Source organism: Glandiceps talaboti, chromosome 13, assembly GCF_964340395.1.
Source record: "Glandiceps talaboti chromosome 13, keGlaTala1.1, whole genome shotgun sequence".
In the NCBI taxonomy this organism is placed as follows: Eukaryota; Metazoa; Hemichordata; class Enteropneusta; family Spengelidae; genus Glandiceps; species Glandiceps talaboti.
In genome coordinates this window covers 10,055,920-10,159,203 of record NC_135561.1, presented here as the reverse complement: position 1 = coordinate 10,159,203, position 103,284 = coordinate 10,055,920, and the positions used below count along the sequence as shown (strand labels likewise).

Here is a 103,284-nt window from a genome sequence, read left to right as displayed (position 1 = left end):
ATACAAGACACAGGGTAAAACACAGTCATTGACAAGTAATGACTTATAATGATAAATACTAAGCACATTATCAAACTATCTATGCATAGTGATGTTTCCATACACACTACTGAAGTACCAAATGCTTAAATATGCAGAAAGGATGTGGCATGCATATATTACCGTGTTTACAAAATGTACACATAGGGGAGGGGACGGGTGTGACATGCATATTTACTGTGTTTACGAAATGTATGCATAAGGGAGGGGGAAGGGGGTAGTCGAATGACTCAACCTTTTTAATGAATGTACATGTGTCATGATGTGAGGTTTGAATTTTATTACTACTTCTTCAAATTCTTGAATAACTTTTTTGACAGCTTTGTTGGAATATTTATGATTTATGCATTAGTCAGAGAAATAACGTTTTATTTTGCAGAAACTGGTTAACATAGTTCTTCCCTATTTATGTCTACATTGAAATAATCCAATATAGAAAACAATAGGACTGAACTATTCAAAAGAAGACATAGGTTAGAATGATTACTAGAACACCAACCTTTGACACGAATTAGTATATCAATAGTTCCTTGCTGCATTAGAAGACCATTTTTCCAACACAACATTACATCACCAAATATACCACACTGCTGAAACACCAAGACACACAGTCTTTCAGGAAGACCTTCCTCAAAGTGATAATTTTTTTGTATTCTCTTCTCAGTCTTGGACGGTATCTCTGGCCAATAATGTGTCTTTAAGTAGGAAAAAAATATTCAGTTACTTTTAAGCACATTATTTAATAAATACTATCACTGTCCAATAAAGCAATACAAAGTTGAGTGTTATTTTCCTGGCTGTATCTTGTATGTCCCCGCTAAAAGCTTGAACTAATTTGTTTAAACTTAAACAAAGCCTACATCTAATTAGAACAAATAACTAACATTGAAATGTTATCACACGACAAGGAAGGCGATTCGTATTTGCAGATTTGTATATACTAGCATACTCAGTCAGAGTTTTTACATGAGAGTATGTTTTAACACATTTTAATAGGGAGAAATTTTAGAGTGAAGACAACAATTACTGTATAAAAAGTTCTAGTACCTGGTCCTATAATAAATGAATACATAAATAAATAAATATGAAACTTAGGAAAGATACTTGCATATAGACACTTACTAATCTAAGGGGTGAGATCAATAATTCAATGTAGTATAAAAACAACTAAAATTATTTTACTTTGGGAGGGGGAGGGGGAGGGGGCGGGGGTTTGACCCAGTTTAGGTCTCATCCTACAAAATTGATTTCACTTTTTATGGATGTAAATTGTTTTGTACCCCTATTATACAAATATTTCTTTAAAAAATGCCAAATTGAGAAATGGAAGAATTTTGCACTAAAATAAAATAAAGGATCCCCAAAAGACCTATTTTTTCCTCACTGCATACTCACTTAGCACTACATACTTCTACATACCGATTTGGAATTGACATGTGGTTTGAAGCAATTTGCGATTTTGACCAATTTACTTAGATGGGTGGTGGGGGTGGTGAGGGGTTAAGTATAAGAATTTAGCTTTTTATCTTAGTAGTACATTAAACTATTAATCTAACACCTAAGCATAGATGGGTTTATGCATATAAATACATATATATCAATACCTTAGGGCCTTAGTGTTAATTACCAATGAAAACAACTCGCCTAAAGTTGTAGTCAGCCCAAAGAAAACAGTCCGATACTCACCAAAAGTTCTGGAATCTGAGACTGAAGTGTTGGATACATAAACATCATTATTGGTGAGTCGTCATTTTCAGGTCTGTTGTTTTTATGAACAGAAACTTTGATGCAGAGTCCCAGATCTTGTAGTAATGGTACCAAGTCAACAATCTGGTGATGAGAAACAGTTGGATAAAGAATAAATGTCATCAAATATTTACCAAAATAGTAAGTCCTGACAACAATTTTGTCCTTGGTTCGTACGTATGAGATCATTTCTTCTGCCGTAAATCATGTAAATTTGAGCTCATAAACAAAAGTTTGTTTGATTATCCTTATTGGTGAAACCCTGAGATATATGTGATATATGTGACTATGTGAATCATATGACTGTTGTTCTTTAATATGTATGCTGAAGAAACTTACAGAACTCAGTGAACAGACGTGTTATATGGCAGTTACATAGCACACTAAACTCTTAAAAAATGCTTGTATTCTACATCTCCATCTATGCTAAATCTCACATTGATGTGTATCAGGTTGCTAAACCAGAACAAATCTGTTGAAATGAAAGTCAACCTTTGTTAATCATGCCTCTATGTGCATATCTGTAATTTCCTTTGTTTTTTTGTTCTGTTACACCTTCGCATGGGTCAGTGGCCTTGAAAACACAATAATAATCTACCAGTAACTATAACTGAAAAGACCTACCTGATCAGCTGGCATCAGTGTACTCAGTTTCTGTTGAATAGATTCCATTGTCCAGACTGGTGTACCCTCACCAAATTCAGCCACGTTTGCTTTGTTAGTATTTGGAGTATCATCAAGCAGTGTATTGAGAATCTTTACAAACCACGGAATTTCAAATATGACTGGCTTTTCGTCAACATCTTTAAAGAATAGTACTTTCCCCTAGAGAAGATATAAGTAGGTAAATGTATACAAAGACACAAAGAAGGAAATTACAAATTATACGACAAAAATGGGAAAATGTGACTTCAAGCCATTTACATGAAATTGTTTTTTTTATAATCCATGCTTTGTACCTCCTTCCAAACTTTTTTTTTTTTTTTTTAAATTTTATTGAGTTATATTTTATTACTTTTCTCTTACCTGTCTTATGTCTGTCCCTCCCTTTGTCTCTCTGTCTATAGATGTGTTTATCAGTCTCCCATCCTGTCTCAAATTCTCTCAAAATCACCTCTATGACAAAGCTGTCTTGTGAACTTCAAACCATGATGTCATCATGCATGTGATGAACTAATATTATCATGTGATCAACATGTGATCACTGATCCATACATCAATACTTACCATCATGTGTAATATTTCTAATATCTTTTCAGGCACATTGACTGTATGAAGTTCCATCTGTTTATTCCAACCTCCAAAGAAAAAATCTTGATCTGTTAAAGGAAGTATTTTCTTAGACGTTTTCTGTGGCACACTCAGAAAGGATTCAGCTTCATCTACAAATTCCTTAGAAAATTTGACATGCTGTGGAAATACTCGGTCAATTTTTTTCTTGATTTTGATAAGATCATCATGTAGCTTGTCAATTCCCTGTAGAAAGAGTATAAAATTTAATTTTAAATTAATAACACACACACACTACCAGGTATATACTTTGAACCCAAAAGGCAATAACACATAAGATCATGACTTCTTTGTTAAGTCAATGTCATGGAAACACTTCCTCTTTCTTCATCCCTCCCTTTCTCTCTACCACTTCTCTTTTTCTCCTCTGCCATCCCTTCCTCATCTCCCTCTTTCCTTCACTGATCTTACGCTATAGCTCCCTTTAATTCCCTTGATTCTCTTTCTTGCTTCAATTCTCTCAATCCTTCCCTCTTTTTGTCCCCCCCCCCTTTCCTCTCCCTTCACACTTTTATCTCTCCTTCTCCTCTTCTTTGAATACACTTTTTTATTTTATCCTTCACTCCCTCCTTCAGGCATCTATTTTCCCATACTTTCTTCAATAGTACCACCCCCACCCCCCCCGCACCCTTTTTTTTCTTTAACACTCTTTAGCCTCTCCCTCCCATCTCATGCACCCACACCCCTCTCCTTACCTCCCCAGACACAGTATTGACAGCATACACATCAATGTCATTACAGTGTTCAGATGATATCAATACATTCTGTATTCTACTGTACAGCATCTGGACTGAGAACATCGGATCATCAATGTCACTATAATAAAACAATATTTGTATATCACACAAAGAGAAAAAATTACAGAGAAAGTGGATTGCTGAACAAACAATATCTTCATTGACAACCTGATTATGAATTACTTCTTCTTTCCAATATTGAGAAAGAGTGAGCAAACGTAATGTTTTACTGTTAAATGGACTATTCTTTTCTATTCTTTCTCGAGAGAAAGAGACAGCCAGCCAGACAGCCAGCCAGCCAGACAGACAGACAGACAGGAAGTTCACAAGGCTGGCAGACAACATGAGGGGCAGCCAGACAGACAGACAGCAAGACAGACAGAGACAGACATACAGCCAGACAGCCAGCCCAGACAGACAGACAGACAGGAACTTCACAAGACTGGCAGACGGTATGAGTGGCAGCCAGACAGACAGTCAGACAGACAGACAGACAGACAGCCAGCCAGATGGAAAGAGACTGTCAGACAGTCAGACAGTCAGACAGACAGCCAGACAGGAAGCTCACAAGACTGGCAGACAACATAAGGGGCAGCCAGACAGACAGACAGACAGCTAGTCAGATGATTATTTAAATTAGCAAATAAAGGTCAACATTTTGACTAACTTTTCTATGATGTCTCGTTTCTTTGTTAACTTCAATCTCCAAGCAGCCATCTTACTCTTGATATCACTGGTAAGTTTTGTTACTTTGCCAGAGTCAACCTTGCCTTGATGAGTGCCAACTATCACAAAGAAACAACGAGGACTCTACCAAAATAAATATTAAAAAAATATAAATATTATATATAACATACATAGTCATCCTGAACAGCATTAATGCACTGGTTGCTTTGAAACTGGAATGACTTGTAATAAAAAAAGAAGCAAAACTATTTGAAGTAATGAAATGTTATCATCAATTGCCAAGAAATGTTGTGAAGTGATGATATTCAAAGTCAACTACAGTACTGATTGATTCTGGCCCATAGTTTCCATTCACAAATTTGCTGTTGAATAGCACTCCTAGTGGCCATTTAATGCAATCTTTTGTCTTTCCATAGGAATGCAGCAACAGATTATTTTACCTGAACTAATACACTTCCCATTGTCTGTGCACATTTGTCAGCTGCTTGTTGATCATCGAGGTCAAAGGTCAGCAAGTAGACACAACGTTCACTGGTAAACAAATCAAGAACAGTCTGTGAAGAAAATAGAAACACATGACATCACAAAAACATTCACACAAGTCATGTATTTGAATATCTGCAGTGATTTTCTATTAGTATTATTATTATGTATTGGTCCAAGAAATAAACTCAGTCCAAATACGACAATTGAAGTTAAAATAAGTGGGTGGGAGTACATCAAAATGTTGGCAAAATGTAAGGTAGAAATTAAAGATGTCTTGACCAGTCACTATAATCTTCTGATGATCTTTATCAAAACCGACATTTTGGCAACGCAACAGTTGCCTTCTTCAGAGTATTAAAACTAATAGATAAAAATGGATAAATTCCAAAGTTACAAACTTCTAAAAATAAAAACATGATAAAATGATCTATCATTGTTGTCTCATAATCTAGACAACAGCTCAACAAAACCTGGTGAAATTTGCACATACATAACCACATGTTTATAAAAGTGACGCCATATTTTCAAAACTGATGCCAATGAATAAGTATACAATTCAACTGAAAGATAAATTATGAATAGCACATGAATGAATTTTGTATCTTACCACAATTTACATAATGTGTATAATCTATTTCAACTAGTGATTATATTCTATTCATGCCATTTTATCACATTGGTAATATGACAGAAGCCCATGACATGTAGGGTACTTCAATCGACAAAGAGCTAACTACTATCAAACATACCGGTAGTTGGGTAAAGACTTTTAGTTTGTGGATATCTTAGTTTGCCAAAAGTGCATTTTCTGTAAACCAAATTACCAGTTAAGTGTTTGAGTTTTTGAAGCTTTTATCAACATAAAAAAATTGAGGTTTCAATTTAAAGCAAAATATTCCATACCTTGCTTTTCACCTCTAATACAGTGTATGTGATTGGTGTATCCTTGATCAGCTGACTCTTAGGTACCCAATCAAGATACAGATTGCACATTTTACCCTGCTCTCCTGACGTGAAGTTCATCTTGTTGAGAAATTCTCTTTTGATTCCACTACCAACGTCCATCATCACCATCTTGTAAGCTGGATATGTTTTTGTTTTATCAGCTGGTGTTTGTGTTCGTGACGAAAATAGATGGGTTATTAGCAGACGGATGACATAAATTTATTCACATATTTTTGGCAGGCTGATTACTATACCTATAGTCATCAGCTGTAAACAGTTGTAGTGGTAATATGAATGGAAAGTGGTATTAATAATTTATTTTGGATTATAAATTGAAAAGGAACACCATTCCAGGAAAGTGACATTTTGATAAATTATACACGGGTTCTTAAGTCTCATTTCATGATTTTACATCACCTACATTTACTTGAGATTTATGAGAAACCTCAAGTTGATCTTTGTGCCTTGTTAGGGTATCTTTACTGTGAGCCACATTGCATCATGGGAGTCAGCAGAAATATTCATGATTGAACAATGAATATTCATGAGATGTTTTACTTTTACATTGAAGGGAATAAGCAATTTACAGACATGAATACATGTCATTGTATTGCATCTTGAAAAGCTTTAATGTGAAATAGGTGAAACTTTGGTACACAGAATATGCTGTGCTAGATTTAGTGGGATTTTAAGAAGTGATCTCACCTGCATAGTAGTCCCCTACAAACTTAGGTACATCAACATGTCTTGGTTCAAGTGAGTCCTTCATTGGGGTATGTACAGGACATCCTTTGACGTTTAAATTCAAAAGACGGCTTGCTCCTACTGGTATGGAAGATACAGATGACCCAACAACTGACAAGTACTGTAGTTTAGGACAGTGTTTCAGGAGTGCTATGACAGAACGCTCTGTTAAATTACGACAACCACTGAAGATCACCTGTTAGTTCAAAAAGAAAAATATGAAATTTATCATGTTGTTTGTGTTTGTTAAGTTTTTTTTTTCATTTATGTGTATATTTCATTTTCTTTTCTTTTCTTTTTCCAGGAAAGCAGTTAAATTTCCTGAAAAATGTTAATATAAGTGTGTTTTATACTATTGTACTGCACTGCATTGTGGTATCGTACTACAGTATCATATCATAAATTTGCTGTATTGCATTGTATTGTATTGCATTACATTATGTTTAGAACATGAACTGATAAGTTTCAGTGCTATAGGTATGGTGCGATGTGTGTGTGTGTGTGTGTGTGTGTGTGGACGACTTAAACTCAAAAACTGCTAGACTGATTGCCTTATATTTGATGGGGACATTAGTTTTGGTGTCTAGGTGGGAAAGTATTCAAAGCAAAATGATTGCATCACTAGGTGTGTGATTTGGGTAAAAAGTCATTTTTGGACAAAAACTGGGCAGATTGGTCTGACATTTGGTCAGAACATTCTTAGGGGTGTGTAGCTTAAGATTTGTTCATATGATGATTCCATCAGTAATATGCAAATTAGGGCTAATTGTGTCTTTTTGGTCAAAAATCTTTAATTCCAAAGCTACTTGGCATATTGGGCTGTCATTTAAAGGGGATGCATTGGGTGTGTATAGATGAAGAAATATTAAGCATATAATGATTTCATCAGCAATATGCAAGTTGAGTGTAAAAATGTGAATTTTGGTCAAAAACTTATATCTTCAAAAAGTAGTTGGTCAATGAAACTGAAATTTGATGAGATGTTTCTAGCACTAGCAGTGTTAGTCTGCAGATTTTGTTCAAAACATTTTGACACAACTGGCTCTAGCAACCATGACCACGCCCACAGCAACAGTCAAACGATGGTGTATTGCACAAAGATAATAGCAAGGATTCTTTGACAAGTGAACATTTAAAAAAGTGCATGTAAATATGCCTTGCAACAAGACCACTCCAATAGCAACAGCCAAACAAATGTACATAGTGTAAAGATAACAAATGATTAATAGACAAGTGAATAAACATTTAAAAATGCATGTAAATGTGCCTAGCAACAAGACCACACTCATAGCACCAGCCAAATCATTATGCATATTGCAAAGATAATAAATGATTAATAGACAAGTGAATAAACATTTTAAAATGTATGTAAATGTGCCTAGCAACAAGACCACACTCATAGCAACAGCCAAATCATTATGCATATTGCAAAGATAACAATATGGATTAAGAGACAAATGAATGAACATACAAAAAATACATGCAAACATGTCTAGCAACAAGACCACACCCATAGCAACACCTAAATGATCATGTAGATGTATATTGCAAAGATAAAAACAGGGCTGGATAGGAAACTGGATAATCATTCAGCAAATGAACACATATCCATAGCATAGATCTGCACAGGGATAAATATTTGTAAAAAACTGCACAGTTGTGCTATAACGCCATTGATGTTATTTTTTTTCTTCAAAAGTTACATTGTATCATGACCGTCAGCTGGCATTGTTAAAACTGTTGATTGCATACATTAGTAGGGACTTCCTCATTATGTTTTATACATATAATGATCCCTAAAGTCCTACTGAACACCTTCAGTGATCAGTTGTGCAAAATTACCATTTATTATCTTTATAGCAGGTTTGAGTTCAGCCACTTTCAAGTGATGGTTTTGTTTCAGTAAGAGTGCCTTTTGATTGTAATAGTGTAATAAGTATGACCAAACTCAATATAAAAACGCATAAAACTAATTTGTGTTCCTTTACATAATTTGCAAAATTGTGTTTATTATTTATTTAATGATGATATATATGAATTATATATGTTGTTTTCTCCTTCACTTCTAGGTAAATTTTTTTTCTTCTAATTATTACAACCCACACCACCAGTAAAGCATTCTCTGCATGTACCACAATCATCTATAGCATCCATATCAAGTGTAAAGGTATATTGTTTCATTTTCTAATTGACCACATTAGAAAGGCCACATGCTAGTCTTGTAAATAAACCAATAGAAACAGTATACTTTTACACTTGATATGAATGATATAAACCAGTGTAGCACATAGAGAGAGTGCTTTACTTCAGTGTTATCCTTGTATTATTACTATTCATATTATGAGAGAAACTGTATTTTTACTATTATAAAAACTAAACTTACAGTTTCTAGATTTGGACAGCTCTGAGAGATCCATTCAACGGCAATATCAGTAATATTAACACATCCATGCATTATCAAGGTATACATATTACCCTTGCCAGACCAGTTATCTAACCAGGTCTTTATCACCATGTCTGTAGTTTGTTCTAATCCATACAAACTCATTTTGCTTTTAGTACTTGCATCAGGCATACCAGTCTTGGCTAAGGTCTGCAAAGAAATATAGTAATTCATTAGATGGTGATGATGATGATGATGATGATGATGATGATAATGGTGGTGGTGGTGGTGGTGGTGGTGGATGTGGTGATGATGATGATGGTGGTGGTGGTGATAGTGATGATGGTGATGATGATGATGATGGTGGTGGTGATGGTGATGACGATGGTGGTGGTGGTGATGATGGTGGTGGTGATGGTGGTGGTGGTGATGATGATGATGATGGTGGTGGTGGTGATAGTGATGATGGTGGTGATGATGATGATGATGATGATGATGATGGTGGTGGTGATGGTGGCAGTAGTGGTGGTGATGGTGATGACGATGGTGGTGGTGGTGGCGATGGTGGTGGTGGTGATGGTGGTGGTAGTGGTGGTGGTGATGATGATTATAATGTCGATGACGACGATGATGATGATAATGATGATACCATTGGTTTTACAACAAGTATCCAATTATCCCAATCTTGGGTTATTCGTCAATGAAACACTGAAAGAAATCTCAGAAGATTTCCAGATCTCTTCACATGCATGTAGTGAAAATTTACCTAGGACAATGTACACTGACCCATTGCTTTTTTGTAGGTCTTTTAAAGAACAAAACATACACACCCACATGTACCTATTTCAATATGCACCATGTCATACATACATGTACATGCATCAAGGCATTAAATGGTCTTTTATCCCCTTCAGGGTATAAAAATACAAACGGTTATCCCAATCAAAATAATTATTTCAATCAAAGTACGTGTTTATCCCAATCTGGAAAATATATCCAGATCAGCAATCATTCTGGATTGAATTCCCTAGCCTGATTGCTTGTATGTACAATCAGTTCACTGTGCTAAAGTGTGCCCTCTTAGCTAATTTGACATGCCACTGATGCACACATCTTCTAGTGACGCACAAATATTTGGTGTTACCCTATCTCTCACGATATGGTGACTCACAAGAAATGCCAGTTTTTATCATTTTGACTCACAACAACAAAATCTGGCTATCATTAGAGAGCACACTGCTGTGCTTCATTCTTGCTTTGTTTCTCACCTTAAATTTACCAATAGGGAAGTGAGTTGTAATGTCAGCTCCTAGTTTTGACAGTAAGTCGGATCGTGTAAAGTCCACTGTAAAGAGAAAGAGAAGCGATAACAATTGCTATAATACTGACACACATATATGACATAATGAAAGACATTGATCTGTTTTGTTAATAGTCCTACATGTAGTTTGTAGATGTGGTAATCATTGAATACACAACTATTGTTGGGCTAACTTCTTGGCCAAGCATTAGAAATAGCGCTACTAGTGGCCAGACTGATTAATCTTTTGTTTTTCATATGTAGTATTGTTCATACATGTAACATATGTCATCATACATATACAAACATTATATCTGTATAGTTATAAGTCTGTGTACAGTTTCTACTGTACAATATATGCACTAAAATGACTTTTAACTTATATTGCAATTCAACTGTTTAAAAAAATGTTTACGTCAAAGCCCATCACAATTCTTGATTCTCATTATGTGAGAATATTACATCTATCTCATATCATTAACAACTTCTCACCAGCTCTAAAGAAGAAACATGTGACAAGAATATTTTGTTTGAGAGCTACAGTAGGTATATTTTGTATAATATTACATTAACCACACCCAGATTTCCCTGCACATATTTTATGGTACAAAATATACGCAATTGTTAGAAGAGTCTGATCCCTTCATCTGTTACTGCTTGGATTCTAAAACGTTAACACATCGAGTACAAACAAATCTCACCTCTTTTTTCTGCCTTTTTTTTCAATCTACTTGTAAGTTTTCCTTTTCGTACTATTAAGTCTCTTGCTGAGAAAGGTAGACTCTTTGGTTGATCCTCATCAGGCATATCTTCCACCACCACCATCTGTTGTTGTTGTTGTTGTTGTTGTTGTTGTTGTTCCAATTGTACAGGCACTGAACTGAATTGAATTTTTTGAGTTTTTGGCTTTTTTGAAACAAGTGATAAAGCAGGAGGAGGAGGAGGTGGCGGAATATTTGACACCTCTTCATAATCGTTTTGAAAGTCTTGTGGTTCTTCAAGACTGAAATCTGAATTACTTTCATACTGCTCATAGTCAAGTGTCCTCCTTAATGGTTGTGCCTTAACTTTACTCTTCCTCAGCAGTGCCTCAGTCTTTCTCAGCGGTGCCGCAGTCTTTTTCTTCAGGGGCAAAGCATTATTTAACTTTGCACTTAATTCATATGTATCATTCAATTGCTCATTCAATGTAGATGTATGAAGATCAAGGTCAAGGTCTTGATCTGGGTACAAATCAGCCGCATCCATGGGTACCTGTGCCTTTTTCTTTGAAGGGGGAGGCCCCTTCTTTTTCATTTTCTTGGACATGATTACATTTGATGGACACCTGAAACACAAGTAAGAAGAAGAAACTAAATGAATGTTATGAGACTGTATCATACATTGTCAGGATTGTCCTTATCACCCCTCCCCCTTTTTTTTTGCAAACTGTAGCCATACCACAGGGAACAGGAAGAATAAATAATTATTTTCTTGTGATTTTCCAGATTTGTAATATTATTTTCTTATTTTCTCTAAGCTTTTATTTCAAATAAACTTTTTGATAATGCCACCATAACTATTGTTTCCTCTGACTATTTTTCCCCTATTTCTTACCATTCTCACTGTCTTATTCAAATTTACCAACACATTACAAAGTGAGTGTAAACATATACTAACCCTACCATCATGGTAGTACACATTAACGTAATGTGTTATTTGGGCACATAGCCTGAGAGTTTGTTCTAGGATTAGCAATGTACTGATCAATGCAAAGTTGGTATATTCTGATAAGACAGTGGTAATGTTAGGACATTGGAAAAAAGAAATAGTCAGAGGAAATGATATTTATTATGGCAATATCAAAAAAATTATTTAAGATAAAAGCTTAGAGAAAATAAGGAAATAATATTAGAAATCTCAAAAATTGCAAGAAAAAAAAAAATTTATTCTTTTTGTTCCCTGTGGGCATACTGTAGGATAGTGGGGTGAAAGCAAAGCAAAATAATCCCACCTATTCTTGCCAAAAGATAAGTATAATTAATGCTGAAAAGAGCATACTACTGAACAAATCAATTAAAATTAGTCTTCAAATGCCACCACGAAAATAATTATTCCCTCGCCAATTATAGCAGTAACACCCCCCCCCCCCCCCGTAAGGAATAGTCTAATCCACCATCTTATTAGGCAATATATTATATGCAAACATTTACATGTACATATCGACTTTGACCATCTCAATAATGGACGAGTATAAAGTTGGCGTCAGATTCAGATTCAGCTAGCGTCATATTGAGCGTCAGATTCAGCGTCAGATAGCCTCAGATCCGAAGACACTTGACGGACTCAAACATACCTGAAATAATACTGTTGAGACTACAGGGAAAGATTCCGCTTCACAGCCTTTTGATGGAAGTTGGAATGTCTCTGCTTGCACAATTTTTATTTGGGAAAAATATGTGAAATAGAGTTGAAATACTTGCAACCGAGACATTAGCCCCATCTACACGTAGGTCGTCCTACCTGAGGCAGTCCCAAATCCTACCTGAGGTAGGATAGATTTGTGTCTACACGTAGGAAGGTTACAGCGTAGATGTCGCGCGTTCCATCCTGACAGTACTATAGGACGAAGTCAGGAGGGTTTCAGGAAACCTCTCAAAGGTGTCCTAAGTCAGGACGGTTTCAGGACAGGTTCAGGATGCGTTTGCATCTACACGCGCTTCAAACTATCCTGAATCCTACCTCAGGTAGGATTTTTAGTGCCGTGTAGATGGGGCTATTGATAGCCCCAAGTTCAGCCACTGTATGTTCGTTGGTTGATATGTTTTGCCAATAATGTACATGGTGTCAGTAAAAGCCGGGAGTAAAAGCTAAGTTTACGTATGTAATATGTTGTCATTTTTAAAAATTTGAATTTAAAATTTAAAAATTGTGCAAGCAGAGACATTCCATCTCCCATCAAAAGGTTGTGAAGCAGAATCTTTCCGTGTAGTCTCAACGGTATTATTTCAGTTTTGATTGAGTCCGGCCGTCGGGTATCTTCGAATCTGAGGCTATCTGACGCTGAATCTGACGCTCAATATGACGCTAGCTGAATCTGAATCTGACGCCAACTTTATACTCGTCAATATTTATCCGTTGGCTGATGATCGCTGAGGAAGTGATAGCGGTTTGAGGAAAGAAGGGAAGTTCTTCCCAGCTAACCACACCAGAACGAAACCCCCATAAATAGTTGATTAGTCTGGCCATCCCATTACGTAACATGCGTAATGTCCAAGCCTATCCATAACATGATGATCGCAGAAGCGTGTGAAACTCTTTGAGCATAGACCCTCCACCGTGGAGGGTCTATGCTTTGAGTTATAATTTTTGATTATGCTTTGCTTTTACTGTTGCATTGAGAACTGTTCTCTCCAGACAAACATCTTCATTAATAGTATCAATATATATATATATATAATATCAGATTACAACGTCTTGTTTCATGGAAGTACATTGTACGACCATTTTCCATGGTACAAAACACACAGTCGCTTGCGCTTGTGGGCTAACTATAAACAATGCATTTATTTAATTATAAAGGCATTAAATTCATGATTCAACGATTTATTACAGGGAAAGTAGCTATTTTATCAACGTTCTGTTCTAAAACATTGACATTTATCATTGGATTCAATATTGGCCAATGAAAGATCCATTCATGATCCATGTGAAGTACAATGCGCCGTTTGAATGCGATCCCATGACGTCAAACTGCCATGATCAAGCAAAGTGCTTACTAATACCATACCAGTTATCTACGACGTACATCGTAGCAAGCTTCTCTGTAAACTTACCTCTATCTCGTCAAGAAATCGCAGATCGCAGTCACGTTCGACGTCGATTGAACTACTCCCTTTTCGACATTATGGTCTGTAATCTTGGTGACATAGTACCGCAATCCGGGATATTTCATTAAGTAACAATCGTTACTGGTACACGTTGCTACGTCGCCATCTTGCATCTAAACATTTTCTTCGAGGGTTAAAGGTCATGTTTGATCGTGACATGCTTAGTTTGTTTATATGTGTCTGGCACTATGACAGTCTAGTAGATGCTAGATGTTTGCTTACTCATTTCGAACAATAAAGACGTTTTAGTGAAACGAATAAGTGTCGTTGTTTTACATTTATATGGGAGGTCATGATCACGTCATACAAGACCACTTTCATTTTCATTTGAAGGGCGCCCTCCTGTACTGTACTGTACTGTACTGTACTGTACTGTACTGTACTGTACTGTACTGTACTGTACTGTACTGTACTGTACTGCGCCACACATATATATAAAGCAATCATCAGAAGTAATTAAATACGTATATACCTGAGCGAGTGAAGTATGGTTGTACCCGGCATGGAGTTAGAAGGATTCTATTATTCTGCCGACATGCTAGCCTATTTTTTTTTATTTTTGTAAAAAAAAAAGCGTTTTTGAAGAGATTTCAGTGTTTTTGTTTTAGTTCCTTTCATTTCAAAAGACTCGGTTGTAACATGATATTGATAACTGAAAAATGAAATCATAATTATCACAAACTGGAAAACATTAGCATATCAATTGTTAAAAAATATTTATTTATTTATTTATTTATTTATTTATTTATTTTATTAAATTAATTTATGCATTTATTCGTTTGTTTGTTTTTTTGTTTACTAATATATTTTTTTCTTTGTTTTGCCATTTGATTGCCTTGTTTGTCTGTCTGTTTCCACGATGACTGGCACTGCAAGTTATTTGTACTAAATTTGGAACAAAATCGTATGTTTGTATCTACAAATTACTTTTATTTTCATGTCAAGGGCGCCCTCTAAGCTTAAATACACCACGCCATACTCGCGCAAAGAACTGAGATGTAGAAAAATTTAAAAAGCGAGTGAGTAATTTGTTATACTACAGTATTCCATTTTTAACATATTTATGAAGATGTTTTGTGTGCTTTTGTTTTTTTTCCACATAAGCTTACCATGTTTACGTTTCAAACGAGTTACATTTATATAAATATAATAAAACAATTTTAATGTGTTAAAACCAACACAATTATGTACCAATCGATGTGTCTGAAAACATTTATAAGCTTACAGACTTATCCGTCTGTTTGCGTACCGTATACCGTTCCAGCAAACTTAACCCGTCAAAGTCGACGTCACGAATCTTACTCGGATCGGGCCATTGAGAATGCGTGGTTTGCTTTATGTCGCGCGTATCAATACTATCATCACATCATGGCGTTAGCCCTGCTTACAGGCGGTGCACGAGTCTATATTGCTGACTTGACTCTAATTGTCAGAATCGAGTCCCGAATTAATTCGTATGCAAGCAGGACTAGTATGGCGTCTGTACTTCGACTCGTTCTCAGTTCCTAGCTTCACTCATTTTTCAACAGATTATTTAAAAAAAAAAGTAATTATAAGTATAACGTAGTATTCTCTCACAATGATATGATAACATATTAGGGACAATAGCCGACATTAATTCCGTGAGTAATTGATCATTCATGATACATAGTATACATCATAAGCGCAGATGCTCATGAACTTGCTCTCATCAGTTTGACCACTCTGTGACTCTATATCCACGAGAACTTGCGCAAGAGCCAAAATATGAATAACAATTCTATGATGAAGCCTTTTTCGATTTGTGTACATCGGGTGACCTTCTTTTACACACTGTAAATGTACACTGATAAGGCTTATCACGGAAGGAAAGGTCTCCACCAAATCCAATAATTTTACAGTTAGACTGTAATACGTTGTGTTGTTCATCAGCCTTATCAGGCTTCTTAATGAGTGCTGGGACTTAGCGTAGCACGCATGTCTGTATCTTACTATCTAACAGTGAGCCCAAAAGGGAGGCACATGACAGAGAGTCATGGGGTACATTAACGTTGCTGGTGAAGCATTATGAGTAATAATGTGTACCCAAAATACAAACACTAACAAGACGCTATAAGGTGTAAAAAAAAATTAATGACAAGTATAAAAGTTTACATATCTGCCAGAAATGGTTAGATTATGATATGTAAGCATTTAGGTGCAATATGATAAAGTTCCCATGAAATTCAAAGATGTAGGCCTATGAACCTCACAAGTACAATCATATGTGTACAACAGTTTTGTCATCAAATTTCAATCGCAAACATGGTAACTTGTCACTGAAAAGGAAAAACATCTTCCCTTACTTTAAATTTCGTTGTAAGATATTAAAGTTAGCCTAGTCTAGTTCTTATAGTATCGTTACGATTTACACCTCCACTCAAAGTATAGTCAAAGTCATAACGTTACTCTAGAAGTCCGGCTGAGATGTATAAGATGCAATTTAAAATTCATCCACAGTCACCCACACAGTCATTAACACCATGCCTTTGTTAATTAAATCACAAATTCTAACCAATATCACAGTCCCTCATAAAATCACCGTTTATTGGGACAGTTATGTAATGTCCAATATGGTTTGTCAGTTCAGGACTTATGATGCTACGCTAAGTTACATCACTACAACAGTTGTGGTTAGTTGACTGGACGAACAACGTTTGGTGCTGATTAAGGGAGTTTGACTAGACATGGTTTTGTTAGAGACCACACTAGCTACACCAATATCAACTTGAAGCTGAAATTTTGTCTCAAGTGAAAATTATTTCTTAGAAAAAAAACCTCCTCTCACTGTCCCTCAGGCTTACTGGAACCGTTCTCAAGCTTTTGTTTGGCATGTTAATGCTTTATACTGGGAAGTAATTTGTTTTGTCTGATGGAATTTTTCACGACGATAAAATCAATTTATTTGTGTAAAATTAAAAGTTTTATCAAATACAATGAAAACAGGCCCGCGCTGGTCGACGTTTGGTCCAGTCACGTCATGCCAGTAGTGACCACCACGAACCCATACCACCATGATGACGTCACACGCAAAGTTAGTCTTGAACTGGAGTGAAGAACGAACGAGAAACCAACCAACATTTTGATCGAAAGCGAGGCCGGGGACTTTTTCGCCTGAATCCTGCTAGACGAGCCGAAAAATATACGGAATGCAGCGGTCGGCAAGCGTAGCGAGAGCTCTAAGCCGAATAAATACATTTTCAAGAACATGTAGGCTACATTCTTTCAGGGTTGTTGCAATTAGAAGCGGACATCTCTGTAGTAAAGTCCGGTAAGTTTGCATGTTCATGTCGACATAGTGAACATCCATCCCAGCTGTACGTGTATGTAGTCTCGACCGACCCTGGCCTGGCATCTCGCTTGTTTTCCAGGGAAATTTTCGTGACTATAACACCTGCATATCAAAATCGTGAACATCGAATAACTCGATCAGGGATTCCCTTTTCAGATTGAATTTTTTGCTCATTCCAAAGCATTTACATTTTTCAATCACGGTCGTGTTTCCCTTATAAATATACGAAGTCGTCCGTATCGTGTGATTTTGACATTACGTAACAATTTTAATGATATGGACATTGTAATTTACAACATGATTATATTTTATAGAAATTATATAGACAACGTAATCTTCGATAGGTCTGTATGCTGTGACTATACAAATTAAACCATAGATCCTGCATACACGATCTACATGGTCGATGGTGAACCCCATAACATGGCATAACTAACTTTTATTGAACACATATTGCCTGGCCATGAGGGCTATAGCACCCGATTATTACACCCGAGGGACTGTGAGTTACCAGAATCACATGCTATTTCCCTCGGCCTTTGGCCTTGGGAAATAGCATGTGATTCTGGTAACTCACAGTCACGAGGGGGTAATGAACGCTTAACGGGTGCTATAGCCCGAATATAGGCCAGGCAATATGTGTTTTATAATATACCTCATGCTGTGAACTCGCGGTGGCAGATGACATCGTCAGAAGCTGCCATTTTGACCTGCTGTGAACGCGCGATGGTCACGTGACCATGTAAAAGTTGATGGAACTATTTCCCTAGGGAAATAGTCATTCTATTTTCCTATCACGTGACTGATTCTAGCGAATCATGGCACATCATTATCACTAGGTATATTATAAATTTGAATATAACTGTACACCTCTTTCATTAGTGTGCAAGACACCCCGCTATTTTTCAACCTGGCTGTCCATACAACCACTCACTCATTGTCATGCCACTCAGTCTTTGTCACTCTTCCATATCTTAATCTAGCACACAAGTAAAATTGGATTGGAGTGGTACTAGCCGGGGTACTATTAGTATACAAATGTCAGAACCAAGTCCAGATTTACTTCGTCTGTAAGCAGGACTATGAGACCTCCTGATTATTTAGTGGTTTTATGTAAAAATGGACATAAAGAATATAAAAGAATAGTCCATTTTTACAGTAAAATATTGCATCCCCCTCCCCCCTCTCTGTCTGTCAGGCTGTCTGTCTGTCTGTCTGTCTGTGTCTGTCTGTCTCTCTCTCTCTCCATCTCTGTCACTCAGTTTCTTCTCTGTCACTCTCTATTTGAGATCTCTCCAAAAATGTATCAAAATTTTGTATGTTATTCAATTACAACAGTCAGTGTAAATCTATGTACATGTAATAATGCTTCCACAAAATCCAGGCCACATTTGTCATTTTTCATTGTAAAAAATCAAGTACAAAAATGTATTGGGCTTTCTTAAATACAAAATGTATTTGGTACTCTAAATTAAGAATTGCACAAATGAATACATACAATGTAGTGAGTTTCCATGTGCTTGTGTTTTCAGGTCACCATTGCATAGGCCAGCTGTATTCCAAGTGTACAGAATTAATAATGTTACACAAGTTAGATTTCTCAGTTCAGGTAAGACAGGTTTCATTTCATTTGATATACTTATTATCAATAAAAACACTGAAATTCATAGTATCAAAGGAAAATTTCTCCTCACAAAGTCAAGTACTTTTTCAGAAGCGAATTTCAAATTTTCTTCTACATTCCTGTCAATGGTGATGAAACATCAGCAAAAAATTTGGATTCACTTCTGAAAATGATTTGACACTGTAATTAGAAATTTTCACTTGATACTATGAAGCCAGAGTCCATGAACATTCATTCTCACACATAATTTATTCATCTTTGGTATGAAGCAAAACAACCAGAGATTATGATGGAAGATGATAAACATAGAGTATATGACAATTGTACAAAACACAAAGTTTTCACATACGAGTGTACAAATGATTAAAATGCATGAATTTTACAAATAATCTTGAAGAATTTATAAGTATGACATCTTTGCCATACTCGTGATACAAAAGTGAGCAAGATCAAGGTTTTGTAAAGTCATTCTTCCTGGCCTGGAGTAGTATCTAAAAAGTGATCAGATTAGTTTTGAGAAGTTTTTGTGAAAATTTATCCTTTTCTGATATCAGGGTTCTCAAACTTTAAGTGAAACACTGATATTTATTGAGAATTTATAGGGAATTACAAATTAAAAATTACTTAATTGGCTTTTGTGGAGAACCAACGGCAAGGAGTAATAGTGTACAAAAGCATATTCTATCAGTTTAGATTGTCTATTTACTGAAGTATAGAATGATGTATATAGATGTAGACAGGTCCTTGGTGTATTATTTCATGGTTTACTGTAATGGGATGAATGTCAGTTATTAAGACTGCCACCAAACTATAGTCCAGAATAATTGAAGGACATTGACAATCTTCCTGAATCCATATATACATGTATCTACCTAGGAGAGAGCATGATGTTCTTCAAGGAAGCAACTTCAAAAACCTTGGGATGCAGTTAGCGTCATTACACCATGAAGTGCAAGCTTTATGTTGGGAAGAGACTGTGTACATGTATGCAACATTTGTAGTAACACTTGCACTTATTTTATGCACTTGGTACAACTCACTAGTACTTGTTAAGTTATAGAGGACTGACAAATTTTGTTTTATTCTTTTATTTTAGAGGATTTACCTCCTCACCATAAAGTCCCATTACCTGCATTATCACCTACAATGGAGACAGGTACTCTCACAAGATGGGAGAAACAGGTAAAATGACTTTGTCTTAAGTTACCCTTCTATTGATTGTCCACTTGTGTAGCTACAAAGTGTATTTGGAAATCACTGGTATCCTTGAAAAAATGATATGGAAAATTGCATGCCAAGACGTACATGTATTTTATCTGTTTTACATGTAATTGTTTTTACTAGTAATTTTTTCACTGTATTTATTTATTTATTTATTTATTTATTTATTTATTTAGTTAGTTAGTTAGTTAGTTAGTTAGTTAGTTAGTTAGTTAGTTAGTTAGTTAGTTAGTTGATTGAACAAATAATGTTCAAAAACCTAATATAAGATATTGGAATAAACTTGAACATTCTAGAAGTTATCAAACTTATGAAACTCTTGTACATTTTACTCACCTGTATATGCCACCCAGTTCAATGTAAGGAAATGAATGACAAGTCATTTCAATCCCAGGCCTTTTTGACATGGACCTGTTAGTTATCAAAATTTGTATGAAAAATTAACTTTTCATTTTATGGACTTCATAGGTGGGTGAGCGTGTAAATGAGGGTGATGTTCTTGCTGAAATAGAAACAGATAAGGCAACTATGTCGATGGAAACACCAGAGGAAGGTTATCTTGCCAAAATTTTTGTTGCGGAAGGATCAAAGGAAGTTCCAATTGGAAAGGTAGGTGATACATGTACCTAAATCTTTCTGTGTTTCATTGTCAGGCTTTAGCATTCCAACCTACAATAACAAAATTTACTTGTATTAGAGGGTATACTGATGCCAAGCATCCTTGTTAAAAATTGGGTATTCATGTGATTACCATATGCAAATTTTTAAGACATTGCTAATGCATGTATATTTAAGCAATAACCCCCGCCGAAGGCGGGTATACACGAGATTTTGGTACAATTCGCGACATATAGCACGAGCTGAATGGCGAGTGCTATATGGAGCGAATTGTACCAAATTCGAGTGTATGCCCGCCTTCGGAGGGGGTTATTGCTATTATATTATATCAAAATATGTGTCTATTTCTTCTAAATGTGATTCTGTGGTTATTTATATGCCTGAAAAGGCGAATTCGCACGTACAGAAAAAGATCGTCGGTAATAGATCGTCGGGAACGAGCATATTTTGATGAGTGGATACGTTCATGTCGCCCAAACACGCACACTGCATGAACACAAACCATACACTACATTGCATTACATTGATAAATTACTTTATTTACATCATATAATGCATAACGAAAACGCGTTGAAAACTAGCAACGAAGAAAACGGGGCAAGGGGTCAAAGAAAGTAACAATTTTGTTTGGATATTTACATAAGAACAATACAATCTTGTACACTGCTAAAAATAGATGTCTCGGCGTTGAATCAGTGGAATCGGAGAAAGCTCGAGACAGTAAATCAGAGACGCGACATTACACAGTCTACTTTAATTTAATGGTTAACAAATTGAACATTGACTGAACCTGAAAATGTACAGTTTTGAAATAATCCTGACGCACTTGACTGATGGTTAAAAGTTAAATTGGTGTTGTTTGATTCAACGAGAGCAGGACGCTGACGGCTCATTGCATGGGAGAACTTGTACCTTATCAGCCATGGCCAGTGATGTTGAAGCCACTGATCGATCGTTACTTTCGATCGCAAGGTCATCAGTGGAATTATTTGGACTACTGTAACCTAAACTATTGTACAGGATACCTGACATACCTTTACTCTGAGGAAGTGTTAACTTATTGGTATAAGAACGAACACTAGCTTCATTTTTGTGAGTACTATTCATATGCTAGTTTAGGGACCCATTTTACCACTGCCAGCCGTGGTAAAATGGGATTTTACCACAGTTATTATCCAATCAGAATGGCGCATAGTAGCATGATATAATATAATGTTTTATTTAGCATGGTAATAGTTTCTTTGTTATATTTCTTTGTAGTTGCTGTGTATTTTGTCTGAGGAGGAAGGTGACATAGGTGCATTTAAAGATTATGAACCAACAGAAGATTTAGATGGTCCACCACCATTACCAAAATCTCCAGAAGAACCAAAAAAGCCACCAAAGGTAAACCAATCTCTACATTTCTTGTATTATTTCCATTAAAAGTTCAGAAGTCATTCGATATAAGTGTTTGGATGAAGAGCTTCTTTGTTGACAAATGTGATGTGCAGTGCCATATTGCGATCATGATGTACATGTAGTAACCTTACCCATCTAAAGCTCAGACCACCACATTAAATTTAGTTTATTTGCAGAATGCCTGATTTCACTTTGGAACTCAAATCATTCATGAGTATCGTGAATTTCTGCTGAGAAACACAATTTTGTTGAGTGTCCCTACTTACTTACTGGCTACACATTTGTTGTTTTGGATCCCAAGGCGTGCATTTATTAATGTGACTGCTGTATTTGAACATTTTCACCTGATTGTAAAGCATATTTATGATGATTTTGATAATACAATAGAAATGAATTATTGCATATGATTTCTTAGTGGATGTTTTATCTTGCAGCTGACAAGACCCCCTCCCCCTCCTCCAAGACCACCCATTCAGATGACACCACCACCACCACCCTCTCTTAAACCAGTAGTGCCAGTTACCCCTCAAACTCCAACACCAGGTGGTAGAATAGTTGCCAGTCCATTTGCCAAGAAGCTTGCTGCTGAAAAAGGAATTGATCTCTCAGTAAGTTGATAAATCTATTTAGAAATTTCACACATGTATGCTTTACTACATACTCTCCTTATGTTCACTGTCTATTAATCCATTTATTGTCCTAAAAGGACAATCTTACATTTACAACCAGTGAACAGAAAACATACTGTAATACATACATACATGTACATTGTACATACATACATACATACATACATACATCAGGGGTGAACAAATCATTTTGTGAACTGGTGGTCCCCGGACCAGTGCCTTAAAAAATCCAGTGGTCCTGCTGAAAGAATTAGTGGTCCGTGGTCCTTGGTCCCGCTAACGTGAAACATTAAATCTTGCCTATGAATCTATATATTTAGACGTACACCACTTATAGTTGAACAATACCCAATTTATAATGATAAATATAAAGTTGACATGCTTGGTTTCAGTCAATTGACAATTCTATTATATTTGTAACGGTTATTTTTGACGCATCGACGAAACGAAAAATATTGAAAAATATTGGATTTCACGAAGGATTAGAAATTTGACAGAAATATGCGACAAGAACATTGAAAAACAGTTTTACTTGGTCATGATTGCAGTATGACGACAAAAGTTGTACTACGTTTTGTCAAACTTGTCTGGAAACCCCAGATATTGCAAGCAAATCATCACAATTGTACAAAGAAACTGACCCCTTCAAAGTTGATCCTATAAAATCTCACGAAAAAAAAAACTACGAACACATACATCGCCTGACTAGGAGTCCTTGTGTCCATGGTGTGACTGTGTCGAGATAAAATCAAATTTACCAGTTGTCGAGGCTTTGGAAAAAGACCTAGGAACACATACATTGTCTGACTAGAGGGAGTCCGTGTGACGGTATGGAGATAAAATCAAATTCGCCAGTTATCGAGGCTTTGGCAAATATCTTATCACAGTGCTAAAATAGATACTTCGTTGACTATCTGTAAGTGTAACCCTAGAATCAGAATGTTCATTTGGTGTCATGCTGGTCAGTTGTTTTCCATAGCTCAAAAGATTGACCATTGTCCGTGTTGTCCATTTAAAACTTTACAGCCATTCGCGTTTCAGATGGGTCTAAATTATTTACGAGATGGATAGCCACACATTACACAGCAAATCTACTTGGGAAATGGTCGTTTATTTGAGAGGTACTACCGTAGTGTGGACACTGACGTCCTATGTTTACAGATAGTAACAGATAAGATATCGTGGGAAATGCCTTGGCGCATACCATTTCTGTCTAGGGTTGATCTTAACACATTATTTTTAGTTACACCTAAATTACATGCAAGGAGAAAATAAAACAGGTGGTGTATATTTTTGATCGTGTAATCTTTTATCTATTACAAAGTAAACGATAATAAGCAGCATAAATGCTCAGATTTGGAGTGCATTTGTGTTATGTGTCTAACAAGCAACCCACACACCCGAAATGGAATGAGCAACATGTGTGCACACATCTGAGCTCTGCATCTGAGGTTCGAGACCAGCATATTGCAGAAAGCAATGCAGGAGGACTGGTATGGTATTGTCAACCCTTGTAAGTCATTGGAAAAACCAAGATGACAGTCAGTGATTGCTATCATGGAAGTAACTGAGGTTGGCAAAAATGATGAAACCTTTGTTATTCACTTGCCCAGTGGACAAACTTGGTAACTTTTGTCCCGGACTTTTGTGGGATAACATGAAGTTTGTGCGTCATTTGGATGACTTCATTTCATGAAAGGGGTTCTATTATAAATCATTTGAAGCTCCTTTATGAATAAAAACAATAATACAATCAATGCTGACAGTATGATAGCAAATAAAATGTTTCGTTTGATACATTTTAATTATTATACAATGAAATTATTACTCTTGTCTTCCTAATTCTTGTGTCCCTAAACCGGTATGTCCCTACTAGTAATGATATGAGCCACATGTGCGTTGAGTGTTATCTCCTGTCTATCATTTCACATTGTTGTTGATTCAGTGAAATAAACTACGATGTACGGCCGCTACTATGACGTATTGACGCACCACCAGTCATTCAACTGTCAAAGTTCACGCCCCCTCTCTATAGCATATTGCTGGTTTGAAGTCGGAAGTCACCTGATAATACTTCATGACCCATCGAAAGGTCATGCAAGGCTTGTAGTTTTAGCTCCATCGTGATCGTATTTCTTGTTTGTTCACATTCAGTTGTTGCTGTTCCTACTTTTTAGCATGATTATTTACAGTTTAAGGTACTGGTCCGACGGACCAGACAAGGTCAAATTTGTGTGGTCCGCCCAAAAAAATCACTGGTCCCGGACCTCGGACCAGTGGATTTGTTCACCCCTGATACATACATACATACATGTACATACATACATACATACATACATACATACATACATACATACATACAAAATGTACATGTACATGGCATGCATGCATCCATCCATCCATCCATCCATACATACATATATATAGACAGACACATACATACATACATACATACAACCCCACCCATCCTCATTCACTCACATAGACACACATTTATACACACACACTTGCTTAAAATGTAACAGCTGAGTGTATATTTCAGATGTTAATGACATGATATAAAAGCATCTTGCTACACTAGAAACTATTTGATGCTTTTGTATTTCACATAGATGGTAGCATTTAATAGATAGATAAAGCTGTGTCAGCAGTTACGCAATGTTCGCAACTGATTAGTTGGACAAAAATATTGCAATATGCTGCCAATTACTGAAACAGTAAGGTATAATAACATCTAACATTACGAGAATGCATGTTCATTGACACTAGGTTCATGCTTGCATGTAGTAAATAAAAACTTCTGCTCACTTTGAGTCAATTTGCTTCCAAGAAACCTTTTGGCTGAGTAACAATATTCATTACTAAATATTTTACATGGTTCTATGATGAAGATTCATCTCTGTGAGGTGATAAATTAAAAACGTTTTGTACTGTAGAAAACCCTCCAGTATTAAAATCATATGACGATATGGAGTACTTACCAAACTCTTCCAATTGATTTTTGTATAGCTAGTAGCAGGTACTGGTCCTGGGGGAAGAATTGTAGCTGTAGATATTGAACAGTTTGTACCACCTGCTGTAGCACCCCCGGTGGCAGCACCTGTGACACCTACACCTGCTGCAATGCCATCACCACCAGCAGCTCCCCCAACTGGTGTCTTCAGTGACTTGGAACTTAGCAATATGAGAAAGGTAAGTCTGATAGGTAACAACATTCTTTAGTTGGCTTTTAACCCCCTGCTGGTCTAGTTCATGTAAAAGATACATGTAATGTGAGTGGCAGGATTTTATGTTTAAAAGTGTAATTATGGCCTGATATATTTGATTTGAATGCTGAAGCTTTGATGACATAGACATACCCATGAAATTTTGAATGTTGTGGATTTTGGCCTTTTCTGGCCTCTCACAGTACTGAGTAGCTATTTATGCGCTCATGTTTATATTACTGCCACCTAATTAAAGAAGATTAATCCAAAATGTCGGTGTTGTTGTAAGTTTTAGTAATGATATTAAGTCTACAACATTTAGATTCAATATTGTCTTACTTTTAAACAGACAATTGCTGCAAGACTAACTCAATCCAAGCAGTCTACACCACATTATTATCTTACTATGGATATTAGAATGGATAATCTTATGCAGTAAGTATATATGTATATTAACAGTTGTACATAATTATGTACATGTATGTATATTTTCATATGGTGTGTAAATTACTCTGGATTATATATTTCAGCACATACTATTTCTACACTTATGAAGAAAACAAATTTCTTACACTTATGCACCAGTTTATGTTAGAGGATCAATGATCATAACAGCATAACTGTGTAACATAGTGAAATCACATTACCTGTTAGTTATTCATTTCCAAACGTTTTGAGATGGATGAAAGTAGCTATCTCACCAAGCAAGACTTTCCTCTGTGAAACACCTGCTTAGTTGCATGGTTGTGTAATTTTAATGAGGTCTTTATAATAACTTCCCCAATCTTCTTACTTACATGTATGTATGTATGTATGTATGTATATATGTATGTATGTATGTATGTATGTATGTATGTATGTATGTATGTATGTATGTATGTATGTATGTATGGAAAAGCTTAGGCTCTTTAAGTACTAGTTTCTCCTGCTTTCTTTAGTATAAGAAAGAAAGTATACTCCAATAGCTGGTCATTTGGGTGATTATCACCCTCTGAGTTAGCTTTAGGTGTTTCCTTTCCTTTTGCCCCCCCCCCCCCCCCCCCCTGCTTTCACAATGCTTTCTATTCCTTCCATTGTGCTGTAGTATAAGAAAGAAATTGCAATGACAGCCATTAGTGTGGCACCCCTATAGGCGGCCTTGAGTGTTCCATTCTTTTTTGTTTTTCTTGATGATTGTTTTATTTGCCTCCTTTTGTAATAGCCCACTGTTAGTATGAGTAATATATTACAAACAATACTTTCACAAACACAGAGTTTGCTATATTATTTGAAGCCATGATGTCAATTTTCTCAGTTGACATCAACTGTCTCATGCAGTGTTAGTAAAGATACATCCCCCATCCCCCTGTCTGAATGCGTAGAGACAAATTTATCAATTATTTTGACCTGTGCCAAAAACTTGTTCCTCATGTTGATTTTGATTGGTTGTCTCCTACAGACTTAGAAAAGATTTAAATGAGGTTGTTAAAGAAGATGGACTTAAACTGTCTGTTAATGACTTCATTGTCAAGGCAGCTTCCCTTGCTTGTCTAAAAGTTCCTGAGGCCAATTCATCCTGGCAGGAAACATACATCAGACAGTAAGTTCATGATTAAATATATATATGTGCATATCAAGGTGTACGTTTATGTACATGTGTATGTGTAGGGGAAGGAGGCATAATGAAATGAGGTACTGGGAAAGCACCGAAAGTGTAGTATTGAACCAAGCAATAGAAAACCTGGTAGGATAGAGATTGGAATGTGAATGTTTTAATCCTTATAAAGGCTGCAGTAGATTGTATGTTCTGTAGGGAGTTGAGAAAGTATAAAGGGCTGTTGTGCCAATATAGATCCGAACCAGAGGTAATAATTGTAGAGCGCTTTGAGAATAGAGTGGGAAAGTGCTATTTACAAAAACAACATTATTATTACTACTAAAACAAACTTACCAATTGCCAAATTTACCAAGTGCCATGTAAATAACAATTTGTTACACCCTTTTATTTTTTTAGCTATTTGCAAATACTGCTGTACTTGAAAATCTTTTGAGATTACTGATTATTATGTAAGATTACACTACTAACCCCCCCAAAAACCTAATAACTTAAAACATGTGATTTACCCGTTTTAGATACCATACTGTAGATATGTGTGTTGCAGTTAGTACTGATAGGGGACTCATTACACCTATAGTATTTGGTGCACAATCTAAGGTAAGATTGTTTGAGATGGTTTGTCATTCCAGATATGCTGTATCTTGGCCAACATTACACTAACTTCTAGAGTTATATGTGCTCATACAGAGACCAGATTCAGGGCAGATTTAAGTTTGAATCCATCAGTCTGATTTGTTAATATTTTATCATTGAGGCAGTATTAACCTCACCAAAGAAAAAATGTTTTTGCCAATATAACTGCTGAATGTTGTTTACAATAATGTGTGTCTGGCTGTGTGTGTGTGTGTGTGTGTGTGTGTGTGTGTGTATTCATATATTATACACATACACACACACGTGTACATGCAAGGGGGCAATAAAGTGTAATTGGAGTAAACATAATATTGACAAATATACACTAATTAGTTGTCATTGTAAGATTTCTTGGTGTTATCATTCGTAAGGCAATTTTGTTGCATGCACTTATTTCATTAAGTCTGTTTTCCTTCCAGGGTATTTCAACTATTAGCTCAGAAATCAAGTCACTAGCAGAAAGGGCAAGGGCTGGCACCATTCAACCTAAGGAATTTATGGTTAGTATGAAACTAGATGAATTTCTTTCTTTTTTTCAAAAATGATAAGATAAACTTCTGAGAGAGTGGAATCCATGTATTAAAATAAAGCAATGGATGGAATGTATAGAATACTGTCTTATGGTGTCCCAAATACTGATATCTTCAATTACAAAATGACTACTCGATAAAATGTCTTGTTAAGTGCAGTTTTCCGAATATTTTCAGAATCTTGTCTTCATCTTCATATACAGTGCATTCACTATATCTACTACTGTACATGTATGTATGGTGTTCAACATTTTGTACCAGCGTTTCATTTGAATTCCTTATCACAAATTAATCAAATACCGTGTTTCTTCTTCAAGGGTGGTACGTTTACAATTTCCAACCTAGGCATGTATGGAATTAAACATTTCACAGCAATTATTAACCCACCACAAGCCTGTATATTAGCTATAGGTGGTGCACAGAAAACATTGGTTCCTGATGAAGACAGTGAGGAAGGGTAAGTGTATTCATGAGTTTTTTCTGTTATTTTTTGCATGATTCACTCATCTTCTATGAAAGATTTGCCAATCTTTATAAAATCTATTTTGCATGATTTTGCTCATTTGAATAAAAATAGCTTTAGAAAGATTGGCAAATCTTTCATAGATGACGCCTGCTGTACCCTGGAGCAATTATTGGGAGTAAACAATGTTACAAATGTACACGTCTTCAATAGCCGCAACATTTGTTGGTCTGGCTTTCTTGAGGTGTTAAGCAATATACTTCCCATGATTCCTCACTTCATTGCACAGCAGGATTCTTGTACACCAGATTTTCGAATTTTCAAAGCTATGTTTGAGAGAGGCCACATGATTGGTAGACGGAGTTTTCCTGTATGCCTGTGCAAAGTTGATTTTGATAAACTCATATTGAATGCATAATTAAGTATACTGCAAAAACTATATTTCCAGAGATTTTCTTTTCACTGAAATGAGAATTAGCTGTTTAGCTGTTTTTTCTGGAACTAATTTTCACTAATTTAGGAATATGTGCATATTATATTCGATTAACAGGTATTTTCAAGCAATGTTATGTTTAGTGGAAAACAACACCACAAAAAAGGAGAAAATACTTTCCAAGTGAAAATTTAGTAGTATTCAACAACAGTGAAATAAGGATTTAAAATTTTTTTTTTTCCAGATACACTGCAGCCAACATTATGAATGTTACCCTCAGTTGTGATCACAGAGTAGTGGATGGTGCAGTTGGAGCACAGTGGTTACAACAATTTAAAAAGTTACTGGAAAAACCACAGACAATGCTTCTATAGATGTACATAGAAGTTAAACTATTTCTTTTTAAGAATGTGTAAATTATAGTTTAAGAGAAAGGCTGATTCTGCTACAGCTAGGTGAATGGGACACGGCATTTTAAAAGTGTGTGACTGTGGTGTACAAAATGTATATTTTTTTGGCCAGTTATAACTAATATGGATTGTATGTGGTGTATCTCATTCACTCGTTTGTCAGTTACTGCTTGCCCTGTAGTCTTCTATGTTGTGGTGTAGTAACAGGTCATTGCTATTCAATGTAATGAATTACCATAGCGATAAGACTTCGCTATCTGATCAGACATTTAGCCCAGCCTTTTGCTATAAACACCCTGCTATTCAACATTTGAAGTAGCTTTAGTAATGTTTACTGCAGGAAATAGTGTTGGTATCCGTCACAAATTGACAAGCACTTGTAATTCGCTATGAATGAATACTCATTAATACTTTCATTTCAAAACCATTTGACCACGGCTCAACACATTTAAATGTAAATCTGCATCCACCCTTACACCTAATACAAGCCTGGGAAAGCAATTGCATGTACATCTTTAGTTTATATCTAAGCTTCATGTGGAAAAGCTTCTGAGGTTAATTTCAAGCTCTGTCTTTAGTCTTGGCAAATGACATTGTCAAGCTGGACAGCCAAGTCTGTGGGCTACAACTATCAAGATTGCTTTCCACAGGAAAAAGACTGTCTTCAAATTATAGCAATTCCATAAACCTGGTTCATTTATTATGAAATTGCCATCACCTTAGAGTACACATTCAGGAATTACAAAATTATAACACAATACAATAACACTTTATGCTGTGCTTGAGGGCAGAGCAAGGTCAACTTATTCTCACACATGCCTAGAGTAGTGTATGTGGAGTGTGAGGAGCAAGAATCATTGTGTCGACTGAAAATCAACTGTTATTTTTATGACTTGCATGAAGTGGTGAAATTCTTTTTCAGATAACAAGAATTCAATAGAAAATCTCCTAATTTACAAATGTACGTCATGCACAAATTTGCACTAAATATTTTATTTTATAAACCATTCTTAGCAATTTAGTTATGTTTCCAATACTCTCTTGCAGGAGATTTGTGAATAAACCTCTTTGAGTATGACACTTGTTGCTGAAATGTGACTGATTTGAGAAAAGTAATCTAATTTAGGTTTAAAATAGATAATGTACAAGTTAGTGATTGTATGTAAATTTATACTCATGAAATCAATTTTGACAAATTGACTTGAATAATAAATGTTTGAATAATTTTATTCACAGTATTTTATGCTTGGTTCATTTTTGGTACACCTGAAATGGGTGTTATTACAATTAAAGAACTGACGACTTACAGTTATCTATTGACTTAAATACTCTCTCTTCTCCCCCTCCCTTCTCTTTCCTTCCCTTCTCTTCATGTCAATTCCTGTCAATTATATACATTGTACAAGTCAAACTTAAAATCATTTAACATGAGGCTTCAAGTTCGGTAAATTTCAATTTGATGGTTAAGTATATACATCAATGTAGAATACTGCAAATACCTCTTAAGCATTAAGCAAAAGTGAAACCCCAAAACTTACATCAGCTTATTTCCCATTAAGAAGTATATTTGACTATTTTCACTTCTAGATGTACATTCAAATACTGTCATGCATTTAACAACATCCTATAATACAAAATACAAAGCAAACAACCTACTTCTTGATAAATGTTCAAGCTATCAACACAACACATGGATGAAATAGATCCCTATCACCAAAAGAAATCTCTTTGATTTACTTTCTCCAAATATACTAGGCTAAGCGTTTCTTTTTCCGATTTTTAATATATCAAAAATGTCCTTACAATAAGTAAGTGTTGACGTAAACTAAACTTTTAGTATTTAAAACAAGATGCTATTGTTGTAAATATACAACCTGATGTGATGCCAAGGATAGAACACGAAATCGGTAAGACATTTAGATACAAGAATCTTCTACAGAAAGTTTATCAACCACTATACCTATTTCGTCAATACAACATCAGACTGTGTACAAATGGAAGCGGTTACAAACAGGGAAAGTAAACAACTGAATTGGATTTTTCAATAACACTTGACGCAGCATGTTGGAAGTAAAGAGACTTGTATTTCATCACATAATTTGATAACAGTTTTATGGGCACTTTACATAATAGTTCAAATTCACAAACAAATTTCCAGTTCACTGGCATTTCATGTCCATGTAAGGAGGCCTTAAATTTGTTCAAACCATGATGTGTAATACAAGTCTGTTCCAACATGTTGTGTCAACCCAATTCATTTAGTTTACTTTCCCTGTTTGTAGCATGTTCCGTTCGTCTATGGTCTTGTCTCTGCAGTCCTAATATGACATGAAAAATTATAACATGAACCGCCTGAAATCCATGTTATGTGAAAGTAATAAGTAATAACTAATTTGCACTATTATCTATTGAAAGGTAAAGCAGTTTTTTTGTTAGATAGCAGCAAATTAACTAGCTAAAAATCAATGTAACATTGAAATCATGAAATAAAGGAAATTAACACAGACAAAGTACCACTCCTTCTCAAGTTGTATTTTACAGAGCTTCGTCATAAAGTTGTAAAGATGTGTTATTTAGTTACATAGATTTCCATAATTTTCCATTCATTGTAGGTGGTAACATCATTGGAAATGGCAAGAGTATCAGAAAACAAAACTTCGAGAAGAAAGGTTTCAAAATCTCAACGCTTTCAATAAAATTATTTAACTTTCCATACCCTCGCAATTTCAAGACGATAATGTATCATATACATAGATTTTAATATTCTGATGTATAATCAGAATACAGTATCAATGAATACACGATTGATCAATGTAAGTTTACTCTTTACAATGCATCACTGATAAATTGGTGAACAAATCTGATGAAGTTTATCGGACAATACTCTTCACTAATCGACTGTCACCTTTCCATCAGCCATGTAGTTCTCTGCTGCCGACAATATTCCGTCCAACACATGTTCAACATGTTCTTTTGAGCTTCCCATAACTCTGGCTTGTTCCAGTTGTTGAGCAGTGTGATCGGTATTGGATATTGTGAATATGCGTGCCTTATCTATACCAGATGCAGTCGAGAGATGGTCAACTGATTCAGTGATTCCCTCGGGTGTTAACTTGTCAGTGTGTGTGACTATACCAAGTACTGGTATACCAAAGCCTTGATAAAAGAATCAGACAAATAAAACTGAGTGTTAGAAGAGCTCTAATTTTCAACACGTTCACAAGATACAATACATTTTGAAAATATATCATGCCAAATATTCATGTGGAATGTTCTAACATAGAGGGATTGACTGAAAAAGTAGCACCCTTGAGTGAGTGAATAAGTGTGGCGTCCACCGGCGGTACCTTTACTGAAAATATACATATACAACCTATTAGTTGATTGCAATGTAATAGTATATATAACGGTGTCAAACACCATATGAACAATTGCATAAGGAGACGACAGTGCGACAATCATATTTAGTGAATTAAAATTTGCAATTAAAACTATATCACATGCACAAACGATATCGATTTACCATGTATTATATTGAGATTTAAAACATACCCATTTTTTGTGCAACTGATATTAAATTTAAACCAATTTTATCGACTTCTGTAGATGTGCCTTTGTGTACAAATACAACACCGTGTATTTTTCCAGTCCCGCCACACATGTTTTTAAGCACGGCTTTTGGTGAATACCATACAAAATAATCCAATTTCTCGTTAACAGGCATTTTCCCATCTAGGATATTTTTAATAATGCTATCAGCCTTGGCATCTCCACCCGTCTTTCTTATCTGCTTTAGAGGTGCACCTGGCACGTCTACGAACGTAAAACTTCTCTCTGGCATATCGAACTTGTATTGGGACAAGACTTCAGTGCCTGTTGTTGATCCTGTCCAAGTTGAAGCAATGAACTTCTGACTTCCTTTCATCATCTGAACAAATTAAAGTAGTGAAAAGTGATAGAGAGTTTACAGATACAAAGAACATCCCTGTTTACATTAGAAAGGGGTACGTATGAAGTTATTCCCAGTTTGATATATAATTTCTGGCTAACATCATCACTTTTTTACCTTCACCTTCCTCTGTCTGTCTGCCTGCCTGCTTGCCTGTCTGTCTGTCTGTCTGTCTGTCTGTCTGTCTGTCTGTCTGTCTGTCTGTCTGTCTGTCTGTCTGTCTGTTTGTCAGTCTGTCTCTGTGAATACGATATCTCAAACACTACACCATCAATTCTGATGAAAGGGTACTACGCACCATCCTTATGTAATGGTAAGAAGCGGTTAGGTTTCAGTAAACATCCATTGAACTTTATATATAGCTTAAGAAGGCAAGCTTCAAATTCTGTATGTCTTGGTATACGCCTTGCCGATAATAATATAATGCATACGTTTCCTGATTTATCTTTAAGTTTTAATGAAACAATTGCATAATGCAGATCTTTTGTTTTGTATCTCAATAACTTTATACCTTTACATTTCATACAATGTGGTATTTACATCGGTGATGGTAAAACGCATGTGTCCCTTTCTAGTTCTTCTGGGGGTCACTGTTCACAGTTTATTTGACAAACCCATAAGGCAATCGTTTAGAGGAACACAAATGAAAAGTGTTAAGCATTTCGCTTAAATCTTGAATAAAATTCTGCAAAGTACAAAAAGTACTGTACCATGTAGAAAAAATTGTGTACTGTTTTTCTGTCTGTGTAACATAGTGAAATTATTAATGTTGACTACTCACCTTGTGGATAGTATTAATAGTTGATGATTTTCCATGTCCCGGTGCACCAAAAAAGGCTATGTTTCGAACACCTGTAACCAAAGTAATTAAGAATTAACCATTACAAATGTAAACAAATATTAAAGTGTACAGCTGTTAAAGTTGTTAATCTGTAAATAAGGTGCAGGTAAGTCATTTGCAACGTTACTAGACACGTTTTACAGTAACAACATAGCCACAGAAACATAACATAATAGCAAACTTTCATAGTTGAAAGGACTGATACATGTGATACACTGAAATAAAATCAGAAGCTTTCAATGTATTAGGTGGCAGACAAAATGTCTACACAAAGTTATTTCACTTCAACATTATGACAAAGGCTATACTTAGCCTAATTCGAATCTCCTTTTTTAAAAAGGCTTCTGGCCGCAAAGTCATATATCGGTCGTGGTTGTTGAGATTATTCACCTCATATGCAAAGACTATGTGAGTAATTTGTTTTACCTTTGACATCTTTTACCTGTAAGTTAAATCAGAATGATGATACTATCAACCATTTAATTTCGAATTTCAATAATTTTCGCCAAAGTGTCACTTTCTAGTTTCCATGAATACTTATTAATCTTATTTGCATATCCCAAAAGTGATAAAAAACCATGTAATTAATTTACTTAGCATATTGATAACCCTAGCACACATACGACTTTCATATTAATTGGCCTAATTTGCATTATTGACGGTTTTCATTTCAGTAATTAATGGCTTAAGCCGTAATGAATTCAGGGTTTATGTTCAACGACAAAGATTATCCAATTGCTATTTCCATTTAGTCTTTTTTGACCAGATAACGCCTTCTTCATTGAGGGTTTTATTTTTTTTTTTAAATCTAAAGTTAAAGTTGTAACACTATTTACAAGTGTCATAACATGAAAAACGAATGGAAAAGGGATGCAAGGTAATATAAACCAGATTTAAACTGAATGCCTTCTGTAAGGGTATAGTCTTGCAATTTCATAATTTATGCAAGGGATTTAGCTCTATATCTGGGATTTTTCAAGTCCCAATGAAAGTTGGTTGTCAAAAATGTTGTTCAAATGCCCGCCTCCTATTCTCAGCACAGGAAATAAAAAGCTTGCCATCCTCGACTTCACTTGGCTTTCTTGATCCCCTACATACCCGGGATATCCACACCCGTTTCCAAGGCAAATAATAAATGACATTCAAACTCACATAACAATATTATAATTACGCATCTGAAAGTTTACATCAGTCATACTTCATGGTGAGCATCATAACATTTTAACAACTTTAATACAGTGAAGTGATATGGTATTATTGCCCTATTTCGTCACTGGGTAAAGTGTATACATTCCTATTTCGACCGACAGATGTACAATCTGCTCCAAATCATATAAGTTTCTGCTGCACTAACACAACCATCAGCATATGCATGTTGAACTTCGAATTCCTTCTGTCCCAGCACGACTTTACAAGTCGGTTTGTGTACTCGTTGCATGTAGACTATTTCACACTCCTTTAATCACTACGCGAAAATTGTCAAGATTTTGTTGGGTGGCTTGAGTGGCGTGCCCTCACTGTACACTAATTATATACAGGTCAATGTATAGGTCACCATTATAGATACATTGTTGCAAAATTTTCTTCGTAGGCTAGGCTTGGTCTATTTTCCCTATTTTGACCACATACATTTCAGTATAAATTATAGATTATTAACTTGATAAATATGTGAGAGTGTATTCATTTCCTGAGATACCAAGCTAGATAATCGATTAAAAGCCTTACAACAAACAGCGGTAGTTTGTTATCAGGAGAAATCGCAGTAAAAAGGAGATGGTTCGAGGTCAGTATAATATACTTCCTAAACTTCTAATCGAAAATCTAAAAAGATACGATTTCTCTTTATTCATCTCACATGAGTGTGTGAAATTTGAAAATGATATGTCCATATTTGACGAAAATGAAACGATGATAAATATTTAACCTGTTTGTGAACTCCTCGCTCATTGTAAACCTATTTTAAGGCCAAGCTCTATCTTCTTTTTTCTTGTGTTTGTCCAGTCAATGCAGAGTGCAGATCCAAGGGAAACACAAAATAACTCTCCCTACATCAACTACTACTTCAGGGAAGACAACTGCAGAACTATCATGAACAATTAACAAAAAGTTCGCGTTGTCACACCACTTATGGCAAAGTTTTCTGACCAGAAACAACAAACAACTTTCTTTTGTGTGGCCCTGGCATCTAATTACCGAAATATGCCAATAAATTATTAAAAATAAAAGCTACATCAATAATATTTCAGACAGTTGCGCTTTGGTATCGCAAATGTATGTATCAAATTATAATGAATTTGAAGCATGCACTCTTGAGATATAGCCTAATTACCGAAAACCATTATTTACGTAAATTGCTCATTGATATTCATGGAATATTTACCAAAACCTAATTGGTTCTTGCCATTACCCTACGGACAACGTCTACAAAGTTTCGTTTGAATAGAGCCAGCCGTTTTTTTAGAAAATGGTGATACAGACACAGACTTTTCATCCCTAATAGATATCCTTCCTTACGGAAGGTAAAAAGGGACACATAACAATTTGTATCAAATGAATTTTATTAGTATGGTCCCAGTGTTTAAAAAAACAGTAAAATAAAATTGACCATTTCAAGATGTTGATGTGTGTGGATGACTCACAATAGAAAAGGGGTTCGAAAACAGCAGTGATAGTAATGACGATACAAGAAAGTAGTAGGATACACTGGGAACTCTATACTTTATATGAATGAGTGTTTCAACTAGTAACGGAAAACTTACATCACATAAGAATGCACGCGCATTCCAACTTGTAACGGAAAGAACGTAGAACACAAAATAAGAATCAATTAGTGCGCTCGCGACAGCTGACGCGCTCTGCTGCATAGCGTGGCTCGAGCTCAAATCGAACAACGTGACCAATGAATTTTCTCTCGAAGCTTGATACCACCTGCTGCCCTCTTGTGGTGAGATATATATTTCGCATGTTTCAGTACATTTTGGCGTTTGCGGGACAGTAAAACAGATTGCCGAAACAGCATATTATATGCAAATGCTCAGCTCGTGGAGGTTGAATTTTCAAATTCCAAGATTCGAATCATTCGATCTCGTTCTCGCGATCGCGCGACAAGACAGAGAAGGAAATTCTATGACCGTTGAGGGCGCTATTCAATCGGTACACTACACAGCGCAGCATCCCCTGTATTCTGTATTCCAGCGCGATTCGATCGAGTTAAATATATGTGTTTCTCTGTGTATTATAATTAGATATTGATTAGCGATTCAAGATACTGAAATAATGATAAACAATAACTTGATGGAACGTGTTGATGTTGTCTATAACCACGTTATTCAATATTGTTATAGACACCAGAATTGTTGCCTCATGCCCTTGATCTGATGTTGGGAAATAGTTGTTTCATTCTGTAAACATAATTGGGCAATTCATGACAACTGCTATATTTCGAATGTGTGATGTAGTATAAGGCCCACTTCATGGGAAGTATCCCGGATGTTCTAAGATATTAGGAAGATTTTGTGTATATTTCGATACGTAAATGCAAATGAAGGGCTCAAATGATACGCCTATTCTTGAATATATCACACTATGACTAAGAAATAACCTTACCTGTACATGTGGGTTTAGTCCCCAATTTCTGAAAGAAGAACTCCAAGTCTGTATTCTCCAAATTACCAATGGTTTCATAACGATTGACGCGTTTGCCTTTGTGCCCAGATTCGTTTGAAATCTTTAAGATGATTTCGTTCCTAGAATCTTTCTCTTGTCTTGCATCGTGCCTTTTCAGATGAAACTCTCCCATCTGAGATCGGATTTTACCCATTAAATCTGACACTCTTTCTTGTGGTTTGCAAGAGAATTTGACTGGCTTTTCAGAATTCACATACCTCACAAGGCACTGTACGCCTTCAAAAAAATCAAAATATATCAATATGAAACAAAAAGGGAGAGAAATACAGTATGATCCCATTATACATCATAAAACTGTATAACTATACAATTTATAATCAGTCCAGTGTCTTTTCAGATGTCGGGTGTACATACAGACGGACATGACGGACACACACACACACACACACACACACACACATATATATATATAAACGCACACACACACACACACACACACACACACACACACACACACGGACATCAAAAGGCCCACGATTCAGTCCGAAGTTTACACATTACTTTTACCCTCTATTATAAGAATTATATATACATAGTAGAATTCTTTCGTGCTAGACAACTTTATTCTGTTAGACAACTATTTGTGACGCATCCCCTAAATTGTAATCCTAATCTAAACGAAGCCTTTAATCACAGTTTTCACTTCCTGTGTAGTGACCTCAAATATATGTCGTAATCATCACTCTGATGTACATGTAAATTGCTTCCTGAAAGTTTGTATAGTTCGCAATTCACAAGGAGAAGTTAAATGACTACTATGATAATACACACACTACACCAAATGTTACATATTCGCATACGAAAACGTTTGCATTTGTAGTAAATATCTAGTGGCATATCCTACTATTCAGACATATGCACACGTATGCTAAGAATTTGGAGTCGACGTATGTTCATAAGAATAGCATGAAAAACGATGAGAAGATGAACCACTTTTACACATAATATTCACATCATATTCTCACCATGAATATCTTAGCATACGCCTATGAATAGGATGTGAATACATGCCTTATGATAGGAATATGGGCGTATTTTAACCATAATCAGGGCATATTCAGGGGTATGTAAACGTATTATTAACGTAAACTGATGAGAATACTATAGGCATACCCATACGAATACTCACGAATATCTTTCATACCCGATGCATACATTTGCATAAATGATTACACAAACACGTTATTAATTAATAATTAGAATAATTTATTGAAGGTGTGTACTCCAGAGGTGATTATCTAAACCATTACAAAACAGAGAAGAAAAGAAATATGTGAAACAATTATCTATATCTAGTTGTCACTTGCTATTTATATGTAGGTACCTTTCTCTGAATAACTGATCTATTGTGTTTGCTAATCTATTCACACGAATGCTGTATTGTGACATCAAGTGTATACTCATAAATTCCCATTCAAGAAATAGTTGCTCATCAATGCAGCGACCTCTACGACAATCTCTTAAATCACTTCCTTTTCGTCAAGTTATTAACTCGTCACAAATAGTTGTACGCCCTCTTTTGATGATCAAAGGAGACATAAGCAATAGCCGGTAAAACAAAAGAATCAGAATAATATGATAAATGATAATGAGAGTGAACTATGCTATTTTGAAACTATCATAATTTGATAGTATTAATGTTTCGGTTGCATTGACACTGACCTCGATCAACTTCATACTGAAGAATTGAGTTCATTTAACTTTAGTGAACTCTTAGCGGCCGTAATATATCGTCTCCGATAATAAGCGATCGCTTTCATTTCTAGTTTAAGTTTTTTTCTTCACAAAAACAATACAAAAGTTCTTCGAAAATAGACAAATAATTAACAAGCCCTTCCTTCTCTTTAGTTACTGACATAAAATACCAATACTAACAATATCAAAGTTAAAGGCACTGACATGCCCAGAATTACAGCTAGTAAATTGGCTCAATGTGCAAACTTGGTAAAATGCACCGTGGTTGTCTAGCACAATATATGATATATGTAAACTCTTGTAGAACTACATACACACTGGCAGTTTGGTCAGATATTTACATTATTGCCATATCTCTATATGCACATTATGGAAAATTAGTGAAACGTTTACACGTAATTCAATACAATAAATTTAACAATATAACCTGAAGAGAGTGAAGACAAAATATGGGAAACACTAATAGTTTTCGCCTTAGACTTGAAGGGCACAAGCTGAGTTTATAAGTACTTCGGTGTAATTTTTGCAGTATTGTACTTACTGAAGCACACTTAACCACCACCACCACTTGTGATTGACTGAACTCAAACATGGTTGTCATGATATAATTAAAAAAAATATCCGATGATTTCATTTATAATACGTAATGATATAAAAACATGTTCAGGAAATCAGCACTATGTAATCAACTGTTCTAACGATGGCAGAAGACAATCGTAATGTCATGGGAAACGACATGCATTAATATTAACAATGCACTGGAATGTGGTTTGTTAAAGTATTTTCACTTGAGTAATATGCTTACAAACTCAGCTTGTGCCACTTTAAAACACCCTCCCTTCCCTCAAACTTTACCTAAATTTGTTCAAAGCATTTTAGGGCAAATTCAGTTTTACGGCCGGTGGGGGGGGGGGCTAAGTCATCACTTTTACAAAGCAGATCGGTGGGACGGTTTGACTTATTCCGATATTGAGTTTTGCCTCTCCGAATCAAACTAAGCCCCAGGAGCAGTTATTAACCTTGTAAATTTGAAGAAAAAAAATGTTTCAGCTTTGCCGCAATTATGTAAGGTGCATTTACTTATGTACAATTATGAGGCAGGTTATAACCTTCCATTAATAGTTTATCTTTACACACACACACACACACACACACACGTACGCGCATGTGTAATAAATTGAAAACTGGATAGTGCCCAATAAACTCAAGTAAAAACGTTTGGCTAGAATTTGTCATGTACATCATTATGTCAGCAAATCTACAATGTATACAATATCGTTAAAATTGGGACAACAACATTGTGCTGTAGAATAATTTTTGAATTACTAAATAATTGAGGTGTTGAAGACCATATTCCAGTATTCTTTGGCTATTCAACACCATCGCCTTCGGTAATTATAAACACCCCATGGCATACACTTGGAGATTGCTTTTAACGTTTTTTGTTGTTGTTTTTTTTAAAATAGTAATTGTTTTCATTTAGGGGTGGGGCTTCTTTCGGAAGGGCTCACAAGGGGAAAAGTCTGTTTCAGTACAACACAAACAATTCCCGGCACATCCCCAGCCGTAAAAATGAACTCTCCCTTAACATGCAATTCATTGATTGTTCGTTTGCTACACAATGTCATCTAGTTCATCTTGTGTTACTTCCAAATTTCCCATTCCGATTCGTCGTCATCAGAACTCATATATAGCACTGTCTTATAAAATATTATTTTCTTCTTGGCCGATTAACTGTCAACCGTCTCTGTAGTTTCTGCGAAGTAAAAGATGTCATAGTTTAATTATCTTTAGTATTAGGAAAACAATAACAAGTTACACAAATACAACTTTTACTTACTTATCTAAGTGATGATTTTTAGGTAATTATTTTAAAACATATGAATTACATTTCCAGCAACAATTACGCGAGAAATGTACCCATATTATTTGGTAATATACAGTAACTGTATCTATCCGAAACAAAGTAATATAGAAAAGTCCTACTAATGTCTGTGAAACACACTGAACGTACTTACAATGTAAACTATTTGTATATGTTCATGGTCGATTGAATAGGAGTGACTATATTTAGTCCTGAGTGCATGCAGTGTCATCCGATCCGATGTAACTGTATCGCACCAGTACTGATGAAGGTCAACGCAGTCAGTATCACGTCAACACATGGCATTTTCAGTCAAAGTAAATGAATACATGTAAAACGCGCGCTATTTTTGTAAACGTTTCTTTTTTCTTGAAAGAATGATTACAAACTGTGAATACTGATGCTTTGTTTTAAATTTTTATGATGAGAGGTGTAAAAAGGTAAATAACTGTGACGTACCGAAACTCCTCTCAATATTTTTTAGGGTCGAATCTTCTATCTTCTTATTCAGCAGGTTCAATCTGTATAATTTGCTGACGATGTTTTCAACAACGTCCATCATTGTGGAGCCTACAGATAGTATATATAACACACTAATTACTATATGTAATAGCCGTGTATGTGTTAATTGCCTGTTCAAGAATCAACACATTTATACAATATATATAAACATGAAGTAAAGTAAGATTACAGTAATCTTTTATCAGTATTTTAAAGCCTTCAATCTCGAGGGAAACGGCTCTTTTAATTAACCCAATGTATATTGTTCCCAGGTTTCCGTTTCATTTTCCCTCCAGGATCTAGGAAGCACCGTTAACACTACACTTTTGAAGTGACCCGTTTTAATTGCACACAAAAGGAAAAACTCGTTTTTACCTAGGACATTCAATTTTATCAATATCTTGCAAAATACCAGCATATTTACCGGTCTTAGTAATTTTAGAGAAAATGTACTGAAATGAATAGTTGATTTGTAAATGTTACGGAACTTTGTGAATTTGTTCTTTGTTTTTATAGTGTTCGTAAATATTGTACGACATCTCAAATAAATAATAGAATTATAAAAATATATATCCTTTTAACAACCTCCAAATAGCAAACACTGTCTCCTGTGTCTACATCTAGTAGTTCTATCAACCTACTCGTACAGATATATACACATCCATCTTAAAAGAATTTACAATTGATTCATTAATTGGTTAATTAATTAATTGGTTAATTAATTAATTAATTAATTAATTAATTAATTAATTAAGTAAGTATGTAAGTAAGTAAGTAAGCAAGTAATTAACTACTTGGTTGATGATTGAACTAAAATATAGTGAAAGTGTATGTTCACCAAATTCCATACATGTCTATGTTATTTATACGAGATCACTAGATTAATAAAGTGTGCCAGTTTACTAACGGGATTGATTACAACATCAGATACACATATGTTGTATTCCCGCCTTTTCCCAAGTTTTTGCTTTAATACATCAGTTAATGAATATTCAGAAGACATGCATATGCACTATCAGGAGTAAGGTCACGAAAGAGCTAAGTATGCTGTACTTTTGTTACACGTCACTCACTTCTATTGTATACGTTCTTCATTTTTCTCAGTCAATGTTACATGATTTAGATAAAATCCAATCATGGAAATGTGCGTAAAAAGTGTCGTGAAAACGGAGACACAATGTATGAACTTCACTTCTGTGTAATTAACCATTTCAAGCATTTTCAGTCAGTCTGCTGTTATGGAATACATATAATGACAATGGTACAAAATATTTTGTCAATTCACTAAAATAATTTTGTCAACTTACCTACGTGTCTCTCGTTCCTCTATGTCTTCATACGGCATTCGGCACACGACAGCATTGACAGTGCCATCTTAGCTATATCTACCAAACCAGTTACTAGGATGGAATACCTCTGTGATTCTCTCGAAGATCATGAGCGTTCTATCGTTCCGATAATACGTTGAAATTGGCGCGACTACACATAAAAAGACACCTTAACTTAAGCTGCATTATTGTATGATTACCCCATACTGGCATGAACGACCACGCAAACTGTAATTGGAACAAACATGTTTAGATGGCTGGGCGGCCCTTCTCAATTTCAAGGAATTTAGAGCACAAAAATTGCGCCAAAAGTCGTTGACCCATTTTAGCCATCAACGTCGCTGAACTTTGAAAATTATATAACTAAACTGTGGTTGACTTGCCATCAACAAGGTAATGCCGATTTGCTTAACATTGAAATGATCAAAAGTCGTGAACAATACATCAAGAGAAGTATGATTAACTAATCCATACTGAATTTGCTAGCTTTATACTAAGAGTGAGTTATAATATCAATGCTACACTGATGTAATGCCAAGATGAGTAAATGTGAGGTCTCGGGGCGGGCAACTCCCATAGACGGCTATACGGGGAGGGTCCGAAAGGGGTCGTTTTTTATGCTGATTGGTATCAGAAAGGGTATACTTTTCATGAAGTGTTGGTATCAGAAAGGGTCTGTAAATTAGACTATGTGTTTCAGCCTGTTTTTCTTCCTTGAAAAACTTCTCTCGTCGCTCATGCCACTTCAGATCTAGGGCCACCTTCCCCTGAAAACCCCTGGTTTTAATCACGTACAGCTAGCATGCAATATTCCTGCAAGTGCAACCATAACCAGACACTCAAGTGTGTCTCCAGCAAAACATCCAAAAATCCAAGAACCGAACCATAATGATCATAATCAACATATAGATGATGATGATGGGGTTATCAGATTTGTAGTCCCGCCATCAACACAAGACAACAGAGTGAGTGCTAGTGGACTGAGACGGTCACAGCGAACAAGGACAGTTCGATTGTACTTAGACTAATTAAAATGGTATCAGAAAGGGTATCCTTTTTTGCATAAAAGTGGTATCACAACAGTTTGGGTTTTAATGCTTGTGAGGAGCCCCCCCCCCCCGTAATGTTACCCATGGAGTTGCCCCCCCCCCGGGGGGGGGGGGGTGAGGTCGCAACACAATATTGACTTTGAACTTAAATTTCACTCATTGTGATCGTAGTTGTTTGTAGTTTTTGGCTCTTTGGTTTTAACTTCTCGACAGATATCCTCTAAATATACACGTAAATAGATTAAATAACTGAATGTGGTGCTGGCATAAAACTAGCATATTCAGATACTGACGGGACTATCATAATGATGTAGAATAGCATAACCATTTACAAATTAAACGTCGGGGTATGTAGAGTGTCGACTTCAATTGATCGCAAGAAAATTAGAAACCACACAAGCCTACATGAAAAGATTATTGGGGCAATTTATTTGTAGTGGATTAATCAGTAAAAAAATAATCTACAAGTATGATATTGTTAGCTTAATAGTAGAAATGATGGATGGAGAACCATGTCATTAACCACACAGAATCGAATTTCTGACCTTTGGAAAGGAAGGGTTACTGTCTAGAAAAACACATGTTCTCTTCCCTGCTACCAGATAGGTTTGGTGATATTTAGGTCATTCAGCTATATGTGGTGATGTGTGAAAGAATTTACAAGTTGGCAAATGTAGGACAACATTGATATAGCGGTAAGACCGTGACACATGGATATGATGATTGTGGACAGCAAAGAAAAGAACACGGCAAAAGAAAGGAGTATGACAATAAATATGTTATAGCCTTTTTGGTTTCGATCAATACATTTCACATAGATCATTTCTTTATCAAAATGTGTGTTTTAATGTTCGTCGGCGCTTAAAATGGTCCGACAATATGAATTGCTTGGGAGTTTACATTGAAGGGCGACAATTCTGCTACTATTTGTATAATTGTTCATGAAACTTTAGCTTTGTAACAGTATGAATAGTGATGGATGGACAAATGGAGTGATCATAGGTCATTATATATTGGTCTCTGTACAAAGTATATGATAAACTGCAGTGTAGTCGTGTAACACAATCCAGTTTCGTAGAAAGCATGCGTATCGATTCATCTCCAATTTATAAGATGATGTGATCAAAAGAAGCTAACTTTATAGTTAGTTGCAACATATTGTGTACGATACCCCAACTCACGTATTCAACAACATGAAAACATCTCTTACTCAAGGTGTCATGCGTAATAAAGTTTTAACAATCAGATATAATAACCATTGTCAAACGTTTTGGTTTTGGTGTTAGCTAGCCTAAAAGCCCTGCACTGGGGACTTTGTGTGGGACACAAGATCTCAAAATGTCTTAAAATCTGATGAAATTGTGTGCAAATTTAACAATTACACGATAGATGCACAAAGCATTTTTTACTGAAAATATGTACTTCAGCTATTGTGATATTTAGGATATCAATGGAAGCAGGTACAAAACCCGACTTTATCTTTACTCTTCTAAACTTTTGGAAACGAAATTGTATCAAAATATGATATTTACAATTCACCATTCCTAATGCTATGCTTTCATCACAGAATCTATATATTTACGGTCTCATGATTCTATTTCCACCCATAAAACAAAAATATTCAAGTCAGTTAAAGCTTAGTCAGTACATTCTTGTTGTTAGTCGAATAAAACGATGTAAGAACAGTGCAGTTGAAAATGCAAATAAATTCAAAGATGGAAGTCAGTCTGCAAAACTTAATGGACAATAATTGTTTTCAAACAAAGCATGATTATTAGGACTGGAATCTGTGTTCGCCCTAAATGCGAGTTAAACTTTGTATATCCTAAGTATCTATATTCGGTCACATTCTATTTTACAGCATAACGATCAGGAACTACAGTACGGGTTTATTTAAAGTCAATGAGCACTTCGTTTTGTTTTTTTTAAACCTGGTGTTTGTCGTTTAGGCTATTTTTCATCCAATTCTTTATTGTAGAAATATTGTTGTAACTTTGTTAAAAATAAAGATATTGACTCCAAATTTTCCGAGTTTGTCCCTTTAATATTCCCCGTAACATTAAAAACATTAAAGGATAGTTTGTTTACATTATGATGAAATTTGACACCTGCATATATTATTATATCATATTTTTCATATTTTTCTGTAGAAGGCAATTTTGATTTTTTACAATTTGTTTTTACAGTTGTCATCATAAATTTTGTTTTGTGTGTACCCCGTTTTCAACAAAACAGTGCTAATTGCCTGTCTCAGTAACATAAACCCCTCTAAGGAGTTTCTTTCTCGTCCTTCATATCAATTATCAAATAACACAAACTCGAATTCCCTAGCACTTGTAATAAGCTTGAACGCGTAAAATGAAGAAACGTTCAAAATGGTCAATAAAGGAGAAAAGGCAAAAACGCAAGCTGCGAACTAGAGTGTTTTTTTTTTCAACAGGGGACACATCATAGCTCACCTTAGTTTTGGAGCCTTCATGTAGCTTAATTTGTATCGAACCGCATGCTAGTTCTTTGATATCCAAGAGAGTAGGTTAAACTAACGGAATTGATACAAGCTCAACTTGACAAAATATTTTCACATTTTATGGTATTGTTAGGCAAATACTTTATGACAGGCCTGAAAGCAGGGAATCGTACTTAGAATTCACACCACTTAATCGGAATAACATGCAATTTGCCAATTGGGTCGACATTGATAATATTACATAATTAACTGACTACGCACGTACGACTACGAATTCAACAAAGACCCCTGCCCCCGCACTTCCAGTCATGGATGCGATCAATGAAAATGTGAAGTGTAAACACGCAATCGTAATCTCTTGTTTAGGGTTTCAATTATGTAGCTAAAACTGTCAAGTTGTTGTCTTTAGCTTTGCACCAAAACAGGACCGTCGTTAAGAGTCCGTTTTATAATGTATCGACCAAGATAATCATACACTTGGGATTGTGGCAGATGATAGGTTGAGAGACAAGTTGATGAACCTACACACATAGCTTACAAAGTCACAAATAAGTCTCAGACCAAGCAAAGGAATGTGTTCGATACATCTGAAGTAGAAAGGTCGTTTTTCAAATAATTTATTGAGTTTTTTTTTACGAATCTAAGTACATTTGATAAAAAATTCTAGAGTTGACACTCTTTTATCTTGTGTGTAAACAGTGCAAAACGTGACACACAATTGTACAAACACACATGCGAGCGCGCGCACACACACACACACACACACACACACACACACACACACACACACACATATATATATATATATATATATATATATATATAACTCGGTGAGTATATATATATATATATGAGTATATATATACATATATATATATATAGTTCTGGAACTCTTTCTTGGGTGTAACTCGGAGTTTCACGCATATTGCGATCATCAGACACTCTGAGGCCTACTCTCTGGGTGTGCTGTATATATAGAGTGTAGACAATAGAAATACCATCACTATTGTCTGTGTCGGTGGGTAGGTGTTGTATGTGTGGAGGTGTTGGTTGTTATTGTGTGGGTTATTGGGTGCGGACAAGTAAGTGTTGGCGGGTTGTTCCATGTTGGGCTTTGATGTTCCGTTAGTTAACGGGTTTAATAGTTTAGGTGATAGATGCTCTATTGAAGTTGGACAAATAAAACTTATTCTCGTGTCGGCATTTGGATATCAACTCAGTTCTTTTGTTTAGTGTGGAGCTTTTGTCTGCTTTAATAATAGTTAGTTTTTCGGTTAAACACAGGTTGCATCGTTTTGTTTTATTGGTGTATGCTTGGGCTTTCTTGTTGATGGACCAGGATACGGAAAAAGGCTCATTGTTTCTATTACGCTCTGCCACTGCGGTATAGAGCACTGTCTTATAGCAGATTGATACCCACCGAGTTATATATATATATATATATATATTATAATAATAATAATTATTATTAGTAGTAGCTATTATCATTATTATTATTATTATTATTATTATTATCGTTATTATTATTATTGATAATATTATTATTATTATTATCATCATTATTATTATTAAAAAGGAACGGATTATGGAGCGCGGCAATGTCGTCCTGCTGAGTAACAGATAGGGCATTTCATTTGGGAGTTTATTACATGTACAAGTGGCGTGAATTGTAATGTCTATATTGAATTCTGGTCGAGTCCACAAAATGCATACGCCTTTGACACATCTCTGCAAGTCGATAGCTTTGCAATGTGCAATGGAATTTTTACCACTCACTGCACTCTATTCAGCCACGGAAACTCATTAATCAATTCAATGAATATTCGCACATAACAATCAAGAACGCATGCGCGTTTCAGAAGCGCGCCCAGCGTATCGAGGTAAATTACCATTCTATTGGAACGAACGAGCCTGGTCGAACTGTGTAGCTGTGCTTTACACATATGCAGGAAAAAAATAAACCTACCATGCTGAAGATAACGTCTACAAGAATCTCCTATCATTGAAATGTGATAAATTGGTAAGTGTTATTTAATAATCTGAAATATGAAGTTGTATTTATACAGCAATGTAGCTAACGATAGTCTCATTGTTAATATTTCACATGCAATACTTTTACGTTGTTACTATCCGTAATTATTCATGTGTTAGCTTCCCGCTCCAAAACTCAAAAAAGACTGCAGACTTCAGATTCCTTTGCCAATTATCATTGACCACGATGGAAATCAGAGCCTAGAGTGTGATTTTGCATTCGATTAGTTAATTGGTATGTAACATCAAATTGTGCAAGGTCGAGTCCTCTTGAATTTGTGAATTGTATAACTTGTACGTTCTTTACTAATGACTTTCACCAGGAAATCGCCATATAAATTAAAAGTAAACACATTTTTTCTATGTTTTTACCAAAGCCGCGGCTGGTCTGATACTTTATGTTTGTCTTTTTAAAAATGATTGCGTATGAAATGTGTTCAACGCATGTACATCCTCAGTTCCGAGCAGAATGTTGGCGCGAAAAGCTAACGTGTGAATGAGCTTGCACATCGATCAGAAACACGACATCTTGCATGTCTCTCTATTCGGAATGGCCGACAGCCAATCATTGGTAGCCACTAGTGAACACGGTGAAATGAATGCGTGTAGGTTACGCCTCTTTCGGAGTCATGTTGGTGTCATTTGATGACACGATTCTCAACAATACCCTAAGGCGGGAAACGCATTTGTCAAGTAATTCAATCTGACTTTCTCAGTACCAAACAATAGCTTATAATATTAGGTTTTATGACTTCTGTCGAAGTAGAGTTGACTCCGATCCCGGGTCCCGGTAATGTCACATGAGAAATAAAATTTCCCGCGGTTCGAAGTAAATAGCCTTGGTGTGACTTAACTACAGCACAGGTCAATTCAATTGGAAGCAAGCTTGCATACATGTAGGTGTTCTCTGCAACCCAGTGGTATTTAAATGAAAATATGTGGACGATGATTTGTGCATCCACTTTCAATTTTCGAAATATTTAGTATTTGGTTTGTATTTTATTTACCTTTTTAACATTTTTCTTAAATCCCAGTCTAGTTCAGTATAGAAATACCACAGTCTATAATTTAATTAATGAAGATGTCAGTAGGTCTAATGTTGAAATGGCGATTAACTTTGCGTAAGGAGTGTAAATTATATATACATCATGACGTGTTTTGGTCTACGTCATTCTAAGACAATTAGCACTGGTAGATGACAAGCATTTCTGATATAAATATACAGTAGCTGCAACTAAAATGAAATCGAACTTGTACCCAATGACTAGGGGTATCTCATCACTCCACACACGTGCATGATCGTGTACATTAAAACATGTATCTATCAAACAAGCCGGACTAAGTCATCAGAATACGGGCCCCGAGTATAATATACCGTAGATAATGCACCACAGGACTATTCATTGTTTGTGGTCATCTTTCATTTTAATCACAACCGAATAATTTTTAGAAGAATGTAATGAAGGAGGATTAATGTAAAGAATTGTGTGTACATTTCCCTCCAAGTAATCAATAGAAAGGTCATGTTTTGAAACGAAATATTCACTGTATTATTTTTACTATATCATTTATAGAGTGCCAACCTGAACCTCTGACAAAGCAATCGTGATCTGACTGACCAGACAAGCATGTGACGTATGTGACCTTGTGAAAACCCTGGGTCAGGAATACATTAACTTCATTAAAGGAGGCAGCAATGGGAATATCCTTGTAAGTGACAAAGTTCATTTTTCCGACAAGAAATACATATACGATACATATGCACAGTATCAGTTTCTCCAACTCGAATTACATACACAGGACAGAAGGGCATCATGGTTTCACATTGTCAACACAACTATTAACAACTGATATATAAATCTGATATTGCCATATGTCGGTCAGGCATCGTCAGCTTTTTCGTATACATTTGTTCGTGAACCTCACACATAAGAGAAGACAATTCAAAATTCAAAGATGCAGTATGTTATACACAATATATATATATATATATATATATATATATATATATATATATATATATATATATATATATATATATATATATATATATATATATATATATATATATATATATATATATATATATACATACATTGTGTGCATGTGTGTTTGTGAGCGAATTAAGATATAGGTCAAAAGATTTATACTTTTCACTTTTTCAAACAGATTTTTGCAGAAGGACTTGATGTGTGCTTTGGCAAGGTCATCTATATCATGATATTATTATAAAACTACATCACGAGGTCATCTTTGTAGCCATTTTTGTTGCATGACCTACATAGATAGGTCAATGGTCTGTATAATGTTAATACTATTTATTTACATGGTCCAACAATTACTATAACGTCCCAGGCGAAAAGTTGCAAAGTGCGTTTAATATGAATATTGTTAAGGAAAAAACCTGAAAAAGTGTGTCTCAGTGTCTCAGAAACAAAAGACTCATTAGGAATATAATGTATGTGACTTTGTTCTGTTGTTTGGTTGTATTGTGTGCACTATGGTTGTTGCATTGTACCTCATTGTATCCCTGTAGCTGTTTAAAATGGCAAACGGTGGTTACTAGCTGTGACTTTCACTGAGGGGTCAACGGTCGGTACTGTGTTTCAGTCAAGTGATGAGGATGGTTGTTGTGTTGTATATTGTGTGCACTATGGCTGTTCCATTGTACCTCATAGTATCCCTGTAGCTGTTTTAAATGGCAAACGGTGGTTACTAGCTGTGACTTTCACTGAGGGGTCAACGGTCGGTACTATGTTTCAGTCTAGTGATGAGGATGGTTGTTGTGTTGTATATTGTGTGCACTATGGCTGTTCCATTGTACCTCATAGTATCCCTGTAGCTGTTTTAAATGGCAAACGGTGGTTACTAGCTGTGACTTTCACTGAGGGGTCAACGGTCGGTACTGTGTTTCAGTCTAGTGATGAGGATGGTTGTTGTGCTGTATATTGTGTGCACTATGGTTGTTGCATTGTACCTCATAGTATCCCTGTAGCTGTTTTAAATGGCAAACGGTGGTTACTAGCTGTGACTTTCACTGAGGGGTCAACGGTCGGTACTGTGTTTCAGTCTAGTGATGAGGATGGTTGTTGTGCTGTATATTGTGTGCACTATGGCTGTTCCATTGTACCTCATAGTATCCCTGTAGCTGTTTTAAATGGCAAACGGTGGTTACTAGCTGTGACTTTCACTGAGGGGTCAACGGTCGGTACTGTGTTTCAGTCTAGTGATGAGGATGGTTGTTGTGTTGTATATTGTGTGCACTATGGCTATTGCATTGTACCTCATAGTATCCCTGTAGCTGTTTTAAATGGCAAACGGTGGTTACTAGCTGTGACTTTCACTGAGGGGTCAACGGTCGGTTCTGTGTTTCAGTCTAGTGATGAGGATGGTTGTTGTGTTGTATATTGTGTGCACTATGGTTGTTGCATTGTACCTCATAGTATCCCTGTAGCTGTTTTAAATGGCAAACGGTGGTTACTAGCTGTGACTTTCACTGAGGGGTCAACGGTCGGTACTGTGTTTCAGTCTAGTGATGAGGATGGTTGTTGTGTTGTATATTGTGTGCACTATGGTTGTTGCATTGTGCCCCTTAGTATCCCTGTAGCTGTTTTAATTGGCAAACAGAATTACAATAGACAAAAACTGATACCACAAATTACATATTTGAAAGCCACTGTTCATATAAAAATCACCTAAATTTTTATTTTTTGTTTCGTTTCAATTCGTTTCGTTTTGATGCAGCGATTGCCATAAATCCTGTCATCCACTTTAACCAAGTCTCAGCTAGTCTGTGTCAGACATAAGCTGGTGACAAATCACTGTCATCCATTTAACCAAGTCTCAGCTAGTCTGTGTCAGACATAAGCTGGTGACAAATCACTGTCATCCATTTTAACCAGGTCTCAGCTAGTCTGTGTCAGACATAAGCTGGTGACAAATCACTGTCATCCATTTTAACCAAGTCTCAGCTAGTCTGTGTCAGACATAAGCTGGTGACAAATCACTGTCATCCATTTTAACCAAGTCCCTGCTAGTCTGTGTCAGACATAAGCTGTGACAAATCATTGTCATCCATTTTAACCAAGTCTCAGCTAGACTGTGTCAGACATAAGCTGGTGACAAATCACTGGCATCCATTTTAACCAAGTCTCAGCTAGTCTGTGTCAGACATAAGCTGGTGACAAATCACTGTCACCCATTTTAACCAAGTCTCAGCTAGTCTGTGTCAGACATAAGCTGGTGACAAATCACTGTCATCCATTTAACCAAGTCTCAGCTAGTCTGTGTCAGACATAAGCTGGTGACAAATCACTGTCATCCATTTTAACCAGGTCTCAGCTAGTCTGTGTCAGACATAAGCTGGTGACAAATCACTGTCATCCATTTTAACCAAGTCTCAGCTAGTCTGTGTCAGACATAAGCTGGTGACAAATCACTGTCATCCATTTTAACCAAGTCTCAGCTAGTCTGTGTCAGACATAAGCTGGTGACAAATCACTGTCATCCATTTTAACCAAGTCCCTGCTAGTCTGTGTCAGACATAAGCTGTGACAAATCATTGTCATCCATTTTAACCAAGTCTCAGCTAGACTGTGTCAGACATAAGCTGGTGACAAATCATTGGCATCCATTTTAACCAAGTCTCAGCTAGTCTGTGTCAGACATAAGCTGGTGACAAATCACTGGCATCCATTTTAACCAAGTCTCAGCTAGTCTGTGTCAGACATAAGCTGGTGACAAATCACTGTCACCCATTTTAACCAAGTCTCAGCTAGTCTGTGTCAGACATAAGCTGGTGACAAATCACTGTCATCCATTTTAACCAAGTCTCAGCTAGTCTGTGTCAGACATAAGCTGGTGACAAATCATTGTCATCCATTTTAACCAAGTCTCAGCTAGTCTGTGTAGGACAAAAGCTGTGACAAATCAATGTCATCCATTTTAACCAAGTCTCAGCTAGTCTGTGTCAGACATAAGCTGGTGACAAATCACTGTCGTCCATTTTAACCAAGTCTCAGCTAGTCTGTGTCAGACATAAGCTGGTGACAAATCACTGTCATCCATTTTAACCAAGTCCCTGCTAGTCTGTGTCAGACATAAGCTGTGACAAATCATTGTCATCCATTTTAACCAAGTCTCAGCTAGTCTGTGTCAGACATAAGCTGGTGACAAATCACTGTCGTCCATTTTAACAAAGTCTCAGCTAGTCTGGGTCAGACATAAGCTGGTGACAAATCAATGTCATCCATTTTAAGCAAGTCTCAGCTAGTCTGTGTCAGACATAAGTTGGTGACAAACCATTGTCGTCCATTTTAACCGAGTCTCAGCTAGTCTGTGTCAGACATAAGCTGGTGACAAATCACTGCCACTGCCATCCATTTATCTAAGACAGGTAACACCTCTGTGAGGATGGCCACACAACTCAGATCTTTTAAATATGTACTGTGTAGGGAGAATCAATAAAGAGGGTTTTGTGGTGTGAGGGTCAGCAATCTCTAATAGTTTGGCCACACAACTCAGACCTTTTAAATATGTACTGTGTAGGGATAGAACGTAAAGAGGGTTTTGTGGTGTGATGGTCAGCAATCTCTAATACTTTGGCCACACAACCCAGAACTTTAAAATAGGTACTGTGTAGGGATAATTTAGTGTAGAGGTACTGTGGTGTGACGGTCAGCAATCTCTATGAGGATGGCCACAGAACTCAGACCTTTTAAATATGTACTGTGTAGGGATAGAAAGTAAAGAGGGTTTTGTGGTGTGACGGTCAGCAATCTCTAATACTTTGGCCACACAACTCAGAACTTTAAAGTATGTACTGCGTAGGAATAATTTAGTGTAGAGGTACTGTGGTGTGACGGTCAACAATCCCTATGAGGATGGCCACACAACTCAGAACTTTAAAACATGTACTGTGTAGGGAGAAACAATAAAGAGGGTTTTGTGGTGTGAGGGTCACGATATCAGCAATCTCTAATAGTTTGGCCACACAACTCACAACTTTAAAATATGCACTGTGTAGGGATAAAAAGTAAAGAGGGTTTTGTGGTGTGACGGTCAGCAGTCTCTAATAGTTTGGCCACACAACTCAGACCTTTTAAATATGTACTGTGTAGGGATAATTTAGTGTATAGGTACTGTGGTGTGACGGTCAGCAATCTCTATGAGGATGGCCACACAACTCAGACCTTTTAAATATGTACTGCGAACGGATAAAAAGTAAAGAGGGTTTTGTGGTGTGAGGGTCAGCAATCTCTAATACTTTGGCCACACAACTCAGAACATTTAAATATGTACTGTGTAGGGATAATTTAGTGCAGCGGTACTGTGGTGTGATGGTCAGCAATCTCTATGAGGATGGCCACACAACTCAGACCTTTTAAATATGTACTGTGTAGGGATAGAAAGTAAAGAGGGTTTTGTGGTGTGACGGTCAGCAATCTATATGAGGATGGCCACACAACTCAGACCTTTTAAATATGTACTGTGTAGGGATAAAAAGTAAAGAGGGTTTTGTGGTGTGAGGGTCAGCAATCTCTAATACTTTGGCCACACAACTCAGACCTGTAAAATATGTAATGTGTAGGAATAATTTAGTGTAGAGGTATTGTGGTGTGAGGGTCAACAATCTCTATGAGGATGGCCACACAACTCAGAACTTTTAAATATGTACTGCGAAGGGATAAAAAGTAAAGAGGGTTTAGTGGTGTGAGGGTGAGCAATCTCTAATAGTTTGGCCACACAACTCAGAACATTTAAATATGTACTGTGTAGGGATAATTTAGTGTAGCGGTACTGTGGTGTGACGGTCAGCAATCTCTATGAGGATGGCCACACAACTCAGACCTTTTAAATATGTACTGTGTAGGGATAAAAGTAAAGAGGGTTTTGTGGTGTGAGGGTCAGCAATCTCTAATAGTTTGGCCACACAACTCAGACCTGTAAAATATGTACTGTGTATAGGGATATAAAGTGTAGAGGGTTTTGTGTTGTGTCTGTGTCAGACATAAGCTGTTGACAGATCACCATCATCAATTTTAACCAAGTGTCAGGTAGTATTTGTCAGACACATAATGTTGTTCTATTCTACCATACCTCATAGTATATGTAGTTATTTGAAGTGGCAATTTGCATCAAATATGTGACCTCCACGAATAGGTTAACTGTCAGTATGTGTGTGTTTCAATGTAGTGATCTCTTGGTTCTATTAATAATGTATGGGATAATGTTACTGTGCGGAATAGTATATCTCCAGAGAGCTAACATACATTCAAGTTCAGTCCAGTGGATAGCACACATTGCTACAGTCCTTGTATAAATATACTCTGAAGAGAAAAATAGAGAAGTACATTTGTTCTACAACTGGATTTGAGAACAATGCACATCTCCTCAAATTGTCAAAAGCTTAAAAACATTCTTTTCCGCTAATACAACCATTCGTTACATAATGGTTTTCAATTCGACTTGAAACAGTTTATATTTAACTGGTCAATACCAAATGTCTTGATATACAAAAGATTGCCACCTTATTTACATGTCAAGCACGGGTCAATACCAAATGTCTTGATAAACAAGAGAATGCCATCTTATTTACATGTCATATTAATTTAAGCACTAGTCAATACCAATGTTTTGATATACAAAAGATTGCCATCTTATTTACATATCATATTCATTTTAGCAATCACCCTTTATTGTTTTCTCTTTATTATAGACCTTGAGGAGCATGGTGATGTTACTCATAAGGGAACTAGGTGAAAATGCAACGGTCATAGACCTTGACAACAGTTCCAAAGTGTAGATGAACGACGAAGACGAGATGGAATAAACATTGAATTCTCTATTTTCTCTTGTTTAACCAATGTCTGTGTCACACACAAGCTAATCACATTGACGTTCATTCTGCTAACCGAATATCGGCTTATATATGTCATGCACACAATGTACATTGTGTATTGTTAGTATGCACACTACGAAATTTCGTGATAGATCTTAATAGTTGTTACAGATGGATATAATTTCTATATTTTCACCATTACAGTTGCTCTAAAATATGCCCATCAAACGAACACTATTGTTGCCTGGCCCTAGTGTTCCTCTTTGATTTGTCAACATTTTATGAAAAAAAATTGAGTTATTAAAACAGTTTTGCTTATCGTCCTTGTTACAACCATATATGTAACACATTGCTATTTTTATTTACAATGATATACACATTGCTGTTTGTATATTCACAAAGACACAATTACGAAATTTGAAGCTACAACATTGCACTTTTTGACTTTCTGCGATAATATCTATATTCGTCTGAAAGTTTAACATTTTGAATAAAAGATTAGGGAGAGCCTTCCCCGACAAAGAGATTTTTATATGATAACAATCTAAAATCGGACATTTAATAAAAAACTTAAAGATAAAGATATTGAGAGAGGGCTTCCCACAACGAAGCGTTTCTATCTAATATTATCGACAATATCAGCTAAATATCTATCATTTTGAATATCTTTTTGACTGACTACTCGGATGAGGGAGGGCTTTTCCCGACCGACAAAGCGTTTTTATTCGACAGTATCGTCTAAAAATCGAACCCTTTGAATGACTTACACAGATTTCAGGTTGAGGTCTGGCCTTCCACGACAAAGAGTTTTTATCCGAAAGTATCATCTAAAAATCTAATATTGTTAAAAACTTAGACTACACAGAAGATAGAGGGTATTTCCCGACAAGATTTTCTGTAACCATCGTAAATATTTGACCTTTATCGATAATCCGGTCATGAAATTTTGTGCAATGTCGCGCTTGCATGAGTTCAGCATTCCCGTTAATTTCTTTTATCTCACAGGTTGCAGTATAGAGAATGCAAGTATTCAATAAGTAATCAAAACAATGCTTCTGTTTTTACTAATATCCTATACTTCCAGTCTACTTCTGTTTGTTATGTCGACAGCTTTTTTGTTAGTCTGTAAGGTACGCCGTGACGGGACACCCTCACACATCGGCCAAACCCTCCTTGAGAGGAGGTCGGTAAGGGCAGAACGTCACGACGTATCTTACAGTCTACTTTTTTGTATGTAACATTCATCAGGAAATCGTTTTTCAAAATAACGTGAGTTCTATTCGTGGTCGTATGCATGTAGGTACAGTGATGCACTCAATATCTATTGGGATCGTGTCCGTAGAGTGACGCTGTCTGGTAAATGTAGACTATATGGCCGTAAATCATCACTTATATTGACACCAAATGTCCATTTTAAAAGATAAAAAAATGAACATGTGGAAAGGGGGCTAACATTATTTTCTGAAGTCATTACTAGAGGGCGCTACACTAGGAGAAATGTTTTCTTGATTTCCTTGAATTTCTTTGGGATTTTATCATACAGTCGTTGGTGGCGCTGTTTATAAGAAAAATAATTGCGATCATTTCATTTGAATTCATTTTTGTTTTCCACTTACTCTCGACTATTGAGCTCACCACTGATGGATCGCTTGTTGGCCGGGGTAGACTGGTGGTGGATAGTCTTAGTAACCGAGACTGTATACACAGTTGCCACTTGGACAACCAACACAAATGTGTTCGCTTTAAGTGGTTGCCATTACCAAAAACCTTAGACAATCCGGACAATAATGTGATGTAATGCTACACGTGACATATGAAAAAACTGGTGAGGTATATGAGCAAATTAGTTTTTATACCTATATTTTATTCAATACAAATTCTGGAATGTTCAGAGTATCATATCGGATATGTAATAGGTATTCTCCGTTACATACACACATATGAATGTCAGTATGATCTTCTCGAACAAGAATGTGCATGAGTCATAAATGACATATTCTTATTAATAATACGTCTGGACATATTGTTCGTAACAGGGGACATATACTCATGAATGTTTGCACTCCCACACATAAATATCCCGAACAAGAATATGTATGAGTTATACAAACATATTCTTATTCATAATACTATTCCAGCGTATTCAGGCTTCCATATTGGGTTTGCCTAAATATTCTTTGCAAAATACTTTAGGGAATATGAGAATGAATATGTATGTCACTTTACCCAACATATTCACTTTAAAATACTACGCATATGCAATATTCCGTAATATTCACACTGGCATACGTAAGCATACAGAGATATAAGAATATTTCAGCATACTTCTGGCATACATAAAGTATTGCTGACATATGCTTGTTCGCATAGTACTGAATATGCAGCATTTGGTGCAGTGACATATGGAGTCCAAGCCATGCAAAAAATTACTACATTAAGTTCAAAAGTGCAACCTTCCATTTGAAGAATTGACTCACATTTGGAAACTCGACAACCCACTCTTTTAAATTCTAGTTTCTATTAAATTCCAGTTTTCTATTGCACATGAAAATTGTGAATTAAAGTTGGCTCTGAGCCAAAAGAGCCTAGTGAAAAATGCTTGCTTTCGTTACCTTCTAAATATGTCATTTTTCTCAAAAAGCTCTTATGACATTTTCAAATGATTTGCCTTCAATCTGTTCTCCGATCTCACTAATCTTTATTGTGGGTGAAGACAGATAATCAGGAAAAATCGTGATTTGTAATAATTCTACTTCTGGATTATTTCCTCTTCGTTTCATTTGTAGGAAATAGTGAACCCTACGGATATGTACTTGTAATCATGGCCGACATACTTCTACCATACCGGGCATTCTATGTCACAAGGTGCACCGCACAAAAGATATTAGTTTCCGATAACGGGAAGGGGATTTATTTGATTTTGTTTTGGTTGTCTAAAGTTTCACAAATAGAAATTGGCAAAAAACATCTTTCCATAAACCAATCTGAAAATTAAAGATTCAACCCTTTTTAACATATACGCCAAACCTTTAAAGCAAATTGCAGTTATAACATCATATCACAAACCAAACGGAAGTGACAACCTTCAGTTTATTTGTGCTGAATAATGTTTAGTTAGGGTTGGCAGCTTACACTATAGGGTCGGTCGGGTTTTCGACATCTTGAATAATCAATACATTATGACTATGGTATCTATCTCAATTTTTAAAAACTACAATAAACTCAAAGATGAACCCCATTGAGCATTGGCTTGTCGATGGCAGCCAATCAAAATAATCGTTTGAGGGCGATATGTTTTACATCTGACGCAGCAGTTTTGTGCGTACATGAAATGTTACATGTTATCTCCCTGTGAACACAAATAAACTGCTTTGTGTTTGAATCTTCTTTATTTTATTCGACAGAAATGTTGATAAATTGTATCATTTTCAACATATTACATCTGCTATTACACTAGTATCTATCAGTGTTTGTTATTGTTGGGTGTAATTTCATGAATTTGTACCAGCAAACGGTGTGTGGGACGTAAACAACATCGTCTTACACATAATTGAAACTATATAGCTAATTTGGTTTGGTAGTAGTCACTTTCCAAACTTTTGAGAAGGAAGATAGCAGGAGAATGCAGCTTTAAAAAACACAATTGATCAACATACTGTCTTGCTCATCATGTGAAGACCTAGAATGGCAAATGAAGTGTTTAGGTTCTCAAGTGGACATTAAAAATACATAGCATACTCAGTAATAAATATCATCAACCAGATGTAAAAAGGTACATGCTTACCGTCATCCAAATTGTCACCACACTGGACTGTACACTTTTCACTGATGACTGAAATTTTCTCGTTGAACTCGAGTTTTCTTTTCTTGCCCTTGTCGTCTCTCAGATACAAACGTACTTTGTTTAGTTTAATGTCGTCTTCTTTCAGGTCAAACACACCAGCGTTTTGTCTCAATCGTGTTGCAAGTTCGCAAATTGTATCAGTGTCTTGACATGTTATGGGCATGAGGTTGCCCCCACTATATTTTACGTTCACTGTTACCTCACCACTCATAGTTCGTGATCAGATAAACAACGTCTTATACACCTCAAGTCAACGTTATACGAATACTACAATTACCAACGACGCTATGGAAACTCCTCTTAAGTAGTTCATTTATATCCTCGTCCAAGGAATATGTAATTATGAATTTAATTTAATTCGTTAATTTGGTTTCACAATATATCATTATGTACACAGAAATGATACAGCGCACCAAAACAATTCAAGTTGATACAAGTTGATAATTTAAAGGTCTTTCGCAGCAGAAAACAAGATCCAAGTAGGATACAGTTTGAAGACCTTTCAACATTGTGAACGCACCATTTGACACCTGATACCATATGTCTGAATGTCTTGTCTGTGCTTAAATTCCGTTCTATGGTTACAGTGAACATTGACGTCAGACAAGCAATGGAGCAGTATAGGTGTATGTCCGTTTGTTGTTTATTCAACCTGAGCAAATTCTATGAATTATCACAATGAGGAATTTCGTAGAATATAAAACGAAAGGACGAATGTGGGGTGAATCCACCTGTATCATGCTTAGTATTAGGAGGCATGATATAGTTGTGATTAAGTGTTCGTTGTTGATTAAGAATTTTGTATTTACTTTTGCACGAAGTTAAACATTTAGATACCTTTTATTTTGTCAACGAGAATTAAGATGTAATTTAGCAACAGCATGGTAAGTAAGTAACTTATCAATGATAACGTGTGATGTTGATCAGACGAATTAACACCAGATGATTGTTTGTTTGTTTTTGATTTCTTATGCCAAATCATTTTTTGTACTATCAGGACATTAGAAGTGTTTCAAAAATTATGTCGTGCGCACGAGATACTATCTCGTGAGCACGACTTATAGTATGTCGTGCTCACAAGATAGCATCTCGTGCTCACAAGGATCGTGCTCACAAGATAGGAAGTCGTGCGCACAGGATATTATGTCGTGCTCACGAGATATTTTTTTATTTTTTATTTTACAAAATGTCCCTTACTGGCTTTCATACATTACAATGCTGTTTTGATGAAATTTCAAAATACTTGGAATATATCGAAAATTGAGAACAGCAATGATATAATGTTCAGAAAGTGACTTTTTTATCTAAGTTGTTTGATAGCACCCCCACATCTACATACTTAACCATCAGTGAATCGAAATGTAAACTTCGATAATATAAAGTACTTATAAAGGAGATATGAGCAAGAAACGCCTTCTTAAAACGTTTGCAATAGGACCTTGCCATTACTGCTGAAATATCACATACTTCGTTATCACTGATGACATATGTCCTGTATATATTGTGTAAGTTGTCGAGAAAAGTGTGCTGTAAGCTTACATTATATTAGCATATTCCTATAAATAGAGCATTAAAATGCTGGAGATTATCCCGTTTCAATAGTTACCATAAAGACTACTGACGTCAGAATCATTGTAGTTGTATAGGTATCTGACCATGTTTATTTGTTCAATCCAGGCCAATTCTACCAATAAACACAATGTGCAATTTCGTAGAATTCGAAACGAAAGAATGTGTGGTTAATCCAACAGTTAGGTGGCGTGATATAGGTCTATGTGTTCGTTGTTTATAAAGAAAAATGTTCTTGATCTCTCTTTCCACAAAGTCACGATTTGATATACTTTCTATTTTGTCAACTGACACCGTATTTCGTAAGGTTTAATTTAACAACATGATATACAGACTTGAACAGATGAGTCATTAATGGTGATAGATAGCTTGAGACGATTCATAAATAGAATGGTGAAAGTTTTTAAACTATATGGTTACTTATTTGTATTCTACAAAATCAAGCACTGTCTGTATCTCCTTGTTCATATCATTTATTTTACATTTCAATCCACCTCATGAATATCACTGAAACACATTAGAATATTGAAAAAAATAAATATTGAGCTGCCTTTTCTCACAAAACACAATCATTTAACTCTGCGCGAACGCATGTGACTCTTGTGGACAGTTTCACCACGCCCCCTCTGAAATATGAACCCTGACCTCTGTGTTCTCTACTACAGGTTGTCTCTGATAGATAGATAGATAGATAGATAGATAGATAGATAGATAGATACATACATACATACATACATACATACATACATACATACATACATACATACATACATACATACATACATACATACATGCATGCATGCATGCATGCATGCATGTATACATGCAAACATGCATACATACATACATACATACATACATACATACATACATACATACATACATACATGCAAACATGCATACATACATACATACATACATACATACATACATACATACATACATACATACATACATACATACATAAATGCATTCAAACATACATACATACATACATACATACATACATACATACACACATACATACACACACAACGTACGTACATACATACATACATACATACATACATACATACATACACACACATCGAACGTACATACATACATACATACATACATACATACATACATACATACATACTTACATACATACATACATATGTACGTACGTACGTACACATATAACCTATTATATTATGTCACTTCACGTCATGTTATGTTATGTTATGTTATGTTATGTTATGTTATGTTATGTTATGTTATGTTATGTTGTTATGTTATGTTATGTTATTTTATGTTATGTTATGTTATGTTACAAATCAACATACAACCAGAAGAATTATACGTGGTCATTTATGATACATGTACTTCGAAGACCTGGAAAGTATGACCGTGCATTATATGACGTCACTGTTAGTTCTTTATTGACCGTGTGAAAAATAAATGGGACAATTGTTACTGCATAGTGCATATTTCGTTTATTTTGAATTTACAGGATCTGTTTTACTGGTTATATATGGTGATAAGCAGTCTAAATGCATCAAGAATAATAGCCTCTTGGCAGCTGAATGGTTTGATATATTTGGATGAATAAAAACCTTCTAAGAGTTCTCGCAAAGAATGGTAGATGTTTCACAATATTGAACAAGTTCAATGAACGACAACACAACAAATTTCGCGATTATCTAAGTAATATAACGCACACCTGCTACCATTCACCAAGCGTGGCTTGAATATTGTTGTTTTTGGAAACAAAGACCACGATGTATATAGACAATATATGAAGGAACACCCTTTCCTAGTACAATATAGAAATCATGATTATGAAAATTACAGAGTGGAAGAATACTGTCATTTTCTCACTTGAGAACCGAATGTACAAATCCAACGAGATCAATCAGGCTATATTATATCTGTAATTCAGACCTACAGATATGCGAACAGTTTGATTTATCCAATTTTGAATTTGAGTTTCAGAAGTATCTGAGGGAGCAGTCCACTTACACCTTACTACCACCAATTCACAGAGTTATACTATCGTGTCACTGTAAAAAGTGCTTTTTACTCTACGAATCAAGATGTCTTGGCTTAACACACTAGGTAATGTACACTCCAATATATGCAATACCTAAAAAGCGTACGATTCACTTATATGTCCAACAATTGAATGTCTCATTACTAACCTTTGGACTCGCAATCTATCAATCGATCGATCAATCAATCAATCAATCAATCAATCAATCAATCAATCAATCAATCAATCAATCAATCAATCAATCAATCAATCAATCAATCAATCAATACGCCCACGCAATCCTCCATCCTTGCATATACATTGACACACATTAAAATATATTACACATAAATTACATTCCATATTATACATCTATCCATCGAGCCATCCATTAACCCATTCACCCATCCATCCAACCAGCCAACCATCCGCCCCTCCCTCCCTCCATTCATCAATACAGCCAGCCAGACACTTGTCCAGTCATCTATTTAGCCAGTTAGTCAACCTTTGAAAGTAACCCTGGTTTGTTATATTCCAGACACTATAGGCACGTCGTGTCGACCTGAGAATGTGCATCAATTTATATCTATACAAAGCGCAGATGGTTTGGAAACCAGCATCCACCAGGCCACCATATCATGATGTTAGCAAACAGATACAACAGTATGGCAAAGTCTAGTGAACTAGCATCAGTTTTAAGCCAAATGCCCATGGACGCTTCATTGAAATTCTATACCTGGTACATATGCCCAACTCCAGGATACATCAACAAGAACCTAGTAGAAGACAGTGACGTAACTGACTGCATCGTTCCAAGCAAATTGAAATATATCTCAATAAGCATAATTTTAATCACCGTTGTTTTTGTTATTGTTATCTTCATAACCCTTATGTAAAAAATCAGCTTTACGAACGTTGTCTATACAAACCGACTGCACAATTCTTCGTTGTCAAACGAAAACGTTGTACGTTTCTCTTTAAAGTTTGTGAAAGTGGATACCACTAAAAAAGAACCATATATTCCAAGGGGGTGGGGGGGGGGGAGTTCACCATGACAATTTACAATGTACCTGTCTGAACAACACATCTAAATATATTAGCATTAAATGTAGACCTGTTTGTTTCCGTAGTCGTTGACGGGCATCTGGCCATGGTTACCATGACTGCGAATGTCTAAACAATGTATGCATAGTGTTGGCACATTACTACACGGCTGATGTCGTAGGATGACAAGCGAGTCAAAGGTCGTTTACTTTGTGCTTGAGAACTGACGTCTACAAATGATAAACAAACAACACAAAAAATAAGCAAAGGTGATATGGATCTCGTTGAATGTTAAGATGAAATAAATACATCAAGAAACTTATGCTAATTTGAACACAGTGGACAATTATAAAGCTAATTACTAAAGGAAACTTTTCAATGGCTTTAACTCATTGTTGAACTTTTATCATGCAGTTCAGGAACGAGGTCTTGCTATTACGAAAGCGATAGCATTATCAATAGTATATTTCGCAACCAACTAGAGTCTTTACTTTTAGCCCTTCGCGTCAGTACACGTCAATTATACATACATAGGACTGCATTCCTATACTTAATTTCAGCTGCCTTCATACAGAGAATAAGAATAGCTCAACCAGAAAACTGAACTGTATGGACAGACCATACTACGTAAATCAAATGGGTCGAAGATGACGCTTGAATGATGATTGATAAACAAATATATGATTTATGTTATGCCCCAGACTGACTGCTGTTTTAATCTTTGCTGTCATAAATTAAAGATCTTGCTTCAAAATGATTAACAACTGATTAGCTCAGTGTGAATCCCACAGGAAGAATTGTGTGTAGTGCCGACTAAATCACAACTTGACGATGTCAACCCTGTAGTTACCATAGAAATAACTGATCTTTGACCCCTGAGGCTGAGGTTTGACCATTATTTATCACCAGTTGTTGCTTTGAGACCTAATCTGAGCTATGCGGGGGTAAATATGGGGGTGGAAGGTCAACAGGTTTTTCAGTATTTTATCAGCATAATGATTGTCTGTATTCCGCCAACAAGGAAGATATGACTCCATTGTTTTAGCACACTTGTTAAGAATTCTGGTGTTTTCCACACATGAAACATTGAATTCATGTCAATTTTATAGACCTGAACGGCGAATTTTTTGCCTATGTTCTTCTGTTTATCACAAGCCATTAATGGATTCAATTGCAGGTACTGCTTGAATGCGTCCAAGTTTTTATTGTCTCCGACAACAAGCATTGATCGAGGGGTGAGGTTCCTGATATATTTCGACACTATCGCAATATCACAACTATTTAGTAAACTTTCAAATTCCAAGTTCAAAGGCATAGTCACTCTAAAGTACTTTTTTATATGTTCCGATTGCCTCCTATTGAAATTTCTCGATATACTGAGACATCTTCCATTCTGAGCGAGCCTGAAAGCTGTTGTGTCGTTAAATTCCCAAATTCTGAGCCACTGAGGTGAAATTAAAGATTGCTCATCGAGATGCCCATCGTCTCCATAAATAACGAACAATATTGAACCCGAAAATCAATATATAAATTTTCGTGTTATAAATTTAAATTAGTTAACTGTGTTTTTGTTACAAAGGTTTCTGCACGAATGTAGTCTGGATGTTTGTTAAGTACACTGTGGCTCTGTAACTTTTTGTGCTAGTTTGTCCCATTTTGTTTTATTTTTTCTATGCAGTGCCACATAATCTTCCAACAGGTTCCATTGGAAGAACAGTGTGTAAACCACTGAAATGGAGTCTGTAAACATATGAAAGATTTATATAAAATATGCCCCTGGCTTGGTATAAAAGAAATTATACATTATACTTTTCTGTAAAATAATATGTAAATTCAGAATGAGGGTCTTCATATCGTATATTGAACTGCATTTATTATGGACATTTATTATTATGTATACGATATATGGGGAATGTTTCTTAGTGAGCATGACAATTTTTTATCACGCTTTATCTGAAAGCATTGGATATTTGTAGAAACTTGATGAGTTTGTTCTCGACAACAGACGGTTTATTTGTAAGCCATTTTCTTTTCTTATTTTGTGGGCATTACTCTGCAATAGTTTATCTACCCGTGTCTCCACGAAGTTGTCCTCTGCCTATTGAAGAATACATTAACTGCCACAGCAGGTAAAATGAAACCATGAGATTTGACAAAGGAATTTTACTTGACAATCGGTGCCTAGACAGATTGATTTCAACGAAATAATACAACTCTCCCATTGTATTGGCCTTGTTTACGTTCTTACAGACTGTGAAATCTGGCTTATTTCCAACAGCTACCTTTTGACTCTAACATCACTATATACGTACATATGGGGTCATTACTCTCCAGTAGTTTATCTACCCTTGCCTATTGAAAAAGGTTAACTGGCCACAGCAGCTAAAATGAAACAAAGAGATTTGACAAAGGAATATTTTGTGACAATTGGTGCCTAGACAGACTGATTTCAACGAAATAATACAACTCTCCCATTGTATTGGCTGTGTTTACGTACTTATAGACAGTGAAATCTGGCTTATTTCCAATAGGTACCGTTTGATTCTAACGTCACTGTATACGTACATAGTTCTCCTCGTAAGATGCCCGCGTTATAACCTCAAAATGTCATTAACCCCTGTCGTAACGATAAGAAACAGATACTCAAGTACATAAAGTCAGCCTTATTTGTGGCAAAAGACAATGTCCCTGCAATTAGTAAACAAGATAAATTAGTCAGAATATTGATTGTTTACGAATTGTCAGAGCTAATGTAAGGAAGTTTTGTCTAATTATTTAGATAAAATGGCTTTGGATACAAACCTACTCTTTACAAATTATATCGTTGCCACAAGTCTCGGTATATTTCAAGTTTACTGAAAGCTTTCCTACAATCAGACATTTCAGCAAATCAAGTCAAATATTGTATTTATACAACATCATCACAATGAGGAATTTTGTTTAATAAAAAACGAAAGTTCGAATATATTGCGAATCCACATGTATCATGCTAAGTATTAGGAGGCGCGATATAGTTGTGAGTAAGTGTTCGTTATATGAATAAGAATTTTTTTTATTTACTTTTGCACGAAGTTAAACATTTAGATACCTTTTTCATTTTGTCAACGAGAATTAAGATGTAATTTAGCAACAGCATGGGCTTAAGTAAGTAAATGATCATTGACAACGTGCGAATGATCAGACGATTCATTACCGGATGAGGGTTGTTTGTTTTTTATTTATTATGTAAAATTATTATTTGTACCATAAGAACATTACAGTGCTGTTTTGATGAAATTTCAGAATACTTGAAATATATCGAAAATTGAGTACAGCAATGATATAATTTTCACAAAGTGACTTTTTTATCTTGTTTGATAGCACCCCCACGCCAACATACTTAACTATCAGTGAATCGAAATTAAAACTATGTTGTCGAAAAAAGTGTGCTGTACATTAGATTAGCATATTTCTATAAATATTATTAGAATGCATTAGAATTCTGGAGATTATCCCATTCCTATAGTTACCATAAACACTACTGACGTCACAATCGTTGTAGTTGTATAGGTATCTGACCATGTTTATTTGTTCAATCCAGGCCAATTCTACCAATAAACACAATGTGCAATTTCGTAGAATTCGAAACGAAAGAATGTGTGGTTAATCTAAGAGTTAGGTGGCGTGATATAGGTCTATGTGTTCGTTGTTTATAAAGAAAAATGTTATTGATCTCTCTTTCCACAAAGTCACTATTTGATATACTTTCTATTTTGTCAACTGACACCGTATTTCGTAAGGTTTAATTTAACAACATGATATATAGACTTGAACATATGAGTCATCAATGGTGTTAGATAGCTTGAGACGATTCATAAATAGAATGGTGAAAGTTTTTGAACTATATTTATTTTATTTGTATTCTACAAAATCAAGCACTGTCTGTATCTCCCTGTTCATATCCTTTGTTTTACATTTCATTCCATCTCACGAATATCACTGTAACAACATTAGAATATTGAAAAAGATAAATATTGTATTTGAAATATTCTAAAACATGTTCAAAGGGGCGACTACACGACTAGAACAGATGTAAAATTAATTACTATTTAACCAAACATGCTGAAGGGATGTCAACAGGCCTATCACCTGTTCTGTTATCACCGATGACGTATTGACTATATATAGTGTACTTTTTTGTTTAAACGTTTGGTCACTGTGATGTACAGTAGATAACAACAGGTGTCAAAGGTCAACAATTTTAAACAGTTCTGAACCTCCATAAATTATCTGTTGGTCAACATCACAACTATTATTACTTCAAATCATTCCATGACCCTGAATTTCAGGTAAGTGTCATCTATTTCATGTCCACTCACTGTGACCGATGACATTGTTTTGATCAATGGCAGTTTTTCACGACAGTCGGTATGTACATGTACGCGTACTGAACTGTTGTTGGTCCCAGCAGCTATGGCCGGCCAGTCAGAGTCATTTACATTAATTATATGTTGACTGAAATTCATTGGGATTATGGACTGAGTTAGAGAAGATTTTTGATCATTGACCTTTTGTGCACTGTTATTAGTTATTTAAACCAAAACACGAATATTTTTACGAATGCTTTTGGCTTAGTACAGTATGGTGACTTTTTATAAAACTATAATCGAGTTATGTTGAGCTGCCTTTTCACACAAAACACAAACATTTAACTCTGCTCGAATGCATGTGACTCTTCTGGACAGTTTCACCACGCCCTCTCTGAATAATGAACCCTGACCTCTGTGTTCTCTACTACAGACTGTCTCTTTATACATATGGCTCAAACAAACAGGATAATTATTTTTCCGCATTCTGACGCTTCTGTCAATGCAGCAAAGGAGGTGAAAAATCAGTTAAAGAATATAATGGACGACAGTAGTGTCGTCATTGAGACTTTTGAAGACTGTTCCAACAAACCAAACCAATTCGTCACCACAACAGTTATCATCGTAATTGATGCTTCAAAGTATATCCATCGATCTGATATCAGTATAGAATGGGGCGATGTTGAAATTCTGCAACAACACACAAACCCAGCAGGTATCTAAAGCAGGCTCTGTAAATGTACACGTAAATACAGTATACTTGGAAATAAAAAAATAAAAATACATACATACATACATACATACATACATACAAAGGCAAACATACAGACAGACACACATAACCAGACAGACATAGACAGAGAGAAACTGAGACAGCCGGAGAGACAGAGAGACAGACGGACACGCACATACATACATACATACATACATACATACATACATACATACATACATACATACGCACGTACGTACGTACACATGTAACCTATTATATTATGTCACGTCAAGTCACGTTAATGTTATGTTATGTTATGTTATGTCATGTTATGTCATGTTATGTTACAAATCAATATACAACGTGAAGAATTATACGTGGTCAATTATGATACATGTACTTCAAAGACCTGGAAAGTATGACTGTTGATTATATGACGTCACTGTTAGTTCTTTATTGACCGTGTGAAAAATAACTGAGACAATTGTTACTGCATAGTGCATATGGACACGAGGTGGTTTAATTTTTACATTTCTTTTATTTTGAACTTAATTTCAGGATCATTTCTACTGGTTATATATGGTGATAAGCTGTCTAAATGCATCAAGGATAATAGCCTCTTGGCAGCTGAATGGTTTGATATTTGGAAGAATAAAGACCTTCTAAGAGTTCTCGTAAAGAATGGTAGATGTTTCACGATATTTGACAAGTTCAATGAACGACAACACAACAAATTTCGCGATTATCTAAGTAACGCACACCTGCTACCATTCACCAAGCGTGGCTTAAATATTATTGTGTTTGGAAACAAAGACCACGATGTATATAGACAATATATGAAGGAACACCCTTTCCTCGTACAATATAGAAGTTATGATTATGAAAATTACAGAGTGGAAGAATACTGTCATTTTCTTTACTTGAGAACCGGAAGTACAAATCCAACGAGATCAATCAGGCTATATTATATCTGTAATTCAGACTTACAGATATGCGAACAGTTTGATTTATCCAATTTTGAATTTGAGTTTCAGAAGTATCTGAGGGAACTTTCCACTTACACCTTACTACCACCAATTCACAGAGTTATACTATTGTGTCACTGTAAAAAGTGCTTTCTACTCTACGAAAACGAGGCTGAACAGATCAAGATGTCTGTGCTTAAAACTCTAGGTAATGTACAGTCCCATATATACAATACCTAAAGAGATATCGATTGACTTATTTGTTCAACGATTGAATCTGTCATTACTGATCTTTGGACTCGAAATCAATCAATCAATCAATCAATCAATCAATCAATCAATCAATCAATCAATCAACCAACCAACCAACCAACCAACCAACCAACCAACCAATCAATCAATCAATCAATCCGCCCACTTAATCCTCCATCCTTGCGTATACATTGACACACATGAACATATGATATATTACACATAAATTACATTTCATACTATACATCTATCCATCGAGCCATCCATTAACCCATTCACCCATCCATCCATCCATCCAGCCAGCCATCCGTCCCTCCCTCCCTCCATTCATCAATACAGCCAGCCAGCCACTTGTCCAGTCATCTATTTAGCCAGTTAGTCAACCATTTCTCGTAACTCTGTTTGTTATATTCCAGACACTATAGGCACCTCGTGTCGACCTGAGAATGTGCATCAATTTATATCTATACGAGGCGCAGATGGTTTGGAAACCAACATCCACCAGGCCACCATGATGTTAGCAAACAGATACAACAGTATGGCAAAGTCTAGTGAACTAGCATCAGTTTTGAGCCAAATGCCCATGGACGCTTTGTTGAAATTCTATACCTGGTGCATATGCCCAACTCCAGGATACATCAACAAGAACCTAGTAGAAGACAGTGACGTTATTGACTGCATCGTTCCAAGCAAATTGAAATATATCTCAATAAGCGTAATTTTAATCACCGTTGTTTTTGTTATTGTTATCTTCATAACCCTTATGTAAAAAATCAGCTTTACGAAAGTTGTCTTCGTTGTCAAACGAAAACGTTGTACGTTTCTCTTTAACGTTAGTGAAAGTGGATACCACTAAAAAGAGCCATATATTCAAAGGGGGAGGGTTCACCTTGACAATTTACCTGTCTGAACAACACATCTAAATATACTAGCATTAAATGTAGACCTGTTTGTTTCCGTAGTCGTTGACGGGCATCTGGCCATGGTTACCATGACTGCGAATGTCTAAACAATGTATGCATAGTGTTAGCACATTACTACACGGGTGATGTCGTAGGATGACAAGCGAGTCAAAGGTCGTTTACTTTGTACTTGAGAGCTGACGTCTACAAATGATGAACAAACAACACAAAAAAATAAGCAAGGGTGATATGGATCTCGTTGAATGTTAAGATGAAATAAACACACCAAGAAACTTATGCTTATTTGCTTATTTGAACACGGTGGACAATTATAAAGCTAATTACTAAATGAAACTTTTCAATGGCTTTAACTCTATGTTGATCTTTTATCATGCAGTTCAGGAACGAGGTCTTGCTATTACGAAAGCGATAGCATAGTATATTTCGCAACCATCTAGAGTCTTTACTTTTAGCCCTTCGCGTCAGTACATGTCAATTATACCTACATATGAGAGGATGCATACCTATACTTAATTTCAGCTGCCTTCATACAGAGAATAAGAATCGCTCAACCAGAAAACTGAACTGTATGGACAGACTATACTACGTAAATCAAATGGGTTGAAGATGACGCTTGAATGATGATTGATAAACAAATATATGATTTATGTTATTCCCCAGACAGCTGTTTTAATCTTTGCTGTCATAAATTAAAGATCTTGCTTCAAAATGATTAACAACTGATTCGTTCAGTGTGAATCCCACGGGAAGAATTTTGTGTAGTGCCACCAACGATTGACCAAATCACAACTTGACGATGTCAACCCTGTAGTTACCATAGAAATAACTGATCTTTGACCCCTGAGGCTGAGGTTTGACCATTATTTATCACCAGTTGTTGCTTTGAGACCTAATCTGAGATACGCAGGGTAAATATGGGGGTGGAAGGTCAACAGGCCTTTCAGCATTTTAGCAGCAGAATGATTGTCTGTATTCCGCCAACAATGAAGATATGACTCCATTGTTTTAGCACACCTGTTCAGAATTCTGGTGTTATCCACACATGAAACCTTGAATTCTTGCCAATTGTTATAATATACGATATAATCATATTAGTCGCAATTCTGGGAAATCAATATTTCAACTTAGGGACATAATTGTATACTTTCTAATGAATAAAAATAATTGCACCTCCCGGATATCGATGTGTTTTATCATCCTGAAACACACATGAAATCTGAAACAGTTTAATAAAAGTTTCCTAGGATGAGTCAGTGACTATAAATAGAACTCTGTTACTGAGTCACGTGAACATCTGTACACAGAATTTATGATGACGTGATCTTTTAGCTTCAACCACAATACACCGACCTTTAATCTAAGTTTCGTAAACAACCGAGTACACTATGCATATCGTGCTGTAGTCTGACCAAACAACGACAGAGCGGCCATTTTGTTTTCAGTCTTGTCAGATTTTAATCATTATGGCAGATAAATATAATAGCGTCTCGTCACTTCTAAATCACATTCTGAAAACAACTAAAATACACGACTAAAAGGCTTCTGATATTTTTCAAGACTTTATTCAAATCTGACCTACAGCATTTCTCATTTTACATTTATGGTTAATCCATTGCAGGGAAGATAGAAATAAATTAAAAGAAATTCATTAAAGCTAACTCCAACTTGTTACAATATTGATCACTCAGCAATTGATCAGTTTTAATCAGAGTTGACGGAATAGACAAACAATCTCAGATAGAGATTTTAAAGAATATACTTAGAAATAATTTCCCTAAAAAATAAAATAAAATAACATTTACTTTCACTTTCGTTTGAAGATAACTTGCCAACTATAATAGTTTCTGGTCAGACTGAAATGAATATACGAAAGTACAACCGAGGCGAAAGAGCTTCAAAGGTGACAAGCACATCAATCTAATTAGATTTCATTCTTATGCTTTTTCTTAAGAATATTTGCAATGAAAGTCGCCACACTCTTGCATACCTGTTGTAGAATCTTAAACAGGTAGCTAATGACAGTCATCAAAACCAAACCTAGTTGTGAGGTTATATCCGCTATGGTAAAGTTACGACACACCTTCTGAATTTCATATTTGATAATTGGTAGAATCATGATTAGTGATTGGCATATGACTACAATGTATACTAAGACATTGGTAACTAATTTACAAATTGGTAATATAATGAAGTTCATGATAATTGCAAGTAACGCTGACAACAGCATACAAGTGGATGTTTGTCTATTGACAGTTTGCTCGTTACCTGGCTCATCGACATCATGTTGCTCGTCCCTTCCTTCACTTGTTTTACTTTCTAAATCAGTTTTTGATTGACCTCGTCGATGGACTCTTTGAGACAGAGCTTTTCCACTGGCTTCTTTTCCTTCAATTTCTCGAGATGATTGACGCTCTATTCCAGCGAATGGAACCACCATTTCATTGGATTTGATGACAATGTTGTCTGGATTAAGAGGAAATAAACAACGTGGCATTAATGTCAACTAGTCAACATTTAACAACAATAGTATCAAAGTGGAAATTTCAAATTTAGCAACCACAATGTACACATACCTTCGTGCGTTCAACAGTGCATTTTACACCAACAACAGTACAACATCTTGTAATTGTGCCGTTACAGCAACACAGCAGAAAGTAATACCAATAAACACAACTATTATTATACAAAAGTTTGACGACACGTAATGGAATTTAATCAACAGAGCGGTATGGAGTTATTGTGTACAAGCCATATTCCGATCGGTGACTGCAGGTGCTAGGGATAGGCCTGGCTATGCGTTAGTATATAAATAGTAATACATACCCAGTATGCTGATATTCCGCTTCCCTGGATCTGTTAGGATGTCACGACAATCATTACAATGAGGATACAGTACCACAGCATCATACGACAGTGGCCAGTAACCAATATGGGCTAACATATTTAATACACCAAATTTAGCCATAATACTCAATATGCTATTAGCGAATGGTAAAAGTAAAATCACATCCAAAATTGGTTTGGCGATGTTTGGAAGCCGGTATCGTGTTATACCGTCAAGTTTTGTTGCCATTTCTTGAGAATCTACGCCCTCACCATCACAATATTTGATTGATGTGACGTTCACGGTATACACGGACAAGTAACGGTTCTTTAATATCTCAGCGGCCTTTCCCTGCAATGCAACCGATATATCATTCTCTTTATAGACCTGAACGTCGATTTTATCACCGATGTTCTTTTGTTTATCACAAGCCATTAATGGATTCAGTTGCAGGTACTGCTTGAATGCGTCCAAGTTTTCATCGTCTCCGACAACAAGCAAAGATCGAGGGGTGAGGTTCCTGATATATTTCGACGCTTTCGCAATATCACACCTATTTAGTAAACTTTCCAATTCCAAGTTCAAATGCATAGTCACTCTAAAGTACTGTTTGATATGTTCCGATTGCCTCCTATTGAAATTTCTCGATATACTGAGACATCTTCCATTCTGAGCGAGCGTGAAAGCTGTTGTGTCGTTAAATTTCCAAATTCTGAGCCACTGAGGTGAAATTAAAGATTGGTCATCGAGATGCCCATCGTCTCCATAAATAACCAACAATATTGAACCTGAAAATCAATATATAAATCTTTAATATATATGACTGGTGTTATAAATTATAAACTGTGTTTTTGTTACAAGGGTTCCTGCACGAATGTAGTCTGGTAATGTAATTGGATGTTTGGTTAAAAGTATACTCAGTCTGTGGCTCTGTAACTTGTTGTGCTAGTTTGTCCCTTTTTGTCTGTTTTGCTGTGCATGTAATCTTGCAACAGGTTCCATTGGAAGAACAGTGTGTAAACCACTGAAATGGAGTCTGTAAACATATGAAAGGTTTATACAAAGAATGCCATGGCTTGGTATAAAAGACTAGCTCACTTTTAATGCTAAACCACCATGTGTGATCGACAATATGATACAAAGTGAAAGTACTATAGACTGTTCTTTCAGTTCAGGTCATTGTCAATTGAGTATAGATATTGCTTACAGCAAATCAAGTTATCTATCATAAAAATTATACCCATATATAGTCATACTAGAAATTCGATGCCTCAAATTCATCGTTAATAAAGAGTTTAGTTCGAAAATTGCCTATTTTTTTGCAGTCGTGTCGCATTAAAATCTAAAAATGTAATGATAATTTTATAATTGATTCAACATTACCTTTTGGCTTAGTAACATCCGACGTCAACATCGCCAGTTCGTTCCAGTGATCAACATTGGGGTCTCGCCTCTCTGGTGTTATGAGTGTACGAGTTTGTCTAGCATCTATCACGACAACTACAGACGTTGAACTGAAACCACGTCCCGTGTCATTGCCTTTTTTATGATCATACCTTTCAACAACGACATCGCTACCTTCGCCCGTTTCAGTGTCTAATATATCTTTCAGCAACTTCGTCACTTCCTCGCCTGCCGTGTGAAAAGACTCGAGTTTTGTGAACACGAGTAGTCTATGTTGGACGGCCATGTTGAGCAGTGCTGTTCCTCCTGCACTTTGATGCATGCTTTACTCGGAACAATGAACATATCACGTGATTACATATCACATGTTGGAAAGGTCGATGCACCTCGTTGGAGATAACACTGTAGCACTAATACACGTCTGTCGCAAACAGAATTTATCCATTATACTTTTCTGTAAAATAATATGTAAATTCAGAATGAGGGTCTTCATATCGTATGTTGAACTGCATTTATCATGGACGTTTATGAGTATGTATACGATATATGAGGAATGTTTCTTTCAATTTTTCTATCATGCTTTATCTGAAAGCATTGGGTATTTGTAGAATCTTCATGACTTTTTTCTCGACAACTGACGATTTATTTGTAAACCATTTTCTTTTCTTATTTTGTATGTAGACAAGTATAGACAAAAGCATGGATAGGCGAAACTAAGGTGGTAAAATATCACTAAAAACATCGACAGTGGAAACTCCGCCAGAAACATCGACATTGTGAAATCGTTTAATTGCTTGATATTGTAACTTTTGAAGACGTCTAAATACTGAAACCATTCACTTCATCAAAGACAGACACACATACATGTGCATATATACATTCGTGGATACATACACAAATATACACGCTCACATTCACATACATACACACACACACACACACGTACGTACGTACGTATACATACATACATACATACATACATACATACATACATACATACATACATACATACGTCATACATACATACATACATACATACATACATGCATACATACATACATACATACATACATACACACATACATACATACATACATACATACATACATACATGGGGACATACATACATATGTACTTACATACATACATACATACATACATACATACATACATACATACATACATTAATAGTGCACTTTTCAGAAAATGACAAACAGGCATAATACAATAACATTAAAGTATAGATCCAATTATGGCCAAAATTGAGATTTAGATTGAAGAAACCATTTAAACAGAAAACATTTTAAGCTTATATATTAGCCTTGTCTAATCTAGAACACAATAACTTTTACCAAAATGTTCAATGATTGAAGCAGCATGTTGACCTTGTTCAATTCATGTGAATGAATCCTGATACTGAGCTACTGCTGTTTTCTATGCAGATAGTATATTCAATGGTTAACCTTATTTTCAACTCTCTGCTCTATAAACATTCCAGGTCAACATATGTTAATTATACAGAGGTCATGCAACTGCCAGGGGTTATGCAGTCGTACTAGAATATAGTGGTTTTAATACAACGCCGAATAAGCCTAGCTCGATCAGACAACTGTATACAGACTTTGTGGTAAAGGTAACTTTGACCGACCTGTGACATTTACACTTATACCTTCTTTGTTTCACATTGAATTATAAAACTGGCCAATTGTGCACCTAAAATCAGCAATTAGTATTACTCCTCGATTCAAACACATGAAGTAAGAACTAAACGCAAACTAGTCTAGACAAAAGCCGTATCCGACAGGCTGTTGTAGAGGGTAATGACATTTAGAGGGCCTTGCCCCCATTGTGTTTCAAGTCACTTATTGATAATTCCATGTCAAGCGTATCGAGACTTGCATTCACCCTGGCGTGAAAACAAATCCAAAGATCTACCTCAGAAAGAGATTGGGATTGTTTGGGCCAAGGGATTTTGGATACGTGTATGTACAGGAACGCCTCCACGGCATGCCATATTCTGTAAACTCCTCTAATAAAGTGTGATGGCTACGTATGAACAGGACAAATGATTCAAGTTCATTAACGCTTAAAAAATAATTCACACCGACTCAAGTTTCACCTTTATTTTTTTTTTATTTTCCAAAGGTAATTCTTTATTTGTTTCTTGTAGACAAACTAGAATGGAATGAGTGTTTTCAATTTAAAAATTGGTCTTAGTCTGTTTTAGGACACTCAGTATAAATCGCGCCTTTGACAACAGTGTTAGTCGTTAGTTTGCTCCTTTGGTTGCCTGTGAACAGACAGTTAACACACGAAGTAACATTTACATATGCATGTGGGCGACCTTCCAAGGATGATTCAAAGCACTCAAACTTACTAGAGGCACAAATTATTTTAAATTGCTTCTTGATAATATATCTTCATGTCCAATTAATTAATTGATTGACCGTCCATGTGTATTTCTCCCGTTATAATTATAATGGAAATAACTATGGACGTATATTGAAATATGAAAAATGTGAAGACACCTAAAGTGACCATAGTCGACCAAACAACCAGCGTCACATGTGTGTGTCAAATTGAGCTACTGCATGGTAATATGCAATTAGCATACATAATCTTTAACAATTAAAACGTTGCAACTAAGTGAGTAAACGGATACTAATGGAAATGTCTACTCACAATTCTTGGAAGCGAATCTCACATTTCTGCTGACGTCTCGTCATCATTGACAGGGGTATACTGCCATGGGTTATTGGGATTCGCTTCAAAGATTGTTTTTGACTCTGTGAGTTGAAATTTCATTATTAAGTATGAACCCAAAGTTTATGAACATTCATTCAATAGCAGCAAACGGGTAGTTTGGTTTTGTTAATTACCGAATTAACGAAGATAACACCTCTTGCTCAACAGTTTAGTATTTCAAGAGTCATATTATACAAAATGTGTCGTCAACATACATTTTAAAAAATTGGAAAATATTATAATTCATTCATCGAAACGACATTCTGTCTACTGATTGATACCCTGTGGTATGCTGAACCATTGGACCACTGTCAGAACAAATCAGCGAGAGCAACGTCCGAGTATACTTAGATCAGGAGGAGATTGGCACTATAAGTTTTCATTTTGATTTTGGGATGAATGAACGACAGACCATTTTCGTTAGACGGAATGCCGCTATCGAGTATATCAGAATTAACGCAAACAAATATAAACATAGTAGGAAAATAAATTCCATAAAATCAGTACATAAGGAACGGCGGTCGTGCTCTTTAGCCCGCGGTAGTATTTTCTTGTGCAGTTGTTGATACAATGTCTGGGATTTTCCATCAGTTTCATCATAGTACCCTCCCTCTACAGCCTTATTTTCCAACTGACTTCTGGACTTCTTTCGTAAGCTCTCTTCCTGAACTTTTTGCCTGCTGATCACTTTCCCCGTGATTCTTTTCGGTGACTTCAACTCGTTTCCAACTGATAAAACTATAACTTTGTTGATATAGTGAGCATAATTTCCTATATGGTTAGGACAGAAAAATTAAAAGCGCGTTACAATTAATCTTTCAAATTAACAACCCAAACGTAATGGACCTTTTTAAACTGACGTTGCTTTTAATACCTGTACGATTGATAACAGTGATGAGGAACATGACATGATGTGAAAAAAATGGAGAAGAGACATGCACCCCCAGATCAACAATGATTACCTTGTACTAAGGCTTAATAAAACAATTATGTGGTTCCGATTACCCTCAATTTTAGAATAGGTGGGGTAGGTAGATTTTTTATTTTATTTTATTATATTTTTTTCATGTGTGAGTGTGTAGTTCATGTTTTCCATTGGTTTCCAAATGGTCTTTGTATTATTTTTAGTCCTGATTTTTGTTGATATCACAATTGAACCGAAAATGAACGTCAAAATTGTTGACTTGTTAAATTTAAACCACTTAAGATGCCGTTGACTTTGTTTGTATACATACATACATACATACATGTAATACTTACCAAATATGTTTGTGGGTAGTTCTGTCTGACGTGCAAGGTTTTCATAACATTTTGTACAGTGTGCATACAGCAGGCCTTCGTCAAATGACAGTGGAGATACACCGACGTAGGCAGCAGTTTTCAATATCGGTGTCGCTACAGACTTCAGCAAAGCGCGGGAGTCGTTCCAGACATGTTTGGTCATACTAGGAAGTCTGTATCTCGTGATGTCGTCAAGTAACGCAGACATCTGTTTTGTATCATCAGTGAGACCCTCACAATATCGAGTAGGTGTAATGGCTACGTTGTAAACTCGTAGAATTCGGTGGTTGAAACCCCAGGAGGATAAAGTTTTGAAACCAAACCTAGGCCGTTCCTGTAACTGTTGGTGATATATTCGAAGTTGTACATTGTCGTTGACATAATGTTGTTTGTCATAAACCGTAAATGGATTTATTTGCAAGTACTTGTCTAATGTTTCGAAGCTTGCGTTGTTCCCAACCACGAGTATGGAACGAGGCAGTAGTTCTGTCACATACGTTGGCAGAAGTCCGGAACGAGGAGTCCACCCTCCGTCGATTTTCAGCAACCTTTCTAGTTCTACGTAAGATGGCACTTCATTGGTAATGTAATCTTTGATTTGCTGTGCCTGTTTGGTAGTGAAATATGTCCACAAGCTAAAACACCTTTTTTGATTAGCAAGGCGGAATGCTGTTGTGTCGTTATATTCCCATATCCTCATCCATCGGCTTGAAATTAAGGACTGATCGCCAAGGTCTTTAGACCATTCATCTCCGTAAATAACCACTAATATTGAACCTGTTATCAAACACAACAAGAAATGTGTATTTTAAATTCATTATTCTTGTAACTTGTAACATTTATGAATGCCCATAATTCTCTATGATATCGCCAGGTGGAATTTTTCATATGGAAAATGCAGTCATTAAATAATACAAGATAGAATGATATGAATTACCGTTTGCAACTATTCACTCTAACTTGTTGTTGCACAGCTGTGGCTGTTTTTCTTCCCTAGCGACTCTGTCTAAAAATTACTCAACTGCAACTCTTTTATGAGACAACTATAAGATGAATGATTTTTGTGGAATAGACTAAAGAACGTCGCAACAAATATGTAAAATTAAATTATACTGAATAATCATTGTGAAAAAATAACAGGGCATGTGTGTAACACCAACTGAAATAACAACCAGTAACAATAACACCATAGCGTACAAGTCTTACAAGTCGTACTGTTTTCACGGACGACTGAAGCTATACCTCGCTTCCCGAGTACTGTACATCTACCCTTGACTTCAACCTTGAATAGTTCAACCCATAAATAGCTGGCCTCCAAACAAACAGACGAATGATACATTACCTTTTGGTTTGGTCACCTTCTCTGTAAGCATAACCAGTTCATCCCAGTGATCAACGTTGGCGTCTCGTCTCTCTGGTGTTATTAGTGAACGGGTTTGCCTGGCGTCTATCACGACTATAGCGGACGTTGAAAGGAAATGCTGCCCGTTTCCCTGACCCCTGTTTGCGCGAAACGTTTCGACTACGACATTACTACCTTCACATAGGGTATTTCTGATTAAATTGGTTACTTCTTCGCCAGCAGTTTGATAAGATTGCAATTTGGTGAACACCAATAGTCTGTGTTGTAACGCCATTGTGAGCACTCGTACCCTGCCTAGAAAGACAACATATACGCGTAAACACACCCCAGGTAAAACGACGAAGCTTGGCAAATACATTGACACGTACCACGTGACAAAGTTCTATTGGTCAAACGTCACAGGGGTAAAATTACCTTCCTCATATGTCATTCTATTGATACATTGTTAAAGAAGAATACTTTAGAGACATCTCGATTTTGCTCTAGACTTTGCAATATATATTTTATGGTTGTTAAAAAAACGAAAAGGAAACAATGTCCGCCAACTTGAAGTAAAACTTAGTTTATGCATAGACAGTGGAGGGTTAAACAACTATTTTGTTTCTAAACATGTTTTTTCATTACATCGAATTGAAGGAGTGTGTTGTGATTTGAAATTAGAAATGCACTGCCAACTATTAATAGAGAAAAATAATGATAAATATGATAACAAGATGAACATGTTACAGTAAAAAAATGATTAATTTGTGTAGTTTTTAGTTAATCAAATAAGTAAACTAACAAACAAACAAACAAACGAACGAACAAACACACAAAGAAACAATCACAAACAAAAACACAAACACAAATAAATAAATAAACAAACAAATAAACAAACAAACAGACAGAAAGACAGACAGACAGACAGAAAGACAGACAGACATACATACATACATACATACACACAAATAAATAAATAAACAAACAAACAAACAAACAAACAAACAAACAAACAAAAACTCAAACAAATGAGTAATTCCCAAAACAGTCACTTAACAAATATCTTTCAAACTACCAGGACAAATTGCATATTATCTTTGACAATGCGTTGACCTTTCTGTGGTACACGATGAAACGACGATGCCTAATAACAGACACAAACAGTCTTTTATCGCAAATAGGTCAGAGTTCTCGTTTGCTTGTATAGGCCACCGATCTCTCCATTCATTCTCTGTCAATGTATACCAGGGACTAAGAGTAGGTATTAGTGGGAGCTAAGTTGCTCACTGGTACATTAAAAGCGGTACTGTTGGCAGGTGTTAAATAGTGTGAACCGTGGCTCATGTTATCATTTCATATTGTTGTGCCTAATCAGAGTTTGTTATACGATAAAATATGTTTTAGTTGCGATACACGAAATAACACTTGGTTATACTTACAACATAGTATCTTAAATATCTGACAATTTCCATTGACCTTTCTCTCTCTCTGTATATCTCTCTCTGTGTGTCTCTCTTTCTCCGTCTGTCGCGATTAGTCAGTCACTACACAGTCTCTCTCTCTCTCTCTCTCTCTCTCTCTCTCTCTCTCTCTCTCTCTCTCTCTCTCTCTCTCTTGCTCTTTCACCCACTCAAACACTAACGTTAGCCTCAGTTAAAGCCAACTGAGTCAGTGATCGATTGAACGAATTACAGTCATTTTATTTATACATTCATATTTTCTCAAAAAAGATATTTTCAATGTCATATAAACGATTAATTTTATGCATCCAGCAATGTCATGTGACCTTGTTAATTGCTTACAAGCCGAAATTGTCCTTATATGAATAGTAATACAAAGATTGTAATTCTACTGCCAGGGTTTTGAAAGGTGTGCCGAAATGTTAAAGGTTATAAACTTAGCAGTGAAATGTAAACCATCAATTTGATTAGATTTCCTGTCACTTCAATGCTTCCCTTGGATGTTTGTATAGGCGTATCCTGCTCTGATATGTCAACAAATCATTAAATTCATTTTGGTTTGTTATCAACTATAAAACCACACCAAATATCATCAACACTATTGTGATATAAATTCTTCCAGTTTTTATTTTTGTGTGAATATCTTCAAGAGAAAAGACATGATATAGTGTTTTCTCGAATCGTCGATCGTCTCATCATCTCCATAGCCGTAGTTAGCTATCGTGAAAATTCTCCCTCTGGAAATGTCATTGCCTGTCGAAATGGCTGTGACAGCGTTTTGAACTTCGGTGTTATCCATGCCATCAATGTGTGTAATGATGACAAATATTGGTATACCTGGAATAAAAATAAATACGTTTTAGTTTAACAATTACTGGCATGAAAGAAAGAAGTCAGCGTTTTCCGTTCATCGCACAGATATACAAATGGTTGTTTTAGCATATTTGAATACTGTAACAGTATAATTCAATTTGAAGCATTTTTAATTGTGGTAAATTGTAAAAAAAATCCTTGCTAATGTCAACACAAAGTATGATGACAGTACTATAGAGTAACTAAACTTCAGGTTTTTGGACGTTTGATGTTGTGCAACTACGTATACAGCTGCCAAAGTTGATAATTCATCACTTGAATTCTATTAAAACTAGATTCAAGATTTGATGGATTGGACCTATTATACCTTGATCATTAATACAGAAAGCTAACCTCTATTCCTAGCTTCGTGGATGACAGCATTGCATAATTTATCAAAAGTGGCTGTTCCTTTGTGTACAATCAGTACGACTTGTATACGACCAGTTTTTGGACTTGCTATGTACGTAGATATTGATCGTAATGATGACAACGACCAGTAGTCCAGTTTTTGGTCTTTCGGGAATTTCCCATCTAGAATCCAACCAATCACACTGCTGCTGTGGCCAGAGGAGCCCTTAGACGTTAGTTGTTGTAAGCCTTTCCCTGGTACGTCGATGCAGGTAAATGTTTTGTCCAAAAGTTTGATGTCATACGTACTGATAACTGCAGTACCGGTTGCAGCACCTTGCCAGGTCTGTGCAAGAGGTTGGTACACACCTGAGAGGGCCTAGTAATGAGTGAAGGAAATATCAATGGTGTGACAATTACTGTCAACAATATCACTGTTTTGACAACATTTACGATTTCTAAGCAGCTGACAAGCAAAGTCGCAGACAAGGCACACTATAGGGTAGCAGGAAATAACTTATATTGGCATAGGTTGGTGGAAGTGTCTGGTAAATATCCGACATTAACTGAGAATATATATTGTCAACAATACCATGGGCCTGACCTTTGGCCATTTCACATTGTTGGCCCCGGTGGTCCCTTCACGTTCACCCTAGCTATATGTTGGACATTCTAAGTAATTGCCATAGGTTCAAGTGATCCCTGGGGTGGTACCAAACAAATAATTTATGTTTGCACTACGTTGATTGGTGACAGCACAGTTATTTGCCAACTCGCGGAGGTGCTAGGAATACCAAAGAAACACCGTATACTGCTGATTCGTTCAAATTCGAACCAGATACATCCAAAAGTCTACGTATAGCTACATAATTAACTTTTAGGTTCACAGAAGTAGTTTCACAGAAAAAAACATAGACCAAACAAATTTTTAAAAACGTGCACAACAGGTACTTACTGTTACGATTGAATTTATTGTGGAAGATTTTCCGTGACCTGGTGCCCCAAAGAATGCTATCCTCTGACCGTCGAGTTTACTGGTGACGTCAGCTGTGGACAAACAGGAGTAGAGATACTCGTAATTCACAATCCTCTTAAACTACATTTCCAGCTTTGACTTTATAATAAGATGATATATATATATAAGATAAGATGAACGTATATATAAGTTAGTTCTTGTCCAAAGTAACTACATTTAATTCAACTATACCAAGAATGATGGTAATTTCATGTTGTGGAGGCAGCCTGTAATCTTAGATTTTAGCCTCACTGCTGCTGTTCAATGACCAAGGTCATTGAGCAATATTTGAACCACGACTGAGTTTCGGTCATCCTTGGTGTATAATTGTAGACCTGATAGGACTAAGTTGGTTATGTAAATGTTATAATCTCATTATGCTTCAACAAACTACAGACGACTGCATCATCCTTACCAGGATGACGTGGGTTTATGAAGAGCTGTTGTGCAGCTATATGTCAGTACTAGAGGTAAAGGTTGTAGAGCACAATCGGTAAACTAGTAAATATATACATATGAAAAACGTATCACTATACTCTACATACCTATATTGTAGTGACTCTCATGGTCTTGGTACTGACGTTGAAATAGAGTTTCTGGTCTTCAACTCTTTCTATCAACTGGGTATATTCCAGCAGACTACCTCTACCTCTACCCCTATTGAATACTGTAATCTCGTTTCCCAATGTGTTGATGCTTTCCAGGTCACGTGATGAAAGGTGAAAGTCGTCTAGCCTTGCTCTGATTCTCTCCACTACGTCTAGAATTGAATCCTTATCTGAGAACAGCATTTGGACAATTCGACCTGACGAGACGTGACTAACATCAATCAGAGTATCTGTAAGGACAAAGTAAAAAAAAAATCAATCTTCATTAACGATATATCTAAAGCCAGTAAAAACTAGTAACAACCTCATGTAAGATCCGGAATAGTTTCCTTTACTTCCACATCATATATCAAACAAATGTTAACAAAACTTCATAAGTTTCACGTACACGTTTAGTGATGTGTGCTAGGTATGCGTTTAAATAACAACGCAAAATACCGATAGCCAAGTGATACACTGCAGTAAGAGTAATCACCGTGTGCCCCAAAGCCCCATCATATACTTACATTGCAATGACTGACAGGTCTGGATATTGACAGTCCTGAGATGGAAGAATATCTTGTCTTGTCCATTCTTTGGTATGTCTGCTACCGACTGAATAAGTACATATTTGTTGGTGGATATTGTTGAACGTTTAAGGAGAATTAGTTCTAGTTCGAATTCATTTGTAGACACGTCGACAGAACGGGAGGCGCGTCCATGCTCGCCAACAACACATTTGTCCTTTACTCTGCTGATGACAGTGTGGAGACTATCATTATCTTTACATCGTACATGGACGTGTTCAGAGGATATTACGTCATGTACTTCAATGTCGAAAACTGAAACATATTAAACAAAATTACTGGTAATACCTGACACTTTTAGAACAAAAAAGATAGGGTGGTAAACCAGAATCTCCGGATACGTTCTTTCAAGCAGAAAAAGAAACTATAGCTATTTGAAATGACTTCAACTTTCGTTCTTCAAAAAGCACATACCGTCACAATGTAGAACCGAAAGTGACAGTTTATAAAATACCAGTTCGTAGAATTGTTGAGTAAATGGGTTGTATCGTCGGAATAATGGAGGGCTCTACACAGTGTTTTTATTTTTTTTATTTTTTATTTTTTTTATAGTTTTGGATGTGTTCACGCTGGCTTTTACGATTGGAATTTTAATTTTAAAAAGTTTGATGTGTTAAAATATTCATGTTGTACAAAAATTGAATGGTACAGTAAAAGAATCGGACACAGCGAAGGAGAGAGAGAGAGAGAGAGAGAGAGAGAGAGAGAGAGAGAGAGAGAGAGAGAGAGAGAGAGAGAGAGAGAGAGAGACAGAGAGACAGACAGACAGACAGACAGAGATAGACAGACAGACAGACAGACAGACAGACAGACAGAAAGAGAAAGTAAAAAACTAAGATTTTTACCTGCAGTCTCAAAAGCAACTACACTACAATCGGTTTCAAGAATGTATTCATTGAATTCCAACCTCCTCTTCTTTCCTTGACAGTCCATATTGTAGATGTGTATGTCGTTTAGGGATATGTCTTCTTCACGGAGACAAAACAGAGTCGCTTTGTTTTTTATTCTCCGAGCCAAGTCGTAGACCGTGTCACTTACATAGCATTTAATTGGAAGTGAGTTTCCTTTGCTGCGTGAGTGGTACAGGAAAATGTAGAATTCCCCTCGAACAATCATTAATAAGGCATGTATCATTGCCACGATCATTGTGATTAATGTCCAGACGGCCGTGGTGTAACGACGTGAACAAGGTGTATCTGTAATCAAATTAAAAGAGGTGGGCTATGGATTAGGTACACGAGAGGAGCCAGTGAAGCTGCTCTAAGTCACAGCTATATATCGAAGAAGTCTTAATATTTGGGTAAGATACACTAGCAATGTGCAATGCATGCGGACAGTTTGTGGTGTAATTAAATCCCAAATGACTGTGTTTAATATATATTATATAATGGGTAACATTAATGTAAAGAACAATAATGTTATTAATTTAGCAATACTATAATTCAACTTTTCAATATCAACCGTGCCTTCGGGTTTATGTCACTAACGATTTCCAAGCGTGGAAACTTTGCTTGGGTAAACTGTACTGAGTGTTAGCTCGCTTCCTGTAGGAAAGATAAGGTGTTGCAACTGCTCTTAATTGCACCAACGCATTGTTTAAACACTCGATGCTCACCTGTTCTGTCTCTGTGTCTAACTTCGACTATTGACCTCTCGAGGTCACACACTCGATCACTCCACTTCAAAACTACCTTTTCGCTGTCTGACATTCTATATTGGAATATTTCAAAGCACTCCTTTTTGATAGCGTCAGCCATGACTCCAAACACACTTGAATGTACTTTGAATTGGTCAGCAAGATCAGCAACAGTATCAGTAGTTTTACACGAAAATGCGATGGAGTCAAACATACTGTTAATAGCACAACGTACAAATATCTTTACTCTATCGGACGCCATTCTGAAAAAAATAGACACTTTGTATACAGATGACTAACTAGATTGACCGTTGCCTCTCGTCTCGGACGCACTACTGTTTTTTCAGCCCCTTCATAGTATGTTTAGCCGGGGACACATGACGACATCTGACAACGAATTACCCAGGGTTTATATATTGATATATTTTTCATCACAGTATGTTTGGTTTATGAACAATATATCATTTGTACACGCCTACACTGGCGTGCCTAACCTGTTGTTGAATCGGGTAATACGATCTGATTGATAACCCCTGTGACACTCGAAAATTGCTCAAAGCAATTTCGTGGAGTGGGAAACCCAAGTCAAATTTCAACTGGTAGTGATGAATGAACAGAAACACACACGCACGCACGCACGCACGCACACACATACACACACACTCTCTCTCTCTCATCCTAATATGAAAGCGGCCACACGTCCAATAAAATCACTGATTTATATCAATCAAATAAACAATCAAATCAATTAACCAGTCATCAAAAAAACTATTGATTTAATAATCAATAAATAAATCAATCAATCAATCAATCAATCAATCAATCAATCAATCAACCAACCAACCAACCAACCAACCAATCAGACAGTCAGTCAGTCAGACAGACAAACAAACAAACAAACACTATCAATCAATCAAACACTCAACTAACCAACTAACAACCAGCCTACCAACTTATGCAATCAATCAACTAATCAATCAATCAATCAACCAACCAACCAACCAACCAACCAACCGGTCAACTAACCAAATCATTAATCGACCAGGTATGTAAACAATCAACAAAGCAGTTGCTTGAGGTTTTTATTGAGAAGGCCAGGCTGGTCGGACAAATATAATAATGAACGAGTATACGTCGTAGTATTAATTAGGCAGCATATAAATGTTCCCTCATGTATACATTGTGTATTTAGTTCAAAATAATACAAATTGACGATTTTGTCTTGCCGATAAAAACAATATAGTGTATTCTAGAATAAAAAGTAGACCGTCAAATATGACCCATGAGACTGGATTCTGATGCACCCTAAACTATTCAGATGAAAAGATTGAGTACCATTTATTTGTTATTGCTTATTCAAACATTTACTGGAAATAAACCTTTGTACATTTACTGGAAATGTAGACAATATGCGATTCGTTCCAAAGTTGGCCGAAAAGTAGATGTAGGCCATATTCAGACAACTTGTAACAAGCGGTTTGTCAGGACTGGCTTGACAATGTGCACCATATAGACCTCTCCTAAAGCTAATTGCAAGCATATGGATTGGATTGGATAATTATTGTATAGGTTGCACTTGAATATTTACACATGATCACGAAATACATGTTAACCGTATTATGGCTTTTCAAATGATCCAACTATTTTCCTCTCAAACATTTTGTTCAAACCCACTGATTTTAAGTACTGGTCTTATTTCATTCTGACTTTGCCACCCTATTCTGTTTTGTTCATACCATTCCCAATGATATAGAATACAACTTTTATTTCACTGTAACTATTCCTCCTGTCATATAATTTTCTGCAGCTGACAGAATCGCTAGGAGAGATTGTTGAACGTAGTTGGCAGTATCTTTACTCTCTGCCGTCATAGATGCCCTGCTTTCACCTTGCTGGTGATCCAGATTTGCGATTCTGAATACGCGTGCCTTATCTATGCCATACGCGATTGAAATATCATCAACTGACTTTTCTATGGCTTCTTCTGTCATCTTGTCGATGTGTGTGACGAGACCAAATACTGGAATTCCACGGCCTGCAAGAGAATAAATAATTTGAATTTGTTAAAATTACTGTAAAACTTTTGATAGTGAATCACAAGAGTTTAACTACACCAACGAAGCATTACACAGAGTGATTGAGACACTTACCTACCTACCTACGAACGCACACATGCACGCACATACATACATATATGCACGCACATACATACATACATACATACATACATACATACATACATACATACATACATACATACATACATGGACAGGCAGGCAGGCAAGCAGATAAATAGACTCGTGATATCGTTGACCGTGTCTCCACGTGGTATCAACTATACACATTAAAAACATAAAAATTACCTCTCTTTTGAGCAACCTGTATTACAACAGATCCAAGCTTATCAGGCTGTGCTACGCCTTTATGTACATATACTATGGCATGTATAGGCCCGCATCGTTTCTTAAAGGAGTACTTGAACATGGATGCTGGTGAATACCAAGCCCAGTAGTTCAGTGGCTCATGTGCAGGAACCTCTCCATCTACAACAGATCCTAACACTTTCTTCAACTTGGTATGCTCTTTATCATCTTTCGACTGACATTCTGCAAGGGTTGCACCAGGAACGTCCACACATCGGAACTTCTTCCCATGCAAATCAAAACTATATGGCGATATTACTGCAGTGCCCGTAGCAGCGCCACTCCATGTTGAAGCTAAGGGGTGATGTAGCCGTGTCAATGCCTACATAGTACATAATATATCTGTTTTAGGGCTAAATACAACATTTGATATCAAACAAACAAAAATATGATAATGTGTGCATTTTAGCCAGTTGCTTATGAAAGTTGCATGTTGCAAATACAACCCAGTAAAATCTTCAACGTTGTAAATTCCATAATCATGAAATCCATGCAAAAGTGATAGAAGGGGTTAAATTTGTGAATGTCTGTAATGTTCTAATTAATAATCAAAGTGCTTCAGACAGAATGTCAGTTGAATGAATGAAAGTGGATCACTAACTTTGATAATGGTGTTGATACTGGACGATTTCCCATGTCCTGGCATGCTAATAAATGCTATGTTTTGATTCACACACTTTGCTTCGATGTCATCTACAGACGAAATAAAACCACAATGATTGTGACCAAAAATATACAGTATATTAAGGATTTACAGACTATTTCAGTGAATACAGGATTGATAAATATGTAAATTACACATGATTATAAATAGGTTACATACATTAATTCTCCCGTATAGTTGAAATGTACTCAGTTTTTTGAAGCGTTTTGGATGAAAGGGGACATAAAAATTAATTTTTAAAAAATTGTTTATTGTTGAAGTTCTTTTTGAAGTTCTTTTGATTGTACTAGATGGGAAATAAGATTCTACTCTGTAAATGCAATGCAAGAGCAATTGAAACAATGTTGTACTGTAGAGATATACACTACATACATTTGTACGAAATTAACTTACATCAACTGCACACGAAAATGATATTATCAAAATCAACATCATGGTGCATTATCTATAATAAACGAAGACCATCGATAGCATCACCCCATAACCATTATCACCAACGACGCCAGTACCAGCACCATCATTAGTAGCGCTGCCACCACCACTACCATCACCGCCACCACTAATAGCGCTGCCACCACCAACACCATCACCGCTACTAGTGCTGCCACCACCAACACCGTTACCACTAGTAGTGCCGCCACCACCATTAGAGTACCATCATTACCATGACCACAATTACCAAAACAACCACCACCACCACCACCATTATAATCACCATCAAAAGTACAATTACCTTGATAACCACCACCACCACCACCACCACCACCACTATGACTAGGACAATTAAGTACCATCATTACCATGATCCAAATTACCACCACCACCAAAACCAATATTACTATAACCATCACAAGCACGACCACAATCACCACCACCACCACCACCACCACCACTATTACTATCACCTTTACCAGCACAAGTACCACCACCACCACCACCACCACCATCACCACTACCACCACTACCACTACCACAGATCAATGACATGACCATGCAAGACAGTGAATCACATTAATTCGCATAATTCGTAACATAATCGGCAAACTTAAAATAATTATTGTAAACAAATATGGAACCCATTGGAAATAAGAAACTCACCTAAAGTCACTGTTCTCATTGCTAATGACTGAAACGAAAATTCCAACTTTTTCGTTTTTACTTTCACAAGGTCTTCGCAAGGATCTAGAACTTTACTTTTGTCACCTGATTTGGATGCCACTGTTCTAAGAACAATTTCAGTAGTCCGTTGTTTAGCTTGCTCAGCATCTTCATCAGCCAGGCGAAACTCTCCCATTCTCTTTCGAATTTGTGAGATCAGTTCTGCTACGTTTTCTTCATCAGTGCAACGAAATCTGAGAGGCTGCAAAGATGTCTCGTATCTCACCAGAAATTCCAGACCTAAGTTGAAAGAAAACAGTTTTAGAATAGACCAATATAAGGAAATATCGAGATATAGAGAAATTATAAGATAGTAGAGATATGCAAATAGTTTTACTGAATACGGACATGTAATTGAAAAGCGAACATGTAATGACAATCTCATTAAAAAGCGAATATGTGATTCTGGGGTTGAATTTGACATGAAAGAGCAGCCACTGAGTGTACAGCAAGAATATAAATGCTATTTACTGATTACAAATCTGTTAATAACGTCATACTTGATACACTATTTAACTTTGTAAAAAAGTGAAAACACACCTGAAAATTCCCTTTTTTGTTTCTCTTAACGCAAATTAAATCCATACATTGATAATAACTTCAATCCCGTTTCTACATTTAAGCGAACAAGTTACATTTACTTACATGTTGCGTTTATTATTCATCCTACATTAATTGACGCGGTGTATATGTTTTAAACAAACACAAATTGTCAACAGTTTAATTGATATAGAACAGAGATCATCGTTGCGCATAGTGGATTATTCATCTCATATTTAAATAATGCTATAAAAAGTAATCACGATTATTAATTTTGCATACAAGAGTTACTGTTGAATTGAATCAGGAAATAGTTCATTTTCTTAGATTAATTCAGGTCAAGTCAGCATACCTGGATTTATAGGCTTACTGCCAGAGTTTATTTTAAAAGCCAGAGTTTTATCATTGGCCAAGTCCTGTACACTGAGCAGAGGATTAACTTGTTTTGTTTCTCCACCCTTCGTCTGCAGTATCACTATTTCACTGCCCCTGCGCTGAGCTTCTTCAGAAACTTCTGCTGAGAGATGAAATGAGTCGATATTTTCTTGGATGTAGTGGGCTAGGTCTGCAACAGTGTTGTTCTTCCTGCATGGCAACCATATTGGGTTGACAGACTGTAAATATCGAACAGGTATCTCGAACACTGTAAAATAGTAGTTTTCTTAAATTATTAGATTGAAATTTTTAAATGCTAAGAGTGCACTGATTGTGATGCCATTAAAAATGTTTCTGGAGAGGACACTTTGTTAAAGTGGGATGGAGCGAAGATGCAATTTCTTTATCCTCAACAGACCTGTCAACGCAATATACTATTTATGACAGTTACTGTTCGTTTTATTTATTATTTTAAAGCAAGCATGTATTTCATTTTGAAACGCCCATTGTTCATATTCACGGCAATTATAGCCAGTATATTGCCAAGTTCACAAAACTCAGAATACAGTGTGTGACTGCAATTGGTAAATGGTTGTCTATCATATCGTCAAACATAGAGACGTACGTACAGGCGGACGGACATTATTCACTGTTGTCATACGTTGGGGGCTTAACAAATATTGTCTGAATGAGTTATAGTGATAAACTCATTAAAACATGTTTTAACGTACTCATAAGATGGTGACTTCTGAGAATCCCTGACAACAAATATTTCATCCTAGATAATCAATGTATGTTGTGTCAATGAAATTTTAAATTGTCGGTGTGTTCTGTTCTATTTTGTTTCAGACTGACTTTGACCAGCCACCGTGAAATACGTCTATTGAAATGAAAATAAAAAAAATACAGCAAACAATTATAAGATCAATGAAGATTATTCATATACTCACAATCGTCCGGTTGGGTTCTAAATTCGACCGTGCAACCCCGGCTGATTTTTGAAATATGATCGACGAGCTCCAATTTTGTCTTTTTGCCAGATTTGTCAATTACATGCAGACATACGTCATGCAGCTTGATGTCGTCACTATTCAGGCCAAACAGGTTGGCGTTGTGTTTTATAAGGTTTGCTAAATTGAGGATGGTATCCGTATCTTCACAGGTAATTGGCATCTGGTTACCTTCAGCGTACCTGACGTTAACTATAACTTTCCCACTCATTGCTTTTGCGAGAATGAATCAATTCACATATATACAAAGACGCTTCTTAAGCCTGGAACTGATCAACAAAGAGGAGTGTTAGAAAACCCTCGACACAACAAAGAACTGCCTCTACTCATGCGCAAATCAATTTGCGACGTCCTCACCCTCGTACAAAGTTGAATTTTGTAACTCTGCCATGGAAGTGGAATAGCAATATTAGCATTGCTAGCATTTCAATTCACAGTGTGTAATAACAGGTGACAGATTCAATCCAAAATTATAATGAACAATCGACAGAAATCATGTTATTTTGACATGCTTTAATTTGTTTTATTTCGACGTGTTGTGATAATGACAGTTAACAAAAAACAGGAAAGCAAACTATGAAAAAAGCAATAAAAACCTATTTCCTCAAGTCGCCAACGCTCAAAATACAACTATGGAACCGAGCAGCTCAGCAGCTCTGTTGCCGTTCTTTTACTTTCATATTTCATTATGTTGCTGTGCAACACACTTCGAAGAAGACCAACGCAATTTGACTTCGTGGAATTTTAAAGTGAAAGATGACCTCAATGTGGTTTAGAACGGTAGACGTTATGTTTACGCACTTTGATGTAAACCATTGTGTTTAATGAGTAATTTATACCTGTCAATTGTAATGACCTTTATGCCTTTATACGTACTGGCCAGTTTTTTTGGAGAACGCCATGATAACATTTTTTTTTACATTTGCATAATATATTTTGTAAAGAATGTATACAAACCCATATGAACAATTTAGATCTCAAAATCTCAAAAATTAAATCCTTAAATTAAAGTCAAATAATGCATGCGTCACAAAATATCGTAAACAATTGTAACACCCATGTGACGTTTTAGAAGTAGATCATGTGACCCACCTAGGTCATCAGCTATTTTAACAAAGGAATGACGCATTAGTGTTTGCTACATTCGATCGAGTTGGACTTTTTCAGTAAAATCCCAGCATATCTGACAAAATAATGGCTGAAGCAAGACAACCAGAAAGACCAGGTAACTATTCGTTAAATTGTAAATGAATAGCCGAGATGTCAAGCCAGCATCGGACACCATTTACGTAGTCCGATTGATTGCTCTAAGTGTGTTGTGTGCAATTACTCAGTATATTGAATGGACTGAGTTATAAATACATTTGTATATCTGAGCTACCAATATAAAACGGAGTGAATAAATAAAGCACACACAGCTTATATATGTTTACGTTCTTGCCTATGTTTTTCCAACTATGTTTTTACATACTAAACGCTGGAAAGGACAACCATCTTTGGATATGTGAATGTCATTACACGTTTCAGTATGACTTCCTACAAGAAACAACCGACAGTTCTAAAATGTGAATTCCTGCACCATAATATGAGTTATTCCATGGGTATGAACATGTACAATGCACTTGCCTGAGTGAAACCATTATTGTTGACTACTGTCAATGAATGAAATTAGACATGATATGAGAATATGATTATAGTTTTGTCTGTAGTAAACACAATCTTCATCATCAGTGTTTTCTTAATTGTCTCCCTAGGATTAAAACAAGCAATAAAGGTTTACGCGAAACTTCAATCATTTGGCAAAGCTCAAGAAGAAATTATGAGTAAACTTTGTAAAATGTTCAATGAGAGGATCGACAATAAGACGATGACTATCGATAAATGTCTGTATGGAGATGATCCTGAAATCGTTGATGAGTTTGACACTAGTACTGTTACAGCTGTTGTCGCCATCGATGCAAGGCAAACCCGTGTTCTAGTTACACCTACTCGAGCTGATCCAGCCGTTGACCACTGGGATGAGCTAAAACACCTAGCAGAGAAGGTAACAAAACCAAAAGGTGCGTCTAATAATTACATCTTACCAGAGGAGGTGATAACGATGTTTTATATCTTATTTAGTGCGGCTGGTACTTCTGACCAAACTCTTGTCGCGAGCAATATCATTGTCACTGTTTGGGTTGAGAGTGCTAAACTTAACATAGATACGAAAAGTTAACACCAACCTTGGATTAAACACACAACAATACTGCAAATGAATTGTCTGATGACAGATATATATATATATATATATATATATATATATATATATATATATATATATATATATATATATATATATATATATATATATATATATATATATATATATATATATATAGGAAGTCAGCGGTAAGATTTATCCGTAGTACAGTGCTCGATACGTCTGCACGCAGAGCGGAGTACATCAACATCTCCTGACGAGTGATTTACTCACGAAACAGGCTTGTAGAGACGAAAAACCTGACTTGATTTTCTTCTACCCTCAACATATATATATATATATATATATATATATATATATATATATATATATATATATATATATATATATATATATATATATATATATATATATATATATATATTACTCTCCAGACAAAACACATCAGACGGTTACCCCAAAAGTGTCCTGTTAAAACTACTAAATAGGCTTGGATCTGTATTTTAACTATCACTAATACTCTAAGACATGAGTAAGTCTCATACATGGAGATAAGACATGATCTAATTTACGCCAAGTTAATCAATATTTCCCTCGTCCTGCCAAAATGTATTCTTTCCAAAAAGGCATATGAAATAAAGGGTCGTTAGTGTTGTTTCTTGTTCAGGTTATCATTAGACCAAAAGGTAGTTGATATTGAACTCTTCGATTTGCAAATATCGTTTATTTGAGGGGTTATATCGATTGTACATGTTTTGCTTTGTTGTTTGTTTGTTTGTTTGTTGGTTGGTTTTTGCTTTGTATCATATTTTCAGATTGCGATATTAATACTCAATGTCAATAGTTTAAAGTGACACACGGCTTTGAAGAGAAGACCTACTACGTTGGGACGACACAACGTTATACTTGGACCCTTAGAAGATTATAAACTGTTTTCGACAATGTCAATCTTGCCTACACACAGTTAAGATATGTAGTAATATTTCTTTCTGTACGTTCATTTGCAGGGTCTATTATTATCATTATATATGGCGATGAAAAGTCTAAAAACCTTCCCAAAGACGAAATAATAGCGGGCGAATGGAAACTATGTTTTCAGTTCAACGACGAAAGTGCTCCACATCCAATTTTAAACGATCGATGTTTCTCGCTGTGGGAAGATTTCAGTGAACGCCAGAAGCTCGCAATGTCAAGATACTTCTATGAACTAGCATTGTTTCCATCTACTATTGATAAACCTTGCAATGTACTAGTAATCGGAGACGAACCGCAATTAAAAATCTTTGAAAAGATACTTAAAAGCCATGCATTCCTTCATATGCGGGATAGGCCAAATACCTTTGGACATAATTGGGATATTAAGGAACTATATCATCCACACTTTAACACAGGAGAGCATGTATCCGTAACATTGTATTGCGCTAAAACTGATGATGGTCTTCCCATTCAAATATGTAACAAAGAAAAGATAGTTGCCTATCAGTGCCGCTGTTCCTCTGAATCGACATCGGTATCACAAAAACAACTGAGTCTGTGTACCCAATGTTTTTTCGAAGATGCAAGGCAATGTGACAAAAATACAACTGAGAAGCCTCCGCCGGAAAATTTTTATTATCTGAGAATGATTTATAACAAAACGACAGAGACAGCCTCGAACATTTTACTGTACCCTTTTCGATATGTTGTTCCAACTATTGACAGGGTTATTGTACTTTGTCACGACTGTGTCAAATGTTTCACCGAAATATCAGACGAACGACATCTCGTTGGAAGTAATTTGCAACGTTGTCTTGGTAAGCCAAATAAGTCTCTCTCTTTTCAAAATAAGGTAAATCCATGTAAGTTTTTAGGCATTGATTTGAAAATGTAATAGTCAAATTTGTATTTCTTTCAACTCTACATAATCCTTGCGATCTTGTTTCGTACTCATACTAATGTATTCTCGAGGTAGATAAGGGGATTGGTACCAACAAGTGGTACCAAACGATATTTTCACCAGTAATGTATAATGCTACTCTAATATTAAAAATGCTTGGTGGACATTCCAAATGAATAGCTCGTTGAAATTATACGACATTTTAATAGTATACATAAATACAGCACAGTGATTGACATTCCAACTCTATATTCTAGGCGCTTGGCCGTGCTACAAATAGTTAGGTAGTTTTCTGATTATTTCCTACTCTATTAAGTATTACTGTAAAGTACAGACTTTTACGACATACTACAAGGCACCAACTATATAGGGCGCTTTTACAGACAATACGACGGCCATATTTGTTGTAAATATCAGCTAATGGAACAATAATAATACTTTCTCCTTTCATTTTCATTATAGAAAAGGGTGGGATTTCTATCGATTGCGATGTTTACCCGTTGATTCTGAACGTCAGTACACTATCTAATGTACATGATGAAGTGTCTAAGCGAATGTTAAAAACGATTTTGAGCTTCATGAAGGAGGAAGATTTCAAACGACTCTCAGCATTTGAAGAAAGCCCGACTTTTGAAGAAAGATCAACCATTTTAACAGAACAAGCACATGATATAGATTGGATGACTAAACTATACACCATGTATCTTTGCCATGGCGGTTTTCTCTTTCCAGGTAATATCATATATGCTTAAAACGATAAAGGGCCCATTTCGGTTCGAGGGTGGGGAGGGAGGACGAGGGTGGGGGAGGGGGGACAAATTAAGAGACCACAAGTTGTATAATAGGTTTCGAAGTTTAATGAATGTAGACCAATTTGATTTCAAATAGTTATAGCCTGTTAAAATTAATCGTTTGAAATATACGAATGTATTTTTAAAATTCATACTCAAACAGTTTCGCGTATTTTCTTAGACACCTTGAACTACTGACATTTGTGGATTGTTAAAACATGGTAACAAACTCATTTTATTGTCTTAGGTATACTTTTGATTTACAGAAAATGCTGTTATCGAGGACGATACACCCGTAGGAGATACTTCAGAAAATCCCACCGTTAACAACAAGGATGCCCTCGTAGGAGGTACTAAGATTAAATCAGTTCATATGAATGTATTTACCACATGGGATATCAGAGGATCGAAACAACTGAATACTATTGATGCTAGTACTAGTGCTAGTTCTTGCTCTGCTACCTTTAGTCCTAGTATATATGTTGATATGAAACTAATCTATCATTTCCACTGCTATTTCCACTTTGAATAGCACAACTGTAAGTGCTCATTCTATTACCTTGTCAAATACAACCATGACCATCACTGCCATACAACATGTGTCGCGAGATCAATGCATATATTGGCTTAGGGGGTTGAAGGATTTATTTTATCCTCTAATTACCCTTTTAGTGGCTCCTTCTTGCTGTCATCAAAATTGGACGTGCATTTATTAGTTATCCATCAAGTCCAATTTCCTTTAATATAGTGACTCAATGTGCCCAATGTTAATATCAAACGTAATTTCATTATCACTTTATCAAAATAAATTTATTATGCAATCTAATATTCTTTTTTTACTAGATGCAACGGACGATAAAGATGAAAAGGTAGAGGAATTCATTCAAAAATTCAAAAAGAAAACAGTAGTAAATGTAAAATTCGTGTGTGTGTGTGTGTGTGTGTGTGTGTGTGAGAGAGAGAGAGAGAGAGAGAGAGAGAGAGAGAGAGAGAGAGAGAGAGAGAGAGAGAGAGAGAGAGAGAGAATGCAAGTTGACACTACATATGCATGTGTTTTTGAATGTGTGTACTGTGTGTGCATAATATTTTGTCGAAGTGAAATGTGAGCCTTTTGTAAAGGGATTTGGATCATCAAACTTGTTTTAAACACTTTTGAAGCCAATGATATACTGGCACAAATCGGTAACAAATCATAGATGCTATAATCATAGATCTTTTTTTTTTCAGTCTGCAGATGTAACAAACTCTTACGTTAAACGAGAAGAAGACAGAGCACCTGAAAATGTACACGAACCCGAGGGAACTCAGGAGAATGAAGCTAAATGAGGACTTCCTCTATGTTGCTAATTGTTTTCACCACCACCACCACCTAAGTATGCTCGTAGAGTTGTAAAACATTTGCTGAACACAAAACATCCACATAGATCATGCGGTGAAATGATTTCACTCACTGTTTGTATAATATATTACATTGTTGTATGTACAGGAGAAATGTGATCACAAATTAGTTGGTATACACTCTTTTTTCAGTCAATAGCAACGATTATGGTACTAGCATGGTTTATTCAACATTTTCAAATGCCTTCCTTGTATTTGATGTCCCCTTAATTTTGTGAAATGGAAGTATCTCACCTATCCCTATGGAATAGTAACGTGTTTTACATGAAATACATAAAATGTTTTGTAACTACATAAATGTCATAATTTATGTGACATAAGATCATAACTCTCAATATGAAATAAAATACGACATTTACGCCAGGCCCTACTTTTATTAGTACCATGTGACGTCAGAACGTACACGTCTCCAAGTACGTATAGTGTGTGCATTTATAACGAGGAGTAAAAGTACTGTAAATTGTATTCTTGAATTCAGTGTATAAGATAAATTTACATTTTTTTCATATCTCGTATTTTTACCTACATCACAGCTGACTTGTTGATGATCTGTGCACAGATCAAAAGCTGTTTTTATTAAAATATTTTTGAATTGAGGTTTGTTGAGATCATCCAGTTTTCGCCTTTTGATTACTGAATTGAAAGTAAAAGTATTTTGAATTCAAAGTGCACTCTATTATGTTATGCACATACTCCTAATTTTCTTATGAAATAAATTTTAATTAAACTGTCTCATTTGAGAGTTGATGTGTGGATTAATACTAAAACGTTATGTTGTTGAATTAGTTCCTACCGAATGTGAGAATAGTTTAAAATTTGGATTGGCGTCCTATCTATGGCATTTTGTATTGCAAAGGAAGAGAGAGGTGCGTGTTACTGGTGATGTGCAGCATCTACATCATCATAGCTGGTAGGGTTGGTGGATATCACTTATTAATTATTGACCCAAATATGCAATGGATGGTAGCAACGGGTCGAAAATATAAAACCTTAACAAAAGTAATATAATTGATTGCAATTCGAAAAAGTGACAAAAGAACACGTGTGTGTAATTCAAATGTGTCCAGTTAGCAAATGATTATGATTTTTGGGGAACATTCTACGAAGACACATTTTAGGTATTCTATGGCGACACACGTACATTCGCGTACAGGTTTGGGACAGGGGTACTAGTGGTAGATCGTTCTGGTCACGAAAATGTCGTATAACTATGTGTAGCATTATATGATGACGTCATCTAACCTCCTCCAAAACCTAAGGCCAAAAAAAAGAAAAAAGAATTGTTTCTGGTCAGCGCGCGCATCACTCAAATACCCCCGCGTCGGTATTGTTTGTGTTTGTCCAACCCCATGCAGTCCGTAGATCTGTGCAGAAATGCAGAAATGATCCGCCTACTTCAGTGAAGATAATTGCAGTGCCACCCATGAACAAACAAAGGCCACCCACACACACCTGCTCTAAATTACTACATAAAAAGAACAGTAACTGCCATAAATAGTAGATTTTAGTGACAGGTTTGTTGACAATTAAAATCACG

At 36.0% G+C, this 103,284-nt stretch overlaps 8 protein-coding genes across 9 annotated transcripts; 3 read left to right on the top strand and 5 right to left on the bottom strand.

The window, feature by feature from the left end:
• Positions 1-1,062: 1,062 nt before the first annotated feature.
• On the bottom strand, positions 1,063-11,665 carry LOC144444212 (uncharacterized). Its single transcript, XM_078133629.1, has 12 exons — positions 11,059-11,665; positions 10,326-10,402; positions 9,058-9,267; positions 6,636-6,870; positions 5,889-6,091; positions 4,940-5,053; positions 4,480-4,622; positions 3,771-3,891; positions 3,013-3,261; positions 2,410-2,610; positions 1,726-1,869; positions 1,063-1,092 (listed from the first exon to the last, which is right to left on the bottom strand). The coding sequence occupies exons 1-12, from the start codon at positions 11,663-11,665 to the stop codon at positions 1,063-1,065; spliced, it is 2,334 nt and encodes a 777-aa protein (XP_077989755.1).
• Positions 11,666-17,341: 5,676 nt separating this feature from the next.
• Positions 17,342-31,404, top strand: LOC144444161 (dihydrolipoyllysine-residue acetyltransferase component of pyruvate dehydrogenase complex, mitochondrial-like). The gene is made up of 13 exons (XM_078133572.1): positions 17,342-17,515; positions 19,069-19,145; positions 20,257-20,342; positions 20,850-20,990; positions 22,260-22,385; positions 22,835-23,008; positions 26,039-26,221; positions 26,585-26,670; positions 27,674-27,814; positions 28,348-28,429; positions 28,885-28,965; positions 29,313-29,452; positions 30,136-31,404. Exons 1-13 carry the CDS (start codon positions 17,394-17,396, stop codon positions 30,263-30,265), a joined length of 1,569 nt encoding a protein of 522 aa, XP_077989698.1. The 5' UTR covers positions 17,342-17,393; the 3' UTR covers positions 30,266-31,404.
• Positions 31,405-31,538: 134 nt separating this feature from the next.
• On the bottom strand, positions 31,539-61,689 carry LOC144444645 (uncharacterized). Its single transcript, XM_078134140.1, has 5 exons — positions 61,338-61,689; positions 38,698-38,994; positions 35,032-35,102; positions 33,854-34,229; positions 31,539-33,457 (listed from the first exon to the last, which is right to left on the bottom strand). Exons 1-5 carry the CDS (start codon positions 61,606-61,608, stop codon positions 33,192-33,194), a joined length of 1,281 nt encoding a protein of 426 aa, XP_077990266.1. The 5' UTR covers positions 61,609-61,689; the 3' UTR covers positions 31,539-33,191.
• A 9,158-nt stretch (positions 61,690-70,847) lies between these two features.
• LOC144444211 (uncharacterized) lies at positions 70,848-73,642 on the top strand. Its single transcript, XM_078133627.1, has 4 exons — positions 70,848-71,085; positions 71,644-72,258; positions 72,719-72,964; positions 73,602-73,642. Exons 1-4 carry the CDS (start codon positions 70,911-70,913, stop codon positions 73,640-73,642), a joined length of 1,077 nt encoding a protein of 358 aa, XP_077989753.1. The 5' UTR covers positions 70,848-70,910.
• Positions 73,643-74,758: 1,116 nt separating this feature from the next.
• On the bottom strand, positions 74,759-83,180 carry LOC144444546 (uncharacterized). Of its 2 annotated transcripts, XM_078133996.1 has the most exons (4): positions 81,459-81,479; positions 77,433-77,907; positions 76,049-76,837; positions 74,759-75,688 (listed from the first exon to the last, which is right to left on the bottom strand). In XM_078133996.1, exons 2-4 carry the CDS (start codon positions 77,773-77,775, stop codon positions 75,147-75,149), a joined length of 1,674 nt encoding a protein of 557 aa, XP_077990122.1. In that variant the 5' UTR covers positions 77,776-77,907; positions 81,459-81,479; the 3' UTR covers positions 74,759-75,146. The 2 variants fall into 2 exon arrangements, with proteins under 2 accessions (XP_077990122.1, XP_077990123.1); XM_078133997.1 differs by lacking the exons at positions 74,759-75,688; positions 76,049-76,837; positions 77,433-77,907 and adding exons at positions 79,618-80,969; positions 82,822-83,180 and having other exon boundaries at positions 81,459-82,256.
• Positions 83,181-84,546: 1,366 nt separating this feature from the next.
• Positions 84,547-89,571, bottom strand: LOC144444210 (uncharacterized). Its single transcript, XM_078133626.1, has 6 exons — positions 89,289-89,571; positions 87,614-87,928; positions 87,049-87,337; positions 86,440-86,533; positions 85,488-85,863; positions 84,547-85,118 (listed from the first exon to the last, which is right to left on the bottom strand). Exons 1-6 carry the CDS (start codon positions 89,569-89,571, stop codon positions 84,907-84,909), a joined length of 1,569 nt encoding a protein of 522 aa, XP_077989752.1. The 3' UTR covers positions 84,547-84,906.
• An 816-nt stretch (positions 89,572-90,387) lies between these two features.
• On the bottom strand, positions 90,388-95,802 carry LOC144444608 (uncharacterized). The gene is made up of 6 exons (XM_078134093.1): positions 95,420-95,802; positions 94,447-94,737; positions 93,495-93,794; positions 92,334-92,425; positions 91,673-92,054; positions 90,388-91,344 (listed from the first exon to the last, which is right to left on the bottom strand). The coding sequence occupies exons 1-6, from the start codon at positions 95,688-95,690 to the stop codon at positions 91,073-91,075; spliced, it is 1,608 nt and encodes a 535-aa protein (XP_077990219.1). The 5' UTR covers positions 95,691-95,802; the 3' UTR covers positions 90,388-91,072.
• A 676-nt stretch (positions 95,803-96,478) lies between these two features.
• Positions 96,479-102,437, top strand: LOC144444652 (uncharacterized). The gene is made up of 7 exons (XM_078134150.1): positions 96,479-96,704; positions 97,234-97,539; positions 98,690-99,475; positions 100,021-100,290; positions 100,616-100,699; positions 101,193-101,218; positions 101,577-102,437. Exons 1-7 carry the CDS (start codon positions 96,674-96,676, stop codon positions 101,673-101,675), a joined length of 1,602 nt encoding a protein of 533 aa, XP_077990276.1. The 5' UTR covers positions 96,479-96,673; the 3' UTR covers positions 101,676-102,437.
• The last annotated feature ends 847 nt before the right edge of the window (positions 102,438-103,284 follow it).

Coding starts and splice junctions, on each gene's coding strand:
- LOC144444212 (XM_078133629.1), bottom strand. CDS start 11,665: ATGTCCAAGAAAATGAAAAAGAAGGGGCCTCCCCCTTCAAAGAAAAAG. Junction 10,403..11,058: donor AAAAAAGGCAGAAAAAAGAG/GTGAGATTTGTT, acceptor TTCTCTTTACAG/TGGACTTTACACGATCCGAC. Junction 2,611..3,012: donor TAGAAATATTACACATGATG/GTAAGTATTGAT, acceptor TATCTTCTCTAG/GGGAAAGTACTATTCTTTAA.
- LOC144444161 (XM_078133572.1), top strand. CDS start 17,394: ATGCAGCGGTCGGCAAGCGTAGCGAGAGCTCTAAGCCGAATAAATACA. Junction 19,146..20,256: donor AGTTAGATTTCTCAGTTCAG/GTAAGACAGGTT, acceptor CTTTTATTTTAG/AGGATTTACCTCCTCACCAT. Junction 28,966..29,312: donor TTCAACCTAAGGAATTTATG/GTTAGTATGAAA, acceptor TTCTTCTTCAAG/GGTGGTACGTTTACAATTTC.
- LOC144444645 (XM_078134140.1), bottom strand. CDS start 61,608: ATGAGTGGTGAGGTAACAGTGAACGTAAAATATAGTGGGGGCAACCTC. Junction 35,103..38,697: donor GACTAAACCCACATGTACAG/GTAAGGTTATTT, acceptor CTTTGGTTACAG/GTGTTCGAAACATAGCCTTT. Junction 34,230..35,031: donor CTATTAATACTATCCACAAG/GTGAGTAGTCAA, acceptor TAATTTGTTCAG/ATGATGAAAGGAAGTCAGAA.
- LOC144444211 (XM_078133627.1), top strand. CDS start 70,911: ATGGACGACAGTAGTGTCGTCATTGAGACTTTTGAAGACTGTTCCAAC. Junction 71,086..71,643: donor ACAACACACAAACCCAGCAG/GTATCTAAAGCA, acceptor ACTTAATTTCAG/GATCATTTCTACTGGTTATA. Junction 72,965..73,601: donor CAAGAACCTAGTAGAAGACA/GTGACGTTATTG, acceptor TTTATCATGCAG/TTCAGGAACGAGGTCTTGCT.
- LOC144444546 (XM_078133996.1), bottom strand. CDS start 77,775: ATGCATCAAAGTGCAGGAGGAACAGCACTGCTCAACATGGCCGTCCAA. Junction 76,838..77,432: donor GGATGTTACTAAGCCAAAAG/GTAATGTTGAAT, acceptor ATTGATTTTCAG/GTTCAATATTGTTGGTTATT. Junction 75,689..76,048: donor GCGGAATATCAGCATACTGG/GTATGTATTACT, acceptor CTCTTAATCCAG/ACAACATTGTCATCAAATCC.
- LOC144444210 (XM_078133626.1), bottom strand. CDS start 89,571: ATGGCGTCCGATAGAGTAAAGATATTTGTACGTTGTGCTATTAACAGT. Junction 86,534..87,048: donor ACCATGAGAGTCACTACAAT/ATAGGTATGTAG, acceptor CTGTTTGTCCAC/AGCTGACGTCACCAGTAAAC. Junction 85,864..86,439: donor CAATAAATTCAATCGTAACA/GTAAGTACCTGT, acceptor ACTCATTACTAG/GCCCTCTCAGGTGTGTACCA.
- LOC144444608 (XM_078134093.1), bottom strand. CDS start 95,690: ATGAGTGGGAAAGTTATAGTTAACGTCAGGTACGCTGAAGGTAACCAG. Junction 94,738..95,419: donor TAGAACCCAACCGGACGATT/GTGAGTATATGA, acceptor ACTATTTTACAG/TGTTCGAGATACCTGTTCGA. Junction 91,345..91,672: donor ACAGGTTGCTCAAAAGAGAG/GTAATTTTTATG, acceptor ATTCTCTTGCAG/GCCGTGGAATTCCAGTATTT.
- LOC144444652 (XM_078134150.1), top strand. CDS start 96,674: ATGGCTGAAGCAAGACAACCAGAAAGACCAG. Junction 100,700..101,192: donor CAAGGATGCCCTCGTAGGAG/GTACTAAGATTA, acceptor TTTTTTTACTAG/ATGCAACGGACGATAAAGAT. Junction 101,219..101,576: donor CGGACGATAAAGATGAAAAG/GTAGAGGAATTC, acceptor TTTTTTTTTCAG/TCTGCAGATGTAACAAACTC.